This window comes from Lissotriton helveticus, chromosome 1_1, assembly GCF_964261635.1.
Source record: "Lissotriton helveticus chromosome 1_1, aLisHel1.1, whole genome shotgun sequence".
In the NCBI taxonomy this organism is placed as follows: Eukaryota; Metazoa; Chordata; class Amphibia; order Caudata; family Salamandridae; genus Lissotriton; species Lissotriton helveticus.
This window is the reverse complement of record NC_136057.1, coordinates 260,806,346-260,950,524: the sequence shown is the minus strand read 5'-3', so window position 1 is coordinate 260,950,524 and position 144,179 is coordinate 260,806,346.

Below are 144,179 nucleotides of genomic sequence, written 5' to 3'. Positions count from 1 at the left end.
TACATTGGAATATCTAATTGCGTTGCTCCTAGCCTCCCAGCATAGACAGCAAGGTTCAACAATGTATATATTCTAGGTCCAAAAGTGTAATTTCGCTTTCTATCTTACAGGCCAGGCTACAATAATGTGACAGACAACTTATCTTGACAAGCCAACATCAAGCAGTTCTAGTATCGCCACAACTTCTCTATACATAGAGAGGAAAAAACCTATCTCTGATATGTTATTAAACCATAACATTTCCTTCCTGGTTCAAAATAAATCTTTTTTAAATCTTTCATAGCATCTGCTCTCACCAACTTAAATTTCAGGAAGTCATTTGAGTTCCTCTTGTTGCATGAATGATGAGAAGATCACAGTCTTTTCCTCAGCTGACAATATATATTGGGTAATAAAATGGTAGTTTCTCTGACACATTGGAGACACATTGGAGGATGATGTATTGCTCTTAGAGGAAGGAAGTTCCTCTGATACTGAATTGTGGCTTGGTGATTGTCTACATTGATGTCTTCTCGGCATTGGTGTAAATGTTGATTCTGGTGATCGTTGAAAGGTATATTGCACCCTCAAGACCCCTCCAGGGATCACGGATCCTCAGCGGTTATGAATGTTCTCTGGAGGTCCGACCGCCATACTTGTAATACTGCAGTCGGACCTCTGGTGCGATGGTCCCCGACTGCCACATCTCCACTGCGATTGTGGTGGTCCCATGGACCATCCAAACCCTTAATTAGGTGCTAACACTCAGCTTAAAGTCATTTTCTTGTTCAACACATTTATCTAATTTTAGAAGAAATACAATCTACAAATACCAGTAAAAACAGTCAGAGAAAGACCAAAGCTTATCTACTTCTATGGGCAACAAGAGGACACTTACAGAACTAACCCTATCAACTGGAGAGAGGTACACTGATTAGTAAAATTCTGACCAGTGGATCAAGTAGCAAGCTCCACTAGAAAGTTGTGGTTTGTACATGCCGCATGATAGGTACACCTAAATGTTTTGTTTGGGTATTCAGCAGCATATATGTCATCAATGTAAAACTGTACCATAGACAGTGATTCAGTCACCATTTTTCATCAACACTAAAATTTCATATTTGATTGTTGAGAATGTATTCTATCGGACAATCCACACATATTTGGTGTTGCAAACAGCTAGACACTCAGGCCTCTATTAACCTAGTTAGCATTGTGGGATTATCTTCGTCCATTTGAGAAGTGCAAAATATTGTGGACATTTGTTAAATATGAAAACATCTCTACCTTTTTTATTATATCTGCAGGCTGCAATCATCAGATATTAGTGCAGGGCTTGTACCAATACATAACTCAGTATTGGCTAAATGGGCTGAGAAAATATATATAGCTTGAACAGATAGACAACAAGAAGTACATGTGCTTGAAAACCTAATGCAACACACCTTGGAAGCTTCTTCAGGGTAGCAGAATTGCAGGCAACAGCTTTGCTCTCACTTGAACTGCTAAGAAGTTATACGTGGCAGGCTTGATGATAAATACTCATTCTCAGCCGATGCAGACTGGGGTAGATCTTCATCTTGCTAGCTCCAAAAAGCAGCAACAAGTTTAGTTTTTCAGCCCCACTTCAGGGGCACTTGACTTAGGTTCCTCATACAGCTGAGCATATGAACCAAGTTCTGGTAAATTGGAAAACAGCCCACAACTCAGCCCAAGCTACATTTCCAATGGAACTAAGATTCTTTTAAGTTTTTAACTTGCCAAGAACATAGATGAATTCTCCTCTTGGACACTCTTTCATACTTCATGGTCCGGCACTCTGCGATGCAGTCTGAGAAGGTAGGCTGGCTTTGCGGTAGTAGGCACACCCAAAGCTTCTTAACACCTTGGCTGCTAAGGGGTTTTCCCCTCCTGCGCTAACATTCTTAGAATACCATTGTTCATGACAAAGCCAGCTCGTCATAAGCACAGCTCAACCATGCCTCATGATGAGCTGGCCTTGTCATGAGCATGGAAAAGGTTAAGAAAGTTACATGGATGATGTCACCTCATCTCTGGGAGACTGGCGGCTATGCTAATACTAGCCCTGGTCTCAGAGGAGCTCTATGAGTACTCTGCAGAGCATTGCTTTCCTTAGCCATGAATAATTTGAAAATTTCAAACTGGAAAAACTGTGTTGGTTTGGGTCCTACTTTATTCCCATTTTCCAAATAGTGGATATGGATCCACTGTCTGAAGGCATGGAACTGCTTTCAGGTGGTTCCCTTTCGATTGGCAATGTATTAATTAGTGCGGACCCACCATTTTTATCAAGGTCTTATTATGAGTCTCAGAAGTTAGTAATGATTTTAGCTCCAGGCAGGAGTATCTACACCATTGGCACAATGAAGTGTAAAGATTCTGCACCTGGCTGTCACCAGTATTTATGTGATAGTAATCAAGGATAGAGAAAAGAGCAGGACCGGCAAAGAAACTCCATCACCCTTAGGAACATAGGGGCATATTATCAAGAACGGGTGTTACATTATCGCTGTATTTATCGGCAGGAAACTGCCAATAAAGTGGCGATAATGTGCTTGATAATATGCTCTATGAATTCCAATCGAAGCCCATGTTAGATGTCTTCACATCTAACATGGGCTTCGATTGAAATTCATAGAGCATATTATCAAGCACATTATCGCCGCTTTATCGGCAATTTCTTGCCGATAAAAGTGGCGATAATGTAATGCCCGTTCTTGATAATATGCCCCACAATCTGCTCACTTATCCCCTCTCCTACTATCTACCAACTCTCAGTGCCCAGTAAAATCTAATCAGCAATTCCTTGCTAAAAGTCATTTCAGATGTTCTAAGGGTAGTCCTATATCCATCTTTACTCACTTGAGTAACTGGGTCCCTAAGGGAGGTTTGCAAAATCTGCATAATTACAAGACAACTGGGGTTGACATTGACATGAACACACATCTTCACATCCATTCTGGATGCAAGGACGCATTTGCAAAAAACAAATTGCATAAAACACAAGCACAGCAATAGCAGCTTCTGGCTTTCTGCTTGATGGTGTGCGCTTGTACCAACATTTGTCTGCAAACGTGTTATTACACAATATGGAATGATATTGTAATTTCACGAATTTCAAGTTAGCAAGCATATATTAATGGCATTATGTTATTACAATGGGTAATTTTGTCGAGGCATAATCTCCATCCTTTGTCCACGAGAATGGAAACAACACATTGGAGAAGCCGGAAACTCCCTCCATCTTGCTCCATGCTTATCCATGGGAAAATTTAAAACACATTGGGCCCAATTCACAGAATGAACTTAAGACTCAATCCTAAACTTACTACTTTTTTGGTATGCACAGAATGCACTTACTACTTTTCGCATTCACAGAATGAATGTACTACCTTTGGTATTCACAGAAGTTAGGATTTTGTCTTTAGTTTGTCTTAAGACAAACTTAAGACAGACTTAAGACAGACTTAAGACAAAATCCTAACTTCTGTGAATACCAAAAGTAGTAAGGTCATTCTGTGAATGCCAAAAGTACTAAGTGCATTCTGTGAATAGCAAAATAGTAGTAAGTTTAGGATTGAGTCTTAAGTTCATTCTGTGAATAGGGCCCTCTCTGTCTTGGCTCCAGGCCACTATGAAAAGAAACTACTGAAGTGTGTGATTATTTTACAATCATATTATATTCAGACAGTGAACTGTTCATAGGCGCTGGATGTAGGAGTTCTAAGGGTACAGCAGCAGCTCCAAAACAGTCATGCTTAAGTTCAGACGGCGAATCAGCAATGAACATCCATTTTTATCTTGATTTATTGGCCTCTGTCCAAAGGTAGAGGTCAAATGTTAGGATACGCATCCTGACGAACTGCTGTTTATTTTTTAATATTTACGTTTGTCTTTACTTCTCCTTCTCTCACAAATTGAGAGACGTGTAAATTGAACTATATGACAATCTTGCTGGGGTACTGTGAGTGTAAAACTATACTTTTTTAACACACAACAAAATGTAAATATCTGTAAATAAACAGTACACATATTAAAAAATATATCAGCAGTTAAAGAAGTACATTTGCTAAGCAAACATTTAGTGTAAGAATTTAATGTTTCACAAGCCCTTTGATTTCAATGATGTAACACTAATGGCAACACCCACATTCTGAAAATTGTTCCAGCACCACTGCCTCTGTTACAGCTATTTGAATCTTGTTATGGATTAAGCAATACTTCCACAGAATTTTAAGCATATACAAATTTTTATGAGGTGGAAGAAGAACACATATTGCAACTAACAACCTGCAGGAGGCTTGGTACCTGTTCTAGCTGTTTTTGCTCTGCAGAGAATAATTTGCAAGTACCTGGATGGCTGGTTAAGATTTAAGAACCTGCCACACAACTAGGAACAAACATTCCGATAGACATTTATAGCATTTTGATGTAGGATCTCTCTTTAGTGGTAGCCAACCTACTGATCTCAGAGAATTGGTGATTAACTCGTTGCACCAGAGAATGCAAAGTAGTCTTTCTTCAACATTGTGAAAACACTGCAGTTTGTTCAATAAGTGTTTAGTGAAGCCAGCAAGAATGGTTTGTAGCGAGCCAGGTCAAATTAAACCATGTTTGAGGACCAGGGCAGTTTTTGGGTTTGGAGAAAATGGAGGATAGTCTTACTTATGTTTAGATGGCATAATGCACACTTGTAACACATGAGGAAAAAAGATTACATTAGTGTCAAGGTTACACTCAGATTATACATTTACTGGACAGGAATCAGGGTCAGGGACTCAGAGTCTAGTTAAAAGGAAGAAAGAGAGAAAGCGGTAAAGGGTCAACTCTGCCCCCAAGCAGTAGCCCTGGAGGCTTGGGTAAAGCCAACTATGCTGTATCACATTTTGTGATGGTTTCAAGTAGTATGCAAAATGTTGTGTTCCTCTCTGGAATTTAAACACACACTCTGAGAAATATAGAATTAAAATAATTTACTTTATATATTGCAAGTCCACTTCTCAAAGTTTTACAAACGCCTTTCTTCTCTGGGTGATTTTTAACCTCTACAAATTCCAAGACTCCAGATCCTCATTGTGAGGCCTGCTATTGTCACTGCTTTAGACCAAAACTTAACCTGACAAGCAAAACTGCAAAATCTCTGCAAGATCTCACCTTGATGCACTGCAGTTGATTTGAATATGATGCAGTAACAGCGTTTCAACAAAAGGATCATCAGAAAACAGAAATTACATGTTTCTATTTATATTTTATTGACCAAAATTCAGTTTGAAGATATTCACTCAATATTACAATATTATTAAGGAGAACGTTTGAGAAGAAAGATAATAATAATAATAATAATAACAATAATAATAATGCACTCATTAATAATAATTGCTAACATAGGTGTTCTAGTTGGCAGAGTTATGCAGTATGTCAAAGCAGAAACCATAATCTTAGTCAGAGTAAGTCACAACAAACCCTAAATTATCCTGTTCTCACCCTCTGGCAGCTTGGCACGCAGCAGTCAAGCACAACTTAAGAGGCAATGTGTAAGATATTTGTGCAATGCTTCAAACAGTAACACAGTGAAAACACCACGTAAAGACTCCACACCAGGTTAGAAAAAATGGATTATAATGTTATGAATAAAGCAAAATCAAAAAGATAAAATTCACTAAAGTAGAAGTCAATATATTAATTTTGAAAGAATAAATGTAAAACCACGCTTTGAAGTGATAATCGATTTAATCTGATTGCGCTAGACCGGGGCAAAGTCCAAAGTACAGGCCAACAGCGATGGAGCACGGATCGGATACAGGGACCTACTTGGGTGGACTGAATCAAAGTGCCTTGATCTGGGATGCGTCGTCATTGATGAAGATGTGAGGTGCAGCCGAAGTGATGCAATGGACGTGAAGCATCAATTTTCTCCATGAAACTGTGGCAATATTCCAAGTGTGAGGCGCTGGTTTCAAATGCAATGTGCAGCTGCTGCTCTCGCAGTACATGATCTGCATTTGCATCCGGAAGCGATACGCAAGGTTTGCACAAGGTTTGTTCCACACAATAACAAGGATGTGCTGGTTTCAACACATGCAGAGATAAAGATGCACCGTTTCCAATGGGAATGCGTGGGTTCTAGTCAAAGCAGGACTTTATACCCACTTTCAAGAGCCCAGGACTTGAGTGCACCACTTCCAAAGACAACACTTGCCGCAAGCAAAGTCTAGGTACTGTAGCAGGATAAGGTGAAGTCTTTAATGACCGTTAGATTTAGAATAAGGGCAAGCCAGCAAGCTTGTGGAGTCCCTCTGGGTTCAAGTGATTCAGGATTGCACCGAGTCAGTAGAATAGCAGGCGGCAAAGCAGGTCAGCACGGCAGGAGCACAGCAAGGCACAAGTCCAGCAAAGCAGCAGTCCAGCAGAGTGGCAATCCTTTCAGCAGCACAGAAGCTCTTTTTCCTGGCAGAGTGGCCAAAGGTACAGAAGTGTGCTGAAGTCATGGTGTCAAAGGTCCAGTAGTCATACCCAACTGTACCTTTAAAGTAAAGGAGATTTCACAAAAAGATTTGTGCACCGAGGTCTTCCTTTCCTGCCCTGGCTCCAGACTCACACCAGGGTGGTATTTCAGGTAGCTTACAAAGTATACAACTTCTAACTGATCATGAAGCAGCAAAAAAGCCTGATCCATATTACCCAGCCAGCTACCAACCAATCTTCAACTGTCCATTCCAAATTTGCAGAATAATATACCGTGCTGTCTCATTATAGAACTGTTTACCAACTTCCCTAAGGAACATTCTGCTTTCATCTATATTTCATAGGCCAACAAGACAGACATAAGCCTCCTTTGTGTGTGGCTGACTAGAGTGAATACACAAAGCCCAGCTGTCACCCAGCCCAGACTGAACAAAGACAGGCAACATGGGCCAACTAGGTAATGTAAGCTAATGTAAGTAAATGTAAACTTTCTAAAAGTGGCTAGTGGCAATAAATAAATAAAGTGTTAACTGTTCTTGATGAATAGGGAACCCCCCTCCATAGGGCAGAGAATGTGCCAAATCGGTTTTGCTACTATTACTTAGACCTTTATTCCTCCCAAATTGTGCATGACAAATAGGCCACAAAAGACTACCTAACTTATATCACTATGAAATGACTGACAGATGCCAATAGGTACAGCTTATGGTTCCACTCCACCCCTCGGATTTTGCTTTTGCACTAAAAGACGACATGCTGAGTGGGAAGGCTCCCAGCACAGACAGTTTGACAGTGGCCTTCTACAAGACCTACCAGAACAGGCTTGGACCTTTGAGAAAATGGGATGTGATGGGTTTATGCCTCCACCTCTGTGGAAGCCTAATTGGTTATTGTTCATCCTATTTACCACTATTACTTTTTAATACGCACACAACGGGCCCAATTCACAAAAGTAATCTGAGACAAAATCCTAACTTTATGACTTTTGGTGACCACAAAAGGCAATTAGGAGTAGTAACGTTAGGATTTTGTCTTAAAGTTTTGGTCTTAAGACAAAATCCCAACTTAAGTTAAACTGAAGTTAGGATTTTTTCTTAAGTTTGTCTTAAATTTTGGTCTTAAGACAAAATCCTAACATAAGTTAAACTTAAGTTAATATTTAAGTTAGGATTTTGTCTAAAGACCGAAAATCGTAAAGTTAGGATTTTGTCTCAGAATGCTTTTTTGTATCGGGCCCATTTACTATTTAAAAAATATTGGCTAATCGACTGGGACCACAGTTCTCCAACATCGTGGGCCCTGAGCAGTCCGGCTTAATATCTGGCAGTTGTCTAATATACATCCTTCATGCATTCCTTGTTGTGATTTCACATATCTACCCAGATGTGCATGCCATGTCAACTGTTCTAGATGCGAAAAAGGCTTTCGATTTTTTTGAGTGGGGGGTTTATAATGTCAGTGCTGCATTGCGCTGGAGTGGTAAAAGAATGTTTGAAACTAGTGCAGGTCCTTTACACGGAACCAACATCGAGATATGAGTTAACATTCAAGAGATGGCCCCAAGTTCCATCACAAGGGGAACTTTTTAAGTCTGTCCTACTCTCCGCTTCTTTATGTGCTTGTTTGACACAACAGTGGTCCCTTGTGGAGAATAGAGATGAGCATGAAGCAATAAATACAGACCCAATCAGTAATGTATTAGTTAAACTTATTCAGCCGGACAGAGGTTCAATGTTTAATTTGCAAAAAATCATTAAGGATTCAGCACACAAAGGTAATGAAAGTGGGACACAAGTCTGTATCCTACTGCAAAGACATTAAGACATACAATTGGGGAAACACTTAAGGGAGGCTCAGGCAATGCTCACGGTTTGTTTTCAAGACAGATCATCAATTAAACAAACATATCACAAGGAACGACTCTACAAAAACAAATAGTGACATCAAAGTGTATGTATGAAAAGTTTTGGGTGTCGACGACGTTTCGATCCAAGAGTACAATGCAAGGATCTTCTTCAGGACATTATATAAGCATGCCTGTTAATACATGCCTAAGTAAGGTGCAATAATCAATCACAGTCACAAAATAAATTTACATTAAGAGAAGAGGGGGAACACATAAAAAGGGAAGAGTTAGAGAGATGTTTGTGGGCGTAACCTCCAATACTTAGATTGCTAGACAATTACAGTAGTAGTGTAGAACGAGCACATGCTAATAAGGTGATAGTTTAAGCGAGCACTTGCTGATATGGTCAAGTCACCTTATACATGGATATAAAATTCAAAAAGTTTCCCGGTGCATGAAAATTAAAATTGCCGCAGTAACAATTTATTTCAGATTAAAAGAAAGGGAGGGGTTTTGTTGTGGCGCAGTGACATGGTGATGAGGCATTTAACAAACGACGCAGTGACTTGGTGTTTGAAACAGTTGAGCATTGTGTTGTGTTATGCAAACAAACGACACAGTGACTAGGGCAGGGTGAGGTTGTAAAGGTGGTGCTTATTGTTGTCAACCTGTGCCTTGTGCAAAGGGGGTAAAGTGTGATTAAGTAGGGGAACCACCCGGAAACGGAAGTGTCAAGTGTCGGTTCTGGGCATGCGTAGATAGTAGGGCAAGTTAGTACCACGGGGGGAGTGAGGGAAGTCCGTCCTGAAGAGGAGAAAGGAACCCATTGTAATAATCGGCAATCAGTTGAGAGGGAATGAAGGGATTCTAAAATAGGGCAAGCGTCCTTACCCGCAGTTGGGTGGTTCCAATGTCAATATGGCAGTCAATATGGCGTTATTGGAGACCGGTAGCTGCCCGTGAGTATAGGCGGCGGTGACCTGTTCCAGGAATTGAGAGCGAATGGCCTCGAGGGCGGGTAAGGCACGTTCCAATTAGGGTTGCCTAAAAAATGGGCAAGGAATGAGGTACGAAAGGAGAGCGGGTGCCAGGCAGGCGGCGCAATAGTAGGGAACTCACCCACGGATAAGCAGGTGCAAGGGCGAGCGGTGATCGTCCCATGAGAAGAGCCACAACCATGTGCTCCATGCGGTGTGATGGCCTGTGGGAGAAGGGTGCTGCGGGGCAAGTTGGGCAGTGGGGGGCGGAATACGTGAAGACTCTCAGATGGAGTTTTGGTGGGCTTACCTTAAGCGGCGTGCTGCGACGAGGGTCTGCTTCCGGGAATGTGGAGACTGCTACTTGAAGGAGGATTACTTCCATGAGGTGAAACTACTACGTAACAAACTGACCTGTGTGCTAGCTGGGCATCCGGATTCATACCGACCCGGAGGTCGTGATCTGCGAAAACTACTGGAAGGCATTACACAGCACTGAGTCCTCCCTCCCCTTTCTCGTGCAGCAACATTGCCATCAATAAGATGGTGGTGTTACCCAACTTTCTTTTCTTGTTTGCAAACATCCCAATGCTGATTCCCAGTGTGGTAATTCAGACACTGCATGCTCTGCTAGTGCATTTTGCGTGGGCCCATAATCAGCCATGAGTACAGCGAAACACACTCACTCTAAATGCCCAAGATCTTACGGCTTCTTGTAGAGCCGCGCAGTGTATGTTTCCATTTTATTAGCTCCATGGACGGACAGACCAGGCCCATCTATGGCTGGGAAGTGATACTGCCTCTCGCTTGTCACTACCCTAATCTTGTTCAGTAGGCCAGTACGCCGTTTCCATGTTTTTGACATTTTGGGCACTACGCAATGCCTCTGAAATAAAACGTTGGACCTTCACACCGGATTCTTATTATTCCCCCATTTGGCTCCCATTGGAGTTGTGCACATGGTTCCAATTGTGTCAGGAATAAGCAGCTGCAGCAGCACTTCGTGGCCGTGGAATACGGTGCATGAGGCATTTATTGTGAATAGTCAGGAAGAAATTAAAAGCGAGGACCTTTTTGCATAATGAGAGGATATAGTTGCAAGAAAAGTACACATTGACTCGTATTTAGAGGTCATGGTTACTTCTACACTGTTCTGTATAAGCACTAAGTTAGATGTTACTTAGTGTCCCCCTGGTGCACACCTATGTGGTTATAATAACCTTTCTTAATTAAAAAAAAATCCACAAAAATTCGTAGTTTCTTTGTATCGATGAGTTGCTTTTTATTGCATTTTCATGACATCATATTGATAATTCTCATAGATGCATGTCTTTGGTTTAATTCAAGTTTCTTAATAACCCGGACTATTCAACATGTCGTGTCAATCATCACGTGCATTTCGGGTCATGAGGCCCTTCTTCAGGGGACTGTACATCCTGAATGATAACAAGTGAATATAATCCTCGTAGTATCAATGCTTAAATGTCGATTAACAGCAGGGTATGATGAGTGAAGCTCTAATCCGGGTTCAAACAAGTCCTTGCTCCCGGTGTACGCGATGGTCGTGTATAAGGATGAATTTGACACGACATGCGGAATAGTCCGAGTAATTAAGAACTTGAATTAAACCAAAGACATGCCCTTTTCTTCTGCCTCACTTGCCTCTGCATTATGAAATTGTCTTTAGTTGAGGGGTGAGTGAGTGAGGATGTCCGGCCTTTCTCTTAGTTCTCTGATCTAAACCAAACCACAAAATGGTCTTTATTTATGCACTCCTTGTTCTATGTACACATAGTAAACATAGTTCCAGGTATGTGATTGGGTTTTATCAAATGTTCGTAAAACACAGATTTCGGAATCGGAAGCTGAGCTCTAGAAGAAGGTCATATGTGGTCATTAAAGGAGAAGAATTAAATAATTAGGACATCTGTGTGATCATATAAAGAGTATCTCTTCATCAAGGGTTTTGACTCCTTTACTGAATGCTCATGCACAACAAAAGTTTTAGCATTACTGTTTCCAATCACAGATCAGAATACTGGTATAGGCTAATGTCAGTCACACTTCCAATGGAGTGTGGTCAATCCATTGATGGACATTCTTAAACTGCCTATCAAAGTCACTCATTGCATTAGATAAAATATGGTCATCTGTCACAGACACAGTTTGCCGTGTTTGGGGCAGATCTACATTGAAAGTGAATACAAAATTACATGTGTGCAGAGGAAAAGATGCATGTCCTACTACCCTTTATATTGGCCATCTCACTCCAGTGTCAAGGTGCAGAACAGAAGTGGTAGAGAGTCACATCTTTAATGAAATATGCCATATGTCAACTTAAAAGTAGCCTTCAAAAAACCTCTGAATAGATTTGGTCCTGATAAGGAAAAAATCCTCTGTAATTATGAAACTTATAAAACAAGTAACACTGTTATACGGTTCCCACTAAAATATTAGGACAACAGGGTGTAGGAACTGAGTCCCTCTACACCATCATAAACGGTTTACCCAGTTCCTAGCTAGTTCACAGTGCCTCACCTGCCCTCCTAAACTGACCAGGGTATCGTATAATTTTGGCAACCTCAAACATGAAACTTTGATCCCCAAGGGAATTGTGGAGACAAATCTTACTATGTTTGTTGACTACTCATGCATGCTCTTGGTAAAACATATGAAAGATATGAATAGAGGTTTCAGTACATTTATTGAAACAATCATAATCTTGCATAGAAAGAATAAGTGGCGATTATTGGGCCGATAAAAGTAAGGAAAGTAACCAGCATTGTGAACATGATGAAGAGAATCAACAATCTATCCCTGGCAGACTGATTTCTAAATACATATGTATCCCTAACTCACACTCCCCCTGCTCTGAGAGCATAGTCGGTGCACTGTTCTGCCCGATCTCTGAGGATAGCTTGAGACCCCATACCTGAGGTACTTGGTCTGAAGTTGGATTGGAAGTCTCTCACTGCAGGATCAGCATGTAAGATCTGCATCAGCAGAACTTCATGTTGAACAAAACAATTGTCCCAGGACCATTGTGACTGGAGTGCCCCCTCATACTCAATAAGGGACAGTACACTGTTTATTTGAAAAAACTACTGTGTTAGAGATACAGTTTTGATGCAATGATATGTCTGTATGTTAGATGATGTCTCTGAGCGGTCAATGTATGTACCAGGATATCATGTCTATGTTACTGGCCATGAATGAAGAGTAATGATTGTGTCACATGAAAAGTTGATCTAAAAAGAAGCAATACTTAGAAGCGTACACAGAAATAAAATATGTAAATAAAATATGTAAAAGTAACAGGGCTAAAATGAAGTCTACTAAAATGTATAAAATGTAAAAATTAAAGGGGAACCACAGTGTATCCAAGAGGGCTTCACCACAGCACTTGCTTATGCAGTAAGCTTGGGGGTGTGTGGACTTAACGGATGTATGACGTTACAACGCATGCTTTTACCACGCATGCTGTTACAACGCAGTTTTTACAACGCATACCATTACAACGCATAGCGCTTTGGGGTGCTGGATAGTGAATAGTTTAATTTACTATTCCAACTCCAGTCCCCGTGGACACTAGGGAAGGTATTGGATAGTAAATGAAATCTATTCCCTATCCTAGAGCGCCCCCCAGCGCAATGCGTTGTAATGGTTTTCATTGTAAAACATGCGTTGTAATAGCACTGCGTGGTAAAAGTTGCGTTGTAAAGGATGTTTCCCGGACTTAACATTTTGCAGCAATCACATTGGGAGTTAATGTTAAAATACATTATACATAAATAACGGTTCATGCGAGGGGCTTAAGGGGTTGTGGAAAGGAAGAGAAATGCAGATTGGCAGTGTTACTAAGTTACGGAAAACACTCGATTTTTGATGACTTTCAAAACAGAGATAGCGACATTTTGTGTGCATTTTTTTATGTATATATGTAAGAATCTCTGGTGAAATCCGACAGGCACCTCATCATACCTGACTGCAACCACTTGTACCCAACTATTTATCGAAACATATATTTATTTACCTCCCTGAAGCTACGCCCCTGTCCATTGGATCCTCGTTGATGCCACAAATAAAATGGTGCGACAAGCATAAGGGTGAAATAAAGAATTGGAGTAAAGTCAGAACCATTAAAGCACCAGAATCATGAAAGCACCAAATACTCATATGTTTCAATTACGAACGTTTCAGCAAAAATGTTGCAACAGATGCATTATTCTGGTACAAATTTCATTTTTTATGCCACAAAAAGGTTCTAATTTATGCTGCAAAATCCCTGGGGATCTGATTAGGATCAGAGTGCACTATGCACTTACTCTCCTTCTGTTCAAATGCTTAACACAGTATTTTTAGGTATTAGCTACAATCTTTCTCCCATTTCATGTATATTCTTCATTGTCATGGTTATTTTTTTAAGGTTGGTTTTGACTGTATTTTGTCTATGAACTGTGAACCAACAGGAAAAAGCATTTTCGAAAACAAAAAATGCTTGATGAATGTCCACAAAGCTTTGTAGAGCTACTGCACCCATTTAATTCTTTCAGTCCTGGAAGGCATTTTGTCAAGAGGGGGTCCCAAAGCAGGCTTGAAATCCAATGCATTTTTCATCGACTTTTGCACTTTGCATCGAACAGAAACCATCAGTCCGATATTGACGGAATTTGGAAGGATTATATATTATGGTGCACAGATATTGCCTTGGGATTCAGCAGGTAAATAGAGTAAGTATTTGATATATTTTAAGCATTTGTTTTTAACCTTATATGTGGCCTCTATAGTAACGTTGATTGGCTAATGACTGCCCTTACAAAAGGTAAAGGCAGCTATGTTGTTTTCACCTCAAGTTTCTCTGTGTTCTACGTTACGCCTTATACTGTTGGTCGGTGTTAGAGTTGGTACTTTTCCAATAACTATCATTAATTTCCTAAAGTGGTAATAGGTATGGAAAAATATATATATAAGTTTATATAGTTGTGTTTTTTAATTACCGGGGTCATACTTATCACTCACATTTATACTTACACACCACCTCTCAATGAAACTCACTTGCACATTTCCATACACAGTCTTATCACCTCATTCACCACACTACATTAACTATAACTCACTAATCTACCATGGAGAGTGTTCTAGCTCATAATATAATTTCTCATGTCATAAGTGTTTCATTTACTGAAATAAATTCACAGCCTTTAACTTAAGGAATATCCAAAGGTATAGTTTCAGAATGGAGAGGGACTAAGTTATAACTAATGTAGTGTGGAAAGTGAGGAGACAAGTGTACAGAAGTGTGTGAGTGATGTTAATTGAAAGGTGGTGCATAAGTATACATGTGGGAAATAAGTATAGTAATATGAAAGAGGTGTGTAAATGATCATTTCAACTTTTTAACTCATGAATTTGTTATGATTGTGCAGTGGCAGGTGTGTGTGGCAGAAATAAGTTTATTAGTAGTGCATAATACTACAATTAAAATATGACTATGGGACCTATTATGAGCTTGGTGGTGTGGGTGAGGGACCGCCCTGCTCCTGCAGTGCCAAACCCAGCTGCCAGATCAGGAGTTTTCTCCTGTCTGGGGGCGATTCTTTGGCTTTCCCAGGGTGGTGCCTATAAGAGAAGCACTGCAATAGGAATGTCAAAGGAATGTCAAAGGCAGTACCTACTTGGCATGGACAGCTGCAGTCCATACCGTGCAGCTACTAATCTGTATGCACATGGGGGGGCTCAATTTGGGCCCCTCTGTGTGCATCCACATGTTGTGAGGCACCAGGGTGTCTTCTTTCCTTACAGCCACATTTTTCTTGGTGGTCACACTGACATAAAAAGTGTGGTGTAAAGAAACTCAAGATATGCTTGGTGGGTTCGGAGCGGCAAAGCCAAGCATATTGCACTCTCAAGACTGCAGCACCACCACCAGGGGTCTTTGATCACAAGCCAAGCATATTTAGTCCTCAAGATGTCCCACCACCTCCAGGGATCTTTGATCCCTGCCAGCTATGGTGGTTCAATGGTGGCCTGACCAACCTTGTCCTAAGAGGGCAGTCGGTAGACCGCCACCACCTCACCCTATGAGTTTGGCTGTCCGTGGCCCGCCAGATTTTTAATAGGCCCCCAGAACTGTAGAATTTGTATTGTTTGAGAAGCTTAATTTTGGTTTGTATACCAAACCTAAAGAATGCTTTCCTAACTAATACCGACATGCAACCTTTAGTTCTTTTGTGAAATATCAATAGTTTTTACAATGTTAGTAACAATTTTGTAATATTTTTCCTGTTTACTTTCATGAAGTAGAGAGTTAAGTGAAATGTGGTACAATTTGTGGTGGATACTGATGTAAAGTGTACTCTGGTACAGTATATTGCGGTATAGTGAGTAGTGTGGAATGAGGTTGACTAAAGTACTGTATAGTGAAATGCCATGCAGCAGAGTGGTGGAGAGTGGAGTCACATGCTGTGGAGTGGGGTACAGGGAACTGCCATACAACAGAGTGGCATTTGTTGGAGTGGCATAGATTGTGACGCTGTACACTGCACTGGTATGCAGTGGGGTAGCATAAAATGGAGTGTGGTAAAGTGTTTTGATGTCCTGTAAATATTGTACATTGTATTAGCATATACCATAGTGGCGTTGAGTGTAGTGGTATACACTGGAGTGTTCTACAGTTGTGCGGCCTATATTTAAATATTGTTTACTCAAACTGCTTTGAAAGGTTGATAAGGCCTTGGATTATTTACACTTTAGATCTTTTTTTTTTCAAAAACAGTCCCCCTAATCAGGTCCTGAATAGTGATCTATAATTTTCACGGCTGGTTCTATTAAATATGACCAAATATATACCTATCATGTCCCTCACTTTTTCTCAGAAAAACAAATCTATTAAGCATTTACAATTTAGGCTGCCTGCTATTTGTCATACTATTATTCCTGCCTCTCAATTGTTTAAAAGCGCCAACCTAAAGGAATTTCAAAACATTTCCTGGTAGAACAGTCAAATTGACTCATGCAGAAAAAACTGAAATTTAAATAACGTTTATACAGCTCTTCACACTGAAAAGCCTCAGATTTCTAAGCACTCCCAATTCTGGAATATGAGGAAACAGAGGAAAAGAGAGATGAAGTTATGTAAATAATCTGATGCCAGTTGGGGAAGCTTTGTCATAAATAATGCAACAGATGTTTTTCATTTACAGAGACTCCACAGGTTTACTTACTGAAAAAAACACTTACCTATATATTACAGTGGCATTCTGACTCACAAAAGTCTTAGAGACATACAGATACAACATTGTAACTTCCTACAAAATAGTTTACAAACTTAGGATAAAGTTGTGATCACCCTTTCTAATGACCTGTATGGACATCTATCAATGGTTAGTGACTGTTTCAGTATTTTTAAGCTAATGTCAGGTTCACTGGAATTATGTGGCAGGAGAAGACCAAATTATGTGACAGTGTTGGGTAAAATTATGCTACAAGAAAAAGAAAATTATGAAGCATAATACCCCACATTTTGTGACTATTACTTCATTATTTTGACAATTAAATGTTAGGTAACACTCTCTGAGCATTGGTTCCACCTCATTAGTGCCAGTTTAACACCTAAATACAGCAATAGGCAACAGAAAGATTACAAGTGAACCTTTTTAATGGACCTTCCACTGAGCAGCAACAAGTGCTGCTGTGTTTTAGTAACATTTCTGTAGTTTGAGATAGAAACATGTCTTTGTTAAAATCGTCAGATAATGCAGCAGATGATGGCAAATGTGGGAACTCTATAATTATGTGAAAAGCGCTGTATCTGCACAATCAAATCATTCAAGTGGCTCTGGCTAATGTAAGGATAATAGTAATCATGACAGGGGTAGTTCCTTATTGGCCAGGTTGTCACAAGGGGTGGAACCATGTGCTTTTTGCTACTGTCGCAGGAAGTACTGAAAATCATATCTTGATTCCCTCACACACCTATTAGGGACAGGCTTCATCATTGGGCACTCCTAATCTGCCCGGCGCTGCAAAGTTCTTTCGATCTGCAAACGCTGTTAGATGATATCATTGAAATGATTACGCTCCTGTATAGCGCACGACTATCCGTAGGCATCTTGGCGTTTGTACGAATACCGCCGAGGAACCCTTCCTGGCCTTTCCCTGTGAGGTCTCCACTCCTGGGCACCCCCAAGGTGAATCCAGGCATCCTCAGCGTTGTTGGGGCCGTTGTAGAGATTAAGCCAGCTATTGCCCCGAGGTGCAGTTTGGGACTCATGATTAGAATAGGCACCGAGGCGAGAATTATCAGGTCCGAGGAAATTAAGCCCGAGAGCCACCGAGGCAGGAATTGAACCCTGGTCCCGGCCACACTACTGCATCAGGGTCTGCCGCTCTAACCATTGAGCCACACTTCTCTACTGATGAATACATGTGATAGGGCTCTGTGAAGGTGTGTCAAGTGAGAAGTGTGGGGGTGTCTAAAATAGGCTCTGGTAGCCTAAAACTATTTTTCATAAGGTAAGGGCACCAGGACTAAGTAGAAACAGTGGGTGATATCTGTGGTATCAATGTACCTAGATAGCTGTTAACAGAGAGGTCAACATGGTTTGTGCCTAGAAATCCCAAAGGATCGGGCGGCACTTTGTAAGGACCAAAATAGTGACTTGGCATTTCCCTAGGGTCATGGGACCCTCTTTCTAATACAGGATGAAAGCTTAATCTAAATAATACTGCACCAGGATTGTTGCAGCACAACACTTCCACCTAGAGAGAGAGACGAAAGATGGAAAAGCATATGCGACAGGGTGTTCGAAATGCAATCCAATATCCACAGAGTAACTACAGTAGTTCCTTGTAGAGTGCACTCAAAAGTAATGTTGTGCGTCTGCATGGCTAGAAAATGAAGTGAACATTTCTAAAAATGTAAGGACTGAACAGGCACTCTTATTTTTAAAGAAAAAAACTCAACACATGCAGACACCGTAGAATAATGTCAAGGGCTCAATCATCAGACATATTCACGTGGTACAATCACTGTAAGACATACTCACATAGCGTGACACAGAGCACGTTGAAGCGCACTAACAGCTTATACCAAGGTGAACAGAACAGTGCCCCTTAGGCAAATTGGAAGGACCTCGAAAAGCTGCGGGCACAGTGGTTGCAAAGGAAGGAACGGTTACCAAGGCCATTCTTTAAAAGGTATACGCTCAGGACTCACATGAATAAAAATGTGTTAGCTCCCATTATGTGGAATCACCTTATTGTGCTGTGTAGTTCGGGATACAGATGTGCCCCAGATGTTACAGATTACTGTTCAGTGTTAAGAAAACTCAATGGTGACAATAAGGGGGCTTCTTAAATGTTTTATTTTTTAGCTGAAGACTCGTGGATCCTAGTATGAGTATTGGTGCCTGGGTGATATAGGCCTTAAGTGCACAAGGCCCTCTTGGTTGTAAAATGACACTCATGCGCACAGAGCTTCAGTCAAAGTTAAAAAGAGCTCGCACCTGCTGCTATTGAAATACATGAGCCTTACATGCTCCTGGCCATCATGGTTGTTAATACACATGGGCTCAGAGCTTGAGCAGTATAAGTTTAATACTCACGGCCCAACTTACCAAAACCAGACAGGCTTATCAGTGTCCACTACAAACATTTTAGTGGCAAATTGAGAATTCTGCGATGTGCTCCTCATGCTGGCTAACAAAACAAAATATTTATTGGGCATTCCAGTAACCCTGGGAAACTGGATACATATTCATATGGCAGCTAAATATGCCTACTAGCACACTTGTAGACCATTGCCACCTTTCTTTGAGCCCATGCATGAACTTGTTGACTACAAACTGGAGGCTTTTTCACCTTTATCATGGGTGTTGTAACAATGATAGTATTGGTGGCAGCTGCTGGTTTTTGGGGCTTTTTTAAAAGATGTAAGCAGGCAGTGGCGGTGAAACAACATGACTAAGAGCAGGTTGAATAGAGCTTTACTCCTATACTTGTGTTTTTAGTGGAGATTTGGTTTCCTTGTGGCATAAATCAGTTCAGACTCAGTCCTCTCCATGACTGCATTCACTGCTGCAATGAGAGACATGGAACTTGGTTTTGGTTTTGGTGCCATTACTACAAGGACGATACTCTGGTCAAGCTCTTCTTTCCCAGAGGAGGTTGCAGCAGGTATGTTGCGTTACTGTAACAATAGGACGTCTTGTGGTAGCACTGTTAACATGTTTTTCTAACTGGGCACTTTCATGTTAGGACCCTCCTTCTTTTGTGTCATCTTCTTTACTTTTTTTAATAAGAGGTGTTACTTGCACTGAGAGTAACACTTAGCAGAATACTCTTGTCATGATGTTAGCCAATTTATAGACTTCTGACTGTCTCAGTATTGTTTGTGACTTCTTGTGTATCTGCAGCCAATACAAATGAGGTAGGAAGTCAGTGGAATCTAGTCAATGTAATACAAGCCATCCTCAAATATCATAAATGCTTAACAATAATAAAAATAATGTGCCCATGCATAAGCTACTTGAAATTCTCTCGCTACACAGACCATGGGATCCTTTTGGTAGTTAAGGAGAGGCAGAAAAAACCTAAACTAAGCATTTGAAAATATTCAGGTGTCTCTTCCAGGCCCTGGAAACCCTTTTGCCCGCAGGCGGTGGTAAGGCAAAAGTTGAATACCCTAATTAAAAATTACCTGGCATCCTATCCTTCCTAGGCGAGTTGATGACAGACAACAGAAAATAATAAAATATACCAAACACATATATACTACACACTACAGCAATCAGCTACAAGGCAAATAAATATATGGGAGAAAATAGAAAAAGACATTATTATTATTATTATGCGTTCTTATATAGCGCTCGATTACCCGTAGGCATCTCGGCGCTTGCCTTGGGAACCCGTCCTGGCTTCCCCAAGGTGAAAGCCAGGCATCCCGCCGCGGGGGGGGCCGTAGTGGAGATTAAGCAGGCTAATGCCCAGAGCTGCAGAGTGTGAGCCCGTGATTCGAGTAGGCACCGAAACGAGAATTATCGAGTCCGTGGATATTTGGGCTCAAGACCCTGCCGCGTCGGGAATTGAACCCTGGTCCCGGGTCTGACCTCTGCTTCAGGGTCTGCCTCCTCTAACCAGTGAGCCACACTTCTCCACATAATCTTCTGTTACTGTTACTAGAAAATTGTATTTAAAAGTGGAAAAATGTCTGATGCACAGACCAATTGCACAGCATGGTGGTTGTCATCACCACCATATGACCAGCAAAGAAAGAGGAATGGAGAACAAAGACTAAATGGGCATCAAACACATACACCAGCACTCCTGTGCTCCACAAAATGGGGGTTCCTGCATGGCCAGGAAAGGAGACATGTTAAACAAAGGCCACGATTGCCCTATCCTGGTTGGAGCACAATCCCCTGTTGCATTGTGCGGAACGGATTGCTCAATTATATATACACAAAATGTGTCCATGCTCACACATGGGACTGGCCTGGGTCCTACCCACCAGCCATTACATTAGCAATTTCAGTTAAGAAAAGTGCTTCAACCACAAATAGCCCAAGGCATCATTAATTACCCCTCTAAAACACTTTTAACAGTTATAGAAGAAACACAATAATCAACCATTTCACACATGCACTGACTCAAAAATGGTGTGAAACAACATGGGGAAGAAGGTTTCTTTGAACAAAGGGAAATCAATGTCATAAGCCTGGACACCAGGATACACACTACCATTGCCACCAACAAACAAATACAGTCAGTAAATAACCTACACATTGCATGAATATAAGGTCACAATGTAAACTATGTTCAAGAAACCATTTCCACAGAAAGCCTCCAGAAACCAGTCAGAAAAGTGCATGCCACGACAATTTCATGAAACAATGGAATCAACATTTATATCAATGCTAAGAACACATGACTTCAGACAACCACAAAATCACAATTTCAGAATGAATTAAAGGAACTTCTTTCCTCTAACAGTAACAGTTTATACTCCAATGTTAGTCAGAGGAACCACCACTTACATGACCCAATACATCTTGAGAACTGCTGCAACTCAAGAGCGTGGCCATTTCAACATTTATGGAAGAAGAACAACTCAAATGACTTTCTGAAATCTGAGTTGGTGAGAGCAGATGCCATGAAATATCCCAATTGGATTTATTCTGATGAGGGAAGGAAATGTTGTATCATCCTTCTTTTAAGACAGGGTGTGATATCATGTCAAGGATGCCTTTTTTCTCCATAAATGGCAGAAATGTTATTTGTGGGTATACTAGAACTGCTTGGCATTGGCTTATCAGGATAAGTTGTCTTCCACGTTATTGTAGCCTGGCCTGTAAGATAGTGGGAAATTACATCTTGGACCTGGAGCATCCGTATTGTTAAACTTTGCTGTCTATGCAGGGAGGCTTGGAGTAAAAAAAATAGATACTCTAAAGTACGTCCAAATAAGAATTGTCAAGATCCCATGGCTCATCCTTCCTGATAGGCAATAAATAGGCCAGTGATTATTCATAGTACTTCATGGTCGATATAACCAGCTTTCAAGAAGTCAGTATAACCAATAAGAATGGCATTCACTACCATTGCCATTCATTACCATGGCATGCATTTATTTGAAAAAACACAGTTGATGGACAGAATGTAGAACAATGTCATACATTCATCCCAGTACAAGGATCTGGGCCTAAATCCATCGTTTTTTTGCACTTCACACCACCCTGGGTTAGACACTGGCTATATGCAAATCAGCTCTGACCCTGTGCCTCATGGGAACAGTCCAGTCCGAACTACCAAGCCATGTCTTTCCCAGACCGGAATCAAGCATCCAAGGACCGGTTTCTGGCTATCAGCCTTCATCAGCCTGGATAGCTTGACTCCAGTGGTGTGGAGAGCCTGGGACCCACGTCTGAGCATACCCAGCCCACTCGGGGTGAAAGTTGCAAAAAACACAGTTGATGGACAGAATGTAGAACAATGTCATACATTCATCCCAGTACAAGGATCTGGGCCTAAATCCATCGTTTTTTTGCACTCCACAACACCCTGGGTTAGACACTGGCTATATGCAAATCAGCTCTGACCCTGTGCCTCATGGGAACAGTCCAGTCCGAACTACCAAGCCATGTCTTTCCCAGACCGGAATCAAGCATCCAAGGACTGGTTTCTGGCTATCAGCCTTCATCAGCCTGGATAGCTTGACTCCAGTGGTGTGGAGAGCCTGGGACTCACGTCTGAGCATACCCAGCCCACTCGGGGTGAAAATTGCAAGAAACATAGTTGATGGACAGAATGTAGAACAATGTCATACATTCACCCCAGTACAAGAATCTGGGCCTAAATCCATCGTTTTTTTGCACTCCACACCACCCTGGGTTAGACACTGGCTATCTGCAAATCAGCTCTGACCCTGTGCCTCATGGGAACAGTCCAGTCCGAACTACCAAGCCATGTCTTTCCCAGACCGGAATCAAGCATCCAAGGACCGGTTTCTGGCTATCAGCCTTCATCAGCCTGGATAGCTTGACTCCAGTGGTGTGGAGAACCTGGGACTCACGTCTGAGCATACCCAGCCCACTCGGGGTGAAAATTGCAAAAAACACAGTTGATGGACAGAATGTAGAACAATATCATACATTCATCCCAGTACAAGGATCTGGGCCTAAATCCATCGTTTTTTTGCACTCCACACCACCCTGGGTTAGACACTGGCAATATGCAAATCAGCTCTGACCCTGTGCCTCATGGGAACAGTCCAGTCCGAACTACCAAGCCATGTCTTTCCCAGAACGGAATCAAGCATCCAAGGACCAGTTTCTGGCTATCAGCCTGGATAGCTTGACTCCAGTGGTGAGGAGAGCCTGGGACTCACGTCTGAGCATACCCAGCCCACTCGGGGTGAAAATTGCAAAAAACACAGTTGATGGACAGAATGTAGAACAATGTCATACATTCATCCCAGTACAAGGATCTGGGCCTAAATCCATCGTTTTTTTGCACTCCACACCACCCTGGGTTAGACACTGGCTATATGCAAATCAGCTCTGACCCTGTGCCTCATGGGACCAGTCCAGTCCGAACTGGCAGTTCGGGCTGGACTGTTCCCATGAGGCACAGGGTCAGACTGATTTGCATATAGCCATGTCTGAAATGGGGTGGCTGAGTGGGCTAAAGAATGGTGATGGATTAAACCCAGATCAGTTGACTGGGGGTGAGAGTTTTATTTGCTCAAACGCTCCGTCCATCATCCCCTTTTGTATCGCTTTGTTCAACCTAAGTGTGGCAGGGTATGCTCAGACGTGAGTCCCTTGCTCACTTGGCCACTGGATTCAAGATAGCCTGGCTGATGAGGATTATGAATCCGAAACCGGTCCCAGGATGCTTGTTTCCGGTCCATGGAAGACATCACTTGGCAGTTCGGGCTGGACTGTTCCCATGAGGCACATGGTCAGTCTGATTTGCATATAGCCATGTCTGAAATGGGGTAGCTGAGTGGGCTAAAGAATGGTGATGGATTAAACCCAGATCAGTTGACTGGGGGTGAGTGTTTGATTTGCTCAAACGCTCCGTCCATCATCCCCTTTTGTATTCCTTTGTTCGCCCTAAGTGTGGCAGGGTATGCTCAGACGTGAGTCCCTTGCTCACTTGGCCACTGGATTCAAGATAGCCTGGCTGATGAGGATTATGAATCCGACACCGGTCCCAGGATGCTTGTTTCCGGTCCATGGAAGACATAGCTTAGCAGTTCGGGCTGGACTGTTCCCATGAGGCACAAGGTCAGACTGATTTGCATATAACCATGTCTGAAATGGGGTGGCTGAGTGGGCTAAAGAATGGTGATGGATTAAACCCAGATCAGTTGACTGGGGGTGAGTGTTTGATTTGCTCAAACGCTTCGTCCATCATCCCCTTTTGTATCGCTTTGCATTTATTTAAGACACAGGATTTGAATGGATAACTGTGATGGTGTTTGACCAGATCTCCAGGTTTGTCTTTGAAAATGGCCTGGTCTTTATATAAATATATTCTGGTCAATATTTTAATTTCAGTGTAAAAGACATAATCATGTGATTGATGTTACTAGCTGTGGAAAAGTGTATTTAAAAGTATTTAATGTACAAGGGCGAAAGAACAAAGTACTGGTGATAAAGCTGCAATACGTAAAACTGTGTGAGGGTCCAAGGGGAAGTGAGATTAAAGACCTTATAGTACCCTGTCCCCCACTCTAAGTATACAAATAACAAACAAGAGGGTACTAGTGGTCTGGGCTATAAGGAAGAAAATACACTGGCAAAGGCCGGGCGATGCATGCATCTATGTATAGGAAAAGAAACCCATCAGCCCACCCAATGGCGGAGCATCATCATCTGGGTTTAGTTGAAGAAACTGGTATCCGTTTCGAGTATCTCACTGGTTGTATTGTGAGAGCACCCCGTGTGGATCCACCAGTGATGTGCCAAACCAAATACAGTGTAGGGATATAGTGGTGCTGAAGATAGTTTGCAGTGTACTAAAGAGTGAAAAGAGAAAGTATAATCGTGAAATTAAGATTGACTATTAAGATGCCTAAAAGACTTTATTATGCGGTCATCTTAATGTCAAGATTAAAAAATAGTGTAGGATAGTCTGAAAAAATGGTGACTATCTTATGATGGTACATATGGTCATAAAGCTGCAGTACCTAAGCAATAAGATGGGTCACTGCAAAATTATATCATTAGTCCTTCAAAAAAAACGATTCTTGTTATTCTCAGTAGAAGGTCATATGTGTGGCGTATAGGTGATGGCAATGGCATGAAGGATACATTCCTGAAGTAACCGATCAACATAGAAGAAACTAGTAAAGAAGGAAGTGCATACCTATTGTTGCATGCAAAGAAATAGCAGTAACCTGACCAGTAAGTGTAGATATGGGACCTATTTATGGGCCAGGATGAACTTCCAATTATTTGCATAGGGCTGCAAATGTAATCTTACGTTAGGTTAGGAAAACACATACAGAACACGTACACCAAAGGGTTTTTGATCCTGTGACAACCAGAGGAAGGGGAGAGAGGACTCACCAAAAGCTTGCTTAAAACAGCCAGGCCTTCCAAAGCTTTCTGTACCTGAGAAAGTTAGTATCCAGCCTTATCAAGGAGGGGAGAGAGTTCCATAAGATGCTGGCCAGGACAGAGACGCTCCTGTCCCCCTGGCTCGATTGCTTGCACCAAGGGCTCCTCAATTGGTTGGCAAGATAGGATGTGAGAAGTCTTTTTTTCTAATAAATTTATTCTGTTGATCAACATTCAAAGCATAAAAACAGATAACAGATTTCATGACTGTTCAAAAAATAAAGATGTGTGCAATAAAACCCTTCGAAATAAAGTGCAAATTACCTTACATTTAAAACAACAATCCATAAGATATGTTACTGCATCACAGCATTTAAATCTGACCATAGTGGCACGAGGTAAAACAATTCAAGGTTCTTCACCTAAAAGACATTGGAGAAAGAGGTAGGCTGAATTTCTGAAATGGGACCAGGAAAGTTTTGGTATACAATGCATAAAACTCTCAGAAACAAAGGAAATTAATCATAGATTGTTTGGCGCTACTACTGCATGGACAAGCAATTAAATCTATATTTAGATTTTAACCTAGAGGAAAACAGAGTAGGTACTTCACTCTGTCAGATCTAACCCTAAATAACAAAGAAAACTCCCAGGCCCTTCTAGTTTTCTACACTTAATTAACTGGAGAGCCCTCCACACGTAAGAACTAATACTTTCCAATAGTTACTTTCTGTTCCTCAAATTGGACTCACTTATAATGCAGTTGAGCTGGCAAAAATACAGGTGCCTGTCTTTTCCTAAAAGATGCATATGAATTGGTATTGTGAAAAACTTGAGAAAGACGAACCCCAACAGCTGAGTGTTTCAAATTGACATGCCCTTGTCACAGGCCAGGCAGTCAGTAATTATAGCCCGTGTTAATGAGGCTTCCTCTTTATACCAAATGGAAGCCGCAACAAAGAGGGTATGATTTGAATAAGATCACACAGGTTTGCTATGACAAATAAAGTGCGAGGAGGATACTGGAACTGCACAGCTCTCTTACAAAATGTGTTTTCCTCCCTCTGTAGGGCCATACAATCAGCAATACCCTAAACCCCTGCCGCATAGGAGGCCAATGGAGGACATTGTGCATTTGAAATTTGTATAACCGGGGCCAAAGCCTAGCCCTTAAAGGAGTGTGTGAGACTAAGGAGAGAGCCTGCTAATCTTTCTAATTTTACCAATTTTTGTGAAATATCGGGAACCCAGGAGCCTGTCAAGCTAAAAGTTAAACCTAGATATGAAAAAAATGTACTACCTAAGGTACCTATTGTAATTCTAAGGTCCAGATGTCTTTTGGTGCCACATTTCTTTATAAATGTTTTTTAAAAATTGGTAAAAGACAGAATTTTGAATAAATAAAACACAAAAGTGTGAACTAGAGTTCTTGGGGCTTTAGGTGTGTGGGCCATTATAAACTGCATTGTCTGTGTAGAGGAGTGTGGGATGCAAAGTGGCATTTATCTTTGAGTCATCTGGGGTACTGGCTTCCAATAGGGTACTTAAGTTGTTAATGTAAAGAATAAATAATAAGGAAGCAAGTACACACCATTGACACATTTCATTGTGGGTCCCAATAATACCGTAAAGTTTTTTCTTTTTGTACACACTGCACCCTTGCTGAGGTGTTAGAGCGAAGGGCATCCAATATGTGATTTTGAGTCCAGTCTAATCCAATTTCAGAAAGGTGTTGCCAGGGCCTATTACGCTTTATACAGTCAAAGGCCATTGATGAATCCATGAATTCTAGATACGGAAAAGTCTCTTTAGCTACTGTATACTTGCCAATTACCAATTTCAGATTGAGGCACTACTCCACAGTTCCAATACCACCTGAAAACTGTATTGACATGGATCCATGATATCCTTTTCACGTACCCAATCCTGAATCCTGTTGTGGAGAACTTGACCAAAACTCTTGTCCAGTATATCGATCACGGAGATTGGACCATAGCAATAGGGCTTTGTATGATCACCTTTTTAAAAAAGCGGATATATAAGAGAGTTAGCCCAAGAACTTCATATGGTGGAAGAAGTTATGAAGAAAAACATTACTCAGCAGGGGGGGCCAAAGATCCAAGTTACAGTTTATTGAGTCAATAGGACTTCATCAAGGCCTGGAGATTTGCCCCGCCCCACTCTCTTGAATTGCTGCTGTGACTTCATCGAGAGTACTGTTAAAAGTTTTTACAGGAGTATCAACCTGGTCCCAAAAAACTGAAGGTTTCACAGCCTTATCAGAATTTATTTTAACAAAGTACTCCACCCATTCATCACTCTCTATATCGCAGCAAACAGTAGTGAATGTCTGATCAAGGAAACGCATATTAGTCACAGCTTTTCCAAAGATGGCTCTATCCTTTTTTATGTGCTTTATCAGATAGAACCTTCCACCTCTGAGAGATAACCTAATTTCTCCTATAAGTAACCACAATTTTATATGCCGTCCTCATACAGGCCATTGCTAAATCGGTGTTCCCAGAAGTGACATTTCCTAAAAATTGCACGGATCACACAATTTCCAACATACATGTAAATTGTCAATGGATGGGCATATAGATAAGACAACAGTTTCTAACTTGATCAACCTGCTAGCTGGGGTGTCAAAAGCTACTACACCAGGATTATGATCCCAAATTGGGTGGGTATAATGGTGCCATACATTAATGAATTTGTCAGGTTATGGGAGACAAATACATACTCTAAAACTGTAGAGCAATTTCTCCCTCTGAACTTCGGCAACCCTACAATACCTTTACCTATCTCTAAAGTGTTGAGCATGACAGCAGAATTAAGTTGTACCTCCAGCTCTTTGCCCCATGTATCTCCACTTATGTCATTATTAATCCTCTTACCAACACGTTTGACAGCGAGATTTGCGTTTAAGTCCTCCACCAAGCAAACAATTAATTAAAGACCCATGTTTACCATTTTTTCCAGTAAAGTAAAAATAAAATCAAATGCAACTTGAAAATTCTCATTAGGAATGTCATAAAAATTGTTAATATAGAAATACACCAGGTAAATCTCTAAAGCTCCCCTATACACTACTATTTGGAAGTTGTTTCCTTATACTTCTGAGACTTCTGCTCTACCTCCAAATAGCAGAATAATCCATATGGAATGCCCCCATATGGACGCCGGGACTTAGAGGGCACTGCAAGTAGGGAAAAGCATACAAAACCATCAAAAATAATCAGGGAAGTAGCTCATGTTTCCTGAAATAATAGACTATCATATGAACTTATAAACCTGCCACTCCGGAAGTAAAATCTTGGAGTGCATACCGGCGATATTCCAACTAAATATTGTTAATGGGCGTGAGTGACAGGGGGCAGGCACAATATTAACAGTGTTCTCTAAACAAAGTGGTAGGTTTGGATTAGGGGCAAGGCAAACTGGCTGTCCGTGTGTTATCAGGTCAAAAGGGGCTGATACATTTATAAATCTATGCCTAACTTCCAAATAATCCAACTTTAATGACCTTGGCACACTCTGTCAATCGTCCTCATTAAAAATCAATCAATGGGGAAAGTCTGTTACTTCTTGTCAAGCCCACTAAGGTTCCAAATTATAATCTTGGGCAGAATGGAAGATAGCGATAGGGGAGGTCTGTAAAAGTCACCCACTGGAAGCGTAACTGTGCATAATTTATATAAAAAAGTTGAAAAAACATGTTTCCCCACAATGCAGGGCTCTCGAGATTTGACTACAATCGCCAGGTATCTCCTTTGGCACAGTCCCACCCAGCTTATCCTTCGGACCATAACAATTTAATTTCCATGTTATTACTTAAAGTTTCTGTTGGCCCCATGGCAATGTGTCATCTTGTTATGTGCTTGATCCCATGACTCTATTTGGCCATTCTTCAATGAGGACACTCCTGCCATGACATTAACATAGGGAGATGTAAAATCATGGTAGAGGTTTTGACTTCCTGCACTCCCAATTTTGGGTTATTGCGTAATATTCTAACGGGTTAACTAGATGTTGTGTCACGATTATTTCTAGTGAGATTATCCACCTCCTCACCCTCGATAACCATACTGTCCACGGTTCCTCTTGAAATGTTGCCAGGCTCCCTGCCTCCGCCCAGAGTAGTACTTGAGATAACTATGGACAGATGGAGATTGGCTGCAGAACGTGCTGCAGGGGGGCTGTAACTGGGGGCTTCTATAGCAATTATAAGCGCCTGTCAATGCCTGATTGACTCTCCTTTACAGGGGTTAGTGCTTTTCTATGCATTCAAGAAGTAGGCACGACAATCCATCATAAACTGAATCAGTCAGCAATGGCAACTCCACCCCTGGCCTCTTATACTTTCGGTTGAATATGCCTTGAATGATCTCTTTCTCTTTACAACAGGTTCGGAGGTCGGTATAGGGCTACTGATATCCGCAGTGGTAATGACACAGCCGGAGTTTGGCAGTATTTTTCTTTGGACTCCCCCTGAGGACTCCCTTCAGGCAGCTTCGGAGTTGGACACAGAGGGCCCGATTCACAGAACTAACTTAAGACAAAATCCTAAACTTACTACTTTTGGTATTCACATAAGTTAGGATTTTGTCTTAAGACAGACTTAAGACAGACTTAAGACAGAATACTAACTTAAGTCTGTCTTAAGTCTGTCTTAAGTCTGTCTTAAGACAAAATCCTAACTTCTGTGAATACCAAAAGTAGTAAGTTTAGGATTCTGTCTTAAGTTAGTTCTGTGAATCGGGCCCAATATGCATAATTTCCCATATGCCACTTCCTTGACCAAGAGCGAGCCATGATCAGTAAGAGAGATTACAGTGCTTACAACCCCTATGTCTCCCTCTAGCATAGTGTCAACACTGAGCTGAGCTTACTATGCATGTTCTGTGTGTGAGCCTAGTAGTATATTTTAATACCATATGCACTCAGCACCTTTGTGCCATTAACAGCAACCACTAGGATTCCTATTTCTTCTCTACCTGTCATAACACTAACATGAATTTCTAGCAGTTTTACTCCCACAACACTACCGACACATATGCTCCTCATTCAGAAACTACCTGTTCTGCGTGTCTTTGCATCATAAATCCTTGAATGCAAATGATTTACAATAACTGCACTGCTCCTTTCTCCTTCATCACTTATATTAAAGATCTTCTGCACTGACAATAGGTCTACTATACTCTCCAATGCGTTCCTTTTAGATAATATCGTGCTGTGAATATGTTTGTTGGGACCAGCGGGATCCATGTTGACTTCCACCTGTTGCAGATATTCTCTCTCAGGAACAGAATTATGCTTGGGGCCATAGAATATCAGTATGTTGTGGCCTGAGTCACCATGCCACAGCAGTATCTATGGCCTGGGTCTGAATAGCTATAGTGCCTCATTTGCCCTCCCAGCCTTCCCAGAGAGACAACAGATTTGGCACCCCCAACCCTCTCAGGGATCATGATAAGAGGGCACACGTTTTTGTTCTCTCACTTGTACTTGTCCACAATAAGTTTAGAAAGAGACACAAAGGAAGTTTACAATGATTATTTAAACTATTGTGCTCTAAAATTTAAAGAAATGTGCCACCATTAGAAAAGTTATACATATCAGTAATATCATCAGCATAGTTAATAAACTGTATACCATGAAAAGCCCTGTCATGTTATGTGCCAGATTTGCCTAACCACTCCCACACTACTGAAGCAAATTGGTTGTATTGCATGGATCTCTGGGTTTAGTGGCAGACTCCAATTCTATTATTATGTCCAGGTGGTAGTGTCTGGCCATAGAGAATAATAAGGATAGATATTGTTTGACGTTGCCTAGGCTCTTCAGACTAAATCCCAGAAAGAGAATAAAATACAAAAACATGTGCTGGTTCCGTCGGAGAATATAATGTGGCACAATGGCAAGGGTGATATTTAGTAATGTATCCATAACCAAAGCAGCCTACAACTTGCATGATTAGGCTAACATAGGAAAAATGACAACGGGACATATGAGAAACACACATCACACCTGGTTTGGCATGGAGCAAGCTGGATGGAGTTTCCAGCTTCTCCTGTGTGTTTTTTACATCCCTTTGGCTGGAAAGTGGAGATTAGGCCTGGACAAAATATTTACTAACCAGCATAATCTCACAAAATATCTTCTATTTACACTTGCTTAGTTCCTGAAATAGCACTATTACTCTACATTGTGTAATTATGCGTTGTCCGCAGCAATTATTTTGTACAAGCATAAGGGACCTTCAAAGACAAGCAGAAAGCCAGCAGCTGCTATTCACAGCACTTGTGTTTTTTTGTACTTTTTGTGAGCAAAATGTGTCCTTGCACCCTGAACCCTGGAAACCTTGTTTGGGGCATTCTTCATTTACCTGCTGACTCCCTGCTGCCAGTACCTTCGCCCAGCGCGTCCTCCCGCCGCCGCATTTCACCGCAGCCGCCGAGAGGAGGACGTGGAGAGGACTCCATTTCCCAGGCTTATTTGCGGCGAAAGTCACCAACGACAATTGCACGCCAGGCGGCGCTTTAAATTACGACTAGCCCCGGTGGAGCTGGTGAACCCTGGAAACCTTGTTTGGGGCATTCTTCATTTACCTGCTGACTCCCTGCTGCCAGTACCTTCGCCCAGCGCGTCCTCCCACCGCCGCATTTCACCGCGGCCACCGAGAGGAGGACGAGGAGAGGACTCCATTTCCTAGGCTTACTTGCGGCGAAAGCCGCCAACGACAAATGCGCGCCAGGCGGCGCTTTAAATTACGACTAGCCCCGGTGGAGCTGGTGAACCCTGGAAACCTTGTTTGGGGCATTCTTCATTTACCTGCTGACTCCCTGCTGCCAGTACCTTTGCCCAGCGCATCCTCCCGCCGCCGCATTTTCAACGCGGCCACCGAGAGGAGGACGAGGAGAGGATTCCATTATCCCAGGCTTACTTGCGGCGAAAGCCGCCAACGACAATTGCGCGCCAGGCGGCGCTTTAAATTACGACTAGCCCCCACGTCGCGTGCTAGCGCGCGGGTCGTGACGGGCTAAGCCCGGGCAAAGGGCGGGCCCTCTGTGGCCCTCAGAGGCCAGAAGAGACAGGGCTGGGCGATACCCTTTCCACCTACCATCAGACTACATGGGACTGTAAAAATCAAAGGTACTGTGATCTCCCACCCTATAACCTGTTGTCTCATATTTTACACTTTCTGCCTTATTGTGTTTTACGTGGGGCCCTTGCTTATTAAATTCTAGTACCTGAGCATAAAGACTGTGGATTATGTCACCAAGGGCTGCGAAGGGAAGGAAATCATTAGTGGGCGGGTCGGTAAGGGGGACGCTCAATCAGTTGATTACTAGGCGGCCTCCATGCTGGAGCATGAGATAGCCATCACCGAGCGCCGCATATCAACTGAATTCCAGAATAAATGATCATCATTAGGACCCCTCCAATTAGCAACCACACCGACGCCTACTCTAGACAAGGAGAGAACTTCTCATAGCGATATTGGCACTCCTCTTCTGTTTAAAGATGCTATAACATTATCTGAGTCAAACAGGTCATATAGCAGCAGGGATTCTAGCGCCGATCCTGTCCTAGAAATAATCTCGGAGGAACCCCTGCTTCAGAAACCCCTGAGCCCCACTGTAACAAAAAAACCTGGGGGACAAACTCTATCTAAAGGGCATACACTAAAGAGGAAAAGGGGGGAAATAGACACGGGGGTAGACAGGCTTAACTGACTAAGACCCACCTACACTCCCCAATACATCAAACCACAGGAACAGGGAACATACTAGTAAACACAACCTCAGGCCAGATTCCAGCGCATTTTCCCCCAATTCACGAGCTAATAGGGAACATTGAAGTCCTAGTGAAGTCACTACTTCTTCCACTAGTTGAAAGAGTAAAGAGAATAGCTGACCTATTGGGGACCATAGAACTTGCCGTTAAATCAAATACAGGTTTATTAAGGGAATTATCTCCCATTGTAAGTAATAAAACTGTAATAGTGGAATCAGCGACGCATAACATCAGTACGGCAAATAAAACTGTAGACTCTACACTTACAGTACCTGACAAAATACAGACTCCAACCACTGCCACTAAACCAACTAGGACCGATGGACCAGCGGGACACGAAACCCGGTCAGCGTCACCACGGAGTAACAACGGAGGGGCTTTTTAGATACTAGAAACAACACTGGCCCCATTTTGCAAATTGACCTTCCGCCAGAAGCGGCCCCTTATGTCGCGGTATTGACTAGGGTCCCAGAATTACCAATAGGGAAAACAGAAGGCTATCAGTAACTTAAAAAAAAAGTCATTTACCCGCTAAAGAATAATAGACCACTCCCCCCAATATCAATGGGGAAATTCTGAATGTGAGTCGGCTCAATTGGGTGGGACAGAGGCCTAAAGATACCCAAGGCGATACCATAATAATCAACTTTAGGGATCGCAGGGTTATCTTGTACCTAAATGACTGGTATCAGGAGAGTGGGGGGGCTGGGATCCAGATTCACGATTTGAGTTATTTCTACCCCAGGTCCCTACTACCCCGTCAACATAGCCATATGAATCCCTACCAGGGTTCGTGGGGGGTCCCTGTTTTTAACATCCCTACTCTGAACAGATTCGATGCACTCACAGGATTAGATGGAGTAGACTGACTTACTTCAGAGAAATGTATGGTCCCACGTGCACTAAATCTTAACCGACTGGTCAAATGCCTCAAACGGCTCTATATTCTTAGTATCACAGTTAAATGTGGATTTAAGTAAATGCCTCATCACTAGAAAGACCTCCACATCGGATAGTTTGAGTAGCGACAGTCAGGGGGGTGTGAGTGAGACAAAATATGCATTCAATATAGTCCCGGACATTTCTACGGCGTCCATTGCAGATGGTAGTTTTGACACAAGCAGTGTAAAATCCCATTGAAACAACAACGTCAATGTCTTAAGATATCCTAACCAAGCAACCAGCTTTTTAAACGAATTTCAAGAAAAATTTGATATGGCTCCCTTAAATTCTTGTCCATCTTGTATGATTTTAGTTAACCCTGCCGATTCGGCCAACTTCACAATGGGACTTAAATCTCAATCAGTACAACCGACAATAAGCCCACTCATAGTAAATCCCGAGGGGCAAAAATCGCACACCTGTCCTGTGCCTCTCGTGGGAAGTGTTGAAGTTATTTCTCCTGAAGTCACTGAAACCGACCCCTTATTGAAGCCTGTACTTCCCAGCAGCATCATTAGCTGGAACGTGGCAGGACTGCTCGCCAAAATCAATGACCCGATATGGCTATCATTGACATTAAATTATAGCATCATATGTGTTCAAGAAACTTGGGCTAACAAGGAATTACACATTGCGGGTTATAAAACTTTTTTTATCCCAGCTACCCCCAGTCAAAGTGGTAGGCATAAGGGGGGCCTGTGTACCTACATTTCAATTACCACTGGTCCCTTAAATGTTAAATTCGCCACTAATGAATACTATCAAATTTTAATTACATCATGGGGATACCTACAAAATATGGTGCTGGTAAATTTTTATAATAATATTCTTCCCGCACTTATAGAGCGTGTCATCAACAACCTCTTGATGGATCTCATTAAAATCGAGGAGAATATGACAGGATACATGGCCCTGCTGTGGGTGGGGGATTTTAATTGCCCCGTATGTCCCCGAGGAATGGTTTGTGCAGTGTGGGAGACGACAACGAAGGGGCCCGAGTCATTTTCCCCATACAAAACTAGGGGAGTTATATAATTCTATATTGGCTCAATTCTCTCTGTCTTTTATAAACAAACTTTGCACCCCCACTAAAGCATTTAGACCAACTTTCAATGGGAGAGGGTACAATTCGACTATTGATTTTACTCTCCTATCAACCCGTTATGTAGGTGTGGTACTAAACTGGGAGATCATTGATACCGCCCTTAGCGATCACTATCCCATTGCTGTAACATTGAAGGCTAGGGATAGTGATTTAAGTCACAAGAGCAACAGCATATATAATCCAATGCCAATACTGACATCGAAAATTGGGTTTTGTATCAAATGGGAAAAGGTGACACCCACAAACATTTTACAAAAGCTTGCTAGGAACGCCAATGAGGAGTTTAAAATTTGCCTTTCAACTGAAGAAGATGCTCATACCATTGATGGCTCATTTACAAAAATCTGTTCAGGAATAAAACAACTTTTGACCAGAGTACCCCATAATCCACCAAAGGGGTCTCAGGGATGGTTTAACGGGAACTGTACTAAGGCGCTTGCCGCCCTAAAAAAAGCTCTGCATTCTTGCCTAAAATCTAGAGAAAATATTCAATCAGCTAGACGTGCCTATCGGAATGCCCTAAAAACTAGGAAAAGGGAGCTAAAATTGCAGGCATGGTCAGCCCTGCACGCAGCCTCTGAGCTGAAGGATAATACTGCCTTCTGGAAGGCAGTCAATGCCCCGTTTTTTCAAGCTCAGGGCCCCCAAATAGATCAAGCTATTACTGCACAAGACTGGGTCACACACTTTGAAGGTCTCTATAATGATATAGACCTCCCAGGAATAACATCAAACAACCCTGAGGCACTGTCGGCTGAAATGCAGAGCAGTTCTTTCCCATTGGGCATCTACTTCCATCTTGATGAAGTGATCAAGGCACTCTCAGAAAGCCCGGCGGGGAAGGCTCCAGGGCCGGACTGTGTTCCAATAGATTTTTTCAAAAGTGTACCTGATCTTTGGGCACCTCTTTGGACCAGAGTGCTCAATTCCTCAAATAACATCGGGTTCATCACCACCTGGTCGGAGGCCATAGTAGTTCCGACTTATAAAAAGGGGGATAGGAATGATCCTGCCTGCTACCGGCCAATCTCGCTTCTCGATGGCCTAATGAAGGTCGCAGGCAGGATCATTCTAAACCGAATGCAGGACTGGTTGGAAGAACATGAGGTGGTTTCCAACTTGCAATATAGGTTTAGGGCAGGAAAAGGGACCGTTGAGCAGGGACTCAATCTAGCAATAATAACAGCTAAGTATATCCATGCCAAAAAAAGAAACCTCTTTATAACATACGTGGACTTAAGCTCTGCTTTTGACTGTGTCAACCATGGAATGCTCTGGCAAACACTATCTGACATTGGTCTGGACAATCAAATCCTCACTTTCATCAAAGAACTCTATAATGGGGCTAGTGCACGTGTTAGATTTGGCAAGATGGGAGAGTGTTCTGAAATGTTCAGTAAGACAGGGGTGCATTTTAGCACCCCTGCTTTTTACATTAAATATAAACAAGGTTGGATCCGCCCTGACTGAAGTTTATCATGATTATCCCACAGTAAATGGGACACCCATCCCCATACTCCTTTACGCGGATGACGCGGGAATTATGTCCCAGACCAGGGTTGGTTTACAAAAGGCGGTGTCGAAATTTTCGGATTTCATGAAAAGGAGAGGCCTCCGCGTGAACGTTTCTAAAACATATACTATGTCATGCGGACCCAAGAACCTAAGAACATCCTGTTTAATTATTTTAGACGGTAGACAGGTAGAGCTTACCGATAGATTCTGCTACCTTGGTGTACATTTTGAGAGAAAGGGCTCATGGAAACCTGCAGTAATTGCAAGGGGTCTTGCGTTCACTAGAGCCACCAGAGCTCTGGTGAACTTTGCAAAAAAGCTAGGTGGAAGACCAGTAAGAGAACTGCTCCAGATTTTTAAGGCCAAATGTATCTCTACTGGGACATATGGGGCTGGCCTCTGGGGGATTGAGTCGGTGGAAACCATCCAACGAGTCGATAATCGATTTCTACGCTACCTATTGGCTACCCCAAAGAGTACGGCAACATATGTGACACATATAGAAGTAGCCCTGCCATATGTTACAGACACTATTAAATCATCACCAGTCTTGCTATGGCAAAATGTATGGGTTAATCCAGAGACTTCCCTCAATAGAGATATAATAAAGGATTGCTTGGCATCTGATGGAGCCACCAATATCAAATGGTTCACCTATGTTAAAGACCTACTGCAAGATATTGGCCATCCGAAATATTTTTCTAACCCAGATAGTATGGCGAATGTGTCCAGAATTGCCCTTAAAAAACTCCTCTTACAACATTTAGAGAGAAAAAGATGGCGGGAAGAAAGATCTAAGAAGGTAGTCATGTATCACGATTTGATTACTGTTAATAAGGGGGCCCAGTTGTATTTTCTGATCGAACAACCCCCTTTCAACCGTATGCTCCTGACTCATTTTCGCTTAGAGACTTTCTTCAGACTGGTAACTTTTCCACAGCGTAATGACTGGTCAAAAGAAAAAAGAACTTGTCCTTGTGATGATGTTTCTTTTCAGTTTAACATTCACTCTATTCTCTTTAGCACCTTCTATAGCCATCCGAGGAAAAAATTGCTGAAACCCCTACTTGTATCATGGGGCTTGAGGTCCTGTAGAAGGGCATATGACAAATTAAGATCTCTAGAAAATGAACGCATCATTGGAATCGTATCTTCTTTTCTGAGAGCCACCGTGAGGTATAGAAACACCATGTAAATCTAAATTTGTACCTGTTTTGTGCCGAATATGCAGAATGTTTAAAACTCAAAATGAATTTTCTTACTAGGCCGCTGTGCCATATCAATGGAATTCTCTATGATTTCTTAATGTTTTTAACAACATTTTGTACTTTTTTAATTATGTACTGTAATTGTAGTCATTGAAACAGCATCGGAACTATGTATTTTAAATCTGAATTTTATTTGTATGCTTTTATGAATTTGTTTTTACATTTCGAATAAAGCTTTTGGAATTGAATTGAATTGTGTCCTTGCATCCAAAATGGATGTTATGATGTGTTTAATGCTAAAGTTTTGTGCCAAATGTTGGTTTTAAAATGTACATAATTTTTACAAAATATCATAAAATCAATCAAATGTGCACACCTCTATTTGGAGATCCAGGTACTCAAGTGAGGGAGGACGGGGACAGGACTACCTTTATCATTTTTATGAGTGTTTCTAGTAGAGGACTGCTCATTAGAAGTTGTCGGGCAGTGCCAGTTTATATAGAGTAGGTGAAAAGGAATGAGTTAACATATGCTGTTGTTAAGGGCAAGTATTGACCTTTCCTTCATCCTTGTTTACTACCACAGAAAGACTTGTGACAGACACGTCATTATGCGATGGTTTGGATGCTCCTGCTTTGAGCCAGAATCGTTGCTTCCTACTGTGAAAGTCACAACTTTGCAAAATGTAGCATTTATTTACCCCGTAACCGGGAAAAGAGAGATTTTTTTTCTGCTATTTATTTGGCTGCTGCCTAAATAGTTAATTTGTTTTTACTATTTGGATGGCGGCCTTAAAATAGCAGCAAAACTTTACTAGTTACCAAGCTACTGGCTAAATAGTACATATTCTGCACTGTCTGACTGGCAGCCATACACACAGCGGGAACATTTAAATATTTACTAAGCTGCAGCAAATAGTAGAAATTTTGTGCAGTCTGACTGGCAGCTGTACAAATAGCACAACAACGTCACTATTTACTTGCCCACTGGCTACATAGTTGAGATTCTGCACAGTTTGGACAGCAGCCCTGCAAATAGTAGAAAAGTTTCCCTATTTACCCGCCAACGCTCAAAACAGTAGAAATTCTCAACTGTTTAGCTGTCGGCAATGCAAATAGCAGAAAAATTGTACTCTTTACCCAGCAGCTGGCTAAATAGTAGAGATTTTGCACTGATTGGTCAGAAGCCTTGCAAATAGTAGCAAAATGTCACTATTTACCCGGCCACACTCTAAACAGTCGAGATTCTAAACTGTTTTGCGGTCGGCCAAGCAAATAGCAAAAAAAGTCACTGTTTACCCAATTGCTGGTAAAATAATAGATTCTGCACAGTTCATCCAGCAGCTGTGCAAATAGCAGGAACACTTAAATATTTCCCGGCTGCTGGCTAAATAATACAGATTCTGCACTGTTTAGATGGCGGCTGAACAAATAGAAGAAAAGCATCACTATTTACCAGGCCACTGGCTAAACTGTGAACATTCTGCACTGTTTGGCCACCAGCCATGCAAATAGCAGAAACACTTCACTCTTTACCCGGTTAATGTCTAATTAGTAGATAGCCAGCACTGTTTGAGCAGCAGTTTTTGGAAATCTTCTCCCCCTCGTGAGGCTGCTAGCATCATGTCCTAATGGGACTCCTTCCCATTTGAAAATAAGTTATCAGCCCAACTCGAGGGTCAGTAGCTCCTCAATGATTTAGGACAGCAAATGCAGTCGCAAAATATTGATAAGTTCCTATAGGAATTGAAAAAGAAAGAGAACATATCCCTTTCATGAACCTTCCGTTTCAGAAACAATCGCAAAACTCCTTTTACTAGCCTAAAGACATTTTCAACTCATAAAAATGATTCTGTACATAAAGATAAGTACTTTTGTGGTCACATACTTTTGGGAACAATGGAAGGGCTTCCAAGTACTGTTACAGGTGTATCTGGCTCATCATTTCTTCGTTTGAGTTCTCCTTTGGCTTTAGCCACTTGTCAGCGGCCATCTATAATTTGAAAAAAAAGGGTTTCAGGGTTGTCTCCGGGTGTTCCCCTCTCCTGGCGAAACTGTACCTGATAGGACTCTGCATCCATACCTATATGATCTAGATTAATTACTTTGATTTCCTACTAGGGGTATATTCCTGGGCATTGGCTACTTAATAGGTGGCCTGGGCTTCTCCTGTTAGGAGGGGGGGTTAGAAAGAAAGGCTATTTATCTGGTGGCCAGGCAGATGCTCGTTCCACTCTTTCTCTCTGGCTATGTACTTCTGTAGCTCAACATTAGTCCCCCTACTGCTTTTGCCCTGGGTGGCAAAACGATAGGAGGTAAGCAAGCTGAAACTGATATTCACCCACTTTGTGCAAGCTTTCCACATGTGTTTTCATGATATCTTGGAACATGTCTTTGTTCTTTTTTTAGAAAAAATCTTCATTCTAGGGTCCATTGCAAGTTTTGTCGACCGAATACCAATTGCTGTACAATAACTTTCATTTTAATAAATGGGGGGTGCTGCCTGCATTCTCTACCACGTGTAAGAAGGTGTGGGGTTTTAACACTCTTGAGACACTGGTATTAGTTTTTCTTCATGCTTTGTAATAGTAAATTCTAAATATTAATGCTTTTCTCCTCTTCTTCTTCCTTTTAGGCCCTTGAGGCGGGATTCACCCTAAAAGAAAGAGATCACAGAGGTAAGACTAAAGGAATTGGTAAGTTGCCTTAACTTATTAAGGGATGGGGGGGGATCAGGGCAGTGAGGACAGCAAGATAAAATAGTTTTAAGGCAATTGAATTCCACCAGAAACAAACAAGAGGGCAGCAAAGGTCAAAGTTGCCTCACTAGTAAGTGCTCACTCAAAATATGCAAGTCTGTATGTATAGTGAGATGGACAAGCAGTGAGGTGAAAGACAAGTGGTAAGCTTCAATGCAAGCCAGAGAGAGTTTTTAAATCCCCGGTTCAACTTCCCGTCCCACACCCAACACTATCTTCCTCTTGTGTCTTCCAAGCAAATGCTCCCGTACCTGGTTGAGCCACATTCCTCCAAGAACCTTATTTGGCAATCCCTCTGACCTGGGGTCCATCGATGTCATCTTTTGAGTCATGTTAGGCTTCCTAGAAACACCAGACATCTCTGTTCTAGATGTGAAGTTCACTGGTCCGCTCCACACCTCACCTTCCCAAAGTGTTCCTTCGGTCGCGATGTATATGTCTCATTCTCTCGGCTGCTGTCAGTGCTCCACTTAAAAGGGCCAGGACGTGATTTTAACCACATCAGAAAGTCATCTTCCTGTGAAGGGGAGGAGGTGCAAGTGTCTCCAAACTCACATGTCCGACCCTTGTTTGAAGACTGAAAAAGAAAGACGGAGCAAGGGTTGTCTCTTTCTTATTATTTCCAGTGTTGTTTTTACTAAGTTAGCCTTTTTTTGCATAACGTAGGCCACTCTTGCTTTGCACATGTTTCAAAATATCACACTTGTTTTTGTGCTGCATTATAATTCATACATAGTCAGCACAAGTTTTAGTATTATGCTCTTTTCCTGGGATTCTATCTGAGCGGCCTGAGCAAGGTAGAAGAATAATCCCCCTTGTTATTCATTATGGAGCAACACTAGCACTTAGACATAATAAATAAGTCCAGCTGCTGTTTTTGAATGTGCGCATTCTGTAATATAACTGAGGATCGATTGACTGAAAGACAGAGAAGCCAAGGTCCTCTAGACGAGGGGTCTGCATCAGCTGAAATGTAGATTCATCTGCTATATGGGCTAAGCAACGATGTCCACTACCAAAACCCAGAGATCTCGTATCTACAATATATAACCACCTAGCTAACAGTGTGTGCTAACTGCATGAGACGCTCATATGTGCCTTTAACAGAAAGGTCCTGCATATCCCTTGTGCCAGTCAATACATGGTCACCATGAGTGACCATATTTCTGTGATGTTGAGCAGCTTGTCTTACGGGCTACCTACAAAACGTAAGCTAATGGGGGTGGGGTGGGATGGACCATTTGAGACCCAGAAAAGCTTTGGGCACAAATTCATGTGTCAGCCTCCCAATGAGCTCCTCTTGTGCTACATGCTACTGCAGGGTGGGCCCTGTTCACAGCAAACCAGTAGTGTCTGATAGTTTAACATGAGGAATCCCAAATCAAAATCACTGAGAAAGAGATTGGGAGATTTCTAGTTTTGATTTCGCGTTTCTGGAGTTGAGCTGCTACTGACAAATCACAAATAATACGATTCTAGGAAATAGGAGATTGTTCCTTTTCCTTAATGTTGGAACAATTTGAGAAAAACATTGCGCACATCCACAAGGGTTTTGAAAGAAGCAATGTTGTCCAAGTGCAATTGATTAGGGGTAAGAAGGGAGTGCTGAGAGGAATACAATGCCTGGCTCAGAAATGAACTCATTATAAGTTCTCTAGTGTACACCCTGGTTAAAAATGTATAGCTGCATTTATCTGTTTGATAACACATAACCCAGATGGTAGCGTATAGATGCAAACAAAAGTTCTCAGCATAAGCTGACATTTGCATTAGAGGTGTAGCAAGAGTGAGACGGCCTAGTGCAAATAAGTATAATGGGACCCAGGACTGCTATAAAACAGAACAATAATCAGAGTTGTATGGGACCCTCAAACGTGCTGACCTTGGTTCCACTGCACCTACTGCACAATTAAAAGCTGCACCCCTGGCATGTAGAAATAACTGTTGGTGTTGCTGAGAACAGTGCACACATCTATTTTTATCTATGCAGTTTTTTATAATGGCAGCGACTGTTTGAACGATTGCTATACAACTGAAAGGGGAGAGACAAATGTATTCCTTTGTCCTGTATGCACAAGCCCCAGAAAGTAATGGACCCTCCCTCTATTCCGCAACTTGAGTTTTAGGAAACATTAAAAAGCAATTAGGTTTTAAAAAAGTGGTACGCCCCCCAAATAGTATATAGCTTGAGCATATACCTATTTACAGTACGGCTCCTGCAGAGGTAAATGGGCTAAAAAGTCCAAATGTTTATCCCATCCTCATATGAGTCGTAGAAAAGTCACTGTTCACTCATGTTCATTCATATAAATTCTCTATGACACCACTTGGCTGAATCGTTATGAAGGTTCTAACTCACTGGCACCTTATCTGTTAAACCATTAGCTGATATTAGATGTTTGGCTTGAAATGGTGCACTAACAAGGGAGAACAAATCTCATGATCTTAGGTCCTTAAAGTTGATCTCAGGTTGAACAGTATAGCAGGAAAATAGCTACAGAGCAAGCAACAGGAAAGACCCTAGAAGATGTACTAGATTAAGGAAGATCTACCTGCCCTCCTGTAAAGGATCCTTAAAGGAAATGAGTTTAAATTTCCACCCGTGCACTGTGGAATGGATTGCCTCTACTTGGTTGGCTTCTGTTTCATCTCCTGAAAACAAAAGCAAAAGATTACCTAAATTCACTCTCCCAAAAAATGACTAAATAAAACGGGGCAGATTTATGTTAACTGGCGCATCCCCAGGGATGCGCCAGTTAACATGCGCCACAGTGCGCCACAGCTCCGCCACCCATGGTGCGCCGCATTTATGATGCGGCGCACCATGGGGCAAAAACGGCACAGATGCGTGACGCATCTGTGCCATAAAGGTGACGCATTGCTGGAGTTGCGTCGCAAGCGCGACGCAGCTCCAGCAAGGCTCGGGGGTGCCCCATCTCCACAATGCTGCGTCAAGACCTACGCCTGCTTCAAGCAGGCGCAGGCTTTTGACGCAGCATTGGCCTGAAAGTGACTGAGTGAAATCTTATAGATTTCACTCAGCCACTTTTGCGAGGCGCACCTGCCCCGGAACGCCCACCCTGCGCCGGAACGCCCACAAGCGGCGCAGGGCTTTACAACGTGACGCATCTGCCTAGATGCGTCACGTTGTAAATCGTTCGTAGGGATGCGCCACGTTTACGCCGCCTTGCGTGACGCAACAGCGGCGTAAACGTGGCGCAAGTGCCTCATAAATCTGCCCCATCGTGCTTAAAACGCCCAAAACCATCCTGATCAGCTCGACCAGCTGCGGACTGGAGAGGACCTTGGCCACGCCAGCCACTACAGAGAAGCGGCCTCTTAAACCCCTCTTCAAACGGGGACCGACTAAAACACGGACACTACCACCCTGGCATGAGTGGAAGGCTCCACAAAGGTATGTGTTATACTAAGAATGCTTGAGTAAACAAACTTCAAATTGTTGCATTGTGCCGAAAAATGGACACAGGAAATGAACAGCGATCTGCTTCAAATGTGATCACAAAATGATCCAAACAGGCAGTGATCTAATCCCCTACCATCTTTGATCATAAATCAACAGCACATGGAGTCCGAACACAATCAGGCACAACAGAAAGGAGCAAAGTAACGCTGTCATTTCATACTGGGAGCATCACACCCCCACAGGAGTACAAGCAGGTGAGTCCTAAGTCCAGCGGCAGCCATCTTGATGTGGCAGCCGGTTATCTTTGTGCAAGGGGGGAAAGTGTGGGAAATAGAAAAATAAAGAAGTACACCTGAGGCACCATATAGAAATACTTCAGAGGATGTTCAGATGATAAAATGCCAGACCCAAAATCTGCTTGAACAAAGGAAAATCTTCCTCTCCAAACAGATTCCAAATTCAAAGAAAATTAAATACTAGGTGGCAGATTTATGACGGCCTTGCGCCGCCGGTGCGTCACTTTATTTGACGCAACGGCGGCGCAAACAAGGCGCCCTATTTACAACATGACGCATCTGGGAGATGCGTCACGTTGTAAAGCCCTGCGCCATAGGAGGCGTTCCTGCGCAGGGGGGGGCGTTCCTGTGCAGGAACGCCTCCTAAAAGTGGCTGAGTAAAATCTATAAGATTTCACTCAGTCACTTTCAGGACAATGCTGCGCCAAAACCCTGCGCCTGCTTGAAGCAGGCGTAGGTCTTGACGCAGCATTGTGGAGATGGGGCACCCCCGAGCCTTGCTGGAGCTGCGTCGCGCTTGCGACGCAGCTCCAGCAATGCGCCACCTTTACGGCACAGATGCGTCACGCATCTGTGCCGTTTTTGCCCCATGGTGCGCCACATTGTAAATGCGGCGCACCATGGGTGGCGGAGCAGCGGCGCAGGATGACTGGCGCATCCCTGGGGATGCGCCAGTCATCATAAATCTGCCCCTAGGAGGCCAATGGGTCTGTGCCTGCCCTCCTAAAATGCCATTGAACAAAAAAAAGAGAACTATAATATACTTGCTTTGAATGGAATGACAACCTCCTCACCTGAACATCTTAATAAAGCAGCAGCCAACTTAAGCTCTTGTAACTGAGAGCCAACTATTCAAAAAGGGTGTCACTTTACTTAATATGCTTTGTCAGAGAAAAGTGGGGAAGAGTTAAAAAAAACTTTAACAAAAGTATAGAACACTTTAAATGAAAGTGGTCTCTCTCCACAGTGGCCCAAATCACTCAAGGCACCCATGGCACCCACGACAAACACAGCATGCGGATATGCAGTCAGTGACTTTAACTGAGTAGCTGGATAACTTTCAAATATACCTTCAGCCATATCAAATGGCATTTTCCCAGGGATTCTTGCTAATTAAACTCACATTCTGGGTTTGGAGGGTGAAGATCCAAAACACATCTCTCAGTTTCCTCAAATCTGTCAGAGCCCATCCTTTCTAGAATAAGCCACTGCACTTAGCAATGGGGTTAGCTAGTTTGTGAGTTCCACAGAGTGACCAAAAGGTTCTGTGGAATTCCAACAACTGAAACAGTAAAACGGTGAAAAGATCACAGAAAAAGATTTAACACTTGGGGGCCCGTTAGGATGTCGGGCGCCATGCGGGCGGTGGCGATCCGCATGACATCCTTGCCCGCTCGCCACCCATTCCCCTCGCCTTATTACTATGGCAGGGGGACCGCAGCAGACGGAAACACCGTCCGCCGCTTTTCCGCAGGGGCGGAAAAGAATTCATATGGTGGCGGCGCCAGCCATATTATGATGGGCTTTTTCAGATGCCTTTCCATGGCGGCATTAAAGCATGCGGTCTTTACTTTGGGGGCCCCCTGTGGGCCCCCATGGTGAAGGCGAGGTGGGGGTGCACATGGGGGGTACCTGTGGTAACCCCCTGCATTTGCATACACAATGCGGCAGACACTGCGCAGTGCCTGCTGCTTTTTGTATGCAAATGCATACCATGCATACCATTGCGGCGGGTGCTGGTGTGAACACCGCCCGCCGCAATGTTATAAATCCATGATGCACCGCAAGTGTGGCGATGGCATCATAATGGGCGTGGCGGGACCGGCGCTCAGATTGCGGGCGTGCAAAGTCCTCCCACCATCCAAATGGGGGCCTTGGTTAGAACAATATAGCTTAATTTGATGAACAAAACAAGACCACAATGACAAAACTCCAATAAGTAGAAACTAACTTATGAAGTTTTAAAGAAATGTCTTCATGCTGGACTGGGATCCAAAGGTTCAGCCTAACTGCGATGAAGCATGGGTCGATACAGAGACCAGCTTTGACCCGCTGCAAAGTACTTTAGTTGCGTTGTCCATGAAGATAAGACGTGGGGTGCCGATTATGCGATGCATTGTCGATCCACATAGGTAGGCATGGCATCGGTTCCGAGCGCGCAATGGTGATGATGCATCTAGAATGAATTTGATGTTTAGCACATTCAGTGATGCAAGGGAGTTGATCCTGCATGATTTCTGCATTGGATGGGATGTGCCAATTCTGAGGCATTGGAAAAGGTGGGCTGACTCACGTTACTGTGACATGCTTTATCATAGGCCACTTCCAGCCACCCTGGTAAGACCTCAAGTTGTGCTGTCTGAATGGAGATTTTAGAACCAACATTGTCCAATTCTTGGAATTTATTTATTTATGTATTTTTAGAGCGCTAACAATCATCTCAAAGTATATCACGGTACTAGGTAGCAGGAATTTGTTGTACAGTTATTGGCAGGAGTAGTGGATCTGACAGATATTAGGATCTAGGAAATTGATGGGTTTTAAGTTTTTTCCTAAAAACCAGATAATCTGCTGTGAGGCGTAGATCTTGAGGTAGTTCGTTCCACTTTTTCTCTGCCAGATATGAGAACGAACGTCCGCCTGCCCTCTCTTTCTTTATGCGCTTTACCCTAGCCTGTGCTTGGAAAAGTGACCGTAGGCACCTTGTGGGGCAAAAAATACAATTTTATTCTGTAAAATTCTTGGTCCACTGTGGTGTAGTTCCTTATGTGCGTGACTACTTAGCTTAAACACTGCCCTCTGTCGCATGGGTAGCCAGTGGAGTTGTTTCAAGCACATGGATGCTGAGCGCAGTCTGCTATTATGGCATACCAGTTTTGCTGCAGTGGTTTGTAGAACTTGTAGGCGTGAAAAGAGGTAATCTGCCATGCCTACGAACAGGGCATTGCCATCATATAGCTTGCTAATGAGCAGGGTGTAAAGATCAATCCAGAGAAAATGTAGTTAAATCCACAAGAGTTTATTAAGAAGATCCATATACACCTGTGTAACTGTTTGTCTACACTCCAATGGGATCCAGGGAAAGAGTCTCCTTAGCATTTTCAGAGTTGCAAAGCCCCTTCCGATTAGGTCCTTCTGGAAAGGGTATTGTCGATGAGGATGCCTAGGTTTTTAGCTCATTGCTTGGGTGCTGGGGGGTCTCCCAGGGTTTGTGGCCACCAGGTGGCATCCCAAATCAAGTTAACTCCGCCAAAGAGCAGGATTTCCGATTTCCCTTTGTTTAATTTCAGGCAATGTTCTGACATACATTGCCCCATCTCTGCGAGGCAATTTTTCAGTTTGGCTTTGGTGTCGTCATGCCTTTCCTCAATTGCTACCATCAGCTGGGTATCATCTGCATAGGAGCAAATGCTGAGACCCCATTTTTGCCAACTGCCAAGATTTAGAGTAGGAAAGTAGTAATTGGGAAACAGAATCTTCAGAAAGCATATAAAACAGTTCCAATTGCTCCCAAAAAGGCTACCATGTCATTTTGTGTTACAGATATTGTACTACGGCAGATCAGAGCCTAACACAGCTTCTTTTTCTCATTCTATGTTATAGAACGTTATGTTCAAGCCAGATAGAGGAGGGAAGAAAGTTCTATAAGATGGTGGCCAGGACAGAGAGGCTCTTGACCCTTACTTTCTGTTGCTTGAAATAAGGGCTCCTCAACTGGTCAGCAAGAGAGGATCTGAGAAGTCAAGAAGGAACATACTTTTTTTACTACCTGCTACAAAGGCTGCAGCCTGGTCATAAATTCATTTGGAAATATTGGAAGCCATTTTAAAAAGCGCTTTCTGTTTCACAGGGAGCCAGTAAAGCTTTGATAAGGCATGAGGGATGTGCGCATGTCTATGCAATTTATAGATTATGCTTGCTGCTGTAATTTGAATCATCTGTAATTTGTGTAAAGAACGTGTATGAAGAGGGCGGCCCAAATACATGGAATGTTCATAGTATAAGTGGAATGCAATTACTGATGCAATAGCCACATTCAAAGCCTAGGGTGACAGAAGAGGATACATGATCATGCGGCAGAGAATTAAACTGCTACTAACAGTGGCATCCTACAACAAGGGCACTGTATGGGGGAATATGACAGTGTGTGGCAAGAAGGCTGCTCAGCTGTGTGTGGGAAGGAGTGGTGTATTTAAAGAAGTGTCTTGATAAGAGACTTTTTCACGAGGGGCAGACTAGAGAGCAGTGCCGGACTAGAGTGGATGCTTTTCCTTTTTATTTAAAAAAAAATCTTTATTAGGACATCAGACATGGAAACAAAATATAACATAACCTCACAAAAAAAGGAAAAAAACATATCCGATGACCCAGTTTTTAGGTAATTTTACACCTCCCAACCCCCACCCAGGTGGATCCCCACAGGAAAAAGAGAGAAAATGACAACAGAATTAAAGAGGAGGTACTTCCAATCATAATAAAAGTTCATCCTTATTTAACCATTTAGTTAAGATTCCCAGATTTTTTCCATTTTCGCCCTAGCTCTACTTCCCCTTCTCCTAAAAATGGAAATCTCCCAATTATACACAAATAATAATTTACTAAACCAAACATGGATCGACGGAGGATTCGGATCAAGCCACACCGTGGCCAAACAGACCCGCAATACAGCCATTGCTACATAAACCATTTTACAATCGACTTCCTCCATGTCTTGGTTGGAATTCCCTAACATGATAACCTGGGGGGTCAGTGAGACTAAATATACCAAAATATGTGCTAATCTCTGTTCGATTTTAGCTATCAGTTGAAACAAGCTGGGACAGGTGGCAAACATATGCATACTGTCTGCAGCCAGCAATCCACAGCGAGGACAATTTATCCCAGAGGTCCCACCCCATCTGTAAATACGTGCCGGGGTTATGTATAAGTTGCACCAGGTCTTGAAACATTTTACCTGTAAATTTGGAGAAATGTATGCCGTTTGACTAAACAGAAGGGAGTCTTCACACTCACCCTGCCCTGTCTTGCAAAATCGTTTGACCTATCAAAATGTTTAGCTAAATTGTCCCCCATCTTCTCACTTACCAAAATAGATCTTGTAGATTGACCCCAATTGATCAAATCAAGTAACGGGATTCGAACACAGATAACAGATCTTTTTACTAAGGAAGTCCCTGTTTGTAAATATTTAAAACAATTCTTGTTCTCGATCCCGAATCTCTCTTTGATAGCCTCAGAGGTGATTATTCCAGCATTAGATATAAGGTCCCCTATACAATGAACACCTTTATCCGTCCAATTTTGAAAATATACATCTCAAAATATTTCCGGAAGTAGAATATTATTTGCTAGGAGGGTATATAAATGTAACCGCCCAATTTCAAACTTTTTTCTAACAGCTGTCCAAACCCTGTAGGCACTAAGGAGAACCTTGTATTTGACCCTCTTAAAATAGGCAAAATCTATATGGTGCAAAAGAAGTCCCCTAGCCTCTATCCCATAAATTAAATGATAAATCGATGTTTCCACACTACCCGTGTTTCCCCCGTTTAATAGATCCCCCATCTGTTTCAACACAGTAACCCAAAAATAAATTTGAAAGTTAGGGACGGACCACCCTCCCCTGTCTCTAGGAAGAGTCATATATCTAAAAGCCCTTCTTGGGCGTTGTCCAGCCCATAAGAACCATGAGACTTGCTGGTCCAGCTTTTCAAACCAAATTTTGTTTATATCCAAGGGAATTGCTCTGAAACAGTATAACATTTTGGGGAGAAATATAATTTTAACAACATTATTTCTCCCAATCAATGTCAAATGTAAATTGTTCATTGTACGGGAGTCTAAGTTGATTTTTTGTAATAGTGGTTTCAAATTAATGTCAACAATTTCTTCAGATTTAGAACTGATTTCTATGCCTAAATATCTAGCACTTGCTACTTTCCGCTGATCCACTAAAGCGACTTTATCATTACAACTAATTTGAGTTTTACCATCATTTAGATGATATCCAGAGATCTCACAATATTGTGAAGTTAAAATGATTATTTCAGCTAAAGTCAGACGTGGAGTTCCTGTTAGAATGGCTAAGTCATCCGCGTAACCCAACATTTTGACATCTCCCCCTCTAGCATGGATAGGTTGAATAATTTGATCATCCTGGATCTTCCTAATTAAAGGCTCAATGTAAATAGCAAATAACAAGGGGGAGCACGGACAACCTTGTCTTGTTCCTCTCATACTGTGCTCCCATCAAACCAGCTTTCGCGATTGGGTCTTTATACATGCGTTGGATTGCTCTTATAAATCCTTCTCCGATACCGTAGTGCTTCAAAACAGCCCATAAAAACGGCCAGGAGGCCCTATTGAATGCCTTTTCTGCATCCAGCAGAAGTAGGGCCATAGGGTCTCCTGTAACCTTAGTGTAATCGAACAATGTTATTGTCCGACGAATATGGTCAATAGTTTCCTGCCCCGGCACAAAACCATGTTGCTAGGGAGATACAATTTTTTTGATGACTGATGCCAATCTATTTGCAAAGATCTTGGAGTAGATTTTTATATCACTATTTATCAAGGTAATAGGCCGATATGAACCTGGATCTGTTGCCTCTTTCCCTTTTTAAAAAAAAGTAACAATCTGTGCAGTCCTCCAAGACTCTGGAGGTGTGTCTCCACTCTGTACTAAGCAAAACATCTCAAACATTATCGACGCCAGCTGAGCTTGAAAATTCTTATAAAATTCCCCTTGTAAGAAATCTGGCCCAACTGCTTTACCTTATGGAAGAGAATCTATAGCACATAGTATTTAACCCAAATTAATCGGGGCATCCAGCATATCCTGATCTACAGAAGTCAATGGATCCAATTCGATTTCCTTGAGATACCTTTGAATTTTGGCTTGTATCTCACAGTGGTCCCTTATATCCTCTAGATATAACTTTTGATAAAATGTCTGTAAGGCCAAAAGAATGTCTCCTTCATTAGTAACCAAACCAATGTCTGGATCTACAATACCAGCAATCCGAGTTGATGCTTCTTCCCTAGTCCGTACAGCTAACATGTGGCACACCCTTTCATTGCTTTCATACAGCTTAGACCGCCAAGCTAAATATCTACATGCAGATTTTGCTAATGAGATTTCCGCTATGGCATATTTTGCTATTGAGATCCTAGTTTGTGCTGTTTTAGTCTCCCGCCCTCCGATAATACCTTGATAATATTAGTCTCAACATCCCCCAATACTTGATATAACTCAAGAATCTTGCTCCTCTCTTTCGTCTGAGTCTCCCAACCAAACTGCGTAGTCTCTCCCCTAATCCCTTCTTTAAGGGTATACCATACGTTTTGTATACCCGTGCTACCCATATTCTCCTTTAAAAATCTAGTTATCCAAATCGCCATATGATATATATATGAGTTATCCCTTAACAAAACCCTGTTAAAAGTCCAGCAAGCCCGTTGTTTCTTACATTTGATATTCACTTCCAGAAGTAGAGGGTTATGGTCAGACATTACCTGGGGAACTTGGTTATTTTAGTACCCTGTACCAGACAGTGAGAAATAAAAACAGGTCAAGGGAAAATATTTACTGACCCACTGCAGATTCAATCCCCAATTCCATACTAGTATAAACACAACTGGAATCTGGTGGTCAAATAACTATAGTGAGAGAAGAAAAAATGCAAATTCTGTACATACAGTCACCTAAACTTTCCTACACGTGATGTTACGCCACCAATGGGTGCGCTTTGCACCGAATGGTCACCCTGTAAATACACCCCTTTCCTGTGCCTCGGTACCTCCCACGAACTTGGTTCAGGAGCGAGGCACTGACGGAGAGGTAAGATTTGCTGCACACAGTATATGGCGCTGGTTCACAGCATAGCGTAGCTATTAAGCACCTCCCGATAGACTTAGGACGGCCAGTTCTTCAAGCTGTAGTGAAGTTTTTCTTGAAGATGATCCGCGCATATGCTCATTGATCGGGTGATTATACAATATTACATTCGGCATTTGTCATTAGCGGTATTCTAAATAAGACCTTGATAAAATGTTCTACCGCTACAATTCACCCTATAGACCGCTCTGTCACCGGGGCATTGCAGGTCACATCAGTAAAAGGCTGCACAGTATGCTCCACGGTTTAAGATCGTTATGCAAAAGAGCTGAAGGGCTAAAGGAAACCAGTTGTAGCTGACAGTCCGGTGTTCACTCACACGCTTAGCAATCACTGCTGTGGCAGAGATAAGTTTGGTTCCATCTTACAACTGACAGTGATGATTTGTTGGTATCTTGTTATTTAGACTTACACCTAACAAGTTAGCATGGTTCTTTTAACCTGAATATATAGCATAACACTAGCATAAGAAACAGCAACAGTGCATAGTGTACATCTGAGTTGGGTAATTGTAATCGTAGGGTGGTTCTTTAGGTTTTAGAGGTTGTTTTGCAATTTGAGAAGTCTCTAAAAAGGACGTACAAAGACTGGGGGAATGACCAGAATCATCCCAGCAACAAGATGAGGGCCTCTGACTGAAGGAAATTAATTTTCTTATAGGGAGGGGTCTCCTAAATACCTGAGTGATTACCAGGTGAGGTGAGGCCACTATCTCATAGAGGACAGGTGAGTGGATCTGTCTGAATAATGTATAGATGTAGTAGAAAAATGCAATTTCTGTTTTTATTTGTTTACTTTATTCCTTGTCTGTCATCTATCCCTATAGGTGTGAAGATCACCCTGCCTGTATGGAGGTATTTGTTTAATTACTATATGTCCATTCACAATTTGCAGTAGCTTGAACATGATAAGGTCCTGAAGAAAGCCAGGGCGAGTGGCCCTATTTGGCTGAAACTAGTAGACCGATTAGAACAGCGGCATATTTGATAGAAGCTGTTCCTGCACCTTCTTAATAGGTTTGAAAGCAATACGTGAATAAAAGTGTTTGTTTGCTTCCATATCCTTTTTAATCCTCACATCCTTTACTCTGCACTCTTTTCTTTCCATTGACTAATTTGAACATATGATAGTAGGCGTTTCCTGTCTAGTTTGGCGGACAATTTGGTTACTGCTGCTTGACTAGTATGTCATTCAATCCACAGTGGCACCCCTCTTGGTTATGAGGTGCGGTGGTAGGCAAACAGGAATTCCAGATGATGACATTGGTCATGAAGGGCAGTTGATGGAAATCCTATAGCCATTTTTGCTGTGTCATAAGGAGTTCGTTTGAATGAGTAGTTATTGGAAGCTAAATAAAAAAGTAGTCCAATCTTGAATGCATTCTGTGCGGAGCAGAAAAATAGGTGAACCCTGGGTCACTTCCCTCTAATTGTGCCCACATATCAACAAGCCCATGTAACTTCTTCAGTTGGGCAAGAGACTTAAAAACGTTCGGTTTCCGCCCTTGATAAACTAATTCAGGGTGATTGGCAACTGCACAGTCCAGATTGATGTTGAAATCACCACACAGTATAATCGGCGATGGCCAACCCACCAGCTCTAAACTCAACCAATTATACAGTTCAGGGTCATCCAATACCGGTCCATAAACGGGGCATAGTGTGAAAATACTATTGTCAAGAGAGCATTGTATAATAGCGCACCTGCCATACTTATCGGCGGAAGAGCGAGTAATGTTGTCCAACCCCCATCGTACAAATATAGCTACACCTTTAGTCTTAACCTCCTGCTTTGTCCATGAAATTAATTGAAACCCATCGAGCTCCAAAATTTTATTTCTACTATTTTCAATATGTGTTTCTTGGAGGCAGATGATATCTGCCTTCAAGATTCGAATGTCTTCCTTTACCCTACACCTTTTTACCGGGTCATTTAGTCCACAAATATTGATAGAGGCTACTCTTACACACCCCATTTTTTGTAACAGACAGATCTAGATAGTTAAATCCATAATAATCCTAAAAAAACACATAAAAACACTCCTATTTTGCATGGTATAAAGCCATAATGACATACAGCCCCCCTTTCCCCAGATCGAATCTACCACCCTCGCCCCCGCCCACCCCCCACACCACTCACTAAGGCAAAAAAGGTACTCAGACCCTTGCAATGCCTCCCGCGTTCCAATGTGAACCCCCTGTCACTCCCCAACCCCAGAAAAAACACCAAGGAGAAAAAACCCAGCCCCGTTGAGGTTAGAAAACAGCCCAAAAGAGCAAAATCACCAATGTTCAGACCATAAACCTCAATATTATAACACCACCCTCCTCATTTTAGACAACAAACGGAAGAAAGAAGAGAAAGAAAGAAAAACTGAAGAAAACCCCTAAACTGCTAAACTACTAAAGTCCATCAGCCACCAGTCAATTCCTTTAGGTAGCGTTCCGCCTGAATCTCAGAAGTAAACACTCTACCCCTCCCTTGATAAATAACTTGCAGCCGGGCAGGGTTCATCAAGTACACTTCACATCCACTTTTCTGAAAGGGGCAGATCAACTGCCGTAGCCACCATCTTCTCTCCACTGTTGTGTGGCAGAAATCTGGCCGCACAAAAAATGTCTGCCCCTCAGCTGATTTCTTTGCGTCCGGTGTTGCCTTTTAAAATATTGCCTGCCCCAACAGAAAGTTCCCCCAAAAAATTAAAATTGCTTGGGCTTTGGATTGGAGCCAGGATTACTTGTTACCATTAGGGGAATCTGTGAACCCGCTGGATCTCAGTTTCCCAATTCCAGTATGACAATTCTGGAAAGGCAGATTTAAAAAGCTTTAGCACAAATCCTTGTACATCATCCCCCTCAACTTTTTCTTCAATACCTAGCAAGCGTAAGTTATTTCTCCGCTGCCTATTTTCAGATTCTTCTAGTTTCCACAAAATATTCATCAATCTTGCATCATTTGCTGTTGTTTTTAGCTCAGTACTTTTAAGACCAGCCTCCAATCCCACTACACATTCCTCGAGGGCAGTGGTTCTTGCTACAACCTCTGAGCAGGCTTTTGTTGTTTAGCCAATAGCACCTTGCATTTCTTTAGTTGCAAGTTGTGCCCTGGTCCCCCCACAGCTGCCTGATTAGTAGTGGCATAGTCCCATTGAAGGTGGTCCCTAGTATCTGAATGAGAGCTATCATGCCGTGAACCCTTGAGGCTTTTCTTTCCAGATCTACTAGATCGATGAGTAGCCCTTCTTAAGGTATCTGCTGTTGTCGGGGGCTGTCGCTATCGTCTCCAGAAGCATCAATATCCGTATTATCAGGATCACTAGCATTGTTAAGATCGGACTCTTCCGCTAGTGAAAAGAAATTCTCTCCATCTGGAGTACCTGGCACTGTACCCCTAGTTCCTGCGGCTCCCCGACAGATTCATTGAGAGAGATAGTGCCAGTTGCATCTGTCCCCCCTTCCTGTACTCCACTATCAGGTATTCCTTCTGCCACCCCTGCTGGAACGCTTAGAACCACTGGGGCATTACGTAGCTTACAAGTCTCTGCAATACTGGGTGAATCCTGCGAAGCAGTCTCTGTCAAATCTGATACATTGTTGTATGTTGTGTTAATAACATTACTAAGGCTTAGGGGGGTGTTTCTCAAAGTACTTGGTATTTTCTCCAACAGAGGCTTACCCTGTTTACCGCTGGCCGGCTTGCTGGAAAACATTCCTGGGACCCTTGGAGTCTTCCCTCTCCCCGCACCATCTGAGAGATACCCTGCACTCCCGGGCATACCATTTTTACTCCCCGCCTTCTCCTCTCTCTCCTGAGAGGGAGTGCGAGCTGCTTCAGTTTCTTTCAGACCAGGCAGATTCTTAGGTACCACCACCACCTTAGAGCCGAGCCTGGTCTCCTTTGAGGTAGTTCTTCGTGGCGGCATCCTACTCCGTCTCCCGTTGTCACTCAGCTGCTTGCACCCGGCAGCCCGCCAAGCCCACCCAATTCTCAGGTACGTCCGGCTTCCCAGGGCGCTAAGACCGAGCCTCGCTGCCGGTAGCCACAGGTTGTACTGTTCTGGGGAAGAAATCATCCGGGCTTGACAAGTTTCTAATTCGGTATTCCGTTCTCAATAATCAGCGGGGCATTAACTCCACAAAATCACATTAAGAGACTACAGCGGTCAGGGAGAGGCACTCGCACAGGTCACCATCTTGCCTGTGGATGCTTTTCCATTGTCACAAGTGACTGGCTTAGCTGACTTTTTCAATCTGTTTTCAAATGGGTATAGTTGTGAGGTGACAGAGGCTGTAATTTTTAACACACATAATTTGTAAATGTTAGATTCATAACCAGTGATTTCACTACAGTGCTGAAATCTAAATGCTTGACATTGCAAATCCAGAGCTTGGACACGGTAGTATGGAAAATTGTCTAAAAATTATTGGTGACCTGCTACGCAATGTCTATTTGTTTTGGCAGAACCTAGACAAGTGAATTCACTGGTATTGTTATCTTGTCCATCCAGATAGGGATTCTTAACTCGAGGAAGCAGGTGAGATAGTATCCAGATTTTATACAAACGGCAACTGAGATTTGTAGGCAAAGAGCCTGCTTATTGTATATTTGCTGAACCATGACAGGTTTTTCCCATGTTAGCAACCTATTTCTATATTTAAACTTGTTAACTTTTGGTGACGGAGATGTGTGTATTTGCAAGATGCTCGCCAGGTATGGCTGCCAGGAAGGGAGATGGTTTCCCTAGAGACATAATTTAAACTGTGGTCCTTATTGTGGAGGAGCAAAACTGCACTACCAAGGTAGCCCAAGACTGTCCCTCCAGCCCATAGTTGAGTGTTGTTTGATAGCTTGTAAACAAGATTGTTTGTGAAGAATGCTAGTAATGCCACTCTCCAAAAATATTAATGCTGCATTTAATGTTTTTGTGGAATGGAAATTTGTCCTGCTACCCTTGATTTGAATGGTGTGTGCTTGAGCAGTGTTCATTTTTTATTAAGTTTTGTTGCCCATATTTTTCTCTGAAGCCCATAGATTGCTCAGTGCAAAATCTTGATTCCTTCTTATGCCTCTTTTATTCACCATCATACACCCGCTGCCCCTTTCTCACTTTTGCAGACTCTTTTTCATCCCTGGTTTCTGAATTTGTCACACTTTTCCCATCATGATCTTCCTCTTTCCGAATAGCTTTTCTGCTTTTTGTTCTCTTGTTCTGTGCAAATTATTAGTGATGGAAAAAAAGTTGCAGTCCCAAAAGTGAGTGCTGGTGGACCCTACCGCAAACCACTGGATCAAATTAAGAATGCAGAGTGAGCTGTCTTGATTGCTATTTATAGTGTGACAATTGGTTTCTCCTGTAGAAGAGTAGGATCGGCTCACTTTGGTTACCCCCAATGTTTGCTGGTGTTTCACTGTTTCTCGACTTTAGTCTGGCTGGGGCCCTGCTGATCAGGTCCTCAGCCTAGCTGCTTCCTCTCTAAAATGATTGCATGTACTTTAGGTACACTCCAGTTTGGCTACTGGAGTACCTTTGTGAGTCCCTAGTATATGGTACCTTAGGTACCAAGGGCATAGGTACCCCAGAGGTCTACCAGTGGCTGCAGCATGTATTATGCCACCCCTAGGAAGCCTTCCAAAATGGCACCACAGGTCTGCTACTGCAGCCTGGGTAAGGTGGTGCACGCACCCCTTACTAAGATATAGGTTACCTATATCTACCTTTAATCCAAGACACATATAAACCTAAAAGTCACTCCTATGGCAGGCCTTATCAATCCTGAAGGGAGAGTGTGTAGTTTTGTGTGAGAGGGTGCACATGCATGAGCAGGAGCCTCTGCAGCTTTCGGAATCTATTCTCTGAAGCTGTTCTGTGATGCAGCCGGACCATATACTCTTAAGTGCATTATAACCTCTCGGTAAATACTAACATTGGAATGGCTGCATTGAAACATGTCGTGTTTAGTGTCAAACACTTTGGAATCCTACCCCCTGCCAGTCCTGGCGGCGGGGGTAAAATTCCACCCTTCCAGAGGGAGAGATATGTACACACTGGTCTGACCCGTTATAATTTAAAAGAACGCCAGCAATACAAAATGGATGCTGCAGCCACAGACACGAGTCTGACCTCCTGCTGCTGAACAAAACTCATGCAGGGGACGCCTGGACAAAAGGTTTCCTGTCACAGGGAGGTGTAACCACCTCCCAGACAGGCTTTAGTGTATTGGGGCTGGGTGGGTGCATTCAGAGAATGCTTTTCAGACAGTGCTAAGGGCACACTTGGTGTCCCTGTGCATATTCAAGTTCAAGCCAGTTGCAGGAGCACTCAGCCCCTGCTCTGGTGCGAAACTGGACAAAGGGAATGGGTGTAACCACCCCTCTTCCCAGACCCTCCCATAGGTGGGTCCCCAGAGTATGTCCAACCCCCTATCTTAGTATAAGTATGGGACCCCAGTCCTTAGGACTTCAGATTACACCTGGACGAAACTCTGCAACATACATCCTGGAACTTCAACATTCTATACAACTAGAAGACGGAGGAATCTCCTTTGGGTTCAAGGAGTGACTCTCCTGTTCAAACAGGCACCAACAAAGCAATTGTCGGTCTGCATCTAAGAACCTCTCGCCGGACTGCGAAGTACCTGCAGCCCAGAAAGAGGATTTCCAGACTTCTCTAAGTCCGACACGAGTCCCCAGCAAAGCTGAGACCCGCAGCCCAAACGAGTGATGTGGAACCGGAACTCCTGAGACCGTGCACATTTGCTGAGTGCTTCGACTGCCTGAGCTTTCTTGAAGCTGTGCTTTTGGTTACTTGTAGCCTGTTAGAACTGGGGGTCTCTAGTTGGCAGAGGTAGGTACCACTGTCCAAATAGGGACCCTTGCTTCTAGTCAGAATAAGGGGGATACACTCTTTAGATAACCCCTGCTCACCCCCCTGGTAGCTTGGCATGAGCAGTCAAGGCTTATCAAAGGCAATTTGTAAAGTATTTGTACCAACACACACAGTAACACAGTGAAAACACCACATACTGACTCCACAACAGTTTAGAAAAATAAAGGTATTGTAATCTAAACTACACAAAACGACAAAAATCCAACATACACAGTTCAAGAATATGTTTGCAAAAAGAGTTCCTAAGGTTGTGATAAAATAATCCACAGTTGCGTGAAAAGTTCACAGTTGCATCACGTTTTGTCAACAGTAACTTTTAAATGTGACAAAGTTCCAAAGCAGAAGCTGGTGCAGTGGAAAACAAGCGATGCGTTGCTCCTGAGACTATGGGGAGGCGTTGGTGACAGCCCCGCCGCAGCAGCGGGCGTGTTGCGACGAATCCGGTCTGTATGGGGAGGAAGGCGATGACTTGTATGGATTCCGGTGCGTAGGTTCCGTAGGAAGTTTGTTCTTGCAAAGGCACGATGTGATGATCTGTAGGGGCTGCGACGATCTCCGGGGCGACGATGCGCGATCCAGCGTGATCTTTCTCTCGCAGCTCCTCGATGCGATGGCTCTGCAATGATGTTCGCAGCGACATGATGCGGTCATCAAGCAAGCGGTGCGGTGATCTCGCCCAGAGTTGACAGGCTCTGCGACGATGCTCGCAGCGATGGTAATCTTCCCGCAAACGAAGGATGCAACGTCGCTGCGACGATCTCGGCCTTCATAGGGGTGGGAATTTCCTCGCACTCGGGGATGCGCTCCGCGAGCGATGCGATAACTTTTCTGTAGCAAAGACTCTCAAATCTTGGTTTCCAGCTTCCCAGCACAGGTACAACTTCCAGAGGCACCACAACTGGCCCAAGCACTCTAGGAAGGACATGGCTTTCTCAGCAGAGCTCAGGGAAGCTGGGGGTAAAGTCATTTTTTCCTGGGACTTCAAAACAGGGAGCCAGCTCACAACAGGCCCTTGGAGATTCCTTCAAGTAAGGGGACAAAGCAGCATCAAATCCTTCCCCTCTCCTAGGCAGCAAAGCAACTGCAGGTCAGTCCAGCATCACACAGCAGGGCAGTCCTTCTCCTTCAGTCTTCCAGCTTTCTCCTTGGTAGAGGTTCCTTCTTTTTTCCAGGATGATCTAATTTTCTGTAGTCAGGGGTCCTGTACTTATACCCCTAAAAGTCTTTGATCCCTTTGTGCAGGAGGGCTCTGAGCACTGTCTGAACCAGTTCTGGATGTTGCTTGATCAATTTGTTTTCCTGGTCTCTCCTTTCCTTTCAGAGAGAGGGGCAGGGTCGTCAGCCACCCAGCAGGAGGTTGAGCCAGCATTGTGGAAGGCAGGCACAGCCCTATTCAGGCCCTGGTGCTACCCCCTCCCACCACTCTAGATGCAGATGGAGCTATTCAGCCCAGGGATGGCCTACTCAGACTCTGGCAGCCACCCAGCCCCTGTCACTCAGAAACCAGACAGTCAATTCACAAACAGGCCAAGGCACACAGAACGGTCAGACAAGAGAACAGCAACTTTCTAAAAGTGCTGTTCTCAAACACAGGATTTAAAAACAACCTTTCCTAAAAGATGTGTTATTAAATTCTGAGTTCAGGGATACCAGACGTTTATGTCCTATCTTGCTCCTATGGTAAGATATGCTGGTAGCCACTGTAGCCAGCATCCCCCATGATAGCCTATGGGGCAAGATAGCCTTACAATAGTGGAAAACGAAAATGGCTGTAATTCACTACCAGAGAATGTCACCTGCACAAGTACATGCTCTACCTTTCACATAAACTGCAGTCTGCCCAATGGGGTACCTTGGGCCTTTTATAGGGGTGACCAATGTGTACAGAAAGGGAAGAGTTAAGCCTGGCCAGTGAGGACACTGACCAGGAGGACATGGCAGTTCACAGACTGCACACAGGCACTTCGGTGGCAGGCTTGAGACACCATTTTAGGGCTACTCATGTGGGTGGCACAAGCAGTGCAGCAGGCCCACTAGTAGCTTTTGTTATCACCAGCCCTGGCACACTCAGTGCACTTTACTAGGGACTTCTTGGTGACACAAATATGCCAATCATGGATAACCAATCATAGTAACAACTTACACAGGGAGCCCTTGCACTTTGACACTGAACAGCAGTGGCAAAGTGCCCAAAGCATCTAAACCAGCAAAAACGAAATCCAGCACAGCATCAAAAATACAGGAGGCAGGGGCAAAAAGATAGGGGGAACCACGCCAAAGATGCCAGGTCTAACATAGCCCAAGCCCCGAGCATCACCTGCACCAAAGATTGTGGGACTACACTCCACAAGTGTTCTGTGGGACTGCTTCTTGCATTGCCGCTCGAGGCTCCTTCTCGATCCCTAGTCCGTTGACTGGTAGGTAGTTAGGATTTTGTTTTTTGATTATGTTTTTGGTTAGGCGCCAAAAAAGTTTATTTCATTTCATAGGTCCCCTCGAAGGTAACGTTACTTTTCCTTGGGTGTACCTGGTTGCTCCCGATGTGCCCTACTCCCTACCAAGAGGTGAGTCTCCCAGACCTTGCTGATCTGCACTAAAGCAATCTCTGCTTTCTGCGTGGGTTGCTGTTGCCAAGGGCAATCTGGGCCCGACACCGCAGCACTCGACATCCTTCGTGGGAAAGCTCAAATCCAGCTCCTGGATGTCAGCGACGTCTCCGGAACCTCGTGGCTTCACCTTCTTCACCTGAAATCACCCGACATCGGTGGGCATCCGCTCAGCGCCTTCCTGGTCACTGGCTAGTGACCCAGACTCTGTCCCCCCTGCTTTCAGGTTCTTCACATCTCCAACCCACCCTTGGATCCTTCCGGACACTTTCCACTAGGACGCCAGTAGCATTTTGCAGCAGCTCTCCATTGAAATCGATGACGAAACCCGACACGAAAAGACACCTATGCACCCGGCTTCCCTGGGTGAGGTAACTCGAGTACTCCAGTGCTCCTGTGGTGTTGACTCTAGAACCTCCTAGTTCTAAAGGGGTTGGCTCCAAGTCCTCTTCTAACTGTCCTTTATCCTTAATTTTCCAACCGCAACTTTCCCCATAGCAGCTAATGGTGATTCGCGGCAGTGTTTAGACACTGCTCGCGTCCCTCCGTGGGTCTCCTGTGTCACTACCTTGGGTGGTTCCTGGTGGCCCCAGCGGTTCTACAGGCTCTAGGCCTGTGCTCTATGTAAATCATGGTACTTATACCACTTTCTTAATATATGGTTTGGTACACCCCTAGGGCTCACCGTATATTGTGCTAATTTACTGTGTGCTAATTAAGTATGAATGTACTTTTGCCTCTAACCTCATAAAGAGACTAGAGTGATGTGTTTAGAATAAATGCATATATTTTATGTATATACCTGTTGTGGTTCTCCTTTCATTTGGTCATTCACGAGATTATAGACTGGTAAAACAAGCTGCTTTACATTCCTTCAAGACTTAGCCTGAAGGCTGCTCTCTACAGCTACCTTAGGGTAGCTTTCTATAAGGTTGTCTTTAACCTACCATCAATAAGGGGTCGTTTGGACTGGTGCAAGGTGCCCTCTAGAATAGTGGACAGCATATGCCAGGCCAACTTCTCACAGCTCCTCCTACTGCAAAATAACAATTGATGGACAGAATACAGAACACTTTTATACATTCACCCCAGTTCAGAGATCTGTTCCTAGTTTTTTTGCTCCCCTTGCCACTCCAGTTTGAAGCCAGTCATATGCAAATCAGTCTTGACCCTGCACCCAATGGGAACAGTCCAGCCCGAAACTGCCAGGTCAGGTCCTCCTTGGACTGGAAGCAAGCATCCTAGGACCGGTTTCAGGGTTTCACCCTTTATCAGCCAGGATAGCTTGACTCTAGTGACATTGAGAGCATGGGACCCATGTCTGGGCATATCCGTCCCACTCAGGGTGACGAATACAAGAAGAACAATTGATGTTCCAGTCCCCAAAAAGAGTGCTGGTGGGCCTCACCTCAAACCACTTGATGGTGCAGAGTGTGCTGTCACCAGTGCTATTTATTGTATGAAAAGTGGATGCTCCTCCTACTGTACCTCTTCTGTGTGTGAGGGATGCTTGCACCGTGGATGATTATACTGTACCTGCTTGTGGCACAATGGTATTTAACTGCAAATGCTAGTAGTTTACTTGCAGTATCAGGCTTGATTTACTAGCAACTTTTTGCATCATGATTGCATCACTTTAGTGGTGCATCCATGCCGCAAAATGCTAATAAATATTTACAAAGCCGTGCAAGAGGTGATTTGGGCTTCCTTGCAAGGCATTGTAAAATAAAATGTGACTCAATGCAGCGTCTTGCACTGCATTACATTAGAGTTCATTCTGGGAGGGAGCCGTTTCATGGGTTCAACATGGGCAGCCCATGCATCCACACATAGATTTCATGCAAACCCAGATTTACAAAGGTTTGTAACCCTGGGATTACTTCTCCTTGTTATTTACTCTTTCAATGTGTGCTGCAATCTGCAGTACTCATAGAAATCGGAACATGCCTCATGAGACTATTTTTATGCAGGAAGGCATACTTACTTGAACAAATATAATTCTCCTTGTAAAACAGGCACTCTTGGACAATGGTGAAAGGGTGCCGGTATTGACACAAGGTTGCCTGAAGTGTGCCATCTCTATCAAAGAGCAGAACTGCACCATATCAGCACAAAAAGTTGCCTTGCGACACTGCGTTGCATGAAAGGTTTGTAAATCAGATTATTATATCAACAAACTTTTTCTTCTTCTTATTCTGGGCACTTCTTTGGAAGGATCCTCCTTCTTTTGAGTTATTGTATCACTTTTTTTTATAGGATTTAGCACTTGTACAGAGGGCAGCACTCAGCAGAGGACTCTGGTCTTGCTGTCAACTAATTCCCAGACGTCTGACTGTCTCATTATCATATGAAATGTCTTATGTACCTGCAGGCAATAGAAATGAGGTAGGTTGTCAGTGAAATCTAATCAATGTAATACAAAACATGCTCATTCTTGATAAAAGCTTGACAATGCTAATTAAAAATAATGTTCCCATGCATAAAATAGCTTAATTTATTTTCCTACAGGGCTTATGGGACCCTTTTGGCAGTCAAGAAAAAATCTGAATAAAATAGCTGAATATTTTCATGTGTCCCTCAAGGGCCCATCTCCAGTGACACCTAAGCAGGCTGGCTGAGGGAGGGGAAAAGTTGAATACATTAATTAAAAAAATTACCGTTTATCCAGTCCTACCAGGTCAAGTGGATAGCAGATACAAATGTAATAAAATACAGAAAACACCTCTGTACTACACACTACTACAATCAGGTACACGGAAAAATAGATGAATCAGAGAAAACGCAAAATTAGTAAAGTGTCATGATCTTTTGTCAAAGTTGCTAGAATATGTCTTTTAAAAGTAAAAAAGATGACTGATGTACACACTGGCTGCAGAAAATAGCGGTTGTCATCACCGCTGTATGGCCATCAAAGAAAGAGAAATAGGGAACAAAAACAAAACTGACACCAAACGCATACACAAGCACTCTCATGTTCAACAAAATCGTGGTTCCGACATGATCAGAGAAGAAGACATGGTGAACAAAGATCATAATTGCCCAATTCTGACTGGAGCACATTTCCTTGACCGAAAAAACAAAATCCTGTAGCATTGCACAGAAAGCATACATAGACTCTCAAAAACGATAAGCAAGCACATTAGGAAGAACGTATCTGAGAACAAAGGAAAATCATTGCGATGAGCCTGGACTTCAAGAGACCCACTGACCTTAGTCACCAACATACAAATGCAGTCAGTAAATAGTCTCTATTTTGCATGAATACATGGCCATCCGTTAGTTCCAACAACTATTCAGAAACCCGTAACAGAAGCAGCAGGGAGAATGGGACAAATGCAATATAAATACACCCAAGGCCTACCTACAGCAGGACAGGCCAGGCTCCAAACAGTAACACAACACAGTAGTTAAATAATTTACAAATCTGTAAAAGAGTTACAAAATACATTAGGGAATTGGGAATATGTATATTATAACCCTATGCTGCTACCATCCATAAATTCTGCAAATACTATCCCTTAAAAATATTAATCTGACAAGGGTCCAACATCCAGGCCATCCAACCACAAACAAAACAAGAATAATAGCGCTAAAAAGAAATAAAAATAATGACACCTACACTCCCTCATACAACATACTTTTTGCAAACTAAGAGATATTAAGTTTAGGTAGGACAGAATGCCACATACTTAATCTGGTGTCTTTTTTGGCGGGGGTAAGGTAAGGTAAGGTAATATTTTTATTTGTGCACTATTAATTAAAATCTTTACAAAAATATAAAATACCAGTAGCAACATTAACAACCAAACTGTAATTAGGATAAAAAAGAATACTGCATTGCTGTGAGCAGGTCAAAGATGTCCTCAGGTGCTAGTGAAGAATTTCAAACGATGTCAAGTCTTTTTTTTTAATGAGTCAAAGAACTTCATGGGAAGAGGTGTGGCGCCGCGGCCAGGGCCAGGGCGACTGACGCTGGAATCTGGGGACCACGGTTCGATCCCCGGCTCCGGCGGCAGATTAGCCCAGCACCGTTTGACTCTGGGCAATAGCTTGCTTAATCTTCCCGACGGCCCCCAGCGCCTAGAGACCCTTACGGGTGATTGTGCGCTTTACAAATGTGGACTTTAACTTCACGACCTGGCAGTTAAATTGTTTGTTGCTAGAAGTAAAGCATAGTATAACTGCCTGCCTACAGGTCCGTACAGCATGTGACTTAAAAGATGGAAGCAGGAGATTGCGCCTCAGGTCCCTCAGTCTAGGGCATATACATATCACGTGGACAATATCCTCTGTGCCAGACTTGCACAGGCGACATTGTTGCAAAGCGGGAGGTCTCACCCAGGGGGGAAGGTGTGGCAATATCGGGATTACACCGAGGCGCAGTTTTAAGAACTTTTCTTTGACTTGTATTTTCATCCCGATGCTAAGGTATGCTTGTGGCTGTGTTTTACCATAGCCACCCAGGGTTGTCCATCCGTGCGCTCTGTTTGCTAAGACTTTCTTGTCTTCAATCGCAGAGATGATGCATGCTGATTTTTTAGCCAGTTTTTTAAAGGACTGGAGGTCTGTAGACGTTTCCGAGGTGTCAGACAAACCTAGGACTTCAATTGATTCAAAAAGATAAACTCTATGCAGCGACGTGCGGTGCCGTAGTAGCTCAGACCATATGTTGGCGTTTAGGGAGTCAGCTTCTGCATTACGGATTTTGCGCCAGGTTGCTACATACGCACTCCGCCTTTCTAGAGTTTGTTTGATGATGCCGAATTCCAAACGAATCTGGGCAGGGGAGACATATGTAGGAAGGTTGAAAATGGCCCTATAGGAGTTGGCTATGACCGTGTCCAGCAGTTCGGCATCCTTCCCATGAAGTGATTCACTCCCATACGTGAGAGTTGGTTGTAGTTTCGCACGCAAGATTTCAAGAAAGGGTTTTAATGTGAGATCAGGGAGTTTTACCTTTAAAGATTTTAATGCCAGGTAGGTCATTGTGGCTTTCCCTCGGATGGAATGGAGTTGAGATCTAGAGTTGTTGTTTGAATCCAAGAGGACACCCAGATATTTATATGAGGCTACCCTGTCAAGTTTTTCTCCATTCAGGTACCAGCAAGGATTCAGTTTTTTCCTATAATTGACCGTCATGGATTTTGACTTATGAAGATTTATTTGAAGGCCGTTCTTTGCTGAGAAGGCATAGGTTGCGTTCAGGAGATGCTGTAGGCCTACTTGGGAGCGGCTTATCAACACAAGGTCGTCGGCATACAACAGATTTGAGAGAGTTTTGGCGGGGGGGATAACAGTTAAAAAACACTAGTAAACAAATATAGAAGAAAGTCAAAAGAATGAGAATAACATTGAAAGAAAATACAGAAACAAATAACCAACCACAAATTACCGGGGTAAAAAAAAGAGCAAAGGGATAGTAACAAGAAAATAAGTTACTCAAAATGACTATAACTGATTGAGGAAAATAGAAAATAACACAAGCTGCAGTCAATATGTCACTACACTCTCAGCCTGGAAATCAAAACACATATAAATCCAAAAAAAGACAACACGACAAGACAAAGCTGAGAGAAAGTGCTTAATATAAAACAGGAGCATAACAGACAATTTCTACACTACATTAAAAGATAAATACAGAATCTCTTACCAACAACATCAACAGACAGTCATCAAACCGAGCCCACAAAGAAGGGGTAAGCAAAATGTGCCTAACCCATTCACAGTCTGGGGTGAAACAACATTTGAGAATAGCCTAAGTATTTAAGGAGGACCTTACCAAAGTAATTTGAATCAATTGAATCCCCAGTGACCCTATGTTCAAGAAACCCTTTCCAAAGGAAACTCCAGAAAACAAGTCGAACCCAGAGATCATGTCACCACAATTTCTAGGATCAACGGAATCTACATTTGCACCAATGCCAAGAACACATTACTTCAGACAACCACCAAACCATAATTCAGATTTAGAGGAACTTCCTTCCTCTAAGAGCAAGAAATCATCCTCCAATGAGTCACAGAAACCACCACCTGCATGACCCAATACATCTGGACATCTGGTGCAACACAAGAGTGTGACCATCTCATCATTCATATAATAGGAGGTACTCAAATGACTTTATGCAGTCTGAGTTGAGAAGAACAGATGCCATGAATGATTCCAAATGGTTTTATTTTGAAGAAGGGAGAAAATGTTGTGTCATCCTTTTTTAAGGCAGGATCTGTTATCATGTCAAATATATATTTTTTTCTCTATGGAGTAAGCGGGGTAAATGTCATGTTTTGGGAATGCTATAACGGCCGGACTGTAGCTTGTCAGGATGCCTGGTCATTGTAGACTGCCTGTAAGATAGTGAAAACTTACACATTTGGACCTGGATCATCCATGACATTGAACTTTGCTGTCTGTGCAGGGAGGCTTGTAGTTAAAAAAATATACTCACGTGTACACCCAAATAGGTATTGTCATGCACACATTGTCTCATTCTTGATGAAAGTCAATGAACAGGATGGCATGGTCTACTTATCCAGCTATCAAGAAGTCAGTATAACCTTAACGAATGGCATCCATCACCATGGCATTGATTCTGTTGAACACACAGGCAGATATTTCAAATGGATAAGTTTGATGGTCTTTGACCAGATCTGCAGATCCCCTTTACATGTTGCTTTGTCATTAAAACAACCTGCTCAATAGATCAGGTCCATATAATAATGTCAGTGTCAAAGACATAATCCAGTGATAGATGATGATACCATTTGTGAAAAAGTGTATTTAGAAAGTGATTAATGTACATGGTAGAATGAACTAAGCACATGTAATCAAGTTGCCTTTACTAGGAAGAGGAGAGAATGATAACTGCAAAGTTACACCATTAGTTGTACAATAAAAACTGTTCTTGTTATTCTGGATAGTAGTAGGTTATATATTTGAAAGATATATGATAGCAATGACATGTAGGAAATATTCCTGAGGTAAACTATTTTCATAGGGGAAACTATTCAAGCAGGATGTATATACCTTCTGCTGTATGCAAAGAATGAGCTGTAACCTGTAAGCATAGATATGAGAACTATTTAGATGACCAGGATGTCTATTCACTTATTTGCAAACGACTGCTGATGTAATCTTTTCTTGTGTTAGGAAAACATGTAGATCGCACACACACACAAAGTGGTTTTTGATATTGCGACAACCAGGGGAGAGAGGGGCTCAGGCTCATCAGAAGCTTGCTTAAATAGGTTGGCCTTCAAAAGATTCCTCAACCTGGGAAAGTTAGGTTCCAGCCTGATCGAGGAGGGGGGAGAGTTTCATAACATGGTGGCCAGGACAGGGCAGCTTCTACCCCATGCTATCTGTTGCTTGAACTAAGGGCTCCTACACTGGTTTGCAAAAGAGGATTTGAGAAGTCAAGGAGGAACATTCCTCTTTTTCTGCCTGCTACAAAGGCTCAGCCTTGTCATAAATTGATTTGTAAATAATACAAGCCATTTTAAAAAGAGCTCTTTGTTTCACAAATAACCAGTGAAGCTTTAAGGTAGGAGAGATGTGCGCAGGTGACGCAACGCGGCTCCCAAACAACCCTCAAACTCATCCCAGTTAACTCAGGAGCAACTTATTTGGTGGGGCCCATAGCACCTTCACACAGCACACTGCCCCTGAATCAGTGAAAAAAAAGGCAGGCAGATGGATAGCGGGTTACCTCATTAACTTAAATTCTGTATTCTATACATTATATACATTTCAGAAAATAATAAACAGCAATAAGGAACAAAACATCAAAGTACTCCATTATTTGGTTGATGGACCAACTAGTAGAAGTCAGTTGATGGTGATTAAGACCAGCTCAATCACAATATTCCTGTAACCTTTTAGCATTTAATTTTGTCATAAGTTTTATTATAATAAAAACAGACTTGAGTTTATATTTTGCAAAAGTGTATCTACTTTCATTTAGGAAAGGCAAGTGCATATTCTTAAGACAAGCACAATTCATAAGCATATATTTAGTACTTTTAAGAAATAAAAATTAGAAAACCATATTACCAATCTGTCATAGGTAGATGACAGAACCACATTGAACAGGTTCCCAAGCTGATTGTCTTTATAATCTCCTCAATGTCTCCCATCTGACATAAAATCTCCGCGATCAACCATTTTACTCTGTCCCATCAAAGTTAAAGTCCAAAATATTTCAAAGTCTCTAGCACCATAAAAATTGTTCAAACCGACAGCATGTTGTGGTGCGAAATAAAATCCATGGAACCATCTCCTACTCTCTTTCGCGCAAGTTCTTTTATACCCTTTTTTCTAGCTATCTAACTCAAATTTGAAACTTTTAGGGTCCATACTCATTTCCTATTGGTCCATTAGAGGGGTGGTGATGATCACCTCATGTCCTCCTTGTTCAAACCAGTTCAAAATGTTGCCATGTCATTCCCAAGGCTTTCTCATTACTTAATTCTCACATGTGTACGCGTTCACTTCTTGTATCTTTCATACATAATAAAGTATCATCTGTTTCCTTTCCCAAGCTTTTAAATGCAGGCATCCTTTGGGACGTCTCTCGTTCATAGGCCAAGCTGGCCTTGACATCTCTCGCTCCGAGAATAGGCCGTTCACTCACACTTCTCATGTGCACTGCGCATGCGCGGGGGCCATCTTTCAGAGTCCATGTTCATTGTTTCACTTAAACAGCCATTTTTAGACTAGGCCGCGCAGACCTCAATGGGAACTAATACGAAAATAAACACAACAGAAATTAGATATAGAATTTTAACCCTTCTGTTTACCTCTAACCATTCTAATTTTCCTGGTTAGATGTTACCTAGCAAAAGCACACAAATAAGCGTCATTTTATTCATCATCAGCATTCTTTTTGCCACAAAAACCTCTAATAGAAGCAAAAATACACACGTTTATTCAGTTAAATCTACAATACCACATCTCTATATTAGTATGACTCATTTGGTTTTATTAGTATATTTATTTCTGCAAAACAGCAATTCGTTTTCCCATGTGTTGTGTCGACTTCATGTGCATTTTGTTGATTTGTTTACATGCTTCACTCTATTAGTATTATTATGGTTATGAGAGAACGACTTCACAAGGGGTACACAAAAGTTTTTGTCTCTCCCCTGCTCCATCACAGGTCTATTCAATTTTCAGATTATGCTTGCTGCTGTATTTTGGATCATATTTAATTTGTGTAAATAACTTCCCTGGTGGCCCAAACACTGATAGTCTAAGTGGGATACAATTACCAATGCGATAGGCACTTTCAAATTCGGAGGTTACAGCAGAGGATACACAATCATTCAGTAGAGAATTGAACTGGTACTAACAGTGGCATTCTACAGCAAGGGCACTGTTTTGGGGAATATGACAGCGTGTGGAAAGGAGTGTCAGCTTGTGTGGGAAGGAGCAGTGTATTTCTAAGAAGCTAAGGGGCTTTTTCATGAAGGGGAGACTAGAGAGTATGAAGCGGCTTAAAGAAAGGAATGCTTTTCCATTGCGCCAAGTGCCTGACCTAGCTGGTGTTTTAAATTTGTTTTAAAATGTGTAAAATTGTGAGGTGACACGTAATTTTGCACACTCCTACTTTACAAATGTTTAATTTGTAACCAGTAATTTCTCTACAGTGCTGGAACCTAAATGCTTGACATTTCATATCAAGAGCTTAGACATGCTGGTTTGGAAAACATGCAGTATTGCCTTGGTTTTGCAGAAATCAGACAATACAAAACACATTCATCCATCAACATACATTTTCTGCCTCTTTTTCACTTTTCACTTTTGCAGACTCTTTTCATCCCTGCTATCTGAGTTGGTCACTCTTTTATTATCATAACACCTTTTCTGCTTTTTTGCCCTCTTGTTCTGTGCCAATGATTAGTGATGTAAACAAAAATGTTATAATCCCCAAAAAGGGTTCTAGTGGGCCTCATCTCAAACCACTGTATCAAATTAGGAACGCAATGTGAGCTGTCTCCAGTGCAATTTATAGTGTTATATTGTGAGAACTGGATGCTCCTCCTACTCTACTTGTTCTTTGTGTAAGGGATGCTTGCTATGTGGATGATTGTACTGTACCTGCTTGTGGCAGACTTGAACTGCAGATGCTTGTAGTGTACTTGCAGTGTAGGAGCCAGATTTTTAACAACCTTTTGAGTCATGGTTGCACCACTTTTGTGGTAAAATGCCAGTTGTGATTTGCACTTCCATTGCTTTGCAAAAAAAAAACATGTGACGCAATGCAGCAGCTTGCGTTACATTTCATTTTGGGAGGTATTTCATGGGTGGAATCCCAGATATACAGAGATTTGTAAATCTGGGACAGTGCGAAAACACTACACCTCCCTGACAATGGTGTAAGCAGGAGAAAAATATTTTCTTCTTAATTTACTCTTTATAGTGTGCTACAATCTGCAGCACACATACAAGTAGAAAAACGCCTCAAAATATTGCTTTTGTGCTTGAAGGTATACCACAATGCACACAATTAATCCTCCTTGTCCTGCATGCACCCTTGGATCATGATGAAAGGGTGCCTGCCTTGACACTACGCTGTCTGAAGTGCATCAGCGCTATAAAAAAGCAGAAGTGTGCCATATATTAGCAGATGTGGTGGATTTCTGCTCACTCCCTTTCCCTCAATGCTGCATATCAAGTTGCCTTGCCACACTGCGCTGGGTGACAGGTTAGTAAATCTGCTCCTAAATGTTTTTCCTTATGCCGTGTAGCTGTTCTCTGTCAATGAACATGAAATGGACAGACTTGTACCATACCTACTCCATGTGGAAACTTTCTGCAGCACATGCAGTGTATCAAAGAAGCGTGCAGTGCAGAAATATACCTTCTCTTTGTATTTGGGAAGCTTCCATTGGAGATACTAGTAATGTAAATGCTTTGACTGAGTGAAGTTCATTATTAAGTTGCCAGTGCTACCCTTGCTGTGAATACTCTGTTAATAAGCGCAGGGAATGTTATATTGAAAATACATGTTCTCTACTTGTCCTGTATGTGAGGAAAACTTGCATTGCTGTCACCAGATCCATATGCAGTTTGAGAACTGGAAGACTGTCCTTCTCCACCTGATACTTGTGTCAGTGAAACCTGCACTGTGAGTACGTCTCTACAATGCAAGATGCTTGATTCTGTATTAGTTGTGTGTGAGAAAAGAGTGCATTTGTGTATGCTATGTGTGTTAGTGTACCTTGTACCGAAGATTCTTGTACATTAGGTGCTCTGTGCATGACAAATGTTTGCACAGATGAATTTGGAATGGTATCTGTTCAGTGAATTATGTGATTTTGTGCTGCACAAGAGTGTACTGCAGCCCAACATGGGAGAAGTGTAACCTATGCATACCTGAACGGTACTGTAATGAATCTGCAGTGTGTGAAAGGAGATAACACAGCAGCCACCTGAAAGGTTCCTTCTCTGTGTGTGAAGGGAGCTTGCACTGCTGCCACCAAAGCTTTTCTTAATTTGAGAACAGGGAAACTGTCCAACTCCTCCTATCACCTGTGTGAGAGAAACTTGCTCTCAGTATGTTTGTCTACAAGACACAAACTGTGCTGTGTGTGTATGAAAGAAGCTTACAATTGTACCTGCTTTGTGTACAAGTGTACAATGTACTTAGGACGCCCACGATGTAGCTGCTTTATACATGAGGGTTGCGTTACTGCTGCACCTGGAATGGTACATGCGCTGTGTCTTATGTACTTTTATAGTGCAGATGATTTTATCGTACGTGCTCCTGAAAGATGTGTGAACGGTTCATGTCTGACTGTTACTGTACCTGTTCTGTGTAAAAAAGAATGCCCAGAAGGTGTCTGAAAGGTTCCTGTTCTATTTGTAATGGAAGCCTGCACTACATAAATATAAACCTATATTATATCTGTTTTGTGTGAGGAAAGCATGCCTGTTTTGCCAATGATATACCTACGTTATCTGTACAAAGGAAAACTTTAAGTGCTGTTCTTACTGTGAAAGTTCTGTGGGTGAGCGTACTAGTGTCTTTTAGTATTATGGACCCTCACCATCCTAGTGCCAGTAAAAGCAACTGCTAACTTTCCCATTTCTTCTCTATATGACATAACACTCAGATGAGGTTTTGGTAGTACCGCTCCCACCATAATGTCAAAAACATATACTGCTCTTCAGTGAAACCACCACCTCTGTTGTTACATCTCCAATCCCTAGCTCCAAATCATTTACAGCAACTATGCTGCTCTGCTCTCCTTCAGTCTACATTGAGTCTACATATAATGAACACTCAATGTTTTACACAGGCAATAGTTCTTGTATTTTCACCAAAGCTTTCCTTCCAAATATTATGGTACTGTCAATATGTTTGGTGGGACCAGTGGGATCCATGTTAGCATGTGGAAACTCAGAAAAATCAAAGTTTTAATCAGAAGCTGAGGTTGGGTTGATTTGTGAGAAATTATTCAATCTCCCAGAACTTAGTCTATTTGGGGTGCTGCATCAGGAACTTAAGTTAAGACTGCAGTTTGCCTGAAAAACTAGAATTGTTGCTGCCTGCTAGATAGTGTATCTTGCAAGTAGTCGTCAATTGTCATAGATGATGAAGATCTACCACAGCCTTCAAGGCCGAAATGAAGTATTCAGCATTAAGGCCTGTCTTGCTTATTATCTCAGCAATCCGAGTGAGGAGAAAGGCTGCTGCCTGCCACCCTACTATTCTAAAGAACATTCCAGGTAGCTTGGCATCAGGTTTTCAAACACCTCTTTTGTCTTGTTATCCATCCATACAAGCTATATATATTTTTTCAGCCCATTCAGAGTTGTGTATTGGTGCGAACCTTGCATTAATATCTGATTGCAGCCTGAAGATAACATTTTTTAAAAAGTGGAGATATTGTTTTTAATTTAACAGATTCCTGAATATTTTTTGCACTCCAAATTTGCATAGATAATCATTTAAAACTGACCAAGGTAATATAGGCTTGCACATCTGGGGCCCAGTAACACCAAATATGTGTGAGGTGTCCTTTGGAACATAGTTTGCACAATCACTTATGAAATTTTAATGTGGATAACAAATTGTGAGAGAATCACTGTCCCTGATCCCTTTTTATAATTGATGGCAAATACCCTTCTGATTACCCAAACAATAGTAACATTTAGCTGGGCCTGTCATGTTGCACGTTCAAACACAACCGTTAAAATTGAGTTTGCCACTTGTATGCATTTTGCTAATCAAAATACCTCTCTCAATACACAAGAGTAGGACTGTAAATGACCTCTTCTTTCCCATATAAATAAATAGGCGTTAGTCTTTCTTCTGACTGTTGTCAACAGCACTTGCAGATTTTATTTCCTCTAAAAATGAGATCAATGTGCTGAACAACAAACGTGACTGTAAGCTGAGTCTTAATCCATTCTAGGATATCTCAGTGGCCTCAGAAGAATTTAGAGATAACAGAAGTAAGTTGATGAAGGAGGATCAAGCAAAATAACAACAATACCAGTGACATGTTGATGGAAGGTACTGATTCAGAATGATCAATCAAACATTACATATCAAGTTTAATTTTGAAGTAAAACATTACCCTCATTATTTAGTATTCATGTGTGCGAGAAGCCTGTTCCAGGCATTCCATCCATTTGCTAATCTGTCATTCTTTCCCAGAGAAGCAATATTAATTCATGTGAGCAGTGCATGCTTTTGTATCTCCCCTGGTAGCCCAGCATGGGAATGAAACAAAAGGTAGGGGAGGGCGGAGCTTGCAGAGTTCTACCCAACAGAACTCCGGGGAGTTACCTAAAATGCAGCCGGATTCTACTGAGCTCTGCCAGTGGTAGAATTCCGGTCCACCATACACAATTGTGATCTTCCGATTAACATCACCTGGAGGTGGCGATGATGTGACCTCCGTGTGGGAGACAATGTGCTAAATGCGCTCTTTTGAATAATAGCGCTTGGGTCTAAATGCCCCAGTTGAAGCTGTAAATGAGGGCATGGGGTAAAACAGGTGTTCTGGAATAACATAGACAGGTAACATAACAAACAGACCCAAGTAAAGGTATTTGCAGCCTAAAATCAGCATTCCCAAGACCAGGCCCTCCTCACAACAGCTTGTGAAATTTAGCACCCGGAGCTCTTTTAATTTGCACCCTCTTGAAGCAGCACCGCTCTGCAGGACTGCAAGAAATTGCAAAACCCAACATCTCACACCCTGCATCCGAACATGTCATTTCTCCCATATGATACAGAAAAGGGGGTGGTGATGAACAGAGTGTCTGAATTAAGCAGACCACTCTATATGGCGTTTAAAAGCTAGCTTTTTCACCAATTCTCCTCTGAAACGTACTCAATAATTCAGGAATTTGTGAAGCCCGCTACTCACCTGTGAGGGTCTCAGGGCAGGGGGGGGGGTTATTTCTCAAATGCCTGCTGCTGTGAGTTCACAGACTTGTACCCTTCAAAACTCACTGAACTTGAGAACTCACATGTAAGCAACTATGGTGTAATTTTAAAAGTGCAGGAAACCTGAGTAAAGCATGACTGTAATCCTCAAACCACAAAATAATTGAGGCGCGGCCTACATATATGCAGGGCTGGCCTTTGAAGGTTTAGACCTTGATGAATGACACCCCACACAGACTGAAGGGATATGGGGAGCAAAGTTAACCAGCAAAGGCCAAGGAATGCCTGGTTCCTGTGTTTTACGATGTAAACTGTGTTTGATGGAGCACGGCCACGCTAAACACTGTGAGCCCTCTGTATCAGGAAGAAAGCAGCAGGATGTAGGCAGGCCTTCAGGTAACAATGCACAATATTTACATGCATATAGTTGCGATTGAAACAGCCCCCCCACACACATACATGCACAACCAAAGCACTACCCCTCCCCATGTTGTGTCAGTCCTGGATTTTCAGACAACAGCAAACTGAATGCTGGGCCTTGTTTCATTTTCCCTCATCATTCCTAGAATCCCAAAACAGTATTGATGGGGAAAATAAAACATTACTTGCCATGTGTCAAAACTTCTGCACACTTACCCCCAGATACATCAAGCACCCACTCTGCGAATTCCAAATAGCGAAAAATACCGAATCGATAATTGGAATTCGCAGAATGGGATGCATCATGAAAATTGCGAAAAAAAAGCAAATCGTAATCGGACGCAATCGCCGTATGCGAATATGATAAAATCGCTAAAAATTCGCAGAATCGGCTGTTTCCCCAACCCAAAATTGCGATTTCGCAATTAGCGAAATCGCAAATAGCGATCTCGCAAATTGCGAGATCGCAAAAACGGGAAGTCGCATTTTGAGCACAATGCTGACGTCACAACCAGGAAGTAGGCAGTTTCCTTACTCATTTGGAACACAGAGCTGGAGAGAGGAGGAGGCACATCACTGAGCTCCAGGAGACACACCCTGCAGCCCCACAACAGGACATACATTGAACCCACAATGTCCCAGGATGCAGCAGGATCCACTGAAACTGTCAGGAAGAGGAAAATCAAGTTCTCTGAACAAGAGCTGGAGTACCTGATTGAGGGAGTCAGCAGGGACCATGACAAGCTTTTTGGAAAGCTTTCCAGGAAGGTGCCCGAGGCTGACAAAAGGCGCATTTGGCTGCACATCAGGGTGAAGGTCAACGCCGTAGGAGTGACACAGCGGTCAATCGATGACCTCAAGAAGAGGTGGTATGACCTCAGAGGCCGTGCCAAGGAGCGCATAGCAGAGAGGCTGGGGGAGAGACTGGCCACGGGAGGAGGAGACTCCACAGTTGCCGCCAACACACCACTGGAGGACTTGGTTGAGGACACCATCAACCCTGCAGCCTGCGTGGGGGTCACTCAGCTGGACACCTCCTGACCCACACAACAATCACAAGGTAAGAGCCATGCAACTGCGACCCCGTCCCCTAACAATGCCCATGCCCCCAGAGCTAGCCATTTGATAACCCCAGTAATGCAGTCCCTGCACATCAGAAACGCCCCATTGCATTGTGGGACCTGTAGTGTGACAAACGTTCCCTGATAGCCACACACAGCCAGAACTGTCAAGTGAAACATCCCTAAAGCCAGTCAGGGAATGCAAGCCTGCATGCATGTAGCAACATCCCATGTGCAAGATTCATATCATTAATCATGCACCCATTCACATCACAGGTGCTGCAGATGCTGAGACTTCAGATATCAAGGCGCTCCATGTCGTGGAGACTACAGATGAGACGGAGGGAGAGAGACATCCAGCCCCAGAACCTGGACCGTCACATACACCTGCACCTGCATCAGTACCACCACCTCCCCAAACGGACAGGGCCACCCCTGCAGCCACAGGAGTTCAACCACCCCAAGCGTCAAGCATGGCAGTGGAACAGGTCCCACCACCACCCAGGAGGCAGACACGCCGCACAGCCACTGTGCGGTCGCAGGCAAGTGGCCTGTTGAGGCAGCAGCGCACCGTGGCCACAGGAGCAGACAGGGAGCAACAGGCCCAAGATCTAGGGCTAGGAATTGAAGCCCGGATGCTAGCTGTGCACCGCAAGCAGGCACAGCACATGGCAGACATGCAGCTGCAGCTGTACAAAACTGCACGCAATATAAACCAGCTGACAGTAAGTGTGCAGGAGCTAACGGCTATAGTGTAGGAGAACAACCAACTGAAGGTGGCGCAGCAGGAGATCACACGCCGATGCCACCGCCAGCTGCTGACCCGGCTATCTGCATATACCCGGTCGAACCACCTGATAGGGAACGCAACATCACAACTGTCGCGCAGGTCACTGGCAATGCAAATTCAAATGGTGCAATGCTGCCAAGATGTAACAAGGGCCCAGGAGCAGGTCACCACCGCAGTTCAAAACCAACAGGTGTGTGGCCATGGCCATGCAAGGGGGGGTGATGATGCCAGTGAGGGCACATCGAGCCTGAGCAGCCTGTCTGTGCCGGTGCTACCAGAAAGGCGCCACAGTACCAGGCCCAGTGCAGCATCACGGCCGGACACTCCCAACGAGGAGTTGGAGAGGTGACAGGGTGCATCCGGCAGGAGGCGCCAGTGACTGACTGAACATTAGCAGCAGTGCCATGCTGATGTATTCAGCACACCTGCTCTGCATACAAGAGGCTGTATGACGCAATACAGTTGTTATGTTGTTTGAAAATTCAAAACACATGTAGATCTTCTTCAACATAAGAATACGAATTTATTTTGAACACAAATCTTCCTCATGTGATTATTTCATGTGGCACGATTCAGAAAAGGGGGTGGTGATGAACAGAGTGTCTGAATTAAGCAGACCACTCTTACCCAGTCCAAAGATCAGGGCTTGATCCATCACCGTTATTTAGCTCACTGCCCCATCCCAGCTCAGAACCTGGCTATATGCAAATTAGTCTGTCCCTGGCCCAGTGCATCATGTGGCATGCATGAGTGCAGTGTTGTGTGAGGGGTATGGGTGCACTAGAAATAGTTCCATGTGATGTTGTTACGGCACCTGTGTCCTTCTGCAGGATTCTCCCCGCGTGCATGATGCACATGTGCAGGTATCAGGTTGCCTCGCTCCGACATACTACCAGACACCTCCACAGGTATCCTCCGCTTGGTGGCAATATTCTGGAGTATGGCACACACGGCCACGATGCGGCAGCAGACCTCAGGCTGGTATTTGAGGGCCCGCCAGTCTTGTGTAGGATGCGGAATCGGATCTTTAACATCCCAAATGTCCGCCTCAATGACATTTCTTTTGTGTATGTGCGAAGCATTGTAACGCCGTTCCTGTGGTGTAGCAGGGTTGAGGTATGGGGTGGTGAGGTACTCACGGAGGCCGTAGGCGCTGTCCCCTGAAGGAAAGGAGCAGAGGATCAGTGCCTGTTATGCGCAGCTAAATGGTCTTGATATACCGTATGTGGGCATGTGTACTTACCTAGGAGATGTCCTTCGCCAAGGTCACCCCAGGCCAAGCGGGTGTGCATGCCGCTGTGCCGGAAGATGAACGAATCATGCATGCTCCCTGGGTATTGGGCCACAATGTCGGTGATGATGGTCTTCGCATTGCAGACCATCTGGATGTTGAGTGAGTGGTAGGACTTGCGGTTCCGGTACGGACAGATGTGGATGTGGGTACAGTCAATGCAGCCAATTACATGGGGGAATTGGGGGGTGTAATAGAAGTCCAGTTTTGTTTGGGTTAAGTCCTGTTGGGTTGTTGGGAAGGTTATGTAGTGGTGTATACGGCTCAGCATGGCGTGACAGTGTACTCTGGGATATTCCCCCTGCATATGCAACTATCCCCTGGAAGCGTCCGGAGGCCAGGAGGTGCAGGCAGCACAGGACCTGGACATGGCTGGGCACGGCATTGGTCCTCCTTGTTGGGTGCTGCATCAGGGGGTCAAGGTCTCTGATGAGCTTAGTTATCATTGCCCCATTCAGCCTGTATTTGGAGTAGATCTCCTCTTCAGTCTGGCCCAGGAGCGTAATCGGCAGCCGGAAGATGCGCTCCTGGATCCTGCGTTAGATGGGTACAGAACAAGAACGGGAGGGGACAACAGGTTTAACGGATACAGCAGTTTGGTTCACACCCACAGTTCGTGGTTTCGGAACCGGACGTTCCGGTGGTAGTACAGGTGGAGGGAAAGAAGAAGATACCTGTGAAATCGAATCCTCTACCCCAATGCCCTGATTTTCTAGACTTCTCAAGCCAAGAGTGGCCAAAGCAATAATGCTTTTCTCCATCTCCAACAGACTGTTTTCGATGGATGAGAGTCTATGAGCAAGAGGGGAAAGGAGTTTCTTGAGTGTTCCCCAAACTATGCCTATAAATTCCCCGTCCTTCCCTTCCTGGCCCTCAACAGTTGAGCCCCCCTCTTGTAGTGTGGTAGTGGTTTGAGTGGGAACTAACCCCCCTTTGGCACCTTCTAGATGTGTCTGTTCCTTAAGGATAATCCCTTCAGTTATATTGGGGATTGGTACAGGGAGCGGTTTTAATTTCTGTGCCACCGCAACTCTTGCCTTCTTCCGGTAATAGATATACCGGGAGGTCTTTTTCCTTTTTGGGAAATTACCCGAATTTAAATTAATTCTGGATGAGTTAAAAATTACTGGGTCGGGGAAATTAGAGCTAGTGACCTGCGTGTCAGCGAAAGATTTTGGAGTTGCTGGGATAGAAAAATTAAAACTAACATTCTTCACAGGGGACAATACAGGTGGAATCATATCACCAGCATCAACAACTGGCCCTAGGACCTGGGAGGCAAGTTGTAGAGTTGGAGCCTGGTGAACCTCTGCCTGCAGGACTAATGACTTAAGAGTGGCGGGTCGCTCCGGGGTAACAGCAGTAGCTATATGCCCCAGTGAAGATTTTTTTGAAACAGTAATTACCTCCGATAATCTTCTAGCGGCTGCCAACTCAAGAGAAACACGAGTCTGCAATTTAGAAATTTCCTCATCAATGGCCAAGTTGGTACGAGTGATCAAATCATCCATTGGACCACTGATTGAAGTGTTTCCCTTACCAGTCTTGCTACGGGTTATCCTAACGGACATATTTATACACAATAAAAACCTAAATAAGGCCACCTATGGATTATAAATATTAATAGCAACACCAACCACAATTTAACAATATAGCAGAATGGGCGAAAAAAAGTAGGCCAGTCCAGTCCTCGGCCGTCCTCGAACGGCCTCAAACGGCCCAGTCTTTGCCCTGTCTTCACCCGGGCTGCGTCCCGCGCTGCGGGAAGCGGAGACTATGATATAGGGGGCGTGGGGGGCGGGCCAGCAGGGAGAGCGGACCGGAAGCTCTTCCTTGGTCTTGCAGGGACTTCTGGGAAATGAAGTCCCCGCACACTCGCAGCCCCGCTGACGCCTCGCGCCCACTGCCGCCTTACCGCCACAAGAGATGCCCCGCTGAGTTGGTGTTCACTCCTCCCGTCGAAGCGGCGGCGAGATGTGGGCTTGGTGCTCGGAGCACTGGTACAAAGTTAAAATAAAAGCCGCTGTGCCTCTGGCCCCAGAACAGGACTGCTGCTGAAACAAAGTAAGTGTCCCACCCGTCAGAGGACTGGGTCGCCTCTAAAATGCCTCGTGGGGGGGGCGGGGGGCGGGCCAGCAGGGAGAGCGGACCGGAAGCTCTTCCTTGGTCTTGCAGGGACTTCTGGGAAATGAAGTCCCCGCACACTCGCAGCCCCGCTGACGCCTCGCGCCCACTGCCGCCTTACCGCCACAAGAGATGCCCCGCTGAGTTGGTGTTCACTCCTCCCGTCGAAGCGGCAACCGCGAAGCGGGTGCGGCGAGATGTGGGCTTGGTGCTCGGAGCGCTGGTACAAAGTTAAAATAAAAGCCGCTGTGCCTCTGGCCCCAGAACAGGACTGCTGCTGAAACAAAGTAAGTGTCCTTATACCTTACACTTGCCTGACGGCAGGCATAATAGCGACGCAGTGCCATAGGGATAAGCTGGCCCCATCCATTGCCGGAGTTGCGTGATGCTTGTGACACAACTGCAGCAAATCGTGTATCTAGCGCTGACAGATACGTCAGGATTCTAGACGTAACTGTCATTAATTGCGACATGGAACGCCATACAGTAAATACGGCGCAGCCATGGTGTCACAAGGAGGGTGCAGTGAAAAGTGTCCTATAGCTGTTTTATCGCAGTGGTGCAACACTTTTCATGAATCTTATTGATAGTGCGCATTCCTTACCTTTTTATTTTTTGCAGAACAGCGCAGCAATATTCCTTGCAGCGCTGTCCATCAACCAGACATGTTATATGTTGTTCTAAGTGTTTTCACCAATTTTTACGACCAGCGATTTCCTGGCCTTCAAAAACTGCCTCTAATTGGACTTAGCTGCAATTGTTAGGGTTTATCGACATACTAGAATTTCCTTGTACATATCATGTTCTGAGTTTACAGGCAGTTTTTTCAAGGAAACACCTTGCATCTCATTTTTGTTAAGTACGACTAACAGGAGTGGCGATCTTTAAAATTCACATTTATGCTTCAAAAGTGCTGCTCACACGAGTTAGTAGCAAGTTGTAAATATGGTAATAAAAAAAAGCTGTCCTAACATCAAAAAATGATGCTGTACTACCTCAGAGTCTTTGTTCCATACAAAATTAGAAACTTGGATTTTCAGCTCTAACTAGTACCCACTTAAATCTCTCTGTGGTCAACAGTGCGGGGAAGCCATTGCTAGGGCAGCTCTGGTGGTCTTCACTCATTTATTCAATATATGCTTTTTTACCAACAACAACCGCAGTCCTTCCCTGGTACCTATCCATCATTGTACTTAAATTAATCATTTATATCACTGAGATAATGAGAGAGGAATCGGAGATGGATCAAGGCGGAGGCTTGGTCTATGGCCAATGCTCAGATCAAATTGATGGACATTTGGACTACAAAAAACGATGAGGAGAGGCTCTAATCTTCATGGACAGTGTTGAGCATGGCTGCAGGAGGATTAGGGTAGCCTAGACCTGAATGGAGCTGCCAGCAGATAAGTTGAGTGAACAAGTAAATTAGGGGTATATTACCAGCAACTAGCGATAATTTTTGTCTCTAACTTGTTTAGAGACAAAAATTATCGCCGCACATCGGCGATTTTTATCGCAGATAAACCTTGCTATTAGCAAGGTTTATCGCAAATGCGATAAAAAACGGCCGCAATGCATGAATATCGCTGAAAAGTCAGCGATATTCATGCATTATCGAGCAAATGCTCTTAGCCATGTTATCCACCTCCCATTGGATAACATGGTGAAGAACTGCTCAGGGCAGGTGTTAGCTTTTGGAGATATTCGCGCTTAGCGCGAATATCTCCAAAAGTTGGTAATAGGAGATAGCGATGTTAGCGACTGTTTCCAGTCGCTAACATCTTGGCACGCCCACTTTGCATGTCATTAGTGATAAATATCACTGACATGCAAAGCGGGGCCCAAGATTGTCGCTATCTCCTATTAGCTGTCACTAACTGGTGTTAGCGACAGCTTGGTAATAGGGAGATCATTTTATCTCCGCTTTCTTGGCTTTTAAAGCCAAAAAAGCGGAGATAAACCCCTTGATAATATACCCCTTAGTGACCTAAGCACACCAATCAGTCCAAGTTGCTGGAAAGTGTGTTTGGGAATACTGATATGAGTGCAAAAATAAAGTACCTTGATTGATCTTCTCAATATTCGGCATCATCCTTTTTCTGTGTGGCAGGTGTAAAAGTTGATGTCTCCTTCGACACACTCTTTCTCCCTAAAAAAGGGACATCCACTTTGGGACATCTTCCATCGAAGCCCCCACTCATAAGCTATAAGGCATGTCCTAAATTTGACTTAAGTGACCTCTCCCATGTTGCTCTGCACAATTTGTGGAAAGCTAACATCTGCAATTCAATACCTATTAGACCAGTGACCTGCAGTGGGTCATATATTATGTCTGACACTGGCCTTAGTGCTGTGGTTCTCATATCTTGGTCTTTCTTTACTTTCCTCAGTCGAAGAGACTGGTCACAATGTTAGCTGTGTCGGCTTCTTTGTCTTTCACAATTAATTACTGTTTCTTCCAGGTCTTGAACATAAAAATCTGTACTGTTTTGAGGGACGATTTGATGCCAAGGGATGTCTGTTTTTCGATAGACTACTGGACTGCTCTCTTCCAAGACAGTACTTTGACTACAGATGTTGCTTTAGATCTGTTTCATAACATGAAAGCATTCTCCCTTGTATTATTTTGAACCCCGTGATCCTCACACAAGAAAGAGACTTCAGAAGTCTCCTTTAGGCGCCTTGATGCCTTCGGGTTATTGTCTGCGCGTTATAAATTTTATTCAAATCAAATCAAATCAGAAGAAATGAATCTAGGGTATACAGTAAATTGATTGGAGCCATCTGTTTATTTGAGAAGCAGATTACACTTTCCCATTCCTTAAAACCTGATGACACTGCCTGTTTTTGTCCCCTCTGGTTTTTGTTTGGTTCATTTGCTTTGGCTCTAGGTTCTGATAGTGACAATGTCATCCTAAGTATTATTATATTTCTTTTCTCAAATCAAATAATATTTATTCGACCTAAACAAGGTCATGAAAGAACATACATAAAATACTTAAAACAATATGAATAGTACATTGTAAAGTTCGTTAACAAAACAATTCATGTTTCATGTCATTACTTTACCCTTTATAAAAGCTCTCCTCCATCGATTTTCAAATTCTGATGGCAGATTTTAAAGAGAGACATACTAAAACATAAATCAGAAGAACTCAGTGATTGCAGGTGAAACAGGCATTCTCTACACCGGCGAAGTACTAACTTTATTAAGAGAGGCTTTAAGAAATGCCTATGAGAAAATGTATACAAATTACAAAAAAGGTAAAGTGCAATTGTGTCTGTTGGGATTTTTTGTTGCATAGGCATGATGATACGTCATTCAGCTCAATATTAAGCATATTTTTAAAACACAGACGCCAAAGTACAGTTCAATAGTCACTCGATACCCTGCCAAACAATAATGAATTGAGATCACCTCTAGGCACATTAAAATGCTCACTGATGCTTGGTCAAAGCACCGAAACCTCTATATGCAGGAGCAGGGCAAGGATGCGTCTTAAGAGAACTCGAATCTTTAATCAGAGCTGCAACTAGGCCATTCCAGCACCAGAGAAACAGGTCATTCAGATAATGGGAATGTGGAACCTTTACCAGGAGGATCCGCTGCTGCCACTGGACAAAAGCTCTAAACTCTTATCTCTTTCATGGCCTGAAGTTATCCCAGATGCAGTAGTCTCATAAGTAGACAATCTATGACCGTAGTTTACAATTTTTATTGTTTTTTTAATAAATCTTTTTATCAAACAATCGGTTTCGGCATAGTATCATGACTCAAATTGACAGTTAACACATGGGAGGAATTCATTCCATAATACAGTGATACTCTGGGTAGCAACAGGAACATAGTAATGATGGCTTCAGATAAGGAATTGCGTGGCAGACTACATATCTCCCCCCGGTATGTGTTCCATGCCCCCCAGACATGAGACCATTTCTTTGGGCAGCCCCTCGCAAGATGCACCGTTTTTTCTCGAAACATACACCAGTCCATATGCTTCTTCCATTCCACTATGGTTGGTGGATTGGCTGCTCTACCCAACTGGGCGATATTTCTTTTTGCCACCATGAGACCCAGTGTGACCCAGATCTTACCTGCTCTGCTCAGGTCCGTGGGTTCCCATACATTCAATAGGCACCGTTTCGCTTCAGAGCGGATATTCAAAGTCAACACTTCGCTAAGAACAGAATGTATTTGGCGCCAGTACACCTGAATAAGATCACACTCCCATAGAATATGCATGAATGTGCCCTCACAGCCACATTGTCGCCTGAAATCTCCCCCTAGTTTCCACCCCATGCGGACCAAGCATGGTCCAGTAACATACACCCTATGTAATATTTTGAGCTGAACAAGGCTATATCGCTACCACTCGTGGGGAGGCCAGCACCTTTTGCTATACCTCCTCATCGAGTTCAAGGCCATCTCGATCCCACTTCGCCCTGGTACTCTGGAGTGGTCTATGGTGTTGTTTATCAGTTTTCTATATGTGAGAGAGATTGCCTTCTCTGGTAAGTATCTGTCAAGCAATCTATCTTCAAGGGGTGAGGACTGTGGGAGGGAGGATTCTTTAGTGAGACAGGACTGTAGTGCATGCCAGACTTGGAGGTATTGAAAGTACTCTGGGCTGGTGAGTTTGTGTTTTTGTTGCAGGGTTGCAAATGTCACCACGTCCCCTTCAACCCACATATCTCTGACATTTGAAATCCCAATAAGTTACATTTGTTGAATCCTTTTGACTTCCACAGATCTCTCAGCGTCTCTGAAGAGAGGAGTCGCCAACATCAGTTTTCGCTCCCATCCCAGGCTCTTGGTTGCTGCATGCCAGACCTGCACTGAATGTTTAGTAGGTCCAGTGAGGGAGAATCGCTGTGGTCTGGAGTAGAGGGCTCTGTTTTAGTTCCCTCCCAGAAGGACCCAGCGGTCCATTGCATTGCCCGGGTCATCTGTGCGGCGGTATGTAGCATGGTTGATGGCCGCAAGATGAGCCGCCCAAAAGTACTTCTTAGGATCAGGGAGGCTGATCCCCCGTTGTACCAGCCAAGGGTGAGTTTGGTCAGTGCTAATATTGACATCTTGTGTTTCACCAATGTAGGCCTAGTACTAGACCATGAGACGTGGGCATAGTCTTCTAGTTATTTGCTGTGCCAGTGAATTGGCTAGGAGGCACGCCTCACTTGGATTCTAGTGCCAGAATCATGGTGGAGCTGCAAAATATGGGCAGGAGGAGACCTTCGGGTTGCAGGTCAAAGGCAACGCTAGCACGTGGGGCACACTTGCTAGGTCTGCCTCTGAGCCGGGTCAAGGCACAGCTATTGGGCAAGTTTTGGGCTCAGTGCGCTAGTGCAGCAGTCATCCACTGCCACATTATAGATGATGCCTCTGCCACAGGGTGGGCTCAAAGAGGGGAGGTGGGCCACCCCTGGTGCTGATGGAGATGGAGTGCAGGTCACCCACTAAGCTTAGGCCAGCCAGGGCCTATGTTACAACACTCCGCCGTCTCCTCACCTCTGCAATAGTGAAGGCTGCGGTGCAACACGAGAGCCGCTCGGCACAGCGCCCACTTTGTTAACTCCCAGGGACCCGCTGGTGATACTGATCACACACCGTTGGCAGCACAGCAGGGCAGAGGCCCAGCACTCGGGTCTTTCACTGCCAGTAAGTGTGTCTCGCCCCTTGCAGGATTTCACCAGGGTCCGCCGTAGCTGGGGGCCTCACTTCTTGTCCCAGGTTCCTTACTGGTCTCAGCTGCCCAGTCACAGGTCCCGCTGCCGATCTTGTTTCAGGGTCCGCCACAACTCAGGTCACCTTGTTGTGAGCCCAGCACCCGGGTCTGCTCCTCAAGTCCCCACTGTGCGTCGTTACATCCTTGGCGGCAATGAGCACTCCACCACCCGGCTGCTCTTCTTGCCCAGGCCGCAGACAGATTCAGTGAGAACTCCTGTTGCCGGAGCCTCTCAGCCACGTTTTGGCCTCAGTGGGTTCAGAAGGTATTCCGCTCGCTGGCAATGTCTCTGGGGGCCGGATTAGTGTAGCGGATCTTCGGGGATAAGAAGAGGAAGACCGAAACACCCTACGTGACAGCCATCATGCTACACTGAATAGCCACACCCCTCTCTATCCTATCTATTAATGACTTGTAACAGGACTGTCACTTGTTCTAGTGTGTAGTTCCTAAGAAAACTCAGGATCTGCATGTTTGGGTAATATAAACAAAGGGGTTGTTGCAGGACTAACTCCAGGCACCCTCTGAGGATATGTTAGCCTGTAGACCAACTAGCTGTCAGTGCCACTATTAGCCCCTGATTCTCACTGATGTACTGATAGTCTCTGGCAACCACTGAACATGACAACTCTGACCCCTCAGGGATCCTTGAAACAGTACTGCACCTTTTGTTCAGTCACTCATGCTCAGAGAGGTACACAGAATAAATGATGGAGCGTGTTCAATAAGTATTTCTTTTGAACATATGTGGAATTTTTTTAAGTTCAGTGGGGCTATACACATCATATGAAACCCTATCCCAAACTATTCCCTCAAGAACAGGAACTGCTATAATGTTCAGTAGGGACAAGTTTCTTTCCTCACAATGAGATGACGATTGTGGTTTCCATATTCTTTTTTACTGCAGAGCATTCAGGATTAAATGTCCAATTAAAACCAAGAGAAAGACAACTGCTGTACCAATATAAATCAGTTAAAACAGTACCCCAAGTGCAAGCCAAATTTAAAGCCATGGATTAAGAAGGTTAGTCTTTTCTACCCAAAGATAGAAAACACAAGTCCTATGTGTGCAGGGAACAGGTGCTGGCGATATTTCTGGTTCACTTAGACCTGATAAGAAGTCATCAAAGTTAATGAAATAGCCAGATGCAGTTTTATCTATTGTGGGTAGCTCCACAGTTGTTGATGGTTCATTGAGACATGTTTATATAAACTTCCTTGTTTGTCTGATTGGAATCTGTGCTTCATTTTTAATTTGAAGCTGCTCAATTTTAATAGGAACTAATTGCATTTCATTGCTGGTTACTCCTTCACTTTGTGCATTTGAATTATTGAAAGTTAGGAGTCACTCTGTCTTAACTTCCTGTATTGTAGCACAGAGGAGATCGATAGCTACACAAGAGCCCATGCGGCCTACTGTTGAGAATCGGCCAGTGTCTTCTAGTTATTTGCTGTGCCAGTAAATTGGCTAGGAGGCACGTCTCACTTAGATTCTAGTGCCACAATCATGGTGGAGCTGCAAAATATGTGCAGGAGGAGACCTTCTGGTTGCAGGTCAAAGGCAACGCCAGCAAGTGTATAGTGTGTTTTGATCAGATCAATTGATACAAATCTCTTTTTCTTTTTTCCGGCAAGGGGTGGAAGAAGAAATGTTTTTGTTCCTTCTACAGCCAGGACAGGTACATGTGCTCTGTATGATGGTCCAAATTCTTTTTTGCCTATGATCTTTTGTCAGACAGGATCTCTGACTTGTGGGATCCAGGCAGACCTTGCCGGAACAACTTCTCCAGTGGCAACATTTTTTACTTGGACGTTGCTTTGTGAAGCCTGGAATTCAAAAAGTTCCTGTAAGGCAGCCAAACAGTTACTGACATCAAACTGCATATCGCTCGCCACTGTGCTGACATTGTCAAGGCCAGGTGCCCACATTCTTATCCTGAACAGGAGTTCATATGTGGAACGGCCTCCCAGGGATTTTTTGGGCATGTTGTCTATTGCTCTCTGGACCCCATATAGGTGACTGACCTGACTGCCAATGGAGCCTAATACCCCAGCCATTAAAGACTGCTTTAAGTCCAGGTTCTTCCTCTCCACTATGAAATTTCCCTCAGGATGATACAGGGAGGAGTTCCACCCCCCATCTTCCCAAGGCCTCCTGGTAAGACTGAGTCCTAAATGCGGGGCAACGGTCAGAGTGTATTGTGCCAACTGCGTAAGTCCGATAAAGACTTGAAAGTTCTGTATGATGGTTCGGGCATCAGCCGAGCACTGAGACCCGACCCTTAGGAATCTAGAGCAGGAATCCACTGCCACCAAGATGTATTAGTAAGCCCCATCTGATTGTAAGGGGTTGCAGTGGTCCAAATAAACACATGCCTGTGGTCTGTCCGATTTTAAAAAGGGTGTTTGTGGTGGACGTGTTACGGTGGAACCTTTCATCTTCTGACAGATGTCACACTTACAGACAAATCCCTCGGGTTGTTTCCTCAGACCTGCCCACCAATAGCGCTGCTTTAATAATGAAACATTCACAGCGACCCGTGTGTGTGAAGAACCCAGAACCCTTGTGTGTGGCTAGAATCATTCTTAAACAGCAGGTGCTGTTTGGAATCACTCTATCCCCACTCCTCGAATCTGAGCATATGGAATATTTTGTGCATCTAACTTGTAGGAGTACCTGAGTGCAAAACCTTTTGGCATAGCTTAGCGGTTACGCGTGGTGTTGACAGCTATTATGATAGCTCTGTCTATTCTTGTGATAGAACGAGTGATTAAAGCAATGGCAGCAGTATGACTGTTGCCTTGGCAGCTTCGTCAGCCAACAAATTCACTTCAATGTGAACACCAGCACGTTGATGACTCGATATATGAATAACATGAGCCCGTTGCAAGCCCATTTTCAGCTTCGCCACCTGTACCCACAACAATTTATATTTTATTGTGCAACCCTTTAAATCCCTGAAACCATTTTGGCACAGGTTTTGTAGGTACTTGTTATATGACTGAACACAGCAAAGAGTGTAGGGAATTTCCGAATCCGTGTTTTGGAAGTCCATTATTAAAGCTTTCAGTTCTGCCACTTGTTCCTTGCAATCCACTAGAGAATGCATCTGCGTATTGCTAGGATGGAACTCTCCTTCCCGCATAAGCCCCTTTACAATTGGGCGCAAACCATGCTGTATTGTTGTTTACTTCCTACTGCCGGCTGGGCTGATCCATCAGTATTGATGATGTACACTGTTGGACTTGGCCCTTTTTGCAGGGTCATCCCTGAACGTGTTCCCTTCTTCCTGTATTTTGTATGACCTTTTTTTGTTGGTTTTATGACTCTGGGTACTTTACCACTGCTGATCAGTGCTAAAGTGCCTATGCTCTCACTGTTGTAAATTGATGTATGGATTAGTGACTCCATGATTGGCTGATTTGGTTTACTGGTCAGACCCTAGTACAGTGCACCAGGAGTGCCAAGGACTGGTAATACAAATGCTGCTGGTGGGCTTTCACCACTGGTTGTACCACCCACAGAAGCAGCCTGTAAAAGTGTGTTTAAGGTCTGCCATTGCAGAGCCTGTGTGCAGTAATGTACTGCTATGCTATGCACCCACTTGCCAGTCCCTAAACCTTCTCTTATCTTCATATCTGGTACAGTCATGCTGACTGGGCATGTGCACCCACTTGCCAGTCCATGAATCTCCCCTTGTCTTCATATCAGACACCCCTATGGTAGGCCCAAGGGCAGGGTGCATGGTAAGTATAAGGTAGGACATGCCCTGATGTGTGCGGCATGTCCTAATAGTGAATTACAGCCATTTTCGTTTTTCACTATTGCAAGGCTATCTGTTCTCCATAGGCCATAATGGGCAGTTAGATTATTACATATTATAATCCTAACTGACTCAGGGAACATGGTAGAAATTCGAGGTTAGTATGCCTGGACTCAGAACGATGAAATACATCTTTTAGTGATGTTGGTTTTAATATTCTGTGTTTGAAAATACCACTTTTAGAAAGTAGGTATTTTCTTGTGTAGCTATCCAAAGCCTGCCTCTTCTAGGTTGTGTATTCCTTGTCTGGTTTTCTTGAGTGACAGGGCTGGGGATTCCAGGAGACAGAATAAGTCAGCCCAGTGGTGAATAGAGAGATCTGCATCTAGATGGGTGGGAGAAGTTTCACCTGGGACCTGAATAGGACAGTGCCTGCCCCCCACAGTGCTGGCTTCACCTCCGGTGGTGCTTCTGATGTCTCTGCCCTGCACTGTGAAAGGAGAGAAGGAGTCTTGTCAACAGAGTGCTCCAGAACTGGTTTGGACTGGGCAAAGACCCCTCTGCCCTCATAGGACAAAGGATTTTGGGATATAAATATTGGGACCCTGATCCCAAGAACTTAGATACCTTTTGGACAAAGAAGAAGAAACCTTTACTGAGGAGAGGAACCTGAAGAAACTGAGGAGAGACTATCCCTAAGCTGAAGTGCTGATTGGGGGATTGGCCTGCAGTGGTTGCCTGACTGCAAAGGAAGGAGAAAGGAACTTTTTGTACTTTATTTCAACTTGTAAGGATCTCCAAGGGCTTGGAACAGAGCTTGCCTCCTGCTGAAGTCTCAGGGACAACAGACTTCAAACCCCAGCTCCCCAAAGCTCTTTGGAAGTGCCTGCTACTGTTTTGGGGCCTTCTGAGGGACTGCGTGTCGCAAGGAGCTGGAAGCGCGACTCAACAAGGAAGAAGCGTGTCACCGTTGCTGCTGCTGCCGTCGCATCTTGAATGTCGACGCTGTAGCTGTCGTATTCCACCGCATCAAGAGAAGCATCTCGCAATGAAGAGGAAGCATGTCGCCGTCACTGCTGCTGCTGTCGCATCGTGAATGTGGGTGCTGTAGATGTCTTATTGCACCGCATCAGAAGTATATATAATCAGAGGGGGGAGAAGGAAGTTATGATCTGTTCAGCTTCCTTTGTACATATATCAAAAAATCATGGGGGGAACGGATCACTTGTCCTGGATCACCAGGGTTTTTGATTTGTCGTTTGGTGCCCAGGCTAAATGACGGTATATCTTGATTCTCCGTCTTTATTGGTACGTGGCAGCATCATCATTGGGTTAGTGGTTGTGCTTCCTCCTCCCTGGAGGTTAACCACGGGTGAAACCAGTAGTGATCAGTGACCAAAAAGAAGGAAGTTACTTAAAAACTTGAATGGCCAGAAAACAAAGATTTATTAAATCTGGGTTCAGGCTAGATAACATTTTGGGCGTGCAGTAGAAGAGAAGTTAGGGGTCTTCTGCACTAATAAGTGTCCGTTAAAAAGGTCGACATGTTTCTGCCTGTTGTCGCCCAGAAGGGGTCAGTAAGGCTTTTATCAGGACCCAAATGGAAAAAAAGAAAAAATTGGAAAAGTGGCCTACATATTGTAGGTGTGTAAGTCTGGGTACACTGACCTGACTTTTTGAGGTCTATAAGTACCTGTAAAGGGTGTAAAAGGGAGAGAAAACAAGACATGCAAACATTTGCATCATGATGCTGTGATTTCAGACAGGCTGCACTCGTGCCTTTTTGGCACTTCATATACGGAAGAAACTATAAATGGCAATTCTCTCTGTAGGTAACATGACATTTTCCCACTCATTCTTAATGGCAACAAATCTCTCATTATTCAGAAGGTGGTGCTCCTTAGTGTTGAGCACTGTAAATACAGGCAACGGCTCGGTGACGGTGTCAGGACGGAGTCGGTGAGCTTAGAGCTTGCGTTGTTTGAGGCGGACGTTGCTTGATGCGGTGCCTACAGGATACCTGGCCGGTCGTGAGAGTTGGTCACTGCTCCCTGCCTCTGCAGCCACTGAAACAGAGTTTCCAGCAGCAATTCACAAAGGCTGGTGAAGTCCTCTGGACCTGGGACTTTGGTCAGGGGGCAAGCTCTCTTCCAAGCCCTTGGAGATCTTTTGCACAAGTTGAAATTAAAGTCCACAATGTTCTTTCTCCTCTCTCTGGCAGTCGGGCAACCACTGCAGGCCAATCCCCCATCTTGTTAAATGCCATCACTGTCATTAAGTAAATCCAAGTATGCAGAATGTTCTAAACAATCATGTTTGTATAACAAGACGGCACGGTTTAGACAATGCTTGGTGTGTAAATAGTATATCCATGAATTATCTTTCATTATGTATACTTACCTAGAGAATTTTATTAGACAGTGACAATATTCATTCAATGTCAAGAATTATGCAGACTGTGAGCACGATCCATGTGACAGCGTCTGTACAGGTATATCTGTATTTGCGATAAAAACATTTCAGTAGACAGTAGGTGTGTAATGTGATACAGGTAACAACGACACACTGTAAATATATCTGTTTGTGATAGAACATTTACTAAAACTGCTGTAATTTGAGTTGAGGTTACACTTGTCCTTAATTAGACAGCAGCTATACAACCTGCCTCAAATGATAACAACATTCCGTTAGTGCAGGGTTATGAGACATTTAGCGATGGTCATATCTCCGTTAATATACAACAAACAGGGCCATGTTAATATCGGATATTAGGATATCCTCTGTATAAGGTCACCGCAATTTAAATGATGACCCAATTCATTACTGCCACTTTTACATTACGTTGATCTGTCTGTTAACTAATCCACTGCCAACATCTTCTGTAGATAGAAAACATAGGAAAAACCCAGACATGGATAATTGTTACTGCCTACATGTTTTTCTACTTTTCTATTCGGCTATTTATGGTCTATAGCATACATGCCTTGAAATGATCTTCAGTAGAAAACGAAAATAGAAAAAATAACCATTTAAAGATGGCCGCCAATTTCGATTCTCTGTATTAGGCTCTCTAACTTTGAATGATGACCTATTATAATATGGCCGCCATCACACTACTTCTGTATGTGTGTTAATTAATTCACTGTGAACACCCAATGCAGACTTAAATCTCTGGCATAGATTATCATTTCTGCTTGATGTGGCTTTTTAAATAATCAATGCCAAATATGCTTTTGAAAGACTCTCAGTAGAACACGAAAATAGCAAAAAGCACCAGTCAAAGATGGCCGCCGGTCACGAGCTATCTTCGATTGCCTTTATATACCGCGTCACACGCCAACTTTGCCGTTTATCGATTTGGCGTCATTGGACTCTCGAACGCGTACGAGTACTCTTTGGAGCTAAGTCGCTAGATAAAAGCGATTCCTCTTTCATAATGCTCGATTATTTGAAGCCCTGTAGTTTAAATCAATATCTGTAGCTATACGCTATTAACTACAAAGCCAGGCACTTACTTGGCGCCTTTATGCAATGCAATACATGCACATTTTAATAATGAAGCCTTCCAAGTATTCTCTAGTTGGCTACCATATAGAAAGGTATGACAATTTGAAGCCATGTAGCTTAAACAACATAGCGAGGCATTGATATGGAACTTGTATTTAATGCAACATAAGTGTATCACGCTTTAAATTTAGAGGGTCTTTACAGCTTGCTTAAATCTAATACGTTTAAAAGAAACCTTATAAAAGTGTCAAACTGTCACTCGAACACTGCTGGGCAATTACGTGCATTTACTGCAGCCTTACTCAAGATCGAATGCTCTAAATTTTGCAGATTCAATCATAGAGAAGAATAAATACTGCGAAAATGAAAAGAAGCTGTATTTAAAAGTCCTTAGACCAGAAGACTTGATACCAGAGGACCCAGGTAAATTCTTAAATTTCCTGATAGAAGTATCAGTGTTAACTTGATTCAGAATAGAAGTCACAATCTTGATACGCCTAACTTTATGTTTCAGAATAATTTCGATGGTCTTAAATCTTATTCAATTAAGGCCTGTGGGATTTCAGTTGAAACAAGATCCTTTCTTGTTCAAGTAAGTCCTAAATGTGATGTAGGGAATGAGTTTGTTTTGTTCAGATGTAAATCGAAAATCTGATTCAATGATTCTTACGTTTCAGAAAACTGTGACAGCTTATAATTCTGTTCACACTATCTCTGGGAATTCCAGCCATTTTCAGTCCCTATAAGTCAGTTACACTCTATATGTGACTATACCTTATGCAGTACTGACAAAAGGTAGGGCACAGAGCAATCTGTTGCACTTGACAGTTATAAATAGGAAGAATTATAATATCAAATAAAGTCCCGATTAGTTAGTTGGATTTCACACATAGTAGCACTGCTTATAGGTAAGACATAGAGCAATGAGTTATACTAAACAGTTATGGTCACGATGAATTGTAATTGTAAATAATGTATCTTTGACAAAATTATATGCTGTTATAAAGAGATGTGCTTCAGTCATTGATTAGATAAAACTGCTGTTAATATGACAATAGCAATGTTGAATAGGTATATCTGACAAAGTGATATATGTTAGATGTCCAAATGAGATGTTTTCCAGTTCAGAATTAGATATAGGTTGCACTCGGGTTATATGTGTTCTCGTTCATTTCTTAAAGGAAAAAGATAGGATAAATAAGATATGATGGTAATATATTACATTATGTCTTATAGGGGGTCACCGTTACAAATATATGTTGTCCTGAAGAAGGTATTGCGAGTAAACAACATAAGACTGAAATGTCGACTGCTAAGTCCATCTCTATGCTGGCTATTAATTACGCATCTGACATTTACTATAAGAACAATAGTAGTCACTTGTCATTAATTTATCTTGATTGGACTTTTTATTCAGATGTTTGATAGGACAATTTATTTATTCCTTTGGCATTTGAAGTTCTGATTAAATCTGTGATATGATTTGTACCCTATGCATTTTTAAATAATTACATATATAAAAGAATCTTTTGTTATAAAGATTTCCCGTGTTGCTATTCTCTCATTTGATTGTTTATTCCATATCTCACAAAAAAAGGTGGTTTGAGATAAATTATGTACGATCCCAATGTGGTTTAGTCAGATAAATTGATATTCATAAGATGCAGTCTGACTTCTGTAAGTCATTTATTATTTTAAAATAAATTCCCTTGCCGGTATCTTTTACTTTACACAATCCCCCAAGCAGCACTTCAGCTTGGGAATAGTCTCTCCATAGTTGCTTCAGGTTCCTCTCCTCAGCAGAGGTTTCGTCTTGTAAGTCCAGAAGTGATCTAGGGCCAGATGTAGGTAGCCCAATACCGGTCGGTAACGGCCGAAAATCGGTGTTTTCGCCCATTACCGACCGGTATTGAGCATTTGGGATGTAGGAGACCGAAAATCGTTACCGAATCCGTAATCATTCCGAATCGGATAATTTACCAAATCGGTAAATTTACCGAATCACAACGGTTTGCGAATCGGTAAATTTACCGAATCGGTATATTTACCGAATCGGTAAATTTACCGAATCGGTAAAATACCGATTCGGTAAATAAGAAGTGGTAAAATTGAATTATGAGATGTAGGTAAGCTCTTAAATACCGAATTTGCTTCAAATTCGGTATTTAAGAGTCGGTATTTACCATGGATTGAAATCAGGTGGTAACCAGGTGCAAACTATAAAAATGGACCCAAAATGCAATTCTTCTTGCACAATGGCGGCATTTTATGTCATTGCAAGACAGCTAAGGCTACAGGAGGAAGGAGAGAGGGAATGGCAGAGAGAGGAGCAGGTCTACAGACAGAGGATCACCCTGTTCATGCTCACAGAGGCAGAGATACAGGTCGGCCCCAGACACCATCTTGGACCTCATCAGGGACCTCCAACCACTGTTGGAGCACACTACCCCAAGGGCACACGCTATTCAACCCCACGTGCAGGTGCTGTGCAGCCTACACCTGCTTGCATCTGGGAGCTATCAGAGTGTGGTTGCTGCGGTATGTGGGGTGACACAGAGCAGCCTGTCAAGGTTTTTCCACACATACCTTGACGCCATGTTACAGAGGATGGACCATTATATATATTTTCCTGCAACCCATGCTGAACTGGTCCAAACAAAATCTGACTTTTACCAGATGGCAAGATTCCCCAATATCATTGGCTGCATTGATGGCACGCACATTCCCATTTGTCCCCCTGCTGCCACCGAATATATTTACAGGAATAGGAAGTCCACCCACACCATCAATGTGCAGGTGATCTGCAATGCCAAGTGCGCCATCACTAACCTTGTGGCAAAATTTCCAGGGAGTACCCACGACTCCTTTATATTTCAGAACAGCGGCAGCTATGCACGGCTGACAGCAGGGGAATATGGTGGAGGATACCTCCTAGGTAAGACACAGTGTGCGACCCCTTTAACACCTATTGCAGTAAGAAGTACATGTATGCATGTGAGTAATGTATTCCCATTTCATTTTAGGAGACAGTGCATATGCCCTCCGCTCCTTCATACTCATCCCCTAACTCAACCCCTCAACACCCAGCCAAAGGAGATATAACTGGGCCCACAAGAGCACAAGAAATGTTGTGGAGCGTACCTTTGGTATCTGGAAAAGCAGGTTCAGATGCTTGCACAAGAGCTGAGCGGCAAGGCAGTATACCCCCATCACCTGTTGTAAGATCATTGCTGCCTGTGCTATGTTGCACAACCTTGCTGTGAAGAAGGGTACTGAGGTGGAGTTGTCAGACTATGAGGATCATGACGACGAGATTGCTGTGCCTGAAACACAACCTGCTGGAGTGTCAACACCAAGTGATGGCAGATACAGACGTGAGGATATCACACGCAACTATTTCTGAGTAAGTAATGAGACACAGACAGGTTGTGTATGGGACCAACGTATTTTAATGTTGCCACAATGTTCAAGCACTTAAGTGCAACAAAATTAACATTATAAACGTGGGGACTGTATGTCCCGGGTTACTTCACCCATGACCAGTAATGTCACTTGCGCCCGCGCTTCCCTGAGCCACTAGGATGTTGTTCGCTTTGTTCAGCATGCCTTGCAGCCTCAGCTGGGCGCCTGCTACTCCTCCGTGTCTCCGCAACAGCACTTGCTATGCTGCTCCAGCTTCTAGTGTCCTCAGCCTCTGCCATGTCCAGGGCAGGATTCTGTGCTGTGTGAGAAATCAGCATTGCCTCTAGTGCACTGGTAATTCTTGCCATGCCCCTGGTGACTTCAGCTGTATTCTGTGTCAAGGCCTCCTGCATATGTATGCCCCTCCTGCATAGCAGGGATGTGGCAGTGGCCAAACGATTGATGGCCGTATTGTGGACACGGGCCTCCCTGCGCCTTGTGTGTGACAGACTGTCTAGTTTGGAGCATAGCTGTGTAATTGAGTTGCTCATCTGCTGCATCCCTGCTGCAATGTCCGTATTTTTTTGGGCGACCTCTTTATTTGCCTCCACAATCTCTCTCATGCCCTTCCCCATGTCTCCTTTTTGCTCATTCAGGGCTCGGAATTGGCGTTGGCAGGCTTGGATGGCTTTGCCCTGCATCCTTTGAATGCGCACCATGCTCCCCTCCAGTCCACGGAACACAGTGCCATCACCACGTCCACCTGCACTGCTGGGTCTGCGTTGTCTTCTGCGAGCTGTGACTGTCTCATGTGTGGACTGCAGTGCTGCTGAACTGACATCTACTGTGACTTGAGCCTCCCCCTCACCCTCTGCTGCCTCCATTACTTGTAGTGGGGCCACGACACGCCTCCTGGCTGGTGGGCTTGCATGAGTGGACTGGAACAGTGATGGTGAGGTTTCTGGTGAGAATACCAAGGGAGGGGATTGTGAAAGCTGTGGGGAGTGCGGCAACTCTGGGGTCTGTACTGTGTCATCTTCATGGGAGATGCCAGTCGTGTCACCTTCCTCCTGCGAGGCTTGCACTTGGCTTGGCCCTGCTTCCTCACTCTCCTCCCTCGCTGGTGCAGTCCCTTCTGTGTCTGTGGGTCGACTGCCATATTTTGCCCCTAGGTGGAAATAAGTGTATATCAACTGAGTGCTACTGTGTCACAGTTACTACAATAAATGCTTTACACATTTCACTTTCATTTATCTGCATTACTTTCACTAACTTGCTGAAGTCTGCGCTGTTACACATGGTCTTACATTAGCTGACTAATTTCCCATAATGCATTGCTCCTGTATAGTGCTAGCAGTACTAGACTGGGGCTAGCTTGACCACAAAGGGTAAAGGGAAGCAGGTTGGTATGGGGTGTCATGCTGCGCATGCGTCTTATCTTTTTTTGTTGCAGCTCTGGCTGAAGTGTCCACATCTCCAAGTCCCAAGACGCTGTCTGCCTCAATGGTTGAGGCCACCAACTCCTCCAGGTCAGTCAGGAGGGGCGCTGGGTTCCTGCCTCCTCCGGTTAAGCCAGCCTGCTTGTGGATTTCAGCCATCTTTTTCTTGGTGAGGCTCCTGATGTCATAAAATCTTTTTTTCAGATCCTCAGTATTCCTGGGTGTGACTACCACTGCATTCACTTTTTCAGCAATTGCCAGCCAGATTTTTCGTTTGGCAGACTCAGGAACAGTGAGGGAGTTCCTGCCAAAAAGTTTGGTGTGCACTCTCACTACCTCCTCCACAAGTACCTGCAGCTCCATGCTGCTGAACTTAATTTTCCTCTTTCTTTCTGCCTTCTGGCTTTCACTGCTGCTTGCCATTTTTCTGTTTGTAAAGTTTAAATGAAACTCTCTCTGCTGCTCTGTGTCTCTGCTCAGCTCCGACTGCCTCTCCAGAACCTTCTAATTAGTTGCAGCTGCCTGGGTAGCCACTTCCTGGTAGGGAGAGGGAGGGTGGTAGCACCTGATTGGCTGTTTTCTTAAGTTTCATTTTTGCTTGCTTTCCGATTCGGAATTTACCGAATCGGTATTTACCGAATCGGTATTTACAAATTCGGTATTTCCCATTCATTCCTATGGGCCATTTGGCCCATAGGAATGAATGGGAAATACCGATTCGGTAAATACCGATTCGGTAAATACCGATTCCATTCATTCCTATGGGCCTTTTGGCCCATAGGAATGAATGGGAAATACCGATTCGGTAAATACCGATTCGGTAAATACCGATTCGGTAAATTCCAAAAGTCCGATACCGAATTTTACCGATTCGGTAAATAATACCGAATTTTTATCTACATCTCAATTACTGATTCTTGAATACCGATTCGGTAAAGTTTGGTATTTAAGAATCGGTAAATGACATTTACCTACATCTGGCCCCTAATTTCTTGGGATCAGGGTCCCAATATTAATACCCCAAGATCCTTTGTTCTCTGAGGGGAGAAGGGCCTGTGCCCAGTCCAAACCAGTTCTGAAGCACTCTGTTTACCAGACTTCTCCTTTCCTTTCACAGTGCAGGGCAGGGACATCAGATGCCCCACAGGAGGTGGAGCCAGCATTGTGGAAGGCAAGTACAGCACGGAGCACTTTGTTGACAGTCTTCCTTCTTTTCTTTCAGTGTGTAGGGCAGAGACATCAGGCGCACCACAAGGGTGAAGCCAGCACTGTGGGGGGCGGGCACAGTCCTATTCATGTCCCAGGTGCAACTCCTCCCTCCCATCTAGATACAGATCTCTCTATTCACCACTGGTCTGACTCATTCTATCTCCTGGAATCCCCCTGCCCTGTCACTCAAACTCCAGACAAGGAATAGACAACCTAGCAGAGGCAGGCTTGAAAGGTTTAGGCAAGCAAATACCTACTTTCTAAAAGTGGTATTTGCAAACACAGAATATTAAAATAAACTTCCCCAAAAGATGTATGTTATTATTCTGAGTCCAGGCACATGAAACTCACATTTCTACTATGTACTCTGAGTCTGTTAGGATTATAAACATGCAATAATGTAACAGCCCATTCTGGCCTATGGAGAACAGGTAGCCTTGCAATAGTGAAAAACGAAGATGGCTGTAATTCACTATTAGGACGTGCCACACACACCAGGGCTTGTCCTACCTTATACTTACAATGCACCCTGCCCTTGGGCCTACCATAGGGGTGTCTGATATGAAGACAAGGGGAGATTCATGGACTGGCAAGTGGGTGCATATGCCCAGTCAGCATGACTGTACCAGACTGCACGCAGGCTCTGCAATGGCAGACCTTAGACACATTTTACCAGCCCACTGCTGTGGGTGGCACAACCAGTGCTGCAAGCCCACCAGCAGCATTTGGATTTACATGACCTGGGCACACTCGGTGCACTGTACTAGGGTCTGACAAGTAAACCAACTAGTCAATCATGGAATCACCAATTAATACATACATTAATTTACAATAGTGAGAGCATATGCACTTTAACACGGATCAGCAGTGGTAAAGTGCCCAGAGTCATAAAATAGTCAACAACAGGTCAGAAAAATATAGGAGGAAGGCAAAAAGCCCAGGGATGACCCTGCAAAAAGGGCCAAGTCCAACACAACCCCCTTCCAGCCAAAACCCAGGGTAGACCAATCACTACCTTGATGGGCTTCCCTGCTTAGGGAGATAGAACATGGACCTGGCCCGCAACAGCAGGGGCATATTCCAGTTCTACGCCAATCTGAGCCCATTTCAATTCCTCTGTCCATACTCTCAGGGTCCACCAAGCTAATCCAGGGGGAACCCTTTTTATCACCTGTAGACACTACCTGTGCAGCATCTATCCTTAACTTGCTCACAGGTATGTCACAACGGACAGACAGCAAGTCACAGTGGCGACTGACAGTAGTCAGGGATGAGACCCAGGCCTTATGACTCTCAGGGCTCTCAAACCTCTTTGGCATCCAAAGAGCAGGGGGCAGTAGGCCTAGGTGCTTGGCACCCTTTGTCCACTCTCCCTCCTGTCAGGTCAGGTATGACATCCTGGCACTGACCCACCAGCCCCAGGCCTGTACCCGGTGGCTGGACCATAGACTGGGGTAGGCTCTCCCACAACCGGTCCTCCTCCTTTGGGCTTTGTACCCTCCCACCTAGAGCTGTACCCTCTTCCAGAACTGTCAGGGCACCTGTGGCAGGTGTCCTGCACAATTTGCCCACCAGTTCAGGGGTTCTATCCTGCAACTGGGCAACCAGGTAAAGGGAGACACTCTGAACCTGGCCCTCCAACCTAGGGTCTAAACCCTCAGGTTGGTCCGGGGTCAGAGGTGAGGACTCCCTCCCTCTGCACCCCCTTCCAGAGTGCTGTACCCTCCCACCTGGAGTGGTACACCCAGAAGCTACATTAGTCAGGACACTGATTACAGTCGCCCCTTCCTCCAGGTCAGACAACACCTGAACCTGGCTTCCCAACACAGGGACCAAACCCTGCGGTTGAACACTTGCCTGGCAAGCCAGGACTTCCTGGGGAGTGCATATTCCCTCCCCGAGAGGGACACATAACTCATGGGTCGTGTGACAGTCTATGAAAGAATGCAGGCACCGGCCTTCAAGCAGTGCGCACTGTTCCCTGGAAAACTATATTCCACTTTGTGAATAATAACAAATGAATCAAATAATCTGCTTGGCTGTTTTGCTTTTTACTTTTGTATCAAAAAAACAATTCATGTAAGTCAAACAATTAAATCATTGTTTCTGCATATATAGTACATATTTGTGTACATACATGTATTTTCACTAAATATATTTCCATGTAAATGTATGCATTTGTTTGGCTAAACATTTCCACAAAAACATGTTTCCAATGATGCCAGAAATCACGTAAATACACACTGTGAAATAGTCTCCTAAAACATAAAATGAATAGATATATATCTGTGTATGCAACAATAATCAAAACAAGAAACTTACGGGGGAATCCCTGTGTTGTTAGTAAGTAACACAGAGGACTAAATCATGCTGATTAGTCAGATCAAAGTTCAAAGATAGAGTGATTGAACTATGTGGACATGTAAGAAATGAGTAAGAGAACCAAGACAACTTGCCACCAGTGTGAACCAGGATGTCAATCTCGGAATATTCGTGCCTATTCCTGCGTAATACTAAGGACCTCTTCCCATGCACCCGTGTGAATAGACTTCTGCAAGACAACTCTAAAGCTCTACCTGAGCTCAATCTCCAATCACAAAATCCTCAAGTAACTGCGCAATATCGGCGATGATGCACAAAGCGGTGGACGCTTAACGGAAAATATTAATTACATAATTACCAGTAGGTCTGATACGTACTAATACCCAAGTAGAAAAGTATCCATTCCTAATAATGGTGCACTATCTTTCAATAATAGACCGTCATCACTAATAAAAAATGCTGGTGACTATTGGCTTGATCATGAATGTACATGATAATACAAGAATACTAGTGGCGGTCCCGAGGTCACCCAAAATGTGCTAAACCAGTGGCCAATGGTACAACTGCGTGGTCATGGACCTAAACGAAATAACGGTCACATCTTAGTGTAATCTAAGACTTCTGCTAAGGCTGGTAGGTGGAATGTGTTTATGGTGAAGTGTTATTTACCCAAAACGAACAAAAAATATCCCAGGCTCATAAACATATAAAAAACGGAATGGCCACGCACCTTGGGAAAATTAACGAGGGTGTCTTCTGGTATTCCGTATACAGGAGACAGTACAGTGGGTGAATTTATCGAAACACAGCGGTCAGCTATAAAAAAAACAATAAGTTGCTACTACTGCCACTCGTAAAAACCGAAGTTTAACATGCATTCATGTAGAGTGCCCTCTGCGTACCTGGTTCTTGCTGTTAGTCAAAGATCGATCGATCCAAGTCCAATCTGACGGTAGAATCTATAGATAACGGTTCTCCTGCAAGTAATAAAAGTACCGATTTACTACTCTGCACTGAAGGATAATGGTCGGCAGGGTAGTGAAACGGCTGCCTCCTGAGTGACTTAACATACCTATTAAGCAAGTTCTACTCTTATTCACGTGACCGTACTCCACGCATTCGAGTTGCTCTTAAGTCACTGATGTCGTAACCATGATCCGCGGAAGGTTACCATACAGTTATAAAAGAGTTCTGCTACGCAGAGAACGTAGCACTTGCATTAAGACTTATGGGAGTTGTGGTCCTGTGTGTATACATCTTAAAAAACTTAAACGGTGGCCCAATCAACTTCACCAAGTTTTTTAAGGTGTATACACACAGGACCACAACAAGACAAGAGTGTGATTATCCTTCAGTACAGAGTAGTAAATCCTACTATGAACCCCTATGCCAGCTACCCTATTCCCCTCAGGGACACTGTGCGCTACTGGAGCTAACTCATGTCCTTGTACCTCCTGGTGGATGCTAACTCCCTCCAAGTCAGGTGCCACATTTCTCGGCTTGTGTACTACTCCCTCAGCACTCGATAACTGAATACTGCTGCCATCCTCTGAGCTGGATTCCACCTCCAACTCAGCAAAGCTCACTTCCTGAGCTACCCAAATGTCTTATTGCTGGGCTTAGACACTCATGGCCTCAAGCCTCTCGACCTCCAAATCAAGCTTCCTCTCTATCAAGTCATGCTCAAACTGTATTTTCTTTTGTTCCAGGGCTAATTTCCTAGTTTCTAGCTCCAGTTGCCCATTCAATTAGAGCTTGGCCATCTCCATTTCATGCATCCTGCTTTCTTTCCTGTCTGCCAACTCTTCTGGGGACAAACCTCGGTCAGAAACACTGCTACCCACTGGGGAGGGTGCACCACCCTTTTCAAGACCTGTTTGTTTTTCTTTAGTGATAGTATTCAGGGGTCTTCTGTTTTGTGCCGTGTCTGAATTGGATACTATACTCTCTTGTGATGAGGTTGTGTTGTTACTAGGTTGTTTACAACAATGGTTAGCGATATGCACTCCTTTTTTAGAACAATTTCACTTCAATATCAACAAATTATATTGTCTGGTGCTAACCCATATCTTGACTAGCTCCTAGTCAAGTCGATAATAATTGATAAATCACAGAAGCCTGTGTTATGGGAAGCACTGTTCACTTATTCACAATAACGTGATTTGTTTTTTCTGTTAATCATCCATACATTGAATTCAACTTAGATATCATAAATTAAACAGACTCTATTTCATCACAAGTTCAGAACTTCATATGTCCACAGTCTATTTGATCAAACTGAAAGCCTAAACAAATTCAAAATTAAATGCTCAACAAAAAATGATCGTATTTCCTTTCTTCAAGAACGATTTTATTCTTCTCATTCATCAATGAGTACGACAAACTGTGTTTTTCAAACAAATCTCCATAATTCAACGAATGCTGACATATCCCAATGCATTTCGGTATGCACCTTCGTCAGGGGAATGTACTATAAATAACAAAAATTACACAAAATTACAAAAAATTGTGTCGTGTATATATCCAATACATACATTATTTACAATTGCGCATACATTAGTTTCAAAATAATTATTAAACAACAACCAGAGAATCTCCTGATGTAATTCAAACATCTAGTGTGTATTTGAAAATTCATGCTCACAAAAGTTCACCTGCAACCTTCTAAATCAAACCGGAAGCGTGCTCACAACCCAGTGTTACCACCACCTCATGCTTGCTGTGATCCAAAAATAACCTAATCATAACATGAATTCCATGTGCTTAAAAGTACCCAACTCCTACCTTCGTCAAATGAATTAGGCTGAGAAATCGACCAACTTCAATGTCCGTACTATTCTCTTTTCTAAAAAAACATAATAATGCCTTTAATGCCTCAACACGTTCCTACACGACTCACTGTTATTTTGCATAAAAAGCCGGTACTTACTTAGTCTTCACGACCACAGTAGTAGATTGCTGTAGCGCTATTTCACTTAAATTGTTTCTCGTTCTGTAATACATTAAAGGAGAATACTCCTTAACGTCTAGTCAAATTGTATGGCTAAATATCGTAATGTCAGCTATCTGCCACGTATTTCTTACCTCTATCTGTAAGATCGAAACGCTCCACATTATTCCTGGGTTCACTCTAGTATGCCGCTTTCTCGCTAGGTCGAACCCTGAGCGAGCCGCCTGAATATGGCGTCTGACGTCATGGTGCATGAAAATCGAAAACGGACTCGCGGCCAAAACATCCTCATCCAAAATGGCGCCCGTGGGATACCTAATCATGAAAACTTCAAGTAAAGTAGTCCCATTTCACGTATAGAAACGTTACTAGGTTGTTGCCATTTTTTCTGATGGTAGACGTCCGCCCAGCTATATACTTCTTCTAGCTTGTAATCTATTGTGTCTCGTCTGTATTTTTTCACTTTTCTTTCATGTATTGCGTTTGGGACGGTGGATAGTTAGGAGTCTTTTTAAGTAGGGGGGGCCTTTCCCATGTGCAATTCGATGGGCAAAGCACATTGTCTTGAACAAAATGCGCTCTTTGATGGGTAGCCAGTGTAACTTGGCCAGAGCGTTTTTCCCCGAAGCTCTCCTGGGGAGATTAAGTACCAGACGTGCAGCCATGTTCTGCACTCTTTGAAGTTGCCCCAAACCTTTTTGACTTAGGCCGATGAAAAGGGCATTGCCATAGTCCAAGTGAGGGGTCACTAGAGCATGGACAAGGGACTTCCTAGAGTTAATGGGCAGAAGATCTAAAACCTTACGCAAGGTTTTGAGAATAGCGTAGCACTTGCCGGTGACTTTGGCAATCTGTTTTCCAAAAGTAAGTTCTGTATACAACAGAATCCCCAAATTTTTAGCAGAGACTGCAGGTATAGGAGTCAAACCTAATTCACTCGGCCACCAGTCAGAAGACCACACCGATGTTGCTTTACCCACCAATAGCACTTCGGTCTTGTCCCCATTGAGACGAAGACAGTTGTTATTCATCCAGCTCGTGACAGCTGAGAGACAGGCGGAAAAGTTCCTCGCTGTCTCATCATGTCCCTGGGTTAGTGTGATCATTAGTTGTGTATCATCGGCGTAGGTGATGATATCTACGCCAAATGATTCCACCAACTTTGCAAGGGGTTCCATGTACAGATTGAACAATGTAGGGCTCAAACTGGAGCCCTGAGGAACCCCATGCTTCAGCTGTCTTGGTGACGATTTAAATGGGGGGCAGTGGATTTGAAAGCTCCGTTTCTCTAAGAACGACTTAAGCCATTCATAGGCGTTGCCCTTGACTCCAATCTCAGATAGTCGTGTCATCAGCGTGGTGTGCGATACGGTATCAAATGCCGCACTTAAGTCTAATAACACCAACGCCGCTGTCTGACCTTTATCTGCTATCTGACGCAGTACCTCGGTGGAATACAGGACGGCAGATTCCGTTGAGTATTGGGCTCTGAACCCTGATTGGGTAGAATGAAGAAACTGGCCCTGCTCAAGATAGTCCATCAGTTGAATGTTGACAATTTTCTCTGCTACCTTCATACAGTAGGGCAGCAGAGAGATGGGGTGGAGATTTTGGAGCTGTGTTACAGGCATATTAGGTTTCTTCTTCAGTGGGATTACCTGCGCTCTTTTCCAAGGTTCAGGTACCTGGTTAGTGTGGAAAGATAGGTTAGTGAGGTGGCTAATGTGGTCGATTAATACCTCTAAAACGTCATTGAAGCGTTTAGGAGGGGCAGCATCATTAGGAGATCTCGACTTTACACTATTAGCAATACTTATCAATTTTTGTCGATCAGGGACATAAAAACCAGTCAGCTGGCGGGAAGATTTTAAACACTCTTCCTCCTTGGCCTGAATTATGTTCTCCTCAGTTTTAGTGGTGAAAGATGCATGAATAAGTTCGACTTTATTGACAAAATAATCAGCGATAACATTGCATAAATCATCTGATAATATATCTTGAGTTTCTAACCTATTAGGAACAGTAATTTCCTTACAAATGGAAAACAATTCCCTAACTGGATTTATTGCCTCTGTGATCCTGTCCTTGAAAAATTTCTAATCATTTTTGAATATTTAGTTAGTTCGTTTTTATAAATTTGTTTTCTCTCTGGGTCATAGTCCTTGCGCCAAGAGGTGTGGCGCCGCGGCCAGGGCGACTGACGCTGGAATCTGGGGACCACGGTTCGATCCCCAGCTCCGGCGGCAGGTTAGCCCAGCACCATGTGACTCTGGGCAATAGCTCGCTTAATCTTCCCGACGGCCCCCCAGCGCCTAGAGACCCTTACGGGTGATTGTGCGCTTTACAAATGTGGACTTTACTTTACTTTACTTACTCTGTGAACCATGGAGCCGTTCTACTGCCTCTAACTGGAGGTTTGTTAGTCCAGGGGGCTACCTTATCAAGTGCCCTGGTCATCCACGTTTCATAGGCTACACAGCTGCCCATCAAGCTGTCGTTCAAAGTGGGCGGTTCCTTCAATAAGGCTAATCTATAAGTCTCTTGGGTGTATTTCCTCCAGTTTCTATGTTTCACAGTGGGAGGTTTAGGGCCATTAGCTATATTAGTTTCGTTCTATATTGAAAACGAAATTAGTTTGTGATCAGACCGGGGAATGCTTATGGGAGGGGACACATTTATCGGCTCCCAGTTGGCAAATATTGGATCGAGCAGATGGCCCGATTGATGCGTGGGCAGGTTGAATTGGAGCTCTAACATCAGAGACTTAAGTGCACCCAGAAGGGTTTGAGCCTCCATACACTTACAATTTTCAAAATGGAGATTTAAATCTCCTAAAAGAAGGAAGTGATTATATCTTATAGCTGGCTGAGTGATGGAATCTAACAAACTATCACAAAAAGAGGCAGCTGGTCCAGGGGGACGGTACAATAAGAAACCATTTATAGTGTGTTTAGGGGAAATCGTGAGTGCGAAAAAACCTGCCTCACATTTCGCAATATTCACAGGGTCTAGTGTGCAGGTAAACTCTTTTTTAAAAGCTATAGCAATTCCGCCCCCTCTTTGATCCGCTTGATCTAGTCTAAGTAAGCTATACCCTTCAGGAATAGCATCAAGCGTGTCTGGTGACGATACGTCATCAAGCCATGTTTCTGTGAAGAAAAACGCATCGGGCTGGCCGTCTGCTATAAGGTCATGAATTTCGGTAGTATGTCCTTTCATGGAACGGCAATTTAACATCATTAGTTTAAGGCAGGCAGCCTCCTGCACTGTAGTGGTGAGGGAGGTTTTAAAAGAACAGTTGGGGCAGAGTAACGGAGCTGTGACCACTCGAAGTGAGTGTGCACAGCATTTAGAGACTGGGGGGCGCAGACGCCGCAATTGTTCACTTGAATAAACATATTTACCAGGGCCCGCTAGATCCACAGATGTAGGGGTCATGGCCCTGGGCCGCGTCAGGTCGCGGACGGGCGCAGACGGGCTCGCCTTTGGCTTGCCTTCGGCGCGCCGCCGGCACGCCCGCTGCGCACGCCCGCTGCGCGTCCGTAGCATATCCCTTTTTTATAGTGAATGGTGGAGGGCAAGGGCAGGACAGCACGACTAGAGCGCTGACCTGCTTTCTGCCGAGCCCGGAAGTGTTGGGCTGCCTCACCCTCCGCGTGCAAACGCCCACAAGGACGCGGCGGAACGGGGCGGGTCACAAGGTAAGTAAACACAGTAACAAACAGTTATCGCATCAACTGACTTTCTCTAAATTAATATTTAAAAGTAATGCGCTCGGAAAAAATGTATCATTTAAAAATAGGTTCAGTATATCAGCAGTATATCAGCAATAGCGCAAATACATATGCTTCACCAGTTATCAGCCCAGCGTGCAAAATGGATGTGCCTGTCTCTGCCACTGACAGGCAATCATCCACCTATTTCTATTTTGGTTGTTTTAATCTTTGTCCTTGTTGTGCCACGTCGTCCAACTTCATTAATATTTCAAGTAGTGTCACATAAATGATTGTACCTTGGCACTCACAAGACTTGTTAAAAGTTGTTCATGTTTTGAATGTGTTAATATAATGAATTGTGCAAAGGACACTTATGTGACTGATTGATAGTTGTCTCACAAGGTAGTGCACACAAAACAACATTTCAAATTTGTTGAAATAAGCAGGCAGCTTTCCAAAGAGGCCAATATTAGTGATTAATGTGGTGCCTTGATCTCCATATACATGTTCCCACAGTGGTCTTGAGGTCTTGAAACTCCTTTGTTGTCAATTGTACAAACTAATGAGTGTAAAGCCATCAAGACCTCCATTAGACCATGTATATGGCAAATCTGCAACGGCATTTGTTTCTAACAGTGTTTTATCTTAAAGGGTGCCAACTGTTTCAAAGATTGTGTAAATCTTTTTTGTGTGCATTTCATTGTGAGACATCTGTCATGCAGGCACATACGTGTTGTCTTCACAAGATGGGGAATTACCACAATCAATACATGTCGATTGTGTAAAGTGTGGTGAGTCCCAAGATGCAAACATTTATTTACATGAATTTTTTCAACAATGTACTTACAGGGCTCTGAGTGTTGTATCATGTTGGGGAGTGAGGTGGGTTAGTTTTCCCTGAGGGGCACCAGTACTGTTCATTTTTTTGTGTATTTGAGGTGGCATCACTTCATTGTATTGATCTGATCTCCTGTAAACAAACAGTAGCCTCTCTGTGGAATTCTCAATAAAGTTGTGGCCTGGTGTGTTCGTTGGATCCTTGTGTCTAAGTAGCATTGTGTCTATACCAACTGGGCAGTACAAGTCTCAAATTTGTGCACGTCTATCTGGCTGTTACTCATGATGCATGCCATGATTTGCAGTGTGACCTTCTGATTTTGTGCTCATGTGTCAGATGTGTGCAGGTGACTGATGCATTTCTGTTTCTTCTACTTGCCCACAGTATCATCAATAGAGACAGAAGGAGACACATGCACGGACCAAGAGGAGGGACCCAGCCACAGTGCCACCATCGCTGAGGAGTTGGAGGGAGCCAGTGGCACGGAGGGTGAGGGGAGTCGGCTTACGGACCTTTTGGAAGATGACACTTCCTACCACACTGATGGGTCTGCTTCTGACTCCCTGGAGGAGGGGGAATACGCCGCAACACCTGACAGCAGCACTGTGTCTGTCCCTGCCTCCTCCAGACCCATCTCCACACTCCCAGTTGCTCCGGTCCCTTCTGTCCGTGCAGCCCCCATGTCTCCTTCGGCCCAGGCACCGCAGCCCCTGCCCCTGTCTCCCCTGCTGCCCTCAATGCGGAGTCTGTGGACCTACTCCGCCAGATTCAGGTTGGTCAGACATCAATGCTGACAGTCCTCCATGGCCAGACTCAAATACTGACCCAGTTGTTGTCATTCATGGAGGGCATGTCAGCTACGATGTCGGACCAACGTCGGATTCTCACGTCCATGGACTCCTCACTGACGGCAGCATTTACCCTCCTGCAGCGGTCCGTCTCCCCCTCCTTCAGACCCATCAACACTCCCCTCTCCCATTCTAAAACACACGCAGGAAGGCACGATCATGCACACCAATGGCCACAAGAAGCATACCCCAACAAAAGTCGAAGCGCACACCTTCTGGCATGCAAACTCAGAGGGCTGCAGGCACACCCACTGGGACTGGGGACAGACCACACACACTCAGCCAAAGCCACTCTCCGCAACCCGCACAGCCCTCTACCTCCACTCTCATAGTGTCCTCGGGTACAGGGGGTGGTCTTGACGAACTGGAAGCAGTGTGTAGCGCTGAATATCTTTCCACCTTTGGCGCTGCACGAGCCACTGGGGACGATACATCCCACCCTGTACCCACAACACCTACCCTTCTCTCTACTGTCCCTGCGGTGCCTGGTTCTGACACCGATGATGACCCCCTAGGGTCAACAGACCATTAGTTCATTCCTGTGCAGGCAAGTTTGGGGTAGATGACCTCCCCAACGTTCCCCAAAAGGACATTCTTATGGACTGGCAATTGGCCATATTAGAAGCTGAATAAAGCTTTTTATTTTGTTTTCTAAACTATTGCATTTCAGGTACTTTATGTTGTTGATGAGGGCCCTGGAGTTGGTGTCATGGTAATGTTTTGGGGTTGTGAAAGATATTTTTGTTGATGGTCATGAGGTGGACCATGGTATCTGTGTGCCAAGACAATGTCTCTGCAATTAATCATTGGTTGTGTATGTTCAGTTTGGCTACAGACATTGTCCCAAAAAGTGTTCCTTCCTCTTTGACACCTGAGATGTTCACTGCAGACAGTTGCACAATTGTTGTGCTGACATGTGTGCACATTTCCTATTTTGCTGATGGTTCCCTTCAGCAATGGCGATGCCTGCTCACAGATGGCTACTGCTCAGTTGTCTGTGCCATCCATGCTACTCACTTTACTTGTGCTTTGAGTATGTACAAATGCCTTAATGGACACATTCACCCTTTTTGGCACTATGCATGTGTGTTATCACAGCCTACCCCTATGTTGGAAATTGTTCATCAGGGTAATTTGGGCACATGACTGACAATTTTGACCATTGTACCTAAGGGTTTTCACCCTATTCCTTCCTACATCTTGGTGGTCTGCCCACCACCTGGACATTCATATCAGCCCAGGGATGTACGTGACAGTGTGTGTTCCCTTTTGCTGTCTTCATTTGGTGGGCTGTTACATCACTATACACTATTGTGTCATGATGGTCGGGTGTGTATTTAGCCAGCAAACTCCATGGGTGGGCATGCATGTGGAATTTGACATCACACCCACATGTGGTGTGTCACGCAGTGTGTGACAGTAATCCATCCTCCATGGAGTGGGACACTGCTGTAAGTGATGTGTTGCTATGGCACTGTAATGAAAGTCACAAGTTAGGGATGTGCACATACCCCCATGTAATTGTGGTATGCGGATGATGATGTACCCACGCTATATCTGAGCACTGCTGGGAGTCCTCTGCACCCACCCCCATACTGTTGGCCTATGCTGGGAGTCCTCTGCACCCACCCTTTATATGTGTGGACACTGCTGGGAGTCCTCTGCACCCACTCATCATATGTCTGGACACTGCTGGGAGTCATCTGCAACAACCCCCATACTGTTGGCCTATGCTGGGAGTCCTCTGCACCCACCCCTCATATGTCTGGACACTGCTGGGAGTCATCTGCAACCACCCCTTATATGTCTGGACACTGCTGGGAGTCCTCTGCACCCACCCCTCATATGTCTGACCACTGCTGGGAGTCCTCTGCACCCACCCCCATACTGTTGGACACTGCTGGAAGTCCTCTGCACCCACTCCTCATATGTCTGGACACTGCTGGGAGTCATCTGCAACCACCCCATACTGTTGGCCTATGCTGGGAGTCCTCTGCATCCACCCCTCATATGTCTGGGCACTGCTGGGAGTCATATGCAAAAACCCCTTATATGTCTGGACACTGCTGGGAGTCATCTGCAACCACCCCCATACTGTTGGCCTATGCTGGGACTCCTCTGCACCCACCCCTCATATGTCTGGACACTGCTAGGAGTCATCTGCAACCACCCCCATACTGTTGGACTATGCTGGGTGTCCTCTGCACCCACCCCTTATGTCTGGACACTGCTGGGAGTCCTCTGCACCCACCTCTCATATGTATGGCCACTGTTGGGAGTCCTCTGCACCCACCCCCATACTGTTGGACACTGCTGGGAGTCCTCTGCACCTGTCGTAATTTGGCAGCAACTGAGTTAGCATTTAGCTCAGCTACACGAACTTCCATTGTTAACTTGACCAAACGTGCGGAGGCCATTTTGTATTTCCTGTCTTCCATTTTGTATGAGCATGCGACCTCGTGGTCAGCATGCCCTTTTGTCCTTCCTCTGTACCCATGACCATTTATCTTGCCCGGCAACAGGCTATTTTTAGCACTGGTCAAGCTCACGCATGCGTATTCGACCATTCGGGTTAATGAGTGGTCACCTCTCAGGAATGTTCTCTACAACTGACCAGTGGTACTAAACTCCTCCCACATGTTGGCTGTGTTCCAAAAATGCCCTTATATGTACCTAAACTGTGAAAAGAGTATACCGCCTAGGTTTTATTACTGTTAAACTTGTATAAAAGAGGTCGCACACCGATGTTCGGTGTGATACTTCTTGCATTACCGAAGGGTGCTGTAGGAATGTACCACCACCCCATGGGGTCTTAATAAACTTGTCTTTTGCATTTCCAGTTTCCGTGCCAACTTCTATTCTATGGTGTTCGAGAGTTTTCACAGAGTATGTAGACCTGACGAAACCCAATACCACAAATTGGCGACCACGAAGGGACTCATCGGCGACTCGGATGCCCGAAGGAGAGGTCGCGACGAAGGATTGGAAACTCGCCATGGACGCGTACGCTGCCACTGAATTACCCGAGTCTTGGCACCCACGGTGTTTCTTCCTTTCCTTCTGACCCGACCTTCCAGGTGGCGCCGGTCCTCGACTGAGATCCTGATCGGTTGGGTTGTCGTGCAGTGCCCGTTTGGCTGATTCGATTAAAGAACTTGGCAGTTGGAACCTGGACGTTTGAGAATATTTGGTAAGCTTGTGATTGGTAAGGTAGTCTACTGACACTTACTGTGGCTTTTTGGATTTGTTTGAGTTAGCTAACATTTGGACCTATGATTTGAGTTATATGTGGAGTGCACCTCACATAGACAGGCATGTAGGGATATTTCTCTAACTTTGTATTTGTTTGAACGGCACACTGTGTGTAAGACATATTTAAGTGCCATTTTTGTGTAGAATCGCGTTTTTCGTGATATTTTGACATGCCTGTTCTCAGCACACTTCGAGGAATGTGCTGTTTTGGAAATGGTACCAATTATCGATTAAATGAATCTCAGCTGGCTCCCCCAGATGGAACACCTAACCGTGAAATGTACATAAAATTTGGCCTTCCTCCCATTATGTATAGTACATTATGGCATAAATATACAAAAACTGATCGTGAATTACAATGGCCTCTACATGGGTCGTTTGATCTGCGAAAGGTTCAATATGTGGAGCAGTGTTTGTTTCAGCACAGGTCTAGACAGGATAAGTTTGATTGTATGCGTATGTGGGAGAAAGCGGTGCGTGAACGAATGAAGCGTGAACAAGCCTTGGCGGACAAGGAACAGCGAAAGGCTGCTCGCGATAAAGCTTTACAGTTGCAGGAAAAAGAATTGCAGGAACAGAAAGAGAGAGAGATTCGAGAACGTAATTTACAAGTTAATGGTCAGTTTCCTATTCGGTGTCCTCTTTATCCTGTCCTTACTAATGATTCGGATGATTTTTCGTTACTAGATCGTTGCCCGCCTCCGTATGTCCCGCCTACGGCCCCAGATGAGGACTCCGACGAGGATAGACAGGGAGATCAGCGTACCAGGCTAAGTGCTGATCGAGCCTCGGAATTACGCGGATTTGCTCGTAAACTTAATATTAATTCTATAACTGTTTCAGAAATCGATGGTCTTATGCGTAAGTGGTCTGATAGAGAACGATTGTATTTCTTGGATCATTTAGGAGATGAAGTTGTTGAACGATTTCGAAAGTATTCATCTGAGTTGGAACCTAAGGATATATCAGTTGGTCGTGATAATTTACGTAAAGGTGTTTTTGTTCTTGCAGATGCGGATGAATTTTTTCAGTGTTTGATTAAGCTGCGGGATGAAGCGTCACGACTACGAGCGGCGGAAAAGGCATCGGGTCCGCCTGCGTCCGGATCGACGGAAATATCGAAAGAGTGTCATATCTTTGAAACAGATAAGAGCGCTGCAGTTCATGTTATGCCTATGCGAGAAGCTGCGCCTTTGTATGTCCCTCCTAAAGGGCAAGGCACAGATGATGAAAAGACGTCTAAAGATGCGGAGGGCTATTTTATATATAATTGGGTTTATACGCCCTGGAATAGAACAGATGTTATGACACTTAAAAATGCTTTGCCTGATCCTCGTAAAAATCCAGCAGCTTTCTATGAAGGAGTGGAAGGTGCTATTTCTTCGTGTGTTATGACATTAGTTGACATTGATCTTTTCTTTGGATTAATATTGCCCCCTGATATGTGGAGAGCTATTCGTAAGTTTGATGATCGAGTGATTTTAGGTGCAGATTGGAAGGACTTAGCTCAAGCTGATTTGGATAGGGAACCCGCATGTAAGCCGTGTCAAATGATTTTAGATCTCCCGGTGGCTATTTTGACTAAATTAAAAACACTTGTCCCCCCTAAGAAAATTGATTGGACAATGTTGGCTTCTTGTAAACAGAAGCCGGATGAATCGGTCTCTGACTTCTTTTCCCGTTTCGAGGAAGCGTTTCATGATTACAGTGGGCAATTATTAACAGAAGACAAGGGCAGGCATTTGTTCGTTGATAAGTATGTGGCTAATCTCCTACCGGAGATTGCACGACGATTAAAGACTAGTGAAAGTTCATGGACCACGGCAACTCCTGCTTCTTTATTGACTATGGCTCAGTATTATGAACGACAGGAATTGGAGGCTAAAGAAAGTAGTGATAAGAAAGCGAAGGATTTAAAGACGAAGGTGATGTTGGCTCAGGTTTATGCTACGCAGTCGAGAGGGAATGATAGGGGTAGACGAGGATCGTATGGTACGTCTTCTACCCGTTCTGACATTTTTGAGGATCAGTGTGCATACTGTAAACAGTTTGGACACTGGGCTTCCGATTGTCCGGTGCTTCGAGAACAGCGTAATCAGCGTGGTCGGGGGAGTGGAAGGTCACGGAATAGTTATTCAGGGTCGAGGGAAGGAGCGAATGATGGCGGTAGGTTTGAAGCGAGGGGTCGTGGTCAGGCTGATCATAATACTTTTGATCGACGGAATCAGTATCAGATAGCTGAAGGAGAGTTTACTGAGTCTCAGGATAATAATTATGCATAGGATTGCGTAGGATGGGGTGTGGAATCGATTGAGGTACCAGTCGATCAAAGGGGTCCATATATATCAGCACATGTTTTGGGTTCTACTGATCAGTTTCTGGTCGATACAGGAGCTACTCGTAGCGCCCTGTCCAAACACTTGGTTCCAAGGGCTCCCCTGTCTGGCGAAACAATTACTTCAATAGGGTTTGATCAAACACCTTCTCTTAGCCCATTGTCTCAACCTCTTACATTTCACATTGACAAATGTACTGCCCCATGGCCGTCTTTGTTATCTCCAAACACGCCAGATAATATTGTGGGACTTGATATGCTAAAACATTTTCGAGCAACTATACGCTGTGCCCCTGAAGGGGTACGGGTTATTTTGAACGAGAACTACCCAGAGGTTGCAAGATCGTGCCTCATGCAGGAGGCCGATGCGTTAGCTTCTCTTCCAAGCACTTTTTGGGCCACTTCTGATACTGATGTGGGTCAAATGATTATTCCTCCTGTACATATTACTGTAAAGGAGGGAGTGTCTTTGCCCCGCATACCACAGTATAAGATATGCAGAGAAGGTGAAATGGCTTTGATACATATTGTCAATGACTTGATTAAGGCAGGGGTGGTGGAGGAAGTCCCCTATAATGTTTGTAATAGTCCAATTCTTCCGGTCCTTAAGAAAGACACAGACACTAAGATCTATCGTTTTATTATTGATTTGAGGGAAATTAATAAGATAGTCATACCCCAATACCCGGTGGTGTCTGATATTACCACTTTACTCACTTTGATTCCATCTACTGCAACTACATTCACTGTTATCGACTTGAAGAATGCTTTCTTCTCGATTCCTATTCATCCTGATAGCCGATATTTGTTCGGCTTCACATTAAATAACAAATCATATAGATTTTGTCGGGTTCCTCAAGGCTACACAGAAAGCCCTAGCATTTATAGCCAGGCTTTAAAAAGGCAGCTTGATTCCTTTCATTTACAGTCTGGGTGGCTCGGTATACAACGGTAACCACGCATTTTTTACAACGCGGTACCGTTACCACGCTACTTTTACCACGCAAGTCGTTACCACGACTTGCGCTGGGGGGCGCTCCAGGATAGTAAATAGTTTAATTTACTATCCAACTCCTTTCCCTAGAGTCCACGGGGACTGGAGTTGGAATAGTAAATTAAAAAATTTACTATCCAGCGCCCCTCCACGCAAGTCGTTGTAACGACTTGCGTGGTAAAAGTAGCGTTGTAACGGTACGCGTTGTAAAAGTACGCGTGGTACCGTCATATATCCGGGTGGCTCTTATTCAATATGTAGATGACATTTTACTTGCAGCAGACACGCAGGAACAATGTGAGGAGAGTACTCTTTCCCTGCTTTCCTTCCTTGCCTAGAATAATCACAAGGTCTCAAAGAAGAAGTTGCAATATTGCAGACCAAAGGTGACCTACCTCGGTCATCTTTTGTCTAAGGAGGGACGTGCATTGACATTAGACCGCATTCAAGCAATATTAGATACACCAGTTCCTTGTACTCAGAAGGATGTTCGTGCCTTCATAGGTTTGACGTCCTTTTGTAGACAGTGGATACTAGGATTTTCACACATTATAAAACCTTTGTTAGCGTTGTTGTCCAAAACTACACCAATTCCCCTTGAATGGACAGAAGAATGTCAGAATGCTTTTGAACAATTAAGACAAGCCCTTTGTTCTGCACCAGTGTTAGGTACACCCGATTATACAAAGATCTTTACACTATATGTACATGAGAAGGATGGGTGTGCATTGTCAGTCTTAGTGCAGACACACGGAGATAAACAGAGGCCTTGTGCGTACTTCTCAGCAGTACTCGATCCTGTGGCTCGAGGATTGCCTGGATGTTTTCGAGCAGTCGCAGCAACAGCTGTGGCCATACGACAGAGTGAGGGGATAGTTTTGTCACACAAATTGTTGGTGTTAGTTCCCCATGCGGTAGATGCTTTATTGAACCAAACGAAAACACAGCATCTAACTAGCGCCCGTTTAACAGGATACGAGTTAACGCTGTTGGCGCCGCATATTACACTGAAGAGGTGCGCCACTTTGAACCCTGCTACTTTAATGCCATATCCTGTTGCCGAGACCCAGAAGGAAGAACAACATGATTGTGTTTTTCTGACCGACGAACAGACAAAGGGTCATATCGATTTACAGGATACGCCACTTCCAGATGTAGATGGGGAACTGTGGGTTGATGGATCGTGTTTGAAGCTGCCAGATGGTACAACTTCCGCAGCCTATGCGATCACGACACTTAAGACAGTGGTAGAAACAGCACGAATACCGCAAAAATCGGCACAAGCAGCTGAATTGATAGCTCTAACGAAAGCCTGTGAGTTAAGTGCTGGATTATGCGTGAATATCTATACTGACAGCCGTTACGCTTTTGGAGTAGTGCACGATTTTGGCCTACTTTGGAAGGAACGAGGGTTCCTGACCTCACATGGAGTGTATATCATGCATGGAGAATTAGTACGTGATCTCCCGAATGCACTATTATGTCCAAAGATAGTAGCGATAATCAAATGTAGTGCACATAAGAAGGTGACAGATAAAATAGGACAAGGAAACGCTTTTGCAGATCGCATAGCAAGAGAGACTGCCATGTTACAAAATGTCTCTCCCATGTATGTGGTGAAATCACAGGCAGAGCGATGGCATGATGCTAGAGAGGAAATATTGGACATACAAAAATCAGCATCTGAAGCTGAACTTGCAACTTGGGCGACAGAGGGAGTGTTGGATGATGAGGGTTGTTGGCGTAGCAAAGATATGGAGAGATGGAAATCGCCTGCTGCTCATTTGCAAGCAATGGTTCAAATGACACATGGGCTAGCACATGTTGGAGCTCTTGCAATTACTAAATTGCTTACACGAGTTTGGGAGCATCCTGAGATTGCCAGCACGGCTAAGAGAGTGGTTCAGACCTGTCTGATATGCTTGCAGCACAATCCTGCAAAAGGGACTTATACTCCTAAAGGAGGGTTTATTCCACCTACTGCACCATTCGAAGTATTACAAATGGATTACATCCAGTTTGAGCGTTGTAATAACTTGAAGTATGTCTTAGTGGTGATGTGTGCCTTCAGTAAATGGATCGAGGCCTTCCCCACGAAGGATAATACTGCGTTGACAACAGCTAAGGTGTTACTCAAAGAGTACTTCCCACGCTATGGTGTTTGTAAATATCTGTGGAATGATAATGGTCCTCATTTTGTTGGGAAAGTAGTGGAGTATGTCCTGAAAGGATTGGGAATTAAACAAAGATTCCACGCTGTATTTTACCCGCAGTCAGCAGGTCTGGTGGAAAGGTATAATGCAACTCTGAAATTGAAGCTAGCAAAGATTGTGGCATCCACGGCTTTGAAATGGCCGGATGCTTTGCCTTTGGCATTACTATCTATTAGATCAGTGCCACATTCCCGATCTGGCCTCACACCCTATGAAGTGGTGTTTGGAAGGCCTATGAACATCTGGGGAGTTCCAAAGCCTCGCTTAATACATGATGTGCCTTGTATAATGATGAACGATTATTTGGCACGATTAACAAATGATTTACTTTCTATTCATCAACAGGTTCGAGAAGCGCTTCCCGACAACTCCATTGGAGAGGCTCACGATCTCCGTCCTGGGGACCATGTGATGGTCCGTGCGTTCGAGAGAACCAGCAGTTTGGAGCCGAGGTGGCGTGGCCCTGAACAAGTATTGTTGGCAACTCGGACGGCTGTTCGAGTCACGAATAAGAAGCGGTGGATACATTCTACTCACTGCCGTCGTGTTTCTCCGGACCTGGTGAATCCTGCGGTGCTGTCTGATTATCGAGACATCTTGGATGTAGAGAAGAGCCCAGCTACTACGCCTCACGAGTCGGAGGAAGCCTTCCCGGACCACACTGTTTCTGGTGGAGTGAAGTATAATGTACGTTCAAGGAAATAGTTTTTGTGCGAGACTGGTTGAGTTACCGTTGTGAGGTTTGCGAAAACGGAAGCCGAGAATATCAAGGGGGGAGGGATCAGTTCTGGCCAGTGTAGCGACACCCGTCTTGGATCTCGGAGAAGATACCAGCGGCTACCTCGGATCTTAGCACTCAATTTTTACTTTTTAGTTTATTTTTTGAAACTTTGTTCTTTGCACTATGGCACCTACGACAATGAGGAACAGGAGAATTCTTGGTGCAGTGCTTTTTGTTGTGACTATAGTGGTAATAGCAGTAATAGCTTGGACTGTAGAACGATTGCTTCCTGCACGAGAATATTTACTGCCTACCACTCCAATCCCATCTGAACATTTCCATTTTACTCTACCTTATCATGAAGAGAGGCATAGACAGACTTATTTAAAAACCAGCTTCATTCAGATTCTACATCATACCCATAATATGACGAACACTTCGAACTGTTGGGTATGTGGAATGTTGCCTGGACATCAGAAGAAAGGATGAACTTCGCTTATTCTTCTTCCCTTTTCTCATAATGGTTCTTGGAATGCTTGGTACACTCTTCTTTTTACCCTGAGATGGCCAACAAAAGGTGGACTACTTTTTCGATTGAATAAAATTTGTTACAATGATAGAGATGGTTACCCACAGGCAGAAGGAACTAAATTTGAGTGGGAAGAATATCGACCGGACAATGTATCTACGCCTCGTTTTTTCACTAATCAACAAATTACAAATATGTCTAGTTTACATGTGATTACTGTTATTGATACCAAGGCTGAATTGTGTGTGTGTAATAAAGGTACAATTCCGGTGGGGAGAAGTGAATGTAATACTACTCTCACATTTGATACACCAAATGGTATCGCTTTTGTAGCCTCCCGAAATACTTATTTTATTTGTGGAAATAAAGGATATCATCGTCTTCCCATTGGGTGGTTAGGAACTTGCTATATATCTTTTGTACTACCCCCTGTGTTTATTGCCCCGCCTATGTATCATAATGATTTTGTACTATATCATGATTTTATATTAAATAGAGTTAAGAGAACATTAGAGACTGAAAATGTAGACCAAACAGACACTTCCTTGCAACAATATGTAGATTTTAATTTAGGTCTGTTTTCCTTCGTTGGTGCTGCTTAAAACAGCAGAAAAATAAGACGGCTAACACGTGTTGTGGAAGCTGTTGCTAATGAAACTGCCTCTGCATTAGGGAACTTAACTGAGGAACTCCAAATTACCAGAATTGTAACGCTCCAGAACCGAATGGTTCTAGATGTAGTACTGGCTGATCGTGGGGGTGCATGTCGCATTATCGGAAGTAGTTGTTGTGTTTACGTTCCAGCTAATTCGCCTTCCGTGTATGATGCCATTTCGCAATTGCATAAAATTGCTGCTGAAATTCATCCAGAAAATGGTACATGGACATTCTCTAATTGGTTCTGGACTTTGCTTAGTACCTGGGGTTGGAAATTACTGACGATCCTATGTATGATTATTGGAATACTCTTTTTCCTTTGTTTATGTATTCAATGTGGCCCTACCTTATGCTCTGTATGTAATACAAATGAACAAACAAGATGCCAGTACTGTCTCTACTACTTATTTTTTGTTTACCAGACCATAAGAATTGTGCAATATGGTCAAATAACACATCAAAGTTTGAATGAATCCACTATTTTATTTTTATATTTTTCAAAGCAAGGATATCGGTTATTATTTCACCAATTCATTATGCATTAAAACAACCTCATCTCAATATACATATATTTACAACTTATTCACAAGAAAAAACATTTACAATATTCACAATTGTTGTTCAAACAATCATACCCTCAAACATTCACATTCATACATAACAAGACAGTGTTATCAAAAAAGACTGGAATCCCAAATAATCACAGTGCGCCATATACAGTTAATTTTTCAATATTAACGATATTTTGAAGGAAATTCTTTCTATTACTCCTATAGTTTAGATGGCGAAAAAGATTGTCTACGCGTTTCGAACTCACACAAGTCGCGGAGTTCTCATCAGGACAAATATGCTGTGGAGAAAGGAGAACAAGAAGCCTTCCTTTAGGGTCATATCAAAAAAATGGTGTTCACCTGATATACAACCTTTGTTACTCAAGCCGCCATGTCTTACCTCTAAAATCCAATAGAGCAGTCTGCTGATGTATAGATCATCTGTCACCACACCAATGAACCACAAGACACCCTCTGTATGTAACAAAAACTTTGTCAGTCCCCTGATTCACAACAATCTTCCTTGTATTCCACACATAGTGATGTTACACTTACTTTAGTTTGGCGGTTTATGGAGCCTGGAGCGTGGCCACCCTGGAAGGGAATTTTTTATGGGTATTTTAGTGTGATTAGACGCCATGGATAACGGATTGCTTATTTCACTCAATTCTGGTTCTTACCTAAAGCGGGAGAGGGGTGGGTGTCCCCGTTATGCTGCACGGCTCAATCTCCAAGCGCTGTGGAGACTGGAGCTTGGATTCCCTGCAAAGGGGAATTAATGTTAATTTTAGGGAGTTCGAAGGCTGACCGTCATTGTGAATGGTGACAACTAGTCTGTGCTCTTGCCGGTGGGTGTAAGCTGCTGGTCGCAGATCTTACGCGGGCAAAGGCGCTTGTCTGGTAATGGAAACATGCCCAAGATCAGCTTCTTACCTAATGCGGGGAAGAGGTTGGTGTCCCCGTTCGGCGGCTGGACTCGGCGTTCTGTTCACGGTCCAGGCGCTTGTTGCAGAAGGCGTGGTCGTCCGCAGCGGTCGTCGCCCGTGGGTCACAAATCCTGCAACATGCGGACTATTAGTAATCAGACTTGTTACCACTTCTAAGGTCATCCCTTAGTTGTATAACGACGGAGCTCACCCATACGACGTAGATCGTTGTCTCAATACTCGTGAAGCCTGGAATCAGTCTCGGCTGCACTTCCGGTTCCGGGATGGAATCCTGGGAGTTGTAGTTTTCCTCTAATCTGGCGCTCTTATACTTTCGAACCCATTCAGTTTCCAAGGATATTCCCGGGTGGTTTATTGCAATTGTGTTGGTAGTTGTGCTATTGACACACGCATATGGGCTGTGTTGTGTGATGGTATTTGCATATTCCACAGTTTTGGATTCGTGTAATCAAAAATGTTGTCCGGGTGGCCATGTTGGAGTGGCTTTCAACTAAGTATTTTACATAGCAGGTTTAAGTTGATTTCCATCCATTGTGCCTCCTGACAGGGGTTGGCGTTTTAACCCAAATTATATATTTCCGAGAGTTCATTGAGTCCATGCGTGGCAGTGTTGAATTTTACAATTAGCATTGCCTCCTGTTTTGATAATTTCAAGTCCTGGTCGCCTCCTCTTAAATCTTTCTCTATCTTAGAGATTACAGTCCACATCACGTCTGACTCTTTATGATTGTGTATGCGCCAATGATTCACCAAAGGGGCAGTCAAAACATTGTTCTTAATCCTAGATTTATGTTGTTGAATGCGGGCTCGAACCTCTTGGTTTGTCTTCCCAATATATATGAGTCCACATGGGCATTTTATACTGTAGACTACATATTTAGATTTATAGTTTGTGAAGGCATCATGTTTCCAACCTATATTGTTATGGCTGAAAAATGATCCTTCCACGGTTGTACTGCAGCAGTTGCATGTCCCACATTTGTGGTGGCCCTGGACCGGAGGTAGCCTCAACATTGCTCTTAAATCAGGGGGTGTTGTTTGTGGCAATGCTGCGCGAATCAGTTGATTGGCTATACTAGAATTCTTCTTGAATGCAAATAGGGGTTCTTTGCTGAAAGACGTGTCCAGGTCTTTTAATAAATGCCAGTTATTCTTAACCACCTTTTTTAGCATGTTCGAGTTTGGACACCATGTTGAAACAAAAACCATCCTTTCTGATTCCTTTTTGATTTTCCTTTCCAACAAACATTCACGTGGGGTCCACCATGCTCTTTTCATGGATTTTCTTAACAATTTCTTGGGGTAACCCCGTTGTTTTAAATTGGCAGTCAGATTTTCAGCATGTTTTTTGTACTCTTCTTTGTCAAGGCAATTCCGTCGGATCCTAAGGTATTGTCCGAATGGCAGATTATCTTTGAGACTGCGTGGATGGTTGCTTTTATAATGTAGCGCCTTATTGCGGTCAGTTGGTTTTTTATATAAGGTCGTTGCTAAACCATCTCCATGAGGATAAACTTCCACATCCAGGAAAGGCATACTGCTTTTTGAATAGCTGGTACTGTATTTAATGGTTGCAGTTCTATTATTCAACCAGTCGAAGAATTTCACAAGGTCCTCTTCTGTGCCTGACCACACAAAGAAAATATCATCGATATATCGACTCCAACTCTCAATCCACTGTGAATATGGATTGTTTGTGTACACGAACATTTCCTCATACTTGGACATAAAGAGGACCGCCAATTCAGGGGCGAAGGGACAACCCATCGCCACCCCGCTTGTTTGGAGATAGAATTCTCCGTCAAAACTAAAATAGTTTTTTTTAAGTGCAAACGTTGCCAAATTTAAAATGAAGGATGTAGGAATTTTGTGGGGTCTCACTCTCTCATCCAGAATTGACTCCAGGACATATAGCCCTTCTTCCTGGGGGATCTTCGTATACAAGGACGTGATGTCCATTGTAACCATCCAGGATTTTTCTTTATCGAATTCCATCTTTGATATTTTATTGATGAAATCCGTCGTGTCTTGTACGTACGATTTTACTGATGTTATAAATGGTTTTAGGAAGAAATCAACAAATTTTGCCACAGGTTCAATCAAGGAGCCGCAGCCTAAAACAATTGGTCTACCCGGTGGTGTCTTATCATTCTTGTGGATTTTTGGTAATACATAGAATAATGGAATTCACGGATGTTTGGTTTTTAAGTATTCCATTTCCTTTTTTCCCAAGAATCCTTGGCTGTACCCCTCATCAATCATAGCATGTAATTCTCCTTTAAACTCCACAGTGGGATCTTTTGTTAATTTTCTGTAGCAGGAGATGTCATCCAGTTGTTTTTTGACCTCGCTGGTGTACAGTATCCTGTCCCATACTACTATCGAACCACCTTTATCGGCTTGTTTAATCACCACTGATGTATCCTTTTTCAGATTTTTTAATGCTTCCGATTCCTTTTTAGTAATGTTATGTTTCACCCAGTTCTTTTTGGTTTCCATGTCAGAAATTGCTGATAAGATTGTTTTTTCAAAAATCATTACCTCTTTTGGAATTTTATTAGGTGGAGGACAAAACACTGATTTGTTTCTCAATCCCGTTGTTTCCATAGGAGTGTTATACGGGTTGTCCAGGAAATAAGTTCTTAGTCTGACCTTGCGGCAGAATTCAAGCGCCTCAGTTTTAAGTTGGACAAAATCCGTGCGTTTTGTAGGGACAAAAGTCAAACCTTTACATAATACGCTTTCTTCCTCTATAGTCAAAGTTTTAGAGGAGAGATTAAAAATTGGTGATAGTGTTAGTTTTTGTAATTCTGACGTCTCGTGGACATCTCCCATGGTTGATATCTGATTTTCCCTCGTGGTTTTGTTTGTCCTCGTCCTAAAAAAGAAGACGACTGTCCCTGTTGTGCCTGATGAAAGGATCCTCTTCTGGTGTTATTCCTCCTTGGGTCAGTGGTTTCCCCTTCACTATTGCTCCCCGATGACGATGTATCTGAAAATGTAATAAATTTAGATTGAGATCTTCCTTGATGGCCGTTAAGAAATCTACGGGATTCTGGTCTGAGGTAGAAGTCCTGTTGTAGAAAGGGATACACTTTTTCTAAGTTGATGGTTTTTTGATCCTTTTCAAATTGAGTCGTCTTTTGATTTATTGTCTGGTCTCTGAATTCACCAATTTCCTTGTCAACTTTTTCAAGTAGTGTTTTTGAATCGGTGATTAATTGGTTGGTGGAAATGGCGTTTTCCAAAGCACCTATTTCCTCAAGTTGATCCTTGGAGAGTCGTTGGGCAGTCTCAATCGTTAAGACCATGAGGTCCCTGCTACACTTTGTCTCGATATAACTGTAGCCCTTCTTATAAATTGGGTCCTCTGTGAAAATCACGGGGACGTTTTTGATCTGTAGACCCCCTGGAATAGTTCCAGCCCTGAGGTGTTGCAATAGAAAATGCCCGTGGAGGTCTGTTCGGATTTGTTTCTTCTTCAAACGGATCAATTTGTCTGTCTCGTTTTGATTTTGTGCAGAGGTACTTAACGACGCGGAAGCGAATAACGGTGGGGCTACAAGCAGGTTTTTTATATGTTCCTCACTGTAGGATAGGGTTTCATTTTCAGACATACTCACAATCAATCACTCTAAACTGGACAAACCAAGGTTGACACTACAAAAATGCGCATACAGGATTTGAGATTCTAATTTCTGCTAATCCTTTATCCCGAACTAAGTTTTATTCACAAAAGTTTACACTACGGAAAACCACACAGGCCAGTGCCTGCAAATACAACAACAAACCACTATTGGATTTTAGAGGTAAGACATGGCGGCTTGAGTAACAAAGGTTGTATATCAGGTGAACACCATTTTTTTGATATGACCCTAAAGGAAGGCTTCTTGTTCTCCTTTCTCCACAGCATATTTGTCCTGATGAGAACTCCGCGACTTGTGTGAGTTCGAAACGCGTAGACAATCTTTTTCGCCATCTAAACTATAGGAGTAATAGAAAGAATTTCCTTCAAAATATTGTTAATATTGAAAAATTAACTGTATATGGCGCACTGTGATTATTTGGGATTCCAGTCTTTTTTGATAACACTGTCTTGTTATGTATGAATGTGAATGTTTGAGGGTATGATTGTTTGAACAACAATTGTGAATATTGTAAATGTTTTTTCTTGTGAATAAGTTGTAAATATATGTATATTGAGATGTGGTTGTTTTAATGCATAATGAATTGGTGAAATAATAACCGATATCCTTGCTTTGAAAAATATAAAAATAAAATAGTGGATTCATTCAAACTTTGATGTGTTATTTGACCATATTGCACAATTCTTATGGTCTGGTAAACAAAAAATAAGTAGTAGAGACAGTACTGGCATCTTGTTTGTTCATTTAGATTTTGTGGCTTAGCCTTGCTGTTGGGGGCCCAGACCCAGTGGTGGTTTGTTGTTGTATTTGCAGGCACTGGCCTGTGTGGTTTTCCGTAGTGTAAGCTTTTGTGAATAAAACTTAGTTCGGGATAAAGGATTAGCAGAAATTAGAATCTCAAATCCTGTATGCGCATTTTTGTAGTGTCAACCTTGGTTTGTCCAGTTTAGAGTGATTGATTGTGAGTATGTCTGAAAATGAAACCCTATCCTACAGTGAGGAACATATAAAAAACCTGCTTGCAGCCCCACCGTTATTCGCTTCCGCGTCGTTAAGTACCTCTGCACAAAATCAAAACGAGACAGACAAATTGATCCGTTTGAAGAAGAAACAAATCCGAACAGACCTCCACGGGCATTTTCTATTGCAACACCTCAGGGCTGGAACTATTCCAGGGGGTCTACAGATCAAAAACGTCCCCGTGATTTTCACAGAGGACCCAATTTATAATAAGGGCTACAGTTATATCGAGACAAAGTGTAGCAGGGACCTCATGGTCTTAACGATTGAGACTGCCCAACGACTCTCCAAGGATCAACTTGAGGAAATAGGTGCTTTGGAAAACGCCATTTCCACCAACCAATTAATCACCGATTCAAAAACACTACTTGAAAAAGTTGACAAGGAAATTGGTGAATTCAGAGACCAGACAATAAATCAAAAGACGACTCAATTTGAAAAGGATCAAAAAACCTTCAACTTAGAAAAAGTGTATCCCTTTCTACAACAGGACTTCTACCTCAGACCAGAATCCCGTAGATTTCTTAACGACCATCAAGGAAGATCTCAATCTAAATTTATTACATTTTCAGATACATCGTCATCGGGGAGCAATAGTGAAGGGGAAACCACTGACCCAAGGAGGAATAACACCAGAAGAGGATCCTTTCATCAGGCACAACAGGGACAGTCGTCTTCTTTTTTAGGACGAGGACAAACAAAACCACGAGGGAAAATCAGATATCAACCATGGGAGATGTCCACGAGACGTCAGAATTACAAAAACTAACACTATCACCAATTTTTAATCTCTCCTCTAAAACTTTGACTATAGAGGAAGAAAGCGTATTATGTAAAGGTTTGACTTTTGTCCCTACAAAACGCACGGATTTTGTCCAACTTAAAACTGAGGCGCTTGAATTCTGCCGCAAGGTCAGACTAAGAACTTATTTCCTGGACAACCCGTATAACACTCCTATGGAAACAACGGGATTGAGAAACAAATCAGTGTTTTGTCCTCCACCTAATAAAATTCCAAAAGAGGTAATGATTTTTGAAAAAACAATCTTATCAGCAATTTCTGACATGGAAACCAAAAAGAACTGGGTGAAACATAACATTACTAAAAAGGAATCGGAAGCATTAAAAAATCTGAAAAAGGATACATCAGTGGTGATTAAACAAGCCGATAAAGGTGGTTCGATAGTAGTATGGGACAGGATACTGTACACCAGCGAGGTCAAAAAACAACTGGATGACATCTCCTGCTACAGAAAATTAACAAAAGATCCCACTGTGGAGTTTAAAGGAGAATTACATGCTATGATTGATGAGGGGTACAGCCAAGGATTCTTGGGAAAAAAGGAAATGGAATACTTAAAAACCAAACATCCGCGAATTCCATTATTCTATGTATTACCAAAAATCCACAAGAATGATAAGACACCACCGGGTAGACCAATTGTTTTAGGCTGCGGCTCCTTGATTGAACCTGTGGCAAAATTTGTTGATTTCTTCCTAAAACCATTTATAACATCAGTAAAATCGTACGTACAAGACACGACGGATTTCATCAATAAAATATCAAAGATGGAATTCGATAAAGAAAAATCCTGGATGGTTACAATGGACATCACGTCCTTGTATACGAAGATCCCCCAGGAAGAAGGGCTATATGTCCTGGAGTCAATTCTGGATGAGAGAGTGAGACCCCACAAAATTCCTACATCCTTCATTTTAAATTTGGCAACGTTTGCACTTAAAAAAAACTATTTTAGTTTTGACGGAGAATTCTATCTCCAAACAAGCGGGGTGGCGATGGGTTGTCCCTTCGCAACTGAATTGGCGGTCCTCTTTATGTCCAAGTATGAGGAAATGTTCGTGTACACAAACAATCCATATTCACAGTGGATTGAGAGTTGGAGTCGATATATCGATGATATTTTCTTTGTGTGGTCAGGCACAGAAGAGGACCTTGTGAAATTCTTCGACTGGTTGAATAATAGAACTGCAACCATTAAATACAGTACCAGCTATTCAAAAAGCAGTATGCCTTTCCTGGATGTGGAAGTTTATCCTCATGGAGATGGTTTAGCAACGACCTTATATAAAAAACCAACTGACCGCAATAAGGCGCTACATTATAAAAGCAACCATCCACGCAGTCTCAAAGATAATCTGCCATTCGGACAATACCTTAGGATCCGACGGAATTGCCTTGACAAAGAAGAGTACAAAAAACATGCTGAAAATCTGACTGCCAATTTAAAACAACGGGGTTACCCCAAGAAATTGTTAAGAAAATCCATGAAAAGAGCATGGTGGACCCCACGTGAATGTTTGTTGGAAAGGAAAATCAAAAAGGAATCAGAAAGGATGGTTTTTGATTCAACATGGTGTCCAAACTCGAACATGCTAAAAAAGGTGGTTAAAAATAACTGGCATTTATTAAAAGACCTGGACACGACTTTCAGCAAAGAACCCCTATTTGCATTCAAGAAGAATTCTAGTATAGCCAATCAACTGATTCGAGCAGCATTGCCACAAACAACACCCCCTGATTTAAGAGCAATGTTGAGGCTACCTCCGGTCCAGGGCCACCACAAATGTGGGACATGCAACTGCTGCAGTACAACCGTGGAAGGATCATTTTTCAGCCATAACAATATAGGTTGGAAACATGATGCCTTCACGAACTGTAAATCTAAATATGTAGTCTACAGTATAAAATGCCCATGTGGACTCATATATATTGGGAAGACAAACCAAGAGGTTCGAGCCCGCATTCAACAACATAAATCTAGGATTAAGAACAATGTTTTGACTGCCCCTTTGGTGAATCATTGGCGCATACACAATCATAAAGAGTCAGACGTGATGTGGACTGTAATCTCTAAGATAGAGAAAGATTTAAGAGGAGGCGACCAGGACTTGAAATTATCAAAACAGGAGGCAATGCTAATTGTAAAATTCAACACTGCCACGCATGGACTCAATGAACTCTCGGAAATATATAATTTGGGTTAAAACGCCAACCCCTGTCAGGAGGCACAATGGATGGAAATCAACTTAAACCTGCTATGTAAAATACTTAGTTGAAAGCCACTCCAACATGGCCACCCGGACAACATTTTTGATTACACGAATCCAAAACTGTGGAATATGCAAATACCATTACACAACACAGCCCATATGCGTGTGTCAATAGCACAACTACCAACACAATTGCAATAAACCACCCGGGAATATCCTTGGAAACTGAATGGGTTCGAAAGTATAAGAGCGCCAGATTAGAGGAAAACTACAACTCCCAGGATTCCATCCCAGAACCGGAAGTGCAGCCGAGACTGATTCCAGGCTTCACGAGTATTGAGACAACGATCTACGTCGTATGGGTGAGCTCCGTCGTTATACAACTAAGGGATGACCTTAGAAGTGGTAACAAGTCTGATTACTAATAGTCCGCATGTTGCAGGATTTGTGACCCACGGGCGACGACCGCTGCGGACGACCACGCCTTCTGCAACAAGCGCCTGGACCGTGAACAGAACGCCGAGTCCAGCCGCCGAACGGGGACACCAACCTCTTCCCCGCATTAGGTAAGAAGCTGATCTTGGGCATGTTTCCATTACCAGACAAGCGCCTTTGCCCGCGTAAGATCTGCGACCAGCAGCTTACACCCACCGGCAAGAGCACAGACTAGTTGTCACCATTCACAATGACGGTCAGCCTTCGAACTCCCTAAAATTAACATTAATTCCCCTTTGCAGGGAATCCAAGCTCCAGTCTCCACAGCGCTTGGAGATTGAGCCGTGCAGCATAACGGGGACACCCACCCCTCTCCCGCTTTAGGTAAGAACCAGAATTGAGTGAAATAAGCAATCCGTTATCCATGGCGTCTAATCACACTAAAATACCCATAAAAAATTCCCTTCCAGGGTGGCCACGCTCCAGGCTCCATAAACCGCCAAACTAAAGTAAGTGTAACATCACTATGTGTGGAATACAAGGAAGATTGTTGTGAATCAGGGGACTGACAAAGTTTTTGTTACATACAGAGGGTGTCTTGTGGTTCATTGGTGTGGTGACAGATGATCTATACATCAGCAGACTGCTCTATTGGATTTTAGAGGTAAGACATGGCGGCTTGAGTAACAAAGGTTGTATATCAGGTGAACACCATTTTTTTGATATGACCCTAAAGGAAGGCTTCTTGTTCTCCTTTCTCCACAGCATATTTGTCCTGATGAGAACTCCGCGACTTGTGTGAGTTCGAAACGCGTAGACAATCTTTTTCGCCATCTAAACTATAGGAGTAATAGAAAGAATTTCCTTCAAAATATCGTTAATATTGAAAAATTAACTGTATATGGCGCACTGTGATTATTTGGGATTCCAGTCTTTTTTGATAACACTGTCTTGTTATGTATGAATGTGAATGTTTGAGGGTATGATTGTTTGAACAACAATTGTGAATATTGTAAATGTTTTTTCTTGTGAATAAGTTGTAAATATATGTATATTGAGATGAGGTTGTTTTAATGCATAATGAATTGGTGAAATAATAACCAATATCCTTGCTTTGAAAAATATAAAAATAAAATAGTGGATTCATTCAAACTTTGATGTGTTATTTGACCATATTGCACAATTCTTATGGTCTGGTAAACAAAAAATAAGTAGTAGAGACAGTACTGGCATCTTGTTTGTTCATTTAGATTTTGTGGCTTAGCCTTGCTGTTGGGGGCCCAGACCCAGTGGTGGTTTGTTGTTGTATTTGCAGGCACTGGCCTGTGTGGTTTTCCGTAGTGTAAACTTTTGTGAATAAAACTTAGTTCGGGATAAAGGATTAGCAGAAATTAGAATCTCAAATCCTGTATGCGCATTTTTGTAGTGTCAACCTTGGTTTGTCCAGTTTAGAGTGATTGATTGTGAGTATGTCTGAAAATGAAAACCTATCCTACAGTGAGGAACATATAAAAAACCTGCTTGCAGCCCCACCGTTATTCGCTTCCGCGTCGTTAAGTACCTCTGCACGAAATCAAAACGAGACAGACAAATTGATCTGTTTGAAGAAGAAACAAATCCGAACAGACCTCCACGGGCATTTTCTATTGCAACACCTCAGGGCTGGAACTATTCCAGGGGGTCTACAGATCAAAAACGTCCCCGTGATTTTCACAGAGGACCCAATTTATAATAAGGGCTACAGTTATATCGAGACAAAGTGTAGCAGGGACCTCATGGTCTTAACGATTGAGACTGCCCAACGACTCTCCAAGGATCAACTTGAGGAAATAGGTGCTTTGGAAAACGCCATTTCCACCAACCAATTAATCACCGATTCAAAAACACTACTTGAAAAAGTTGACAAGGAAATTGGTGAATTCAGAGACCAGACAATAAATCAAAAGACGACTCAATTTGAAAAGGATCAAAAAACCTTCAACTTAGAAAAAGTGTATCCCTTTCTACAACAGGACTTCTACCTCAGACCAGAATCCCGTAGATTTCTTAACGACCATCAAGGAAGATCTCAATCTAAATTTATTACATTTTCAGATACATCGTCATCGGGGAGCAATAGTGAAGGGGAAACCACTGACCCAAGGAGGAATAACACCAGAAGAGGATCCTTTCATCAGGCACAACAGGGACAGTCGTCTTCTTTTTTAGGACGAGGACAAACAAAACCACGAGGGAAAATCAGATATCAACCATGGGAGATGTCCACGAGACGTCAGAATTACAAAAACTAACACTATCACCAATTTTTAATCTCTCCTCTAAAACTTTGACTATAGAGGAAGAAAGCGTATTATGTAAAGGTTTGACTTTTGTCCCTACAAAACGCACGGATTTTGTCCAACTTAAAACTGAGGCGCTTGAATTCTGCCGCAAGGTCAGACTAAGAACTTATTTCCTGGACAACCCGTATAACACTCCTATGGAAACAACGGGATTGAGAAACAAATCAGTGTTTTGTCCTCCACCTAATAAAATTCCAAAAGAGGTAATGATTTTTGAAAAAACAATCTTATCAGCAATTTCTGACATGGAAACCAAAAAGAACTGGGTGAAACATAACATTACTAAAAAGGAATCGGAAGCATTAAAAAATCTGAAAAAGGATACATCAGTGGTGATTAAACAAGCCGATAAAGGTGGTTCGATAGTAGTATGGGACAGGATACTGTACACCAGCGAGGTCAAAAAACAACTGGATGACATCTCCTGCTACAGAAAATTAACAAAAGATCCCACTGTGGAGTTTAAAGAAGAATTACATGCTATGATTGATGAGGGGTACAGCCAAGGATTCTTGGGAAAAAAGGAAATGGAATACTTAAAAACCAAACATCCGCGAATTCCATTATTCTATGTATTACCAAAAATCCACAAGAATGATAAGACACCACCGGGTAGACCAATTGTTTCAGGCTGCGGCTCCTTGATTGAACCTGTGGCAAAATTTGTTGATTTCTTCCTAAAACCATTTATAACATCAGTAAAATCGTACGTACAAGACACGACGGATTTCATCAATAAAATATCAAAGATGGAATTCGATAAAGAAAAATCCTGGATGGTTACAATGGACATCACGTCCTTGTATACGAAGATCCCCCAGGAAGAAGGGCTATATGTCCTGGAGTCAATTCTGGATGAGAGAGTGAGACCCCACAAAATTCCTACATCCTTCATTGTAAATTTGGCAACGTTTGCACTTAAAAAAAACTATTTTAGTTTTGACGGAGAATTCTATCTCCAAACAAGCGGGGTGGCGATGGGTTGTCCCTTCGCCCCTGAATTGGCGGTCCTCTTTATGTCCAAGTATGAGGAAATGTTCGTGTACACAAACAATCCATATTCACAGTGGATTGAGAGTTGGAGTCGATATATCGATGATATTTTCTTTGTGTGGTCAGGCACAGAAGAGGACCTTGTGAAATTCTTCGACTGGTTGAATAATAGAACTGCAACCATTAAATACAGTACCAGCTATTCAAAAAGCAGTATGCCTTTCCTGGATGTGGAAGTTTATCCTCATGGAGATGGTTTAGCAACGACCTTATATAAAAAACCAACTGACCGCAATAAGGCGCTACATTATAAAAGCAACCATCCACGCAGTCTCAAAGATAATCTGCCATTCGGACAATACCTTAGGATCCGACGGAATTGCCTTGACAAAGAAGAGTACAAAAAACATGCTGAAAATCTGACTGCCAATTTAAAACAACGGGGTTACCCCAAGAAATTGTTAAGAAAATCCATGAAAAGAGCATGGTGGACCCCACGTGAATGTTTGTTGGAAAGGAAAATCAAAAAGGAATCAGAAAGGATGGTTTTTGTTTCAACATGGTGTCCAAACTCGAACATGCTAAAAAAGGTGGTTAAGAATAACTGGCATTTATTAAAAGACCTGGACACGACTTTCAGAAAAGAACCCCTATTTGCATTCAAGAAGAATTCTAGTATAGCCAATCAACTGATTCGCGCAGCATTGCCACAAACAACACCCCCTGATTTAAGAGCAATGTTGAGGCTACCTCCGGTCCAGGGCCACCACAAATGTGGGACATGCAACTGCTGCAGTACAACCGTGGAAGGATCATTTTTCAGCCATAACAATATAGGTTGGAAACATGATGCCTTCACGAACTGTAAATCTAAATATGTAGTCTACAGTATAAAATGCCCATGTGGACTCATATATATTGGGAAGACAAACCAAGAGGTTCGAGCCCGCATTCAACAACATAAATCTAGGATTAAGAACAATGTTTTGACTGCCCCTTTGGTGAATCATTGGCGCATACACAATCATAAAGAGTCAGACGTGATGTGGACTGTAATCTCTAAGATAGAGAAAGATTTAAGAGGAGGCGACCAGGACTTGAAATTATCAAAACAGGAGGCAATGCTAATTGTAAAATTCAACACTGCCACGCATGGACTCAATGAACTCTCGGAAATATATAATTTGGGTTAAAACGCCAACCCCTGTCAGGAGGCACAATGGATGGAAATCAACTTGAACCTGCTATGTAAAATACTTAGTTGAAAGCCACTCCAACATGGCCACCCGGACAACATTTTTGATTACACGAATCCAAAACTGTGAATATGCAAATACCATCACGCAACACAGCCCATATGCGTGTGTCAATAGCACAACTACCAACACAATTGCAATAAACCACCCGGGAATATCCTTGGAAACTGAATGGGTTCGAAAGTATAAGAGCGCCAGATTAGAGGAAAACTACAACTCCCAGGATTCCATCCCGGAACCGGAAGTGCAGCCGAGACTGATTCCAGGCTTCACGAGTATTGAGACAACGATCTACGTCGTATGGGTGAGCTCCGTCGTTATACAACTAAGGGATGACCTTAGAAGTGGTAACAAGTCTGATTACGAATAGTCCGCATGTTGCAGGATTTGTGACCCACGGGCGACGACCACTGCGGACGACCACGCCTTCTGCAACAAGCGCCTGGACCGTGAACAGAACGCCGAGTCCAGCCGCCGAACGGGGACACCAACCTCTTCCCCGCATTAGGTAAGAAGCTGATCTTGGGCATGTTTCCATTACCAGACAAGCGCCTTTGCCCGCGTAAGATCTGCGACCAGCAGCTTACACCCACCGGCAAGAGCACAGACTAGTTGTCACCATTCACAATGACGGTCAGCCTTCGAACTCCCTAAAATTAACATTAATTCCCCTTTGCAGGGAATCCAAGCTCCAGTCTCCACAGCGCTTGGAGATTGAGCCGTGCAGCATAACGGGGACACCCACCCCTCTCCCGCTTTAGGTAAGAACCAGAATTGAGTGAAATAAGCAATCCGTTATCCATGGCGTCTAATCACACTAAAATACCCATAAAAAATTCCCTTCCAGGGTGGCCACGCTCCAGGCTCCATAAACCGCCAAACTAAAGTAAGTGTAACATCACTATGTGTGGAATACAAGGAAGATTGTTGTGAATCAGGGGACTGACAAAGTTTTTGTTACATACAGAGGGTGTCTTGTGGTTCATTGGTGTGGTGACAGATGATCTATACATCAGCAGACTGCTCTATTGGATTTTAGAGGTAAGACATGGCGGCTTGAGTAACAAAGGTTGTATATCAGGTGAACACCATTTTTTTGATATGACCCTAAAGGAAGGCTTCTTGTTCTCCTTTCTCCACAGCATATTTGTCCTGATGAGAACTCCGCGACTTGTATGAGTTCGAAACGCGTAGACAATCTTTTTCGCCATCTAAACTATAGGAGTAATAGAAAGAATTTCCTTCAAAATATCGTTAATATTGAAAAATTAACTGTATATGGCGCACTGTGATTATTTGGGATTCCAGTCTTTTTTGATAACACTGTCTTGTTATGTATGAATGTGAATGTTTGAGGGTATGATTGTTTGAACAACAATTGTGAATATTGTAAATGTTTTTTCTTGTGAATAAGTTGTAAATATATGTATATTGAGATGAGGTTGTTTTAATGCATAATGAATTGGTTAAATAATAACCGATATCCTTGCTTTGAAAAATATAAAAATAAAATAGTGGATTCATTCAAACTTTGATGTGTTATTTGACCATATTGCACAATTCTTATGGTCTGGTAAACAAAAAATAAGTAGTAGAGACAGTACTGGCATCTTGTTTGTTCATTTAGATTTTGTGGCTTAGCCTTGCTGTTGGGGGCCCAGACCCAGTGGTGGTTTGTTGCTGTATGTAATACAGCCGGTATTCCATCCAAAAGAGCTATTGCTAAGAACGAGCAAATGATTAACGAAGAACTGCTGAAAATAATGATGATTAATATTGATGACGAGTATCCTGATTACTTCCGTTATGAGGTAGCTTCAGCTAAATGCTAAAAGGGCCGTCTGTCGTAATTTGGCAGCAACTGAGTTAGCATTTAGCTCAGCTACACGAACTTCCATTTTTAACTTGACCAAACGTGCGGAGGCCATTTTGTATTTCCTGGCTTCCATTTTGTATGAACATGCGACCTCGTGGTCAGCATGCCCTTTTGTCCTTCCTCTGTACCCATGACCATTTATCTTGCCCGGCAACAGGCCATTTTTAGCACTGGTCAAGCTCACGCATGCGTATTCGAGCATTCGGGTTAATGAGTGGTCACCTCTCAGGAATGCTCTCTACAACTGACCAGTGGTACTAAACTCCTCCCACATGTTGGCTGTGTTCCAAAAATGCCCTTATATGTACCTAAACTGTGAAAAGAGTATACCGCCTATTTTTTATTACTGTTAAACTTGTATAAAAGAGGTCGCGCACCGATGTTCGGTGTGATACTTCTTGCATTACCGAAGGGTGCTGTAGGAATGTCCAACCACCCCATGGGGTCTTAATAAACTTGTCTTTTGCATTTCCAGTTTCCGTGCCAACTTCTATTCTATGGTGTTCGAGAGTTTTCACAGAGTATGTAGACCTGACGAAACCCAATACCACACACCCACCCCTCATATGTCTGGACCCTAATGGGAGTCCTTTGCACCCACCCCTCATATGTCTGCCCACTGCTGGGAGTCCTCTGCACCCACCTCCTTACTGTTGGACACTGCTGGGAGTCCTCTGCACCCACCCCTCATATGTGTGGACACTGCTGGGAGTCCTCTGCACCCACCCCTCATATGTCTGGCCACTGCTGGGAGTCCTCTGCACCCACACCCATACTGTTGGACACTGCTGGGAGGCCACTGCACCCACCCATCATATGTCTGGACACTGCTGGGAATCCTCTGAACCAAACCCTCATATGTCTGGCCACTGCTGGGAGTCCTCTGCACCCAACCCCATACTGTTGGACACTGCTGGGAGTCCTCTGCACTAAGCATGAGAGTAAAATCCGTTCCGCTCGCGGATTTTGCGGATTTTCGGCAAATTTGCAATCCGTGAACTCTCGCGAACTTGCCGAAAATTCGTAAAATCTGTGCGAAGCGGATTTTTTGCTTGGTCGCACTTGCCAACTAGAATACTATACAATTTCGCGGGAGTAAACACTTGCGATCACGTAGATGCGGCGGGCAGCGACAATCTCGCAATTGCGAGATTGCAAAATTTGCAATTTCGCACAAGAAATCCACCAGCAGGCAGCATAAACCTTGAAAATTATGATTTTTATCAGAATAACTCCTCAGGTTGACATTTGCCTGCACTTTTTCTTTGCAAGGAGTCCATTTTGGGGGGGGTGGGAGGAAGGAAGTGCCCCACAGTCTCCAACTTCCTGTTCCTGTTCAGCAGGCTCCTCCCAGTGCTTGCTTCATGTGCTGGTCACTTTGATTTGGATCTTGACCTGGAAGAATTACTTTTTGTGGATGCTGCTGGATATTTGGATTTTTGCAAAACTGAAAGCACTCAGCAGGTGCAAAAGTTCAATCTTATCATTAGTAACCATTCCCTGTAGTGCTTCCTGAGGGGCCCCTTCAGAGTTCAGTTGCATACTTGCAACTATTCTATGACCCTGCTCTGACCCTCACAGCAGGCTCATAGAATAGCTACAAGTAGGCCACAAAGGTCCTGTGAAAATAAAGTGCACTGCAACAGAAAGCAAATTACAGATAAGGAAGCAGGTGCCAGCCAGACTGGAAGTTTAAATTCAGTGACATTTGCCTGCACTTTTTCTTTGCAAGAGTCCATTTGGGGGGAGGGGGAGGAAGGAAGTGCCCCACAGTCTCCAACCTCCTGTTCCTGTCCAGCAGGCTCATCTCAGTGCTTTCTTCATGTGCTGGTCACTTTCATTTGGATCTTGACCTGGAAGGATTACTTTTTGTGGATGCTGCTGGATATTTGGATTTTTGCAAAACTGAAAGCACTCAGCAGGTGCAAAAGTTCAATCTTATCATTAGTAACCATTCCCTGTAGTGCTCCCTGAGGGGCCCCTTCAGAGTTCAGTTGCCTACTTGCAACTATTCTATGACCCTGCTCTGACCCTCACAGCAGGCTCAGAGAATAGCTACAAGTAGGCCACAAAGGTCCTGTGAAAATAAAGTGCACTGCAACAGAAAGCAAATTACAGATAAGGAAGCAGGTGCCAGCCAGACTGGAAGTTTAAATTCAGTGATACATTAATCAACCCCAAATTAATTCATGTCAGTTGAAGCAGGGCAGGTGTGCTTGCTTTTTTTCAGCCCCATAATCTACAGTGATAAACCAACCAGAGGGTGGCAGTGATGTACCAGAGGGTGGCATGGGTGTACCAGAGGGTGGCAGTGGTGAAACAGAGGGTGCTGTGAACCTGTGATGATGAACCAGACGTAGAAACAACATAGTCACGGCCGTTGTGAGCCGACAAGTAAGTTCGCAATTGCGAACTGGTATACAACCCTCGCAAACTGGCAGAAACCCTTGCGAACACACAAAAAAAAAAATCCGCAAATTTGCGAGAGTTTGCAGATTTTGCGGATTGCGAATCCGTAAGTACGCAAGTTCGCGGATTGCCAATTCGCAAAATCCGCCCATGCTTACTCTGCACCCACCCCTCATATGTATGGACTCTGCTGGGAGTCATCTGCAACCACCACATACTGTTGGCCTATGCTGGGAGTCCTCTGCACCCACCCCTCATATGTCTGGACACTGCTGGGAGTCCTCTGCACGCACCCCCATACTCTTGGCCTATGCTGGGAGTACTCTGCACCCACCCCTCATATGTCTGGTCCCTGCTGGGAGTCCTCTGCTCCCACCCCCATACTGGTGGACACTGCTGGGAGTCCTCTGTACCCACCCCTCATATGTCTGGCCACTGCTGTGAGTCCTCTGCACCCACCCCCATACTGTTGGACACTGCAAGGAGTCCTCTGCACCCACCCCTCATATGCCTGGACACTGCTGGGAGTCATCTGCAACCACCCCCATACTGTTGGCCTATGCTGGGAGTCCTCTGCACCCACCCCTCATATGTCTAGACACTGCTGAGAGTCCTCTGCACCAGCCCCTCATATGTCTGGCCACTGCTGGGAGTCCTCTGCACCCACCCCCATACTGTTGGACACTGCTGGGAGTCCTCTGCACCCATCTCTCATATGTATGGACTCTGCTGGGAATCATCTGCACCCACCCCCATACTGTTGGCCTATGCTGGGAGTCCTCTGCACCTACCCCTCATATATCTGGACACTGCTGGGAGTCCTCTGCACCCACCCCCATACTCTTGGCCTATGCTGGGAGTCCTCTGCACCCACCTCTCATATGTCTGGACACTGCTGGAAGTCCTCTGCACCCACCCCCATACTGTTGGACACTATTGGGAGTCATCTATACCCACCCCTCATATGTCTGGACACTGCTGGGAGTCATCTGCACCCACCCCTCATATGTCTGGCCACTGCTGGGAGTCCTCTGCACCCACCCCTCATATGTCTGGACAGTGCTGGGAGTCATCTGCAACCACCCTCATACTGTTGGCCTATGCTGGGAGTCCTCTGCACCCACCCCTTATATGTCTGGACACTGCTGGGAGTCATCTGCAACCACCTCCTTACTGTTGGCCTATGCTGGGAGTCCTCTGCACCCACCCCTTATATGTCTGGACACTGCTGGGAGTCCTCTGCACCCACCCCTTATATCTCTGGACACTGCTGGGAGTCATTTCCACCCACCCCCTCAGATGTCACGCACCGTACCCCAACATTAATGGCGTGTGTGCGGCTCGCATCACTATTGCACTGGTGCCATACGGGAGCATGTGACGCACCGTACACCACATTAATGGCGTGTGTGCGGCTCTCATCACTATTGCACTGGTGCCATACGCGAGCATATGACGCACTGTACCCCAAGATTCATGACGTGTGTGCGGATCGTATCACTAGTGCACTGGTGCCCTACGTGAGCGTGTGACGCACCGTACCCCAACATTCATGGCGTGTGTGCGACTCGTATCACTATTGCAATGGTGGTATAGGCGAGAGTGTAGGACGCACCGTACAAGTACACTTCCGTTGTTGCGGTACGTTGTACTCACCGTCTGCGCCGTCGTTGGTTTCTGTGCACCAGGTCATAGGTGTACAGGACTGGGATGACATGGACGATTGGGTTCATGGCATGTATGTCGCGTACCGGGGGTGCGGTTCGGGCCGGACTCTGCAACCACCACATATTCTGTCCAACAATATTCTTGACCTCGATATTCTTTACCTTTGATATTTGAGACTCGATATTTCTTTAGGTCGATATTAAAAACTCGATATTTAGACTGTGTACCAATCGGGAAGAGGGTATTTGTGTTCATATTGCAGAAAAGCCTGTGCTTTCAGTCTAGGACTGTATATGTATTCTATGTCTGTGGCATTGAGAGAATTAGCCCATTGTAAACATTGTGGATGTAACACCTTTGCATTTGGAACATTTCCCTTGCTGACAGCCTCTAGTGCTGGCACCGTGGTCACAACTATTATTCGCTTCCCCTGGGCTAGAGCTCTTTCTCTCACTAAAGCAGTCTGTACTGCAGTGAGTATTTTCTCTGTGGATGCAAAACGCATCTCCTCGTTTGTGTATAAGTGAGACTTGTATGCAATTGGTACGGTTTCACCTTTATTTAACATGATGTAGGTATATCCTGTTCGACCCGCGACTACACAGATTGAGAGGTTCTTTGTGTTAACCTGTGCTATCATGTCAGCTTGTAAGGAAAGTAGAATTTCTGTGTAACTTTCAATCCACTGGTGGACAGAGAAATCAGGTCGTAAAAAGGCTTCACTTTTTCTGCATAATCACAAATGTATGTACATGTATTTAAATGCCTGTTGTCTAAAACCACACAGTATGAATTGTCAGGCTTATTCATTGAGATTGTGCAATTTTTAATTACACTATGATATTCAGGTTGATCTAAGATCTCCCTGACTTGCTTTTTGGCTTCATTTTTAACCACTTATTGTCTTTGTAGTGTTGGAGTAGTTTTCAATGGAATTACATGGTGAGGTGAATCAGCATCCCATACAACATAGTAACGATAAAGGGCAAGAGCTAGCGCAAGTGCCCACTCCTGCGTGAAGCAATATTTCAGGGACTGTGGGACTAGGTCAGAAAAGGCTGGGATGATAACGTCTTCACCTCTAGGCAGTCTATGATGAAGTCAGGTGGTCAATCTATTTCAGCCAAAAGGATATCATATCCATATGCATGTTCCTCCCAAAAGAGCCCCCTAACCTTCTGGGTATGTCCCCCTCCATTTGGAGTGTGATTTCATGTAAACGATGTGGGACACTACCTAGTATCAGATGTTTCCTCTGTGATGTATTCACTCAGCACTGCTGCCAACAGAAATTCCTTCAGGTTCTGGTGAGCTATTTTTACTTCTGCTGCACTTTGTTCGATCGTCAGAGCCCACCCCAGTTCAGAAGTCCTCAATATTCTGGGCATGTCTTATTTTTTGTCCTTTCACCTTCTTCTTTTTGAATTGTGCTTTTTTTGGCTTATCTTCTTCTTTAATAATGTAGTCTGAAGTGTGCTGTGTCTTTTTCGGCCCCCTTTTGTACCGCTTTTGGCCGCCATAAGTGTGGCAGGGTATGCTCAGACGTGAGTCCCTTGCTCACTTTGCCACTGGATTCAAGCAAGCCGGGCTGAAGACGGCTGGAATGCCAGAAACCGGTCCTCGGAAGCTTGTTTCCGGTCCAGGGAAGACATGGCTTGGCAGTTCGGGCTGGACTGTTCCCATGAGGCACAGGGTCAGACTGATTTGCATATAGCCATGTCTGA